This window comes from Panthera tigris, chromosome A2 (genome assembly GCF_018350195.1).
Source record: "Panthera tigris isolate Pti1 chromosome A2, P.tigris_Pti1_mat1.1, whole genome shotgun sequence".
NCBI classification, from domain to species: domain Eukaryota; kingdom Metazoa; phylum Chordata; class Mammalia; order Carnivora; family Felidae; genus Panthera; species Panthera tigris.
In genome coordinates, this window is record NC_056661.1 from 127,459,176 (window position 1) to 127,581,071 (window position 121,896).

The 121,896-nt window shown below is 35.7% G+C and overlaps 1 long non-coding RNA gene across 1 annotated transcript; it reads left to right on the forward strand.

Annotated features, from left to right (window-relative positions):
• The first annotated feature begins 37,610 nt into the window (after positions 1–37,610).
• LOC122234299 lies at positions 37,611–120,966 on the forward strand. Its single transcript, XR_006212066.1, has 3 exons — positions 37,611–37,645; positions 104,729–104,801; positions 120,866–120,966. It is a non-coding gene; the product is annotated as an uncharacterized LOC122234299 (long non-coding RNA).
• The last annotated feature ends 930 nt before the right edge of the window (positions 120,967–121,896 follow it).

A 121,896-nucleotide genomic window follows, 5' to 3' on the forward strand; every position in this document is an offset into this window, starting at 1 on the left:
GCCCCAGAGAAAGGAAGAGCAAAGTGCAATCTGAAATGGGAGTATTAAGTAGGGACCAGCCCATGCAAAATATTATAGACTACCTTAAATGTTTGCATTTATCTAAAAGCAAATGAAACCATCAAAGTGTCTGGACAAAGAGAAAGGTAGGACTTGACATAGTTCAATTTATCTTTAGGGAAAAATATAACACTCTAGTGGTGGTGTGGGAATTAAATAGAGAGGGATAGAGTATACAGGAAGGTTTACTTAGCAGGCCAGTGTGGTAATTTAGATAAGACAGTAGCTGGTCAGAAGGTAGTAAAGATAAAGAAGAAGGAGCATACTTCAACTATTTATGAAGCAAAGTAGACAACTTTGGGATGAATTAAATGGAGGAGATGAGAGAGAAAGAGCAAAAATGACTCTCAGGTTTGCAAATGAAAGTGAATAGAGCAATAGATTAATTCCCTAAGAAATAGAATTTGTGACAGCACCAGTGTTGGGCAGGAGGAGGGGCTGAGTTGGGAGAAGTATATATAAAGTGCATATAAAGAATGCAGCAATCAAAAGGGAAGTCAGTAAATCCTGAAACTACAAGAAGAAAATCAAAGAGGCATGTGTATGGGATGAAAAGGAATTTTCCCTTTACCCATCTAGGTTTTTGGTTGTGACACCCCCGAATAAACAAACAAACAAACAAACAAACAAACAAAAACTTCCACAGATTAACAGGAGAATAATAAGCAGACATTTAATAACATGGATACCTCCTGTATACATTGGAGATACCCAGGAGAACTGAGTAACGCCCTGAAATGGGTCAAGCCATCATCTTAAGTACCATCTCCAGCTAAAGATAAAAGAAGATGATGGGGCAGGAGCATGGGGAGTAATGGGAGTAATGCCTTTTTTTCAGGCAAAGCATGGTAGCTGAGGTTATGGTTTCCATGCAGATAGAATTTCTAGAGTTTAGTCATCCTTCTCTTCTTGGCACAGAGAAGGAGACACCCTGACAAATGGAGATTTCCCTTATAAATGTAAATGTCTCTCACAAAAGAGTGTCCTCTACTAGATTTTCAGAGCTTTTTCTATGTTTGCTGCTTAAAAATCAACAGTTCAAGATAATCTTTATACCAAAAAGGCATATATATTTTGGGGTGACAAAATCTCCCTTTCATGTGTGTGGACAGTGACTTTGAAGTTACTGTCCAGGGAAAGGTGTCCTATTTCTGTTTATAACCTTACTGATAGGGAACCCATGTGGCAAAACAAAACAAAACATAAACCACAACAGAAAACAGATTATTTTAGTGTCATTCATTCATTCATTCATTCAACAAAGAAGTCTATTGTGCAACAACTAAGTGCCAGGAAGTTTAAGTCTGAATTTTAGGATCATCTGATACCATGCTTACTTACTTTCTTTTTATTCATAATTTGGATTTTATGTAGCTTTCCCATGGAGAAAAATGGGCTAGCCAAAGAACATGAGTTTGCAGGCATTTAAATTTCCACTGCAACATATTTAGTTTGCATTCAAGTTTTATCTATAGGTATCCTCAGCTTAGAAAATGTGAATTTATCCCAGATATATGGGGCCACTCTGAGTAAGCTAACAAACTACTCAGCTCTCTAAGCCTGAAAGGCTAAGATTAGTATACACTCAGGGGTTTTTATCACTCAAAAATGTATGGAAAATCCTTTCCATTGGCCAGATTCGCAACATGGTCACATACACATTAAGTGTAATGTCTTGAATGGAAAGCCACCTCAACTGAGAAATAAAACTATAGTGTCTCTATAAATATCCTCAGGAAGCATTTTGAACCATTCCATACCTGAGTTATTTTTAAAGTGTTAGGCATAGTTCGCTTATCCCATGAATACCATTTAACATTATTTGAATTAACACTCACCCTTTCAGATCTTATAGCTACTAGCATTTAACTACCTTGTTGATTGGTTAATTCATCTTCCACTAATGTTTCCAACATGCAGACTTGACAGACTATTACCCTACTTGTAAATGGATTATTTGGTGTTTTAAAGTTGGATGTGATTTGACATAACATGACTTACAACTAAATAAACAATTTAAAAGCCATATGCCAACTCACTTTGCTATTATATTGATTTTTAGTTAGTGCCTAGTAACATGAAAAGAATTTTTTTTAAAGTAGCCACTTTTGGCACATTGAGGATTGATGTGGTGTGAATAACTTAGAAAATATTTTGGAGTGAGGTAGATCATGGATTGAATCACTACCAGCCCCTTAAGTATTACTGTATATTCCCCTCAGTTTCCTACATTGCATAGTTATTCTGAGGATTAGGCATAATGTTTGTAAAATATCTACAGAGTGATTAGCAAAAATAAAAGGCTGTGGAAATAGGTAATGAGAAATAATAAAATTATTATTACAAACAATTATCATTGTCATCTTCAGCAACAGAAGCTTCTGAAATTTTTTTCAGAAAAAGTGCCATTTTTGGTACTTGGGACAGACCCAGGTTTTGTGGATCCTGAAGCTTATATAATTGTAAATGTTCTCTTTAAAAAAAAAATTACAAACTGAGAACAAACTGAGGGGTGGGAGGGAGGGGAGTGTGGGTGATGGGTATTGAGGAGGGCACCTTTTGGGATGAGCACTGGGTGTTGTATGGAAACCAATTTGACAATAAATTTCATATATTGAAACAAAAATAAAAAAATAAAAAAATTACAAAAAACCCCACAAAATTAGGTGCAGAGCCTTTGAAGGAGTTATTCTAACTAAGGAGCCTTGAAACTTAAGCTTTTTAGTAAAGGGGAACAAAATATGTGACCCAAACATATCCAGTTTGGTGTGTGGATTATTTTGTGCTGGAACAATCAAGACCCAGCAGATTCAAGAAAAAATTTACCTCTCCTTTAACTACACCAAAGAATTTAGATAGGGAGCCTGGCCTAGAAAGAGAGCGATTACCAAAGATAACTTTTTATTTGAAAGACCTATCTGTATGGCAGGGCAAGCATCCATTTACCAAACATGTGCTTTTCATATTGTCCTGTGAATTACTCTGCTTCCCTTTGAAACCCCAAATCCCTATTTCATTCCTTAGCTCAGGATGGCATCTAAGCCTTAGTTGTCTGACTTGTCCTTGGGTCTTATATTCTTATGGGGCTCCCATACGTCTGTAATTAAATTTGTTTTTCTCCTGTTAATCTGTTTTATGCCAATTTAATTAATAGACCAGCCAAAAGAACCTAGAAGAGGAGAGAAAAAATTTCCCTCCCCAATATTAGCTTCACAGTAAATAAACCTCCAACAAAAGCAGACCAGGGTTTATAATCTGGAAAATCTGTACCATCACAGTAATTAATATTTTCCCTCCTCAGGAGTAAAATAGAACTGCAGTTCAGTGATGCTCATCTCTCCAGGGATGTCTTTGCTCTTTCCCACATGTTTTTATTTAAGTTTTGAAAATGACATCAGATTAGAGCACATTTGTTCCTAAAGTCCTGCTGGTACACATGAAGATATGCCTACACATACATTCTGGGACTTTAGTAACAGATATTCACCAGTAAAGCTTGGAGAGAAATCAGAGATGAAAAAAAATAATGAGAATTAGAAGTTTAGGCCTGGACTTGCATTTAGATGGATGGAACAGTTTTAAATGTCAATCAAGTCAATTTAACAATCATCATTTACTTTGAACTAAATAAACCAAACCAAAACGATCTGAGAAGGCTTTACAAAGAAAGTGACTTGACTTTGGCATTAAAAGGTGATTTGAATCTGTCAAATTACTTTTTTTCTCTTATTATCCCACTTGCCAAGTTAGGCTCTTTACTCTCTTGGAGAGATTGCTGTACCAGCCCCACCAGGTCTGTAAAATACATCATAATAGAGGATCCTTCTTTTTTCTCCACATTATTATCTACAGCTCAATGTTGTGAAATTTAGACATGCTGAAATGATACTAAGTCATTTAAAGCATTTTAAAAAGACCAAGAAAACCATGCCATGAACTGGAGTAGCTATGCCTATGTACAAGATTAGGAAATTGAAATTCAGGTGCCCATGTTTCTTATATGGCAGAGAGAGAAGTTAAATCCAAATTTCCCCAGATCCCTCTGTTTCCAGAGCACATGCTTTTTCACCCTTCAATGCACTTCTCTGTCCTTCTTGATTACTTCTGTGCTCCTGTCTCACCTGTTGAATATAAGTTGCTATAATTTGTTAAATGTTTTTGCACAGGTATTTATTTTTTTAAGTTTATTTATTTATTTTGAGAGAGAGAGAGTGGGGGGAGGGCAGAGAGAATCCCAAGCAGTCTTTGCACTGCCAGTTTAGAGCCCTGTGTGGGGCTTGAACCCATGACCCATAAGATCATGACCTGAGCCGAACTCAAGAGTTGGACACTGAACCATCTGAGCCACCCAGGTACCCTTGCACAGGTATTTAGAAAATTATGGTCTTTGTTATTTTAAGGTTTTTTTAGATAGATATCTCACTCATATTCAAGAAACTGATTCTATATAGTACATGCGAATACCTACCAACTGCATTATTTAAAGTCTTACGATACAAATTAAGATACACATATTCAAATTGCTCCTTTTGCAAAGCAAGTAAATTATCTGCAAACTGTTGTAAGAGTTACTGTTCTATAGGGAAAAGTTGACTCACTAAAAATTTTAGAAAACTATTTGATTAATGCAATACACTTACACATTTTAAGACTCCTAGTCACCCTTCACAAATTCATATTTGACTTTTGATGCATGTGACATCTTAATATAAAATCTAGTTCATTAGATCTTTAAAGTTCAATGAGGGTTCTAATTTAAGACAGATTTTCATGTGAGAGTGAAGCAAACCTCACTAGTATGTTCTACCTAGATTCATGGTCATTAATAGTTTTTCTTTCTACATCCACCTCTCTTCCTTTTTCCTTTTCTCCCAGTCATAACGGGAAAGGCTTAATTTTTACCTGACTGGGGCAAAAAATGTCTCACAAAAGTAGGAGAAAATTTTCATGTGTTTGGGCGAAACAAAATCAGGTCTATTGCTAAGGAGGAATCATTGAAAAAAAAAATATGTGCTAATGAAGAAAAAAATCTGTCTGTAATATTTCATTAAAATTTTAAGCTTCCAGGAGGAACCCCAAAATGACCTTGAGTGCTAGCATGTCCAATAACTTCCAATGCATCAGAGGTCGCTCTGAAAAGAAACCCATAGGGAGCTGGCAAATAGGCAAGTGAAAAAAGACTGGAAAGGCAACATGGTCCTGTCACCAAAGCAGACACTAAAAAGTTTGCTTTGCTTTGGTAACTGTCTCAGTAGGGATGCAGCTGAAACCTTGACATTTTGTTCTCCTTTCACAAAGTTTTAGAGAAAAGAAAAATAGGTAGTGGGGGAAATTATGTAAGTAATGATATCACTAAATTTTGCAGTAGTTTTTTTCCTGAGAAAATATAAAATCTTCACAGAAAAATGTCTAATTAACCATCGGAGCATAAGCTTATGGACCAAGGAGCTCACAACCCAGCATGTACAAGTGAAGGGATTAAAAGACTTAATAAAAGCTCAAATGCTGTTGTGAATGTGTCAGTTCACTAATCCAGCCACTAGAGTTCACTGGCGGATGCCAATGCAAGAGCAATGGCCTAGACAATCAAGATGGAAAGGTGTTTTATCATGGCTCACCCAGTGGAATACCCAGAGCCTTACTATGTTTATTAAATTCTCTGCTTATTCTAGCATTTAAGTAGCTTTTTATTCTGAGTCAAAAATTTAATATGGTGAAAGCTCATTTATCTGGATTTCACTGGGCTTATATTTCTTTTTATAATTTTGAAGGAAGTTATACAGTATTTCCTTTAGAATATCTCTAAAGAAAAATTCAGTAAACAAATTAATAGCAAGCATTATGTTGTTGCTGGAAGGGGCTTTCTTAAAATACTTCACAGATGGAACCTTTCAATCACCATCAAATAATTTATAATCTCCCACTTTCTTGCTAAGGCAATCATGTTTTAATTGGAAATCACTCATATATTAATTTTAAAAAATCCCCTAAGAAGTTCTACCAAAAATGGTTTGTTAGCCTGATTCCAGTTACTTCATTTAAAATAAATGCAAATTTTCTAGTACTCAGCTATTGTTAAAACTCCAATTGTTTTTTCCTGAAAGATTCCATTATAAAGATTTTTTTATTTTTTATTTATTAAAAATTTTTTTATTATTTATTTTTGAGAGAGAGACAGAGACAGAGTGCAAGTGGCAGAGGGGCAGAGAGAGAGAGGGAGACACAGAATTTGAAGCAGGCTCCAGGCTCTGAGGTGTCAGCACAGAGCCCGACGCGGGGCTGGAACTCACAAACCATGATATCATGACCTGGGCTGAAGTCGGACGCTTAACCGACTAAGCCACTCAGGCACCCCTATAAAGATTTTTTTAAACCATAATTAGCCTCTACTTAAAATTTTTGTATCTCATTTAGTCCTATACCATACCTTTCCCTGAATCTTTCTCTCTTCTAAAACTGTCCTGGAGAGAATTCTTTGTTTTGGCCTCTTTTAACCTGCCTTTGTTCTTTATATCTTTTACTTTTTAAGTGTATTTATTTATTGATGGGGGCGGTGAGGGGCAGAGAGAGAGAGAAAGAGAGGGAGAATCTCAACACAGAGCTTGATCCCATGAACTGTGAGATCATGACCTGAGCTGAAACCAAGGGTCAGGCGCTTAACCCACTGAGCCACCCAGGCACCCTTTTTTTTTTTAATCTTTTTAATCTTTTTTTTATTTTATGTGTTCTGCACTTTTAGATTGCTGACTGGTTGCCACTATTCTGCTAGTGCCTGGGTATCATTTCATGAAACATTTTTGTATCACCATCCTGTGTCAAAACCAGTGACTCATTTCCTAAAGCCTGTCCTTTGTAAGAAGATGGGTAAGGGTCTGCCTAATGTCTTAGTCTGGTGTTTACCAGCCTTAAGCAAGGAGATATATTAAGTCATTTAAAAAGCAGATGCTTTCAGAACTTTTTGAATGATAGTATCAGGATACTTGAAGACCTGAGAAAACCTTGAGGCTCATGGTTTTGGTTAGGTAATCCTTGAAATCACCACCAAATTACTATGGATATGACTGCCTGTTTTGCTGGAACATAGATACCTTTTGGAATTGAGGACACTATTTTCACTAATCCTTCTAACAATTAGTCCTCCCATCCTTTACTTTGGCCTGTCAGGCCTTTCCCAATTGTGAAAGTTTTAAGAAATAGAGTGCTAAGGGCAGTCCAACAGAAATGTGTTATTTTCTTTCAAGTTCAGATCACTCTATAACTACAATATCACAATTAACAGATTTTAATAAACTGGCAAGAAAATACCTAGCATATTTTCAAAGTCATTTTCAAGCAAAAATATTTAAGAGTTTTTACAGGAGCGCCTGGGTGGCTCAGTCGGTTGGGCAGCCAACTACAACTCAGTTCATAATCTCGTGGTCTGTGAGTTCGAGCCCTGTGTCAGGCTCTGTCCTGAGAGCTCAGAACCTGGATCCTGCTTCCGATTCTGTGTCTCCCTCTCTCTGCCCCTTCCCTACTCTCTGTCTCTCTCTCTCAAAAATAATAAACAATAAAAAATTTAAAAGAGTCTTTACAACCTCTTTAAGAGTTCCTTCATCTGTAAAATACATGTAATGCATTTTATTTCACAGAATTGTTCTGAGCATATCTATTGTGCTTGGAATAGGTACTGCTCAATGTATGTTGGTTCTATTCCCTTCATGCCCCTTAACACAAACATGTGCATGTGTGTATACACATAGTTAGGAAATTGTATGCACTTGAATTTACTTGGAGATGTTTAATGTAAATAATGTTTCTTATTACATTATTTCATTTAAATTTGTACTAATGAGGATTATAGCATGTTTTCCTCCTGCTTCCTGGGAAAGAGCATATATGCTTCTGTTGCTTTTGTTTGCTTACATACTCTTTTTTTAACATTTATTTTTGAGAGAGAGAGAGAGAGAGAGGGAGCACACGAGCGAGCAGAGGAGGGGCAGAGAGAGCTAGAGACAGAGAATCCAAATGAGGCTCCAGGTTCTGAGCTGTCATCACAGAGCCCGATGCGGGACTCGAACTCATAAACCGCAAGATTATGACCTGAGCCAAAGTCAGATGCTTAACCAACTGAGCCACCCAGGCACCCCTGTTTGCTCACATATTCTTGATCTCAAAAGAGGTCCTCATCATTTTAATCCCCCTTGAAAAATGTGTTAGTGTTTACATAACCACAGTACCGCAATGTGTATAGATGGGAGTGTGTGGCTATGTGAGAACAGAGGTCATTCTTCCATATACACAAAACGCCTTAATTATGTTTCTTGGAGGCATTGAACACCCTTGTAAAACCTATGAGGACAGGAACTTTGGGCACTCTGGCTTATTCAAATTCTGTTGAATTCATATTGATAATTTTTATTTTAGAAAGAGTATGTAATAGGTTTTTGATAAACATTTATAAGGGGGAAAAGTAATACAAGGCTGAAATGAAGAAAAACAAATGTCCTAATAGAGCATATGTAACTTTTAAAACTAAGGCTTGACAATTAGCAATACTTTGTCACTTTAATGGTTCTTAATGTTCGAATTGTCCCACTCTGTTCTGTGCTTACATACATGTGTGCACGAACACACACACACACACACACACACACACACACCACTTCACTCTCTCACTGAGCCACTGTTAACTGGAGAAGATAGCTATTTATGATAACTTTGATTCTATTGGGGTTGCTTGTTTAATTTTTGTATTGGTTGTTACATATCCTTCTTGCCGTATTGTTGACTCTTGTGCAACACTGGCAAAAATAGAGCAGATGAGTAAGCTGAACTTTTATTTTCTGGTGATTAACTTTCCTCTGTGCAATTTGAGTTGATATAGACTTTGTTCACCGGTCAGAGAATTACAGGCTGTTAAAATTGTCACCTTTATTTAGCTTCTATCTCATCTATTTTTTACTTTTTGGTAATCCATGAGATATATTGTTATTATCATTAATAATCACATGAAGGTGTGGAGACTTATGGAAATAAGTACCCCAGCACACAAGCAGTTGGGCCTGAAACTCACTGTCCCATTTTCTCTCATTTCTCTTGTATATAGGATCATGTGCCTACAGGTCTTCTTGGAGCGGTCCTTCCTCTCCCTCTAATAGACCTCTGCAAGTCCAGGACTCTAAAATGATATTTTAGATGCATTCCCATTACAATTCCTGGCACCTCTAGACCTTTGCTGTTTCTATTCTACCCTTGGGTCAGCCATACCACTCCTTGGGCTCATCTTTGGGCCAGCAGTGCTCAACTTCTTTAGCCCCAAACACTAGGATTACTTACACAGGACTCCAACCTACTGCCATCTTACCCCCGGCTCTCTCTTGTGTTTCCTCTTGTCATCTTCCCTTTGTCCTCTCCCTTTTCTCTGCTAAGGAGTGCTGTTCGGCGACCACCTTATTTTCTTTACTTGCCAAACCCCCAAGTCACTGTCTTCCAAATTATTTATCAATGTATTTTTCTTAAAAAATGAAGACACTTTATATCCCCACAAGGCAAATATTGTATCCAACTTCTAAAATATTACATTTTCACCCTAATTGTTTAAAATAATATTTAGCTCTAAAATGAAACCTAGGAATGCCTGGGTGGCTCAGTCGATTGAGCATCCAACTCTTGATTTCTCTCAGGTCATAACCTCAGGGTTTTGGGAAGGATCCCCATGTATAGCTTAGCACTGAGTGTGGAGCCTGCTTAAGATTCTCTTTCTCTCTCCCTCTGCCTCTCTCCCCCACTCACTCTCTCTCTGTAAAATAAAAAAAAAAATTCAATTAATAAAAATAGAATAAAATGAAGCACAAATTTATATTAAGGTTTGTTGTGAGGACAGGATCCCTCCCCATGCTCCACCAAAGGTCAGCCTCTTCTCCCCCATATCAGTTATCAGATCAGCTCCTCAGAATTCACACACAGAAAAATATTTCTCCTTCTATCTCTATTTACTTAGATCTTCTCATGTAACTCCAAGTCAGGATAATATTAAAACATGATTAGATACTGACTACTCAGAATGGAACCAGCAAACAATCAGAATGGATTCTGGTCACAACAAACAATCGCCTCTGGGAAAGCTGTATGTGATGAAATGACTTAACATATCTTCCTTTCAGTCAGCTTTTAAAGTTTTTTTTCCCCTATTTGTTCCACATATGTTTTTAAATTAAAATGATCCCTAAATACTCTTCCATTACCATCGTCAGGGAGATGACTTTTTTTAACATTTTCCTACCTGGCTTTGTGTGTGTGTGTGTGTGTGTGTGTGTGTGTGTGTGTCCTGTTGTCAAAGAAAACCAGAGCTGGACAGTAGTTAAAGTAGTGAAAACAGACTGGATTCAAGACCATTGCAATAGGGGAAAAGAGACCTTACTATGGAACTGGGCTCAACTCTGAACCCAATATGGGCAAGTAGAAATTTATAGCCAGGAACAGGGTTGGGCTGAGTGGATGGAAAATTACTAAGAGGAAACATGAAGAGAAAAGGATTATGGCTAAACTTACATAACAGGACTGTGGTGAAGACAGTCCAGGGTGATCAGACATCACCTGGGGGATGGTGGAGGATGAGGAATCTGATCAGGTATCAAGGATAATCTGCTATCGAGGGTAGAGGGTTCTGGTTAAACTGACTTAGCAGGGTTCTTGCTAAAAGTGGATTTTATGTGGGAGTGCAAAATAATGCCTAGGAGAAGGTTCAGGAACTTGACTAAAGTTTCCTCAAGCCAAGAATTTTTGTCACCATATCACTCTAGAGATAATCCTTAATCATTCAGAATATTAATGGATTTGTTTTTCTTTTTAATATTTATTTACATTATCTTCAGATTAAGGAGTATTATCTCTAATTTTGCAATACATGGCTAAGTTTGTTTTATTTAAATTTTAATCTTCAATTATTTAACAATGATTATTGTTATTTTATTTTTTATATTTTCTGTTAACATTAATATATATACATAGTAAGAAAAATCCTCCAAGTGTATAAATGCATTTACAGTGCAAAAATAAGTTACCGGGAGGTCCATCCTCCCAAGAAGCTGCAACAGTATATACTCCTACCAAGAAGGCTTGAAATTACCTCTTACCAGAACATTTCACACTGTATAATCAATGTTTTTTATCTTTATTGGGATAATAGATAAAACAAGGTGTGATTGATATTTCAATTTACACTTTTCTAAGTACGAATAATTTGGCATATTTTATATATGATTAAAAACATGCATATTTCTAATTTTGTATACAAGCTCTTCCTGTCCTTCATATGTAAGTAATATGTAAATAATTACCACCATAAAAGTAAAGTATTATGGATAAAGCTTATATCCCCTCCAATCACCAATCTCATTCCTGTTTTTTTTTACCCATCTTATAATAAGTGCTTATATACAGACATAAACGCTTAAACATACACATACACACACAATGGCTTGTGTATGGTTTCTGTTTTTCATAAATATTATTACTCTTTATGAATTATCCCTAAACCTGCCTTTTGTTCGTGGCACTATCATGGAGTTTTATTGATGTAAGTACATGTAGATCTACCTCTTTTTTTAAAAGTTTATTTATTTTGATAGAGAGAAAGAGAGAGAGGGGAGGTACAGAGAGGGAGAGAATCCCAAGCAGGCTCCACGCTGTCAGTGCAGAGCGTGATGCGGGTGTCGGACTCATGAACTGTGAGATCATGACCTGAACCAAGATCAAGAGTCGTATGTTCAACTGACTAAGCCACCCAGGGACTCCAATCTACCTCTTGTTTTTAACTATTGCATATTTATTCCATTGTATAAATATACATGTTGGATAGCCTTTTCCCTAATGATGATAATTTGGATTGCTTAAAATTAATATTCATACATGTACTTCATTGGGCATATAAGTGAGTGTGTCTCTGGAGTAGAAAAAATTGAAAGGAATAGTTGCATCATAAAGTATGCATATTAAAGATGTTTAAACATTGCCAGGCTGCCCTTCAAAGTGACTGCATAAATTTACACAGCCACCAACAGTGCGTGATTGTATCCATTTCTTTACATACTTATCTATAGTTTATATTCTAAAGCTTTATGATTTTTGCCAACATTATGGGTTAGAGAGATTATAGATATTTTACTTGCATATTCATCTTGCCTAGTTAGGGTGAGCAACTTTTCATATTTTTTTTCCTTATAGGCAAATTACTTGTTTTTATTTCTCAGCATGTTTTCTATTTGCTTTCTTTAGGAATAAATAAATGGTGGATTCAAGTTTGTTGTCTTCTAAGTCTTTAGCTAATACTTATTTAGAATGCTTTTTAATATATAGGACTTGTTTTAAATTCTGATGTAGCTAAATTTATCATTATTGTTAGAGTTTCGCTTTTTCAGTCCTATTTTTTTAATTATCCTACCTTATAGATATTATTTTACAGATATTATTTTATATTTTCCTCTAATACTTTATACTGTTGTTCTTTATATTTAGAACCTGAATTTATCCAATGGAAGTATTTCAACCTAATTCTTTTATTTAAAAGAATTCTTTAAAATGTTTATTTATTTTTGAGAGGCAAAGAGAGAGAGAGAGTGAGCGAGGGAGGGGCAGAGAGAGAGGGAGACACAGAATCTGAAGCATGCTCCAGGCTCTGAGCTGTCAGCACAGAGCTGGACACGGGACTCAAACCCACAAACAGTAGGATCATGACCTGAACCAAAGTCAGATGCCACCCAGGTGCCCCTCAACATAATTTTTTTGTTAGTCTGTTTTACCTCAAATGAAGTGCGACACTTAGAATAATAAATTTGTATGTATGTATATGTGATCTGTTTTTCTAATATACATAAATACCATTGCATTTCAGTATTAAAATTTCATAATAATTTTGTTTTATGACTTTTCAAATAAGTTTGCTATTTTTGTATAAATTTTCTTATATGAAGTTTAGCTTCTTTTGGTTAGCAACCATAAATAAAAAACTGTGAACAAAGATAGATTGAATGCAGACATTAATTACACATAACATTAAGGGGGATAATTACTTATAATACTACTTATAAAATTAAGTATAATTACTTATAACATTATGTACCCACATTCATGAGCATGCTATAATTCTACATTTATTTGACTCTTACACATTCTTCAGTTGTTTTATTTCTTTGTAGATTTTTTTTTCATTTTAGTGTTGCACATTCATTCTGTACTTCCTATCAATATCTATATATTTTTGTGGCTACTATGAGTGGGATATTTTCAATTATATTTTCTGTTGAGTCTGTTTCATGAGTAAGAATCTTTACATGTCTGATGTTTTTGAATTCAGCCACATTCTAACACTTTGCTAAATGCTTCTCTTGTTTCGGTAGATTATAATCAATTCCTTACATCATTTATTTCCTTATTTTCACACATTTATTTCCACATTATATTTTGCTAAGTAATTGAGACATTGAGTTTTAAAACTTGTTATTCCTTAAGAAAGTTATTCCTTGGGGCACCTGGGTGGCTCAGTCGGTTAAGCGTCCGACTTCGGCTCAGGTCATGATCTCGCGGTTTGTGAGTTCAAGCCCCACGTCGGGCTCTGTGCTGACAGCTCAGAGCCTGGAGCCTGTTTCGGATTCTGTGTCTCCCTCTCTCTCTCTGACCCTCCGCCGTTCATGCTCTCTATCTCAAAAATAAATAAACATTAAAAAAAAAAAATTTTTTTAAAAAAAAGAAAGTTATTCCTTAATAAGGAATACTGTGTTTTAAGGAAATTATACTTACATCTGCCACATATATTTTTAGTTATTATCATCATTCCTTTTTCCTTTTTCTCTTTTCTATTTTATTGACTGACAAATTCATCTTTATTTGTTGACCTGTTCAGAATTGCCCTCCAGAGAGAGACCAACCTAATCTCTTAGAAGGCATAGATATATTAACTGGAAGTAAGAGAAAAATCTTGGTGATAGGTTTAATTAAAAAAAAAATCTTAGTACTCCATTTTTAATAAAACATTGCTGTTGCTTTTATGGGGTTTTATTTTTCTTATACTTTTAACCTATTATGAATTATTATGTAGTGTATATACCACTAAATCAAGCTAAATAATGGTGGGTTGGTACAACCAAAATGATACAGCCAAATGAAAAATAATTCTTTTGGGCCATGAGTAGAATTTTTGTGATGTCCAGTCTTAACAGAACAGGTGAATTTGATAAGAATTTCTTTCTCTTTCCTTAACGACTGAAAGATGATTCGATTTTAGGAGTGCCATACTTTATATTTAAAATATTGTAGATGTTGCTATGTATTCTCTTAGCATTGTTGTTAAGGAAAAATCATAGGCCAAATTTTTTGTCATTTTTTTTCACTTGTTGATTACCTTTTTTAAAAAATAAAATGTTATTTTAGGTTATGTGCTGCATACTTTCCTAAATCACTAATTCACATATTTTCCTATAATGACTGCTTTAATTATTTGCTTATTCATTACTTAATTCATAGTGTATTTAAGTGACTGTTTTCTTCCCAACTTACCTCTAACAGTTTTTACTTTCCTGTCTTGATTCTAGAATCAGTGCTTTTTTTCAAAGGACTCTGGTTCAATTTAGAAACATATCCTGAGAATTTTATGCTCATTGCTACTGTGATATTTTTGTTTCTAGGCCGTTTGAGGAGATAGAGATAAATTATATACACATCTAGTAGTTATCTATCATCTATCATCTCTTAAACTATGAGCTCCTACTGATTCCAAGTTAATACCTCAGAGTTCATTCCTCTGACCAGATTAGTAATTCTCTTCTCCAGTAGTGAGAAATCTGGCTCCCATGATCCTCAATATATAATAAATGATGCTTCAATGAATTGTCTTATGCAATAGTATTTTCTTAGTATTGTGGTGAATCTTTAGAGCAAATGTCTAGGAAAGAAATTGATAGATCAAAATATATTTTCAAATTTCTCCTCCAGGAAGCTCGTACCATGTTATGTTGCCACCTGTAGTATGTGACAGGTCTTATTTCCCCACAATTTTCAAGTTTGTTTTTTAATTTTGTTTTTGTTTTTTGTCAGTCTTGGTGGAGTAACACTGAAATCTCAGTGAGGTTTTATTTATTTATTTTTAAATGTTTATTTATTTATTTTGAGAGAGAGAGAGAGAGAGAGAGCGCAAGTGTAAGTGGGGAGGAGCAGAGAGAGATAGGGAGAAAGAGATTCCCAAGCAGGCTCTGTGCTGTCGGCCTGATGCTGGACTCCATCTCATGAAATGTGAGATCATGACCTGAGCCCAAATCAAGAGTTTCCTCTTCACCAACTGAGCCACCCAGGTGCTCCTCGGTGAAGTTTTAATTTGTGCTATGAGTGAAGGTGAATATATTTTCGTGTTTATGGGTGATGTTATATCTCTTTCTTAAAATTGCATGTTAATTTCATTGGCCTATTATTTTCTATAAGATTTTTGTACTTGCCCCTTAAATTTAAAAAATAATTGTATATTATGGATAGTAGCTTTTTCTGGTGATATGAGTTGTAAATATTTTTTGCCAAGTTGTCAGTTTATCTCTTGGTTTGGCCTGGGATTATTTTTCTTTTCAATGCAAAGATATTTTTTTATTTCTTAATTTATTCCAATGCTTAGATCTTTTTTGTCCACCTGGATTAGGTTATAGTTAGAAGCCTTTCTCAGTGCCTGGGTTATAGAGATATTCCTAGAAACTGTATCATTTCATTTGCTACATTTAGATCTTTGACCTATTTGGAGCATATTCTTGGATAGGTTGCGAGACAGGGATTTTAATTTGCTCTTTTTCTAAGCTATTTGGTTGCCTCAGTGTAAGTTATTAAAACACTCATCTTTTTCCTTGTGATCTGTGATAGCTTCTTTGTCATTTATCAAATTTGCATATGTATGTGGGTCGGTGTAGGATTTTATTCTATTTCACTGGCCTGTCTGTCTGTTCATATATCAGTGCCACACTGTATTATTTATCAAGGATTTAAATACTTTCATATCTAGCAGGATTAGTCCTCTCCTGCCCCTTTCCATAGCTTTTTTTTTTTCAGTGTTTTTCTAGATATTCTTGTGTATTTTGCTTTCTGTAATAACTGTAGCATCAATGTCTGCCCATCTGCCTATTTTTTAAATGCTATTTCTATTCAGATTGTGTAAAATGTGTAAGTTAGCTTGGGGAGAACTGACCCTTTTATGAAATGGAATCATCTCATCCAAGAACTAAGGACTATTTTTCCATGTGTTTTATACCCTTTTATGTCTTTCATAAGTGTTTTAAAGTTGTCATTACAAAGGTTTTGATTTGTTCCTAAATATTTCATCTTCTTTGGTGATCTTGTAAGTGGTATTTTGCTATGAATCATATGTAATTTTTTTGGTTTGTGTATAAGAAGGCCTTTGATTTCTGGTGAATTGTACTAATGGATTTCCTATTGAGAACAAACCTACAATTCCTGAAATAAACTTCATATTGTCAGTGTATTGCTTTCTTGCTGTGATATTATATATATATATTTTTAATTAATATTCACGTATGATATTGGCCTATTATTTTATTATTATTTGGTGCTACCACAGTTTCATTTTATTTCAACCATGTAATAAAAAGAGTAAGTTTCCCTTCATTTTCTATTCTCTGGAACAACTTCTGTAGCATTGCAGTAATCTGGTTTTGGAGGAATAGCAGAATTTCCTTCTGAATCAACTTGGGTCTGATGTTTTATATAGATCTTTTTATTTTTATATAAGTTTATTTATATATTTTGAGAGAGATAGAGAGTGTGAGCAGGGAAGAGGCAGAGAGGGAGAGAGAGAATCACAAGTAGACTCCATTCTGTCAGCACAGAGCCTGAGGCAGGGCTTGATCTCACAAACCGTGACATAATGACTTGTGCCAAAATCAGAAGTCAGACTCTTAACCTACTGAGCCACCCAGGCACCTCTGTGGTGTGTGATGGTTCCTTTTTATTAAATGTTTTTAATGTTTTATTTATTTTTAAGAGAGAGAATGAAAGATAGAGCTTGGGCAGGGAGGGGCAGAGAGAGAGGGAGACACAGAATCCAAAGCAGGCTCCAGGCTCTGAGCTGTCAGCAGAGAGCCCAATGTAGGGTTCGAATTCATGAACCCTGAGATCATGACCTGAGCTGAAGTTGGACACTTAAATGAGTAAGCCACCCAGTCGCCCCCAAATTTTTTTTAATGTTTATTTTTGAGAGAGAGAGAGACAAAACATGAGTGGGAGATGGGCAGAGAGAGAGGCAGACACAGATTCAGAGCAACTCCAGTTTAGGAACCCTGAGATCATGACCTAAGGCAAAGTCAGAAGCTTAACCGATTGAGCCACCCAGACACCCCTAGATAGTTCTTTAATAAAGTTTTCTTCAGGGGAAATTGGTCTGTTTAAACTGTCTATCTCTAATGAAGTAGATTTTGACAAATATTATATCTTTTAAATTATCCATTTAATCTAGAATTTTCAATTTAATTTACTTTGCAGAGGTCTGCAAAGTAGTGTCATAATTTAATTCCTAATGTGTTTTAAGGATTATATCACCCATGTATATCTTTGCCTTCTCAACATCACTTTTTTTTATTGATTAGTTTAGCTCTATGGCTTTCCTATTTTGTTAATTTTTTCAAAAAATCTAACAGGATTGGAGTGCCTGGGTGGCTCAGTGGGTTGGGCATCTGACTTGGGCTTAGGTCATGATCTTGCCTTTCCCAAGTTCCAGCCCCACGTCGGGCTCTGTGCTGACAGCTCAGAGCTTGGAGCCTGTTTCAGATTCTGTGTCTCCCTCTCTCTCGGCCCCTCCTCCTTCCCCCACCTCTCAAAAATAAATAAACGTTAAAAATTTAAAAAAATCTAACAGGTTTTGAGTTATTATATTTATACTTTTCAAAGTGTAGATAGTGTTTTCTACCTTATAAATTTCTTTCTTCCAGAAAAATAAAATTTGGGGTGAAAAAAGAGCACTTTACTCCCAACAAAACTCAAGGGTATTACTTCATTCAGCACGAAATAGTCATAAGCATTTACTCCTTATTCTTCTCACCTGTGGTTTTTGGGAGTTGCTGCCTCTGAATGGACATACTAGATTAAAGTAAATTAATTTGCCATCATTGGCAGTCAACATTTATATATTGGCAATTTTATATGCTTTAAATTTTGGATGATATAAATCACTTTTGAACAGGTGGTCTTGATGCCTCAAAGAACAGTTTCACACATCATAGAAGGAGGTGCCCTGTTTGGTTTGTTGTTAGATATTTTTGTTCGGTGAATCAGAGTTTGAGAAAGAAAGACAAAGGAGAAGGATTAGAGTGTTTTACTTAGATTTTTTTCCCTGAAGAATTGTTTTTAATGTGGAAACTGGGTACAATGAGAAAAAATATATAGTTTTATTTTGAAGATGATTTTCTTAATCCAGACCCATATGCCTTAGTGAAAACTGCTACTATATTCAAGACAGTATCTATTCCTTCATACTAGATCCTTTTAATATGTATTTATTCTGATAAAGAGAGAGAGAGAGAGAGAGAGCACATGCAAGTTGAGGAGAGGCAGAGAGAGAGGGAGAGAGAATCCCAAGCTCTGTGCTGTCAGCGCAGAGCCTGACATGGGGCTCGATCCCAGGAGTTGTGAGATCATGGCTTGAGCTGAAATCAAGAGTTGGCTGCTTAACCAACTGAGCCATCCGGGACACCCCTCTTTCATACTCGATTTTTTGTGATATTTGATTTTTACAGTAATTCATTAGCAAGTTGAGAGAAACTGTATCTAATTTATGCCTATTTGCCTGACAAAAGTGAAATTCATATCACCTATAAGAATAAGAGAAGGCTGGCACTACAGTTGGCTTAGCAGCTGCATATCTAGAACTGCCTGCTGTTCACGGGGTAAAAAAAAACATAAGGAAATTTATAGAAAAAGAAAAATTTCCCACAAATAGCTCTGGGGCCTGGAACAATAAATTTGGTTGCCTACATTGTTCAGAAAATCTTGAGAAGCCCTCTATCTTTGCCATAGAATAGTGTACTAGTATGCTTTGTGCAGTTGTTACCAGTAATTTGGAAGGAAACTCCCTTCTATTGGATGTATGATCCATATTGATGTCATTTGAGATTTTCAGAAAGTTGTTTAGATAACTATCTCAGCAAAAATGATTATTTTTATTTGTAATACATTCATCATTATGTTAGGGGAAAGGTAGTCATTTGTAGATGATCAATAGTGTGGCATTTACTTATTTCTTATACTACCTTGAGTTTCTGAATTCTCATAGTATTAGTACATATTGATCACAATTATTAATAACATTGGAAATTAAATTTATTTATATGCCTCAAATTCAAAGTAACAAACATCCATCCTTCAAATATAAAGTTAGTGGGGGGATCATATTAAAAAGTATATGAAATACAGAAACATATGTGTCTAGGGAATTTTATTTTACCCTAAGCTAGTATCAATCTAGAAATATGTTTTATAGTATATATAATTATACTTTGCTACTATTTCATATTTGGCCAGTGTTCAGGTAATGAAGATATTTTGCTTTTTATGACTCTAGAGATCCATTTTGAAAATGGAATTGACTCTTTAAAATGAAGAGTTCTTTTAAAATGAAATAGCAGAAAAAGTATAGAAATTCAGAACACAGGAAACAAACTCATAAAGTCCCATTTTATTTAGAAAGCCCTACATTTTATTTTCAAAGTCTCTTTCTTTCCTCTGAATAAAAGGAAGTAATTTACAATACTCAATATAATGTAGTGTTCCAAATGGCCAAATGTCACAGGCAATACTCTACCTCATAAACAAAAGTGCACCATAATTGTCCTTGGAAGTTGGAAGTGAAAACATAACATCATAACAAAGAAAAATTCATTATCTTGTCCACAGACTTGATAATGTTAATGTATCTCAATTGTGTTTAAACCATAAATAAAGTACAATTCTGCCGGGTTAACTTCCTTAGGTTTAACTAAATGATTCAGGAAGAAAGCAGCTTCAATTTGATTAAGAAATTTGTTTGGATTACACAATGTAATATAACTGTGATGATATATATTTTTAATTTTTCAACTAAAACTTTGTTTTGACATGATGGAAAAACTAGTCTTAGTATAAAATAAAAATAAGGGGGTTCCGGAAGATGGCGGCGTAGGAGGACGCGGGGCTCACAGCGCGTCAGGCCGATCACTTAGATTCCACCTACACCTGCCTAAAGAACCCAGAAAACCGCCAGAGGATTAGCAGAAGGGAGTCTCAGGAGTCAAGCGCAGACTAGAGGCCCACGGAAGAGGGTAGGAAGGGCGGCGAGGCGGTGCGCGCTCCACGGACTGGCGGGAGGGAGCCGGGGTGGAGGGGCGGCTCGCCGGCCAAGCAGAGCCCCCGAGTCTGGCTGGCAAAAGCGGAGGGACCGGACAGACTGTGTTCCGACAGCAAGCGCGACTTAGCGTCTGGGAGGTCATAAGTTAACAGCTCTGCGCGGAAAGCGGTAAGGCTGGAAGACAAAGGGAGGGAGAGCTGCTGAGCCCCCGGACGGCAGAGCTCAGCTTGGCGGGGAACAAAGGCGCCAGCGACATCTCCCCCGCCCATCCCCCAGCCAAAATCCCAAAGGGAACCAGTTCCTGCCAGGGAACTTGCTCGCTCCGCGCAAACACCCAACTCTGTGCTTCTGCGGAGCCAAACCTCCGGCAGCGGATCTGACTCCATCCCGCTGCCACAGGGCTCCTCCTGAAGTGGATCACCTAAGGAGAAGCGAGCTAAGCCTGCCCCTCCAGCCCCCGTGCACCTTGCCTACCCACCCCAGCTAATACGCCAGATCCCCAGCAACACAAGCCTAGCAGTGTGCAAGTAGCCCAGACGGGACACGCCACCCCACAGTGAATCCCGCCCCTAGGAGAGGGGAAGAGAAGGCACACACCATTCTGACTGTGGCCCCAGCAGTGGGCTGGGGCAGACATCGGGTCGGACTGCGGCCCCGCCCACCAACTCCAGTTATACACCACAGCACAGGAGAAGTGCCCTGCAGGTCCTCACCACTCCAAGGACTATCCAAAATGACCAAACGGAAGAATTCCCCTCAGAAGAATCTCCAGGAAATAACAACAGCTAATGAACTGATCAAAAAGGATTTAAATAATATAACAGAAAGTGAATTTAGAATAATAGTCATAAAATTAATCGCTGGGCTTGAAAACAGTATACAGGACAGCAGAGAATCTCTTGCCATAAAGATCGAGGGACTAAGGAACAGTCACGAGGAGTTGAAAAACGCTTTAAACGAAATGCAAAACAAAATGGAAACCACAATGGCTCGGCTTGAAGAGGCAGAGGAGAGAATAGGTGAACTAGAAGATAAAGTTACGGAGAAAGAGGAAGCTGAAAGAAAGAGAGATAAAAAAATCCAGGAGTATGAGGGGAAAATTAGAGAACTAAGTGATACACTAAAAAAAAATAATATACGCATAATTGGTATCCCAGAGGAGGAAGAGAGAGGGAAAGATGCTGAAGGGGTACTTGAACAAATTATAGCTGAGAACTTCCCTGAACTGGGGAAGGAAAAAGGCATTGAAATCCAAGAGGCACAGAGAACTCCCTTCAGACGTAACTTGAATCGATCTTCTGCACGACATATCATAGTGAAACTGGCAAAATACAAGGATAAAGAGAAAATTCTGAAAGCAGCAAGGGATAAACGTGCCCTCACATATAAAGGGAGACCTATAAGACTTGTGACTGATCTCTCCTTTGAAACTTGGCAGGCCAGAAAGGCTTGGCACGATATCTACAGTGTGCTAAACAGAAAAAATATGCACCCGAGAATCCTTTATCCAGCAAGTCTGTCATTTAGAATAGAAGGAGAGATAAAGGTTTTCCCAAACAAAAACTGAAGGAATTTGTCACCACGAAACCAGCCCTACAAGAGATCCTAAGGGGGATCCTGTGAGACAAAGTACCAGAGACATCACTACAAACATAAAACATACAGACATCACAATGACTCTAAACCCATATCTTTCTATAATAACATTGAATGTAAATGGATTAAATGCGCCAACTAAAAGACATAGGGTATCAGAATGGATAAAAAAACAAGACCCATCTATTTGCTGTCTACAAGAGACTCATTTTAGACCTGAGGACACCTTTAGATTGAGAGTGAGGGGATGGAAGCCCCTCATTTATTTATCATGCTACTGGAAGCCAAAAGAAAGCTGGAGTAGCCATACTTATATCAGACAAACTAGACTTTAAATTAAAGGCTGTAACAAGAGATGAAGAAGGGCATTATATAATAATCACAGGGTCTATCCACCAGGAAGAGCTAACTATTATAAATGTCTATGCGCCAAATACCCGAGCCCCCAGATATATAAAACAATTACTCATAAACATAAGCAACCTTATTGATAAGAATGTGGTCATTGCAGGGGACTTTAACACCCCACTTACAGAAATGGATAGATCATCTAGACACACAGTCAATAAAGAAACAAGGGCCCTGAATGATACATTGGATCAGATGGACTTGACAGATATATTTAGAACTCTGCATCCCAAAGCAACAGAATATACTTTCTTCTCGAGTGCACATGGAACATTCTCCAAGATAGATCATATACTGGGTCACAAAACAGCCCTTCATAAGTTTACAAGAATTGAAATTATACCATGCATACTTTCAGACCACAATGCTATGAAGCTTGAAATCAACCACAGGAAAAAGTCTGGAAAACCTCCAAAAGCATGGAGGTTAAAGAACACCCTACTAACGAATGAGTGGGTCAACCAGGCAATTAGAGAAGAAATTAAAATATATATGGAAACAAACGAAAATGAAAATACAACAATCCAAACGCTTTGGGATGCAGCGAAGGCAGTCCTGAGAGGAAAATACATTGCAATCCAGGCCTATCTCAAGAAACAAGAAAAATCCCAAATACAAAATCTAACAGCACACCTAAAGGAAATAGAAGCAGAACAGCAAAGGCAGCCTAAACCCAGCAGAAGAAGAGAAATAATAAAGATCAGAGCAGAAATAAACAATATAGAATCTAAAAAAACTGTAGAGCAGATCAACGAAACCAAGAGTTGGTTTTTTGAAAAAATAAACAAAATTGACAAACCTCTAGCCAGGCTTCTCAAAAAGAAAAGGGAGATGACCCAAATAGATAAAATCATGAATGAAAATGGAATGATTACAACCAATCCCTCAGAGATACAAACAATTATCAGGGAATACTATGAAAAATTATATGCCAGCAAATTGGACAACCTGGAAGAAATGGACAAATTTCTAAACACCCACACTCTTCCAAAACTCAATCAGGAGGAAATAGAAAGCTTGAACAGACCCATAACCAGCGAAGAAATTGAATCGGTTATCAAAAATCTCCCAACAAATAAGAGTCCAGGACCAGATGGCTTCCCAGGGGAGTTCTACCAGACATTTAAAGCAGAGGTAATACCTATCCTTCTCAAGCTATTCCAAGAAATAGAAAGGGAAGGAAAACTTCCAGACTCATTCTATGAAGCCAGTATTACTTTGATTCCTAAACCAGACAGAGACCCAGTAAAAAAAGAGAACTACAGGCCAATATCCCTGATGAATATGGATGCAAAAATTCTCAATAAGATACTAGCAAATCGAATTCAACGGCATATAAAAAGAATTATTCACCATGATCAAGTGGGATTCATTCCTGGGATGCAGGGCTGGTTCAACATTCGCAAATCGATCAACGTGATACATCACATTAACAAAAAAAAAGAGAAGAACCATATGATCCTGTCAATCGATGCAGAAAAGGCCTTTGACAAAATCCAGCACCCTTTCTTAATAAAAACCCTTGAGAAAGTCGGGATAGAAGGAACATACTTAAAGATCGTAAAGGCCATTTATGAAAAGCCCACAGCTAACATCATCCTCAACGGGGAAAAACTGAGAGCTTTTTCCCTGAGATCAGGAACACGACAGGGATGCCCACTGTCACCGCTGTTGTTCAATATAGTGCTGGAAGTTCTAGCATCAGCAATCAGACAACAAAAGGAAATCAAAGGCATCCAAATTGGCAAAGATGAAGTCAAGCTTTCGCTTTTTGCAGATGACATGATATTATACATGGAAAATCCGATAGACTCCACCAAAAGTCTGCTAGAACTGATACATGAATTCAGCAAAGTTGCAGGATACAAAATCAATGTGCAGAAATCAGTTGCATTCTTATACACTAACAATGAAGCAACAGAAAGACAAATGAAGAAACTGATCCCATTCACAATTGCACCAAGAAGCATAAAATACCTAGGAATAAATCTAACCAAAGATGTAAAAGATCTGTATGCTGAAAACTATAGAAAGCTTATGCAGGTAATTGAAGAAGATATAAAGAAATGGAGAGACATTCCCTGCTCATGGATTGGAAGAATAAATATTGTCAAAATGTCAATACTACCCAAAGCTATCTACACATTCAATGCAATCCCAATCAAAATTGCACCAGCATTCTTCTCGAAACTAGAACAAGCAATCCTAAAATTCATATGGAACCACAAAAGGCCCCGAATAGCCAAAGTAATTTTGAAGAAGAAGACCAAAGCAGGAGGCATCACAATCCCAGACTTTAGCCTCTACTACAAAGCTGTCATCATCAAGACAGCATGGTATTGGCATAAAAACAGACACATACACCAATGGAATAGAATAGAAACCCCAGAACTAGACCCACAAACGTATGGCCAACTCATCTTTGACAAAGCAGGAAAGAACATCCAATGGAAAAAAGACAGTCTCTTTAACAAATGGTGCTGGGAGAACTGGACAGCAACATGCAGAAGGCTGAAACTAGACCACTTTCTCACACCATTCACAAAAATAAACTCAAAATGGATAAAGGACCTGAATGTGAGACAGGAAACCATCAAAACCTTAGAGGAGAAAGCAGGAAAAGACCTCTCTGACCTCAGCCATAGCAATCTCTTACTCGGCACATCCCCAAAGGCAAGGGAATTAAAAGCAAAAGTGAATTACTGGGACCTTATGAAGATAAAAAGCTTCTGCACAGCAAAGGAAACAACCAACAAAACTAAAAGGCAGCCAACGGAATGGGAAAAGATATTTGCAAATGACACATCGGACAAAGGGCTAGTATCCAAAATCTATAAAGAGCTCATCAAACTCCACACCCGAAAAACAAATAACCCAGTGAAGAAATGGGCAGAAAACATGAATAGACACTTCTCTAAAGAAGACATCCGGATGGCCAACAGGCACATGAAAAGATGCTCAACGTCGCTCCTTATCAGGGAAATACAAATCAAAACCACACTCAGATACCACCTCACGCCAGTCAGAGTGGCCAAAATGAAGAAATCAGGAGACTATAGATGCTGGAGAGGATGTGGAGAAACAGGAACCCTCTTGCACTGTTGGTGGGAATGCAAATTGGTGCAGCTGCTCTGGAAAGCAGTGTGGAGGTTCCTCAGAAAATTAAAAATAGACCTACCCTATGACCCAGCAATAGCACTGCTAGGAATTTATCCAAGGGATACAGGAGTACTGATGCATAGGGGCACCTGTACCCCAATGTTTATAGCGGCACTCTCAACAATAGCCAAATTATGGAAAGAGCCTAAATGTCCATCAACTGATGAATGGATAAAGAAATTGTGGTTTATATACACAATGGAATACTACGTGGCAATGAGAAAAAATGAAATATGGCCTTTTGTAGCAACATGGATGGAACTGGAGAGTGTGATGCTAAGTGAAATAAGCCATACAGAGAAAGACAGATACCATATGGTTTCACTCTTATGTGGATCCTGAGAAACATAACAGAAACCCATGGGGGAGGGGAAGGAAAGAAAAAAAAAAAAAAAGAGGTTAGAGTGGGAGAGAGCCAAAGCATAAGAGACTGTTAAAAACTGAGAACAAACTGAGGGTTGATGGGGGGTGGGAGGGTGGGTGATGGGTATTGAGGAGGGCACCTTTTGGGATGAGCACTGGGTGTTGTATGGAAACCAATTTGACAGTAAATTTCATATATTAAAAAATAAAAAAAAGTAAAATAAAATAAAATAAAATAAAAATAAAATGAGTGAAATGACAGCAAAAATAAGAAAGGAAGAAAGAAAAGAATGATAATGCCAGATAGTATAAAATATTTTCCAGATATCACATTTACATATTTTCCCTTTCCAACTTTTTGAGGATGCATGATAGTTCAATCTTTTTTAAACAGCCCAAACTGCTACTAAGATTATGTAATATGTCCTTCCCTTATTTTGTTGTCTCAGATAACTTTTCGTGTTTTCTAATTTTCAAGCTTAGTAATCCACTATAAAGGTGAAACAAAATGACTGAAGATAATAGTATTAACAGTACATATGAAAGAAAGTTATTGGAGGTTAATGCACCAAGGCATGGAAAATGGATACTTCTTCACTTTGCTGGAAAGATGAAGTCCTTGCCAATAAGCTTTAAACAATGTGAATGGTGTTTGAGAAAGTTGGTCATTAAGATTTTCTATAGTCAGTATGTGAAATTTCATCCATATAGAGACACTTCGGTGACTGTGCAAGAAATGGTAAAAATAACCATCAATGAAACATATTCTCATTATCATCTACTGTGCTTCAAATCATTGGCTTAATGATATATTGAAAAATCTTTTTGTAGGAAGGTTTCATTGAGGTCTCATTTCTCCATAATAATTTGGTACAGAGTTACTGAGTTCATCCTAGTCCACTGCCTTCAATTCCCTGTCTTTCTGTCCTGTGTTTTCTACTCTAGTGGAAAAATGGAAGCTCTGAGATAGGTCACAGAAGAATTAATATTAATTAATATTGCATTAATATTGCAGAAGGAAATGTTTGTCAAATGATGACATTTGCATTGATTTGAGAAATGTAATAATAATTAAAATGTGGAGAACAATTTCTCTTTGAAAGTTACATTGATATTTTAAAAACACATTTTATTTTGAAGCCACTAGGAATCATATTTCAACGGGACTACTTTTTTTATAAATGTTGTTTTTCCTTTTAATTTTTGTGTTAGATGGTAATGTGCAACAGACATAGCTCACTGAATTAGATAACCAGATTCCTCTGAAAGGGGTTCATTAGGTAAGTTAATATTCCAGGTAACCCATAGAATGAGCTTTGCAGGTATCCCTCTGTGAACCAATTATACCTTTTCTGTTATAAAATGTGTCACTGTGGAACGTGATGACTCCGTTGAATTTATCATAAGTTGTATTGCAAATTCTGTTGGCGTCAGGCAAATTAGGTGATTTTAATTTCTGTTTTATCCCTCTCTATACTAATGTGAAAATAATGGTATTTCATATGGGTATTGTGAGGTTTAGTTAAAATTTATGGAGAGTTTTATTCCAAGCGTATAAAGTTATGCATGGGAGTGCTGTTTGTTCATATTGCTGCTATGCTGTCCAATAGGTAAGGAGAATCAGGACATCATATTTTATACAGGAAACTGTGGTTTAGAAAAAAAAATGTTTTTAATGAATTAGGGGTCTTGGAGGTGAGTCCTTATGATCTTATGAGTTGAGCCATGGAACAACTTCCCTGGGCATGTATGTGTTAAAACCTACCCGGAACCTCAGTTTTTCTTTTGTAAAGCTGACAAAGTAGCATTGACTGTACATAGTTACTATAAATTACAAATGCAGCAGTGTTTGTAAGTTAAATATTTAAATGACTATTAAAATGTTGAAATAGGGGCACGTGGGTGGCTCAGTCAGTTAAGTGTCCGACTCTTGGGTTTGGGTCAGGTCCTGATCTCATAGTTTCTGAGTTTGAGCCCCAATCGGGCTCTGTGGTGAGAGTGCAGAGCCTGCTTGGGATTCTCTTCCTCTCTCTCTCTTTCTGCCCCTCCCCTGCTTGCTCTATCTCTCTCCCTCTCAAAATAAATAAATAAACTTAAAAAAAAAAAGATGTTGAAATACTGGAGGGCTACATAGTTGAGGAATATACAGGAGTCCAACCCAAGAAAGGATGGTGTGATGGCTCGGCAGGATGCATGCATATACTTTCAAGGCAATGTGTCTGTGATAAATAATCTGATTTATAGGAAAATGAGAAGGGTTAAGAATGTAGGCCATTGTCAGAGCCACAGAAATTGCCTAGATCCTCGCAACTCAAAGAGCAGTCCATGGATCAGAAGCATCAGCAATAATTGGGAGCTTGTTAGAATTTCAGACTCTTATGCCCCGTCCCAGACATACCAAATCAGAACATGCATTTTAGCAAAATGCTGAAGTGATTCATTTATACATTAAATTTTTAGAAGTATTGGCTTTGACATTGTGATGTAGCCTCGGAATGCCTGGGCTTGATATAACCCCTTGAAATTAATAACTAAATGCACATGGGAAGACTGAGCCAATAAGACCTGGTAGTATTTTAGAATTCTATTCTCTTCTATCCTTAGATCTTCCTACCTGCAAATCTCCTCAAGCATAGACCCATTTACTGGCCCCTATATATCGTAACCAGTATATCTAGATAACTAAGTCACAGGATTTAGGTTCTTTATGAAAACAGGGATCTCAGATAAGACTTATATTTGGCCCTACTGCCTTTTTTTTTCTTTTTTTAAATTCTTATGCAGGGAGACTAGCCACCTTGGTTGCTGCCTTCCAACTACTCAAAAGGCATTTAAAATTCTCAGAGAAGGCATTGGAGATACCTGCCAGACAAGGGCATATATTCAGGGCATAAGAAACTTATAAGGTACGGATTCAAAGGCCCCAAATACCCAAAGGCTGATTCTCTAGGAATCTGCATTTTAACAATGAACTGTACTTTGTTCTTTTATAGACATCTTCATTGTATCCAGCTTTACCCAAACCTGTAAATTTGCCTATTAAGGAATTGACTGAATAGGAATTGACTATTATCAGAAATTGATTTCACTGTGAGCATGCATTAGGGACTACTGTTTAGGGCAGAGTTTTTTATTGAGGTCCACGGACCACGTGCATCAGAAATACCTAGAGTGCAGGGCACCTGGGTGGCTCAGTTGGTTAAGTGTCCAAATTTGGCTTGGGTCATGATCTCACTGCTCATGAGTTCAAGCCCTGCATCAGGCTCTGTGCTGACAACTCGGAGCCTGGAGCCTGCTTTGGATTCTGTGTCTGCCCTGCTCATGCTCTCTCTCTCTCTCTCAAATATAAAATAAAACATTTAAAAAAAAGTTAAAAAAAAAAAGAAATACCTGGAGTGCTTGTCAAAATTTCATTTTCCTTGGCCATACCCAACAAACCAGTTTTGCTGGATGATACAGCATTGTTTCTGGTTCTCCAGGAATGCCTGATACACAACTCAGCCTTGTAACCACTTCTTTAGGGCCTTAGTTTTTGTTTTTTTTTTAATATGAAATTTATTGTCAAATTGGTTTCCATACAACACCCAGTGCTCATCCCAACAGGTGCCCTCCTCAATACCCCTTACCCACCCTCCCTTCCCTCCCACCCCCCCATCAACCCACAGTTTGTTCTCAGTTTTTAAGAGTCTCTTATGTTTTGACTCCTTCCCTCTCTAATCTTTTTTTTTTTCCTTCCCCCCCCCCCATGGTCTTCTGTTGAGTTTCTCAGGATCCACATAGTAGTGAAAACATATGGTATCTGTCTTTCTCTGTATGACTTATTTCACTTAGCATAACACTCTCTAGTTCCATCCACATTGCTACAAAAGTCCATATTTCATTCTTTCTTATTGCCGCGTAGTATTCCATTATGTATATAAACCATAATTTCTTTATCCATTCATCAGTTGATGGACATTTAGGCTCTTTCCATAATTTGTCTAGGGCCTTAGTTCTTAACCCTAGTTGTGTATTAGAATCACCTGAAGACCTTTTTCAAGATCCCCCTACTTGGGTCCCGGACCTAGTGCTTCTGATTTAATTGGTGGCAGGAGGAGGACTGGGTAGCCATCAGAATAGAATGTCCTACAGTGATTCTAACCAGTGTTCTAGCTAGTATAGCCTACAGCTGGTGATCATAAGTCTTTTTTCATGAAAAATATTAAGGTCAACATTGGTTCTTTGCCATTGAAGGGGTTCAGAACAAGCCTCCTCAAAATGTGCACCTTTGACATATGGATTATTTTGAGCTGAAATCAGTCAAGACCTGAAATCAGTCAAGACCTAAATCAGTCAAGATTATTTTGAGCTGAAATCAGCAAGAGTCTCAGGAAGAGCTTTTACCTCCCCTTTAACCCTTAACCACATAAAAGAATTTAGGTAGAGGGCCTGGTCCAGGAAAAAGAGCTGTCACCAGAGATCACTACAGGCGTGGTAAGCTGGGGAAATGCTCAGCAGGATCTGGGTATCAAATTCCTCTCTGCGTCCCATTGTCTCTGTATGGTGTAGCAAACATTTGTTACCAAACATTTGTTCTCCCATCTTCCTGTGAATTGTCTTCCTCTCTTTTGAAGTCTCAGATCCCTTCTTAGCTCAGGATGGCATGTAAGTCTCAACTGCCTGACTGCCTGTGGGTCTCATATTCTTATGGGGCTGCCATACATACATAATTAAATTAGTTTCTCCTGTTAATCTGTCTTACACTAATTTAATTAGCAGACCAGCCAAAAGAACCTAGAAGGGTAGAAAAAAATTTTTTTTTCTTCCTCTGTGCCATCCTGAGTAAGGGCACTTTCTATACCTGAAACCCCTCCCTGTCTCCCGAAAGCTAAATAGAGTCTATCATTGTAATTGCAGACTAGTAAAAAAAAAAAAAAATGCCCATATTCAAATCAGAAAGAGAAAGATTCCCAGACCTATTCGCACAGATCTTGCTTTTGGATTCATTATCCTTCGCCACTGTTCCTTGTCTTCACAGGATTGTTACTGTATTTCATTTTGGGGAAATGGAGCATATTCCAAGCAGAGGAAATGGTGCAATAAGTGTAGTCTTCAGCAAAATGTCATAAGTGACTTCTTTTAATTCATGAAGCAGGTCATGAATAATAGTAGGAAGATGTGAGAATCTGATTCTATTTCTCTCCAGGTAATTTTAGTAATCATATCATGTAGCTTCTTTGTCAAAAGAAAACAGGCAGAATTATCATTATAACTAGAACAGGTGCATTTTGATGGATAGCTATCATAGTAAAAAAAAACCCACACACACAGTGTTTAAATCACAAAGGTTATAAATAAAGTAAGGGCTATACTGGAGGTTGACATAAAAAGGAACTCTAGTTTATCCTTTTGTAAAGTAAAAAAGGAAATTGGCTCCTATTTTTTCAAATATACATTTTAGTAGATTGTTGGTCTACAAAGAAAGATATTCGTTTACTTAGCCTCAATAATTTCACATAACGTGTTAAGCAAAAGAGCACTTAGAAATACAATAGCACTCACTTATTTGTTTATATGTGAGAAGACAAATGCCATGAGAGATTCCATTACCTTTTTCACACTGTAGTTAGAGGCAAGTGCAGAATAGGAATTGAAAGTGTCCTAACTTCTAGCCAGTGTTCTTCCCTCTCCTCCACCCCACTTAGTCTTTGAAAGGATAAAAGGACTTAAGTGTAAGAATTTGAACATTTAGATTCATACCATGAAAGCACGTTTTTTAAAGGTATGATTGATTTTTCAGGTGCAAAAGATCACTAATGCATGAGCATTTAAATATCAAAATTGGATGCAATAATACTTTTCATTGAAGACTTAAAATGACCTGTGCTTTTAATGTTAATACTTTTCAAATATCTACTAATAGGTAAGCCAATTAATGCAGAATGAATACTTAGCACCATCATTTAAATAATGTACATGTTGGATGCACTTATTATCAGTCTTTTCCCCTTCATTCTCAAACTGCCTAAGAGGTTTGCATCTGGTAATTTGTCCTAGTCACATGTTGCTTTTATAATGCAGTGTATAAACAGAGCAGTAGGATTTAAAGCCAAGTTCATCTCAAAAAGTAAATTCTAGGGGCGCCTGGGTGGCTTAGTTGGTTAAGTGGCTGACTTCACTCAGGTCATGATCTCATAGTTTGTGAGTTCGAGCCCTACATTGGGCTCTATGCTGACAGCTCAGAGCCTGGAGCCTGCTTCAGATTCTGTATCTCCCTCTCTCTTTGCCCCTCCCGCCGCCCTCTCATTCTCTTTCTGTCTCTGTCTCTCTCTCTCTCTCTCTCTCAAAAATAAATACACATTAAAAAAATTTTTTTTTTTTTTAAATAAAATCTATGGTCAAAAGAAACTGTAAGTTTGATGAAGACAAACAGAGGCTTGGCAAATTACCTAAGCTCTCTTCTCATATACTAATTTATAAAATATGACTTACAATAACTACTTCATTGGGTGTATTGTTTGGATTTTATTAGGTACTTCTTAAAAGCCCAGAATGTGGTACACAAGAGGCTATATTCTTATGACATATTAGATTTCTCCTCTTTCTCATTCCCTTTTTAAAAGATAATTTGGGTAAAGATTCAATATTTACATTTTAAAGATCCTTTCAAATTATCAAGGGAAAATTTTGTAGGTAATTGCTTTTGATATGTTTTTTGGAGAAAAAGAAACATAGTATCTTGACTAGTCTGGTAGAATAGGATTAAAAAATTATTGATGCAAATAATTATATTACAGTAAGTGTTTTAAATTCTACATGAAGTTTTATCAATAATCACTTAATCCTGACATTTTACATTTATATAAGTAAAACCTTGTTTGAAATAAAACCTGTCAAGGAAAAGTAAAGTGCTTTCTCATAGAAGTTGGACATTTGTGATAAATTGGATAAGAAAATTGAGTCTGATTCAGAATACTAGTTGTGAGAAGTTGGGAGACATTATGGATTCCCGTGGACCAAATGTTGTCACAAAAACAGGCCAAGACTCAAAAAGAAGGCAATGTACCCAGAAATATATTTAGTCTTTAGACAATTAATTATCCAATAAAAAGATAGAAAAATAATCACCTCGCTGGTCTTACTAGACTAATTTTTTGACCTTTGCACACTTGCAGATTTAACATTTCCCCCCATTATTTGTGACAAGCACATTTAGCTAGTGAGTAAACCTAACTACCTGCCCAGCAACTGAAATGCCACATAGCTTTTTGGTTCTGTATGCATAATTTTATTGCTATCATGCTTATGTTGTGATTGTAAAACAAACTTAAAAATTCATTTTTAAAAAAGTACACTCAAAAGAAATACAACTGACATTGATGTTAGGAGTAAAAATAAAATGAAGAGTGCTAACAAACCGTTAGCCACACAATATGCCTAATAGCAAATATTCACTAATACAGAGATTTGCAAAGATATCCCTTGTTTATATATATTCTGGGGTGGGCACTCCCCCCACCCATGCTTTGAATCCTCCATGGAGTAGAAGGAGACCTAGTCTCCTCCCTACTCAAAGTTCTTAAGGAGGGTGTCCATGGGGAGAAAAATCTTTTAGTTATCATCCAACGTCTCTAAACAAGTAGAGCAAGCAAATGTAGGCAGATTGGTGGGAACAAAATAAAGAGCCAGCCAGAGTCTTAGAAACAAACCCCCACCCCTGGGCCACAACCCAGGTGCAAGAGATTCTGCATGGATGGGAAGGAGGCCACAGCCCCCAAGAATGTCAGCCAGAGGACAATGGATGATGTCTGCATCTTTGTTGGGGCTTGCTGGGCTGTGGAGAATATGTACTGGTATGGGTGGGGGCACATGTCCCTAGGGCAGAGCTGGGATACTTGCCCCAGATGGTTCTGATCTCTCCCTGGATAGGAGGGGATGGATGGGGCAGCACCTTCCCCAGTGCCTCTCCCCACCCCAAATTTCCTCTCCTTAAAAACTATGTGGGGAGATAGAGGGACAGTTGTGTGTGCTTCCCCCCACCCCCCACACACACCCTTTTTGCCTTCAACACTGGCATATTACTGACACAAAGACTTTTTTCTTTCATTTGAAAATTTTTCCTGCAAGCTTCACAAAAAGCACTTCTTGGCTCTGCTCTCTCTGGAAAGCCTTGAGCCACCCAGGGACACTCAGTCCTTGTGGGGCTGAAAGGATCCAACAGTGTGGGCAGACACTATTCCCTTAGGATCTAACCCCTTCCCTCTTCAGAGAAGAGGGGATCCACAGGGAGACCTTGCCCCCATAAAGTGATGAAGGAACACTTACTGACCACTATGGGGCCTGCACTCAAGATCTGGGCCCAGATGAATGCCAGCTAGATGTAGTGGTTTTCAGACAATGGAAGGGGCAGCACTGAACCTCTTTGTGGCTTCAGGTCATCAGTGGGGCAGACCCTCACCCAGGCCCATCTCTCCACAGGTGGCCAAGAACCTGAGTCATGTCTCTACACAGCCAGCTTCCCAGTGTCTTTGCCACCGAAGCCACCAATGCCACAGACCCCAGAGCAGGAGCTTATCTTGGGGAAACAACCCCTGTCTCCAGCAACAGCCACTTCCATTTATGGTGGGGGGCACTCCCTACTGGCTGAGCCTCCCCCAAGAAAGAGAATGGGTCCATATCTGTGCTTCCAGGTACAGTAGACCCCTCCCAGCCTCTGCTGAGCTGGTGGGTGGGAGGCTCAGATCCCAAACCTCTTCAGTGCTAGCCACTCAGATGCAAAGGCCCCTCCTTTCCTTTTGGTTTTGGACGCAAAAAGGATATTTTGAAAAGAAAAAAAAAAAAACCACACGTAATTTAAGAGGAAAGGGACAAGTTTCCAAAGATTTTCTGGGGGTCACTGTAGGCGAAGAGATGGGAGGAAGAACCAAGCTGTCTTTGGCCATGACCAGTGTCTCCTTCTGAAAAGGGGGCTGCTCTTTGTGAGGTTTTCAGCATCCTGATACCAGGCAAGGAGTCAGGGTAGAGCCCCACTCTGGGTCAGATTCCCCCCACAAGGCTGATGTATTTAATCCAACACTATGGGATGCAGTGGTAGGCAGGCTTCATGATTATGGTTTCCATCCCCAAGGCAGCTGCTCCAGGGATTGGCAAAGCTCTTAGTACTTTCTGGTCTTTTATGCTATAAAAATAAAGCCCTGCCCACCATCTACTGCCCTTTCCCTACTTCATCGGTGTTGACTTCAGGGTCTCTGGGCTCAGGGCAAGCCAGGAAGCTGCATGCCTGGCTGCCTGTGGGGTGGAAACACTGCAGAGCAGCCCCTGCAGGCCCCAGGCAGGAAGCTTTCAGTCCTCTGAGAGATGTAGATCCGCCAACTTGTCTTTGGGCCCCTGGGCCAGATACCATAGCTCTCTGGGGTCCAGTCACACCTCTGTATCTGGGCTTCCATCCTCTGAGAAGCTGACTTCTCAGCAGCTACTGCTGCCATCCTCCTGCTACCTCCTCCACCACTCCTGCTGAGCTCTCAGAAACCCAGCTGTCCCTCCCTCTCTGGAAAGTCCCTGGTATTGTCCTCTTTGCCACTTTCCAGGTCAAAGAGTTCCTCGAATTCCCCCCTGTCCTCCACCTTCTTCTGTTTATTTCTGGGAAGTTCAAGTCTTCCAGCCGCTATTTGTCATCCTCTTGAGCAGCATGTGGCACTGCTTGCAGGGGGTTGGGCGGGGGTGGGGGGAAGGTCAGATAGTAGAGCATTGAGCTGCTGACATGCTGGAAGACAACCGCTGCTACTGTCGCCTTTGCCACACAGGCCACCAGCTGTATGACTGAGCGCTGGTAAGCCCTTGCTGTCCAGTTGAAGCTTTCCCCCAGGGAGGCGGGACAGCTGCGGCACCCTGCCACTGTCCTTTGGAGCCCTTCAAAACAGTAGCTTCTAGGGGCACCCAAATTCTCTGATGTAGGAGGTGATCAGAGCATTGAACACGGCACTGTCGGGGACCAGGAATTTCCTGGCCTGAGCACCTTACTGGTCTCTTTGGGTGCTCAGAACGTCTGCGTAACTTCGTGGAACAGCTTTGGAGTAAGGTGTAGCTTTGCCAACTGCTGCCATCTCTCGACCATGGCGTGGGTCACCGAGGGCAGAACCAGTCATCTTCCCCTTCTGTCCTCTGGGGACTCTGTCCTTGTCCTCCTCATCCTTCTCCTCAGTGACTTCTCCCAGCCTGTTTGGCAGGGAATGAAACTACTCCTCATCATCCTCAGAGCTGCCCAGGTGGCTGAGGTGAAACCGGCTGTGGTCATTCTCCTGCAGGAACTTGTAGAACTCAGGATCTTTGCCCTTCAGCCAAGATACCTGGTACTTGAGCTCAGAGGCACTGTCTTTTTTATATTTATTTTCTTATGTTTATTTATTTTTGAGAGAGACTAAGCCTGAGTGGAGAAGGGACAGAGAGAGGAGACACACAATCCGGAGCAGGCTCCAGGCTCTAAGCTGTCAGCACAGAGCCCAATGTGGGGCTTAAACTCACGAACTGTGAGATCATGACCTGAGCCGAAGTCTGTCCTTTAACCGACTGAGCCACCCAGGTGCCCCTCAGAGGCGCTGTCTTTATGCTACCGTGGCTCCGAACAGTTCAGTGCCGCCTGGATCTGCCCTGTAGGGGCTCATTTCTCTCCCCACATGGCTGGGGCGTTCTGGCATCCTGGGTCCTCCCACAGCCCCGCCCATCGCCTTCTGCGACTGCGCTGAGCCGATGGGCCCCGCCTGCCTGCAGCGCGCGCCGCACTTCCGGCGGGTCCGCCCACTTCCCGTGCAGAAGGAAGGGTGAGGGAGCCAGGGTGGTAGAGAATGTCGTGAAATACAGACTCTAGAGCAAAGTTATTTAAGGTCGTGGGCTGGAGGAGGCCTTTTGGCTCGGACCTGAGCAGAAGCTTTGTAGGTTTGTAAGACTCTAATTCTTAGATACATACAAGCAACTAGTTCCTAGGTAATTTTGGTTAGGTTACAACTCAGTTGTAGTCTCCTCCGTTTTGAAATGCAGTTTCTGCTTTGCCTTGAGAAACAGGACATTTGGTGTCTTGACAAACATTCAGACACCTTACTTTCTTATTACCAAATTTTAGGAATTATTTGCACATATCTTGTCCTTTATATTTACTACAAATAAAATGTTTGTACATTTTCTCTTTGCCTATTGCTTATTTGAAAAAAAAAAAAATTCCAGTTATAGCAGAGGCTTACCCTGTCTCACAAGTGTCAGGCACTGAATTATTAATTTAAAATAACTATTTTGAAAGCAGAACAAAGTAGTTACCCATCTTTTTCTCCCTCCTGAACTCTGGTTGGCCAGGGCTTTTTCTATCTCTGTTTTTATTATCTGTTTCTTTCTTATTTATTATTAATGATTAAATAATAAAGGCTGTTGGGACAATTTGTTTCATTTTTTATGTTGTTGTTGGAAGTAAAGAATGTAAAAAATCAAAATTACATAAGCCTCAGTTTTACCTCAATTCCTAATGTAGTTTTTATAGTAAAGGGAATATAATCATGTATATTTTAAACATAGTTTTCATAGTTCATGGCATATGATCAGGTATATTTTTATGAATGCTATGTGGGGTTTTAAATGTACCTACTCATAGATATTTTATAATATTTTTATCATTTCAGCAGAGCAATATGCTGCTATTCTACAGAACACTACGCCAGTTTCCTTCACTGAAGGGGTTTTCTGGAAATTAAGGTAGACTGACTTTGTTTTGTCTACTGTGTTATATCCCATTGCTAATAAAATATCCAAATTATCAGAGGTAAGAGTTATGGATGCTACTTTTAGGTGATTACAGAAATTAAGAAAATACAAGAAAGTCAGGAATAAAAGAAACAAGAAAGATCTATTAGCAACCTCTTTTGATATCTTACTTTAATTCTTTTTATTCTTTTTTTAAAAATGGTGTACCTAATCATTCTCTTTTTGGACAAAATGGTTGTTTATAGTTTTCAGATGTTGGAGTATAATATTTAAAAATTAAAAGTATTTTGAAGGAATATCTTCTAAATCTATCATAACCCCCTTTGCCCTCTTGTACAGAAAATAGAAAGCACTGTTTTACCTTTTGTTGCTAAGTCTGTATCATCACCTAAAATGAATTACTATCTGCAGCAATGCCCTCAGTAGTCATTGAGATATGTAGACTTGCTTAACTTTTGCACAAAGGGGCAATCCTTTTTCTGAGTATGTTTACGTGGATGTGTTTGAGTTTTAACGTAGAAATATTGTATGTGTATTCCATAGATTTCTCCTGAAATATACCATTTGGTCCCTCCAACATACATCAAAATATTAATTTCTGGTCCTTCAGCTAGTAGGGATATGGGGTTATTATCCATAAATTGATATTTTCAATCTCTAAAATCTTTTTATACATGAAAAAATAGTTTTTTATCTAGAACTGTTTTGCCTAATAAGTACATAATTGGTAGTGTTTTCTGTCTGTGCACAAATGTATCACTCATGTCTTCAGATAATGCAGGTCATTATTCTTCTTGGTGCCAAACGTAATCAGATAACCTGAGCTTTGTTTTTTAGAGATAAAATATTACATTAGCTATAGGACGTTAACAAGAAAAACAATGCAGCTGTAGACTGGAATGCCTCTGATAACTCAATTTTTGAATGTATTATGCTAATACTGCCAAGCAGATGTTACAGCTTTGTGGCCGTTTTATATGAGCTGCTGGAGGAAACACTGAGGATGGTTTTTAAATCAATAAAGTATATGATAGTAATGATGAGGAGAGAATATCCATTCCATTCTGGTAACTTTTAAATGATACTCCCACTGGCAATGGCTGGGGGTATCTGTTAGGAAGGTATTTTTACTTTTAAGTTAACCAACAAAGATTCTTTCTGATCCAACAAGGAGCTGGGTATGATATTTTATTCTTTGAAAAACTCCAGGGGCACTGATATGGAGGTTTGAGCATTTCACAAATTATTACACACGTTTGGTAAAACCAATTCTCACTTAGTTTAGTGTTAAGAAGGAAAGTATTGCTCTGGGCACATCTAATGACCTTCCCACTGTAGACAAGGCTGGCTACTCTGTGCACAGGATATAATTGGATAAAAGGATTCAGACTCTTGAACCCCCTCATTATAACCTTGTTTTATAGATCCTAAGACTCTAGCCGCTTCAACAAAGTGTCAGGTTTTCTCAGTTAGGTGACTGATAGTGTAAAATCACTCCATACATTTCATGGGTTTTTTTGGTTTGTTTGTTTCTTATTGTTGTAGTTATTTTTAAATATATTTGCCCTGTGATTTCACAAAAGACATTTAAATTTTTCCATGTGACATTGATTTCATAGTAATGGTAGTGACTTAGCTGTCTTTATGTGCTATACATTTCTCAAGCAGTTACTGTGTGACTAGATAGTATGATAATTGATGAGAGAGTGAGAAATTGAAGACAATTTTCAAATTTCTTGCATTGTCATCTTGAAATGCTGCGTATGGTAAAATATCAATTTAGGCAGGAGGAAACATGAAATTAAAAAATTACCATTTGGCACCACAATAATAATTGTTTACACAAGAGTTATCAATAGCTACTCAATTGACAGGATGGAAGGTTTATAAGAAACAGAGTATCTTCAATACTTTCCCACACGATACACCTTAATTGCAAACACAAAAACTGTCTCATGGGGAAACCGATCAGCTACCAATGTAACCAGGTGATCAAAATTACCTATACCAATAATAGGATAAATAGGTATCATGTGCCTCCTGAACCAAAAGCACGTCTACTCTGGTGTCCTGGCCAAAAATGTATAACTTGAATTATGCGATGACATCAGAGAAACTTTAATTTATTCTGTAAATAAAGTACCTGCACTCTTCAAAAATGTCAAAAGACATGATAAAAAAAAAAAAAAAGAAAGACCAATGAACTGTTTTAAAGACCAATGAGGAATGACGACTAAATGCAGCATGTGACCCTGTCTCGGATCCTGGATCAGAAATTTGTTTCTTTTGCTGTAAGGAACATTAGTAGGACCATTGAAATCTGAATAAGGAATGTAAATTAGATAGTAGTGCTGTTTTAATGTCAGTTTCCTGAATTGAATCATTGTATTGTGGTTATGTATGAGAATTTTGTGACTTCTGGGAATACTGAATACACTGAAGTATTTAAGGGGTAAAAGAGTATCATGTCTACAACTTATTTTTCCAGTGATTCAGATGATATGTGTGTATGTATGCACAAAGAAATAGGGGGCATGATGATACAAATGTCGACATTTTCATAGCTGTTATCTTTGTCCTTGCAACTCAAAGTGTGCGCCGTGGACCAGCAATATTGATACTATCTGGGCAGTAGTCAGACATGCAGAAGTTTTGCCCCTACTCAAGTCCTACTGTTTGAAAATCTGCATTTTAATAAGATCATCAGGTGATTGGTATATCACGAACTTTTGAGAAGCACTACTCTATATCATCTTCGTTATATGTATAATAAAGCTTGAGTCACAGAAGTGAGGTAGAACAGGAGTCTTAATATGCTTGGATATACCATCCTTGGAATATGTTTAAATGAGGGGTTTTACTATTATTATTATCCACTCATACAATATGTTAAAAATCGAAGGACCAAAAAACCCTTTAGAATCAGTATTTTTATCCTTTCCTTATCTCAAACTAGAATTCTCTACTGAAATCTGTAAGTCGGTTGTATAATCAGTGTAGAAAGTTATGATCAGTATTATTTTAAGTGAAATATGAAATGGAATAGAAAATAGGAAAGTTCATCACACAAGTTAGATAAATGTTGTGGTTACGCTGAAGAGGTAGAATGGCTCTCAAATTTGGTTCAGATGTGGAGACACGATGCCACACATGCACCAAGAAAGTGAAAAACTTACTACGTGACAGGCTTTCTGTGGAGAGCAGAGCAGCTCCCATGCAGGTAAAAAATGACTTGAGAAGCTCACAAAAGGAGAATGTTTTTTAATTTTTTATTTAATTTTTTATTTTAGAGAGAGAGCATGTGAGCAGGAGAGAGGGGTGGAGGGGGTGGGGGAGAGAGAGAGGGAGAATCTCAAGCAGGCTCCATGCCCAGTGCAGATCCCCACATGGGGCTTGATCCCACTACCCTGGGATGATGACCTGAGCCAAAATCAAAAGTTGGATGCTCAACCAACTGAGCTGCCCAGGCTCTCGCCCCATGTTTGAGGTTTTATGGTGGTTAGGGTGTGGAGATGTGGAAAAGATTCCCACAAGTAGCCAGAGCCTTGAGTGGTTTGGAAATTCCATACCTCTCTCTACCTCTCTTGGCTCTAAAGGAGGGAGCTTTCTTGTTTGCCCAGGTTTGAGGTAAGAGATAAAGGGGGAATGATGAGATATGAAAGCTGCCAGCTGTCAAGCATCAAAACTAGAATCACTCTCTTATTACAGTAAGCAGTACTTAATGAAACCTTTTTTTCAGTGTTAGGTGTGCAAGAATGCATGGACTATATTCTGCAAAAAATAGTATTTTCTGGTCAAAAAAGTTTGAAAGTTGGAAAGCCAGAAACCTAAAAGTTACTGAACAGGTTACATTAAATTGTAGATCAACTAAAGAATGTGCGTTCATAGATTCTCTCCCACCCCCAAGCTCATCACCAAGTTAAGTGCAGAAATGAATTTTAACTGTCTTACCCAGGCTCTTACTGTTTCCATATTCTTTTATTTCAGGGAATTTAAGAATTGGGATATTTAAAGCCCATTTTTTAAACACTCTTACTGCCTGCTAAGCCATTTGCTTCACCTGGACTACATTACTGAAGTTATTTCTTTTAATTTAACTTTGACATTTAGACCTTGTGCTCTAATCCCATCGTAGGTTTGGCTTTCCAAACTATCTTCTCGTGTAAAAACTTGAATCTCTCAGTCGTTCTGTTAATCTTTTGCATAGCATCTTACTTGGATACTTTATTCTTTTCTATTGTTCTGCATATTTTGGGGGTAGATTTTTTGAACTTTCAAAATCCACAAAAATAGGAATTCAAAATAACTTTATTTGTTTAACCAGCTGAAGTACTCCTATTTAGTTTACCCTGGTAGTGGTAAAATTTCCATAAAATACTTTATTGTCAAACAGAGTTTAATAAAAAAATATTTTATTTTGGTTAGCCTACAAATATATTTAGAATTTGTTTTACCCCATGACTCCTCCTGCTGACCCCTCTTCCCACCTCTTACTCAGATTATAGCATTACATGATGTTCTATGCATTAGGGTGCACTGGCTTTTACCTGATTATCTCCTTTAACCCAGAGTAACAGCTATGAGTTATGGTCACATGGCTACGATTTCCAGAGATATTCTAATATTCTGACATAAGAATTATTTAAATTAACTAATGTCTATTCTTGAGCTAAGTATACTTTTGAAATGTGTACAGTTTTCGCTTTTTCTTTTTTTTTTTTGCCATTTAAGTAATGCAATGAGATTATGCCAACCATACAAACATATATATATATATATATATATATATATGTATTTATATAGACACACACACAGCCATATCCTTTTGATAGATAGATGGAAAATGTTGACTAAAATGATATCACTTTTCACTGTTAATTGAACTGTGATCTCACTGTATAATAAGCTTCCATTTTCAAAAAGTATGCAGTGTGAGGTGGTTTTGGACACTGCATTTTAGATTAGAATGTGACTGAATATATAGTCTGTTGCCTTAAAAATCACAATTACCACCCTTTAAAAGAACAACATAAGTTGCTGCATAATCTAACACATGAGTGTCTTGTGAAGAAACAGTGTCTCAGGTGCATGATTTGGGTGTGATATTAAGAGACAGGGAGAGCAAAGACACATTTCTGTTTTGTTCCCCCACCCTTGGTTCTTCTAAAGTTTTTTATTAATAAATGGAGCATTTTCCTTTTCATGCTCTCTTTTCTATGCTTTTTCTCTTATTGTCACTTTTGCCTGTTAAATTTATTTTTATATTTTCTCTTTCTCTTGCTTCTTTTCCCTATCATTCTTTAATTGCTATAAAATCAAAAGATAATGCATGGTCTTGTGCAATAATGTTAATTAGATAGGGAAAATAAGGGTGGCCCTTTTTTTTTCACCTGAAAATCTCAATGTAAAGCAGTATTTTCTCAATTTTCAAAAATGTCTAAGATTTGTCTGAACTTATAAATGGAGTTAAAGAAAGTTCTTAGTTTTGCTCATAGCAGAGCAATAAAAATAAATTAACTAGCTTTGGTGGTCTGTATGCCATATAGTCTTCAGTTTACTAGAATAAGATCACCTTTGAAAAAACACCTTACTGACAAAAGGGAAAAGTTTCGTCTATTACTATTGGTTTGTCCTTCACAATTTCTGTCACATGGCATTCCAGTGTACCATGTGCCTTAAATTCCAGAAGGAACATGTTTCATTAAAATACATGGTTCATTTTCAAGGTTTCATTTTTATTAATCTTGATTACCACACACCAGACATTTAGACTTGTTGCTGCATAATTGAGCTAAACCTTTGATTTCCAAAATGTTTGAGAAATACAGGCTATTAATATGGACTAATCAAATAATGTGTGTGAAACTAATCAGTATACAATTGCTGTTTAAGGTAATTTGCTGTCTTAAATTGTAAGTCGAAGATCAAGGACAAAACAACAAATGATGAAAAATTGATTTTAATTGGTAGTTTAGTTGTGAAGCAAGTTACATTTTATATGAAAGAAAATATATTAACATATTAATGTGGTGTTTGCACATTTCGTTTTTTATGTAAGTCATCAATTAAAATGTTGACTAGGAAAGAGTATTAAAGTATTCCATGGATGACTTTCTTCTATACTCACATAATTAATAACTAACGTTTTTTATTAATACTATTCAATTAAATATCTCCTACCACTGTTTTTCAGCTCATAAATCAAGCCTAATCTGAAAATTTATGATACCAATGAAATTACCAAATGCCTACTAATCTTATGATGTAACTATAACTGTTTTTATTTGCAAATATTTGTGTTTAGATCAGTATGTATGAACACATTTGTTTTTGTGAGAGTAAACCACTTTGGTCCTTTATTCTCATTATTTTATTGCCTAAATATTAATCAAAATATTTGCCCAGAGGTTCATTTTTTTTTAATCATGATATTTACTAATCTTAATTCTTTTGGCCACTTTCCATTCACCATCATGTTTCAATGACCATCCAGCCCAGCACTGTGAGATTGCCTCAACATGTGTCTCTCTTCAGCCCTCTGGGATAATTTTTAACAGAACAGTAAGTTGAAAGAGACCAGGTATCAGTTTAGAGTACTTCCAACATGGAAGTTTTCAAAATAAATAATTGAACTGTATTATGCAACCCTGAAATTATTTTTATGTTACTGAAATGAAGAAGGGTGGGGTTAGAAAGAAGATTATTACTTTGGAGACAACTATACTCTGAGACCTATAGGGTAAAGGTAGGAATAATCAAGCTTGGTGAATAGACCTTTAACAAAACTATTGAGAAAGTTTAATAATGTAATCTACAGTATTGAATAGTGGGTATCTGTCTGGCTTCCTCCTGAAAAGTAGAAGGATTATACATGATTTAGGCAGTGGCTGGTAGATGAGTTGAACAAAAGGTGTATGTACTTCTAGAGTTCATTGGAACAAAAGATATATGAGTACCAGAATGAGTGGTGGGCTACAAGGAGGTGAGGGTTGGCCTGGTAGCATTTTAATCTGAAGGGGTCTGTAGAGGAAAGAGTGGACTAGCAAAAAACAAGATGAAGTGAGGAATGGAAGTGAGAGGAAATGCATGTGAGTATTTCATGGGTAGTGCAGTAGACATTCTCAGTGAGACCTCCAAAAAGCCCATAAAAAATGCCTTATAAGAGCAAGTTTTAAACACCAGCAATGCCTAGGGACTGCAAAGCTATCTAAATACAGCACCAGTCTAATAAGAATTTTCCTGTTCCCTCTTACTGTCTTTCGTCTCTAAACTCAAACCTGAGGGAGATCAGAATCCTCTTTTGCAAGTGGACACATGAATAAAAAAAGAAAAAAACCGTAATACCACCGTGCCTACCCTACCTTTGCTGGCCTCTTGCTTGCAGGATGTCATAGCTAGGGAGATTTAATTTTATAATATAAGCGTTTTTTCATTATATGGGTCTTAGAATTATAATTTCTGAATTGAGTTAGTATATTTATTGACTTAAAGTGACCATTTAGTTTTCATTACCTATAAGTAGTCAGAAAAGTCAGTGAACTGAGTTTTTGTGTATATGCAAGGAAATATTTAGGCCACTGAATTGATTTTTAAACTTTTTATGGAAAATTTCAAATATATAATAGTGCAATGAACTATCATACACCTGTCATCAATTAAAATAGTTATCAACTCATGACCAGCTTGTTGCATTTATGCTGCCACCTTTCAATTTATTGAAGCACATCTCAGATATCCTGTTACTCACTAGTTCATTTTAAAGAGAAAAAGGGGAGACAAAGTTACTTTAAGATTACACTTCAAGTGGGGCGCCTGGGTGGCTCAGTTGGTTAAGCATCCGACTTCAGCTCAGGTCATGATCTCACGGTTCATGAGTTATAGCCCCGCATCGGGCTCTGTGCTGACAGCTCAGAGCCTGGAGCCTGCTTCAAATTCTGTGTCTCCCTCTCTCTCTGCCCCTTCCCCGCTCATGCTCTGTCTCTCTCTGTCTCAAAAATAAATAAAAACATTAAAAAAAATTAAAAAAAAGATTACACTTCAAGAGTCTTTTGTGAAACAAAAGATATATGAGTGTTTCTGTGTGCCATGTCAGGGACAGGGCTGGCCTGGGTTTTAAATCATGCCCAGAGAAGGCTAGATTTATCAGACCCAAGAATGTTGAATTAATTTAAAGTGATTTGAGACTTTTGTCTCCTAACCCATTTTGGGCTTCTGGGCAGTAATTCATTCTTTCTCTTAGAATTTATTGTGAAATATTTTATTCATAAATGGGAATGTTTTAATATCTTTATGAGGTATAGATAATAATACAGTCTAAGTAATTGAATTATCAATACTAGGGAAACTCTCTGTATACTCCTCCCTGACTCTGGTCCTTTGCTTCTCCTCTGTGGTAATCATAATCCCCACTTTTGTATTTATCATGCAATTGTTCTTTTAAAGAATTGGTTCTTGTGTGTCTGTGTGGATCCTTAAAATATGCATTACTTAGTTTTGCCTGATTTTTAACTTTCGTATGAAAAGTATTGTTGATGATGGACATTTGGAATATTCCTAGTTTTCCAGACATTATAAACAATGATGGTATGAGCATTCTTTTATATGACTCCTTGGGCATCTGGGCAAGAATTTCTCTAGGGTATATACGTAGGAATGAACTTGCTGGGCCATTAGGCTCATATCATCAACTTCACTGGGTGAATTTAAATGTATCTATAAAGTGGTTTCCCAATTTACATTCTTGCTAGCTCTGTGTAATAGTTGCCAGTGCACCACATCCAAAAGCAACCCATGAAATATACAAAACGTTTAAAGGTTTGTCATTCTGATTAATCTGAAATGGGAATTTGATATTGTTTTGATTTGCATTACCCATAGCCAAATAAGTTTGAGCATTTGTTCATATTTTTATATGTCATGTGTGCCTCTCTCATCTGAAATGCATGGTCTTGTTTTTTGCCTAATTTTTAATTTGATTGAATTTTCCCACTCATTTGTAAGAATGATTAATTTAATCTGTATATAACCCCCTTGCCAGTCTTACATGTTAACAATTTGTGGCTTTTAATTATATTTTTAAATTGGTGCCTTTAATGAATACAAGGCTTTACATGTATACATTTTTTCTTTATAAGCTATACTTTTTTGTATCTTATTTAGTAAGTTCTTTTCTACCTTAATGTCATGACATCTTCTCCCTATTTACTTCCTGAAGCTTTTAAGTTTTGTTTTCACATTTTCAGATTTTTGTCATCTGGACTTGATTTTTGCATAGTGTGCAGTAGTATCCAAAATTACCTTTTGTCAAATAGATACCCTGTTGTCCAACCATTCTTCATTGTTGAACAGTCCATTCTTTCCCCAGTTGATCTTCAGAGGCAATTTGGATTTATACTAAGATAGCAAAAACAAACAAACAGAACAAAACTGGGGAGTCTGTTTCTGGACTCTTAATATTGTTCCAGTAGCTATTTTCCTATCCATGCACAATGCTACTCTTTAGTTATTATTTGATTTTATAATTTTTGGTAGGGTAAAGGTAATATCCTTTTACATTCTTGTTATGAAAAATACTCTCTTTTTGAGACTTTAGAATTACCTCGTGTTGGATTTTGATTGGAACAGAAAGGAGTATATAAATTAATATTGAGAGAAGGGTCAAATTCATAACATTATTTGTTCTTCATGGGTATATTTAGTTGAACCATGTGAAATTGCTTGTATTTGACCATTTTTGATTGACCAAAATAGCAGTTTCATCTAGTTGAATGTAATAGTTCATCTCTCAGTTTATTTGTGCTTCTTTAATTTCATTCATTAAAATTTTATTTTCTTTATGAATTCACATACATTATTAAATTTAACCCTAGGTACATATTTTTATTTTAATCTATTGTGAAATACATCCCTTTTTAATATTACATTTGTTTTCCTAGTATAAAGAAGTGCAGATAATTTACTTAAATTCATTTTTTATCTATTAACTTTAATTTCCTTAACTAGATCCTTCAATATGATATTTGTATGAGCAGTGATTGGCAATATCTTTGTCTCTTTCAGTTCTTGATTTTAAAGGTTTTGAACATTTCACTATTAAAGTATGTTTGCTTGAGGCCTTTGGTCAATAAATTTAAAAGGTTTACAAATGATCTTTTTAAATTCTGATTCACAAATACAATTTAATTTATCACGAATGAAGGTTGAATATTGTCAACATATTTTTCTGCATTTATTGATAGGAACTTGTGGATTTTCTCCATTTAACTAACGGGTTATAGTACAATATATTGATAGGCTTTTGTGGAGAAATATATGTATATATTTTTCTAGTATTTTTTATTTTTTATATTTAAAAAAATTATATACATGCCAAATAAAAGAGAATAAATATGTAAGTATGGTACACAATAATAGCTATAAAACTAACACCTATTTGCTTTATCCAGATCAAGCAGTAGAAAACTATTAATAGCTCAAAGGCTAACCAAAAATGAATACTACCCAAGATTTTGTGTTAAAAAAAAATTTACTTGTATCATTCTTCTGGCAAGCAGTTGTGCCATTGTGCCATCTACTCTGGAGAGAGGCACTATCTCTGTATTCCCAACTCGTTTGCTGAACTAACATCGTGGATGATTTGGAACAAAAGCTCATGCAAGATGTGCAGCAGCATAAAGACTCATAGAGAATTGTCTCTCTGTAACCCTGGACTTGAAACTGGTGTGGTGACTTTGTGGGATTTGGAGTTGGCTATGTTAGGGAGAGCTGATGTGCCTTCTCTGCAAAAGAAGGGAGTTAACCGATATTTGGAGACCAGAGAGGCAGAGTGTAACAGAGACCATAGATGCTCAGTGATACCCGTTCTTTCTCTTCATCCTTTCTTTACCACTGAACCACATTTTGGAGACGCCTGGCAACTATGTGGAGCTGTGTGATTAATTCTCATCAATGGACTGTGGGCTGAAATAATGTGTGTCGAAACTTGTTAATGTTTTTAAGAAGGGATATATACCTTTCACATTTTTTTTTCTTTTGTGTGACAGCTAGATGCAAAGAATCCAGTACCTTAGAAAATGACAGAGTTGTACAATGAATAGAGTCTAGGTTCCTGAGTGACTGAACAGAGCAGAGTCTCCCTTCTGACTTTCATTAGGCTGTCCATAAATCATAATTTTTTTTCTTGTGAAACCTCTGAAATGTTGAAGTTGTTTGTTACAGCAGTTGGCCTTCCTGACTGATACAAACATCATAATAATTTATAGCTACATTTTATTGGGTACTTATCATGTGATAGATACCATATATTACTGGATTTAACTCTTTCACAAGCTCGTGATACAGATTTATTAATCCCCTCTGAGAGATTAATTTCCTTCTTCAAAGTTGTCACATAGAAACTAAGTTGGGGAGTTAGGGTTTCATGCTGGTTAGTACTGGACCCACAATTCTGTTCTTAACCTGTTCTCTATTATGCCTGCAGTTAATTCCTTGGTGAAAAAAAAAAAAAAAAAAAAAGAAAGGCAGCTATCTGTAGTCTTGGATAAATCCATCAACCCAAACTATGAATATCTCAAATTGTACCTCTCATTTTTGGTTAGTAGAGTAATAGTTCATAATTACAACACAGCTGAAAGGAAATATGAAACATATGCATAAACTAACAGTTTTATGAATGATGCATGTGACATTGTGGCTAACTCAATATTGTTCTAAGTTTATAGAGATATGAAGCCCTAACCATTTGCATGGAAAACCACTTCCAACATTTTAACTTTTAATGTTTCTATACATAATATATGAATGTGCTTATATGTGTATATTTTACCTGTGCTGTTAACAATTATTTGAAATTACATTTTTCAGTTTTTGAAACAATTTCAATGTTATACAAATTAGTATTTTTAAATATTTTAAATGTATTTTTAAAAAGTGCTTTGTTGATCTGAGACCCTATCACGTCCTAATTTCTTATGTACTTCCTACTAACCATAAGTGCATTGTGACCATCCCTTTTTCTTTTTCTCTTCTAAGCACACTTACATGCACACACCGCACATACACACACACAATTATTTCTTTGGCTGTTTATATCTATATATTGAAAACCTCAAGTCCTATCAGTATCTTCAGTTCGAATCTTAACACCACATAGTTTATTCTGCTTTTCTCCCTTTCCAAATTTGCTAGTTACTTTTTTTTTTTTTTAGTGAAAAACAAAGCTTTCATGTCCTTCTCAGATACACTTATTGTTGTGTCCCATCTTCTTCTTCTGCTTCTTCTGCATGGATGCTTTGCTCACCCTGCTCAGGCTCGAGCGCCTGGTGTTCTGACAACCTGTACCAGGACATCCCTTTGTGTGAGTTCTCTTCTCATTCCACTTCAGCTCTGATACCTCACACATGACCGCCCCTACTCAATGCATAGATGTTTTCCTTACCCTGTTCTAGCTGTAACATCCTACCCCAGGCTGTCCCTTATTGGGGACATCCTCTTTGCCCACTAGGGCATATGCAGTTCTCCCTATGAGACACGTTTTAAAGCATACAAAGTATACCTGTGAAAGATATTGGAGGTTGGTTATATAAATATCACCTCTTTTTTAAACATTCATCTATCAATGGAAACTTTTATTGCTTCCATATTTTGGCTACTATAAATATTGCTGCAGTAAACATAGGGGTACATGTATCTTTTCCAAATTGTGTTTTCATATTCTTTGAGTACATACCTAGGAGTGCAATTACTGGATCCTATGGTAGTTCTATTTTTAATTTATTAAGGAACCTCCATACTGTTTTCCACAGTGGTGTACCAACTTGCATTCCCACTAACAGTGTACTAGGGCTCTTTTTTTTCTGCAGTCTCACCAATGCTTGTTGTTTTTTGTGTTTTTGATCTTACCTGTTCTGACAGTTGTGAGGTGATAATCTCATTATGGTTTGATTTGCATTTCCCTGATGATGAATGATGTTGAGCATCTTTTCATGTGTCTGTTGGCCATCTGTATGTCTTTGGACAAATGTCTGTTCATGTCTTTCACACGTTTTTTAATTGGATTATTTGTTTTTTGGGTGTTGAATTCTGTAAATTCTCCATATATTTTTGGATATTAACCCCTAATTGGATATATCATTTGCAAATATCTTCTCCTGTTCAGTAGGTTGTCTTTTAGTTTTGTGGATTGTTGGCCATGCAGAAGGCTTTTATTTTGATGTAGTCCCAATAGTTTAATTTTGCTTTTGTTACCCTTGACTCAGGAGATAAATCTAGAAAAATGTTGCTATGGCCGAAATCAGAGAAATTATTGCCTATGCTCTCTTCTAGGATTTTATGGATTCAGGTCTCACATTTAGGTTCTTAATCCATTTTGAGTTTTGGGGGGTTTGTGGTCCAGTTTCATTTCTTCATATATAGCTGTCCAGTTTTCCCAACACCTTTCACTGAAGTGATTGTCTTTTTTCCATTGCATATTCATCCTCCTTTGTCAAAGATTAATTGACCAGGTAACTGTGGGTTTATTTCTGAGCTCTCCAGTATATTCCATTGATCTATGTGTGGTGGTTTTGTGTGTGTGTGTGTGTGCCAGTTGCATACTATTCTGATTACTACAACTTTGTAATATATCCTGAAATCAGGGATTGTGATAACTTTAGTTATGTTCTTTTTTAAGATTGATTTGGCTACTCAGGATCTTTTGTGGTTCCACAGAAATTTTAGGATTATTCTAGTTTTGTGAAAAATGCTATCAGTATTTAGATAGAGGTTGCATTAAAACTGTAGATTGCTTTGGGTAGTATGGACATTTAACAGTATTTGTTCTTCCAGTCTGTGAGCATGGAATATCTTACCATTTGTGTCATCTTCAATTTCTTTCATCAGTGTTTTATTGTTTTAAGAGTAAAGGTGTTTCACCTCCTTGGTTAAGTTTTTTCCTAGGTATTTTATTATTTTTGGTACAATTGTAAGTGGAATTGTATTCTTAATTTCTCTTTCTGCTACTTCATTATTAGTGTCTAGAAATACAATGGTTTTGTCTGTATTGATTTTTGTATCCTGCACTGAATTCATTTATCAGTTATAATAGTTTTTTGGTGGAGTCTTTAGGGTTTTCTATGTATAGCATCATGCATCTGCAAATAGTGAAAGTTTTACTTCTTCCTTATCACCTTGGATGGCTTTTATTCCTTTTTCTTGTCTGACCGCTGTGGATAGCACTTCAGTACAGTATTGGGTAAAAGGAGTAAGAGTGGATGTCCTTGTCTCGTTCCTTATCTTAGGGGAAAAGCTCTCAGTTTTTCCCCATTGAGGATGATGTTAGCTCTGGGTTTTTCATAGATGGTCTTCGTCATGTTGAGGTACCCTCTAAACCTACTTTGTTGAGGGTTTTATCATGAGTGGATGTTGTACATTATCAAATGCTTTTTCTACATCTGTTTTTTTAATGTTTATTTTTTTGAGAGAGAGCACATGTACGTGTGTGTGTGAGGGCCAGAGAGAGAAAGGGAGAGGGAATCCCCAGAAAATGTGGGGCTCAGTCTCACGAACCTTGAGATGATCATCTGAGCTGAAATCAAGAGTTGGACGCTCAACTGACTGAGCCACCTAGGCACCCCTCTACATCTATTGAAATGATCATATGATTTTTATCCTTTCTCTTGTTGATGTGATAAATCATGTTGATGTATTTGTGAATATTGAACCACCCTTGCATCCAGGAATAAATCCCACTTGATCATGGCAAATAGTTTTTTTAATGTATTATAAGATTCAGTTTGCTAACATTTCTTGAGGATTTTTACATCCATGTTCATCAGAGATATTGGCCTGTAGTTTTTGTTTGTTTGTTTTTTGAGGTCTTTATTTGGTTTTGGTATCAGGGTAAATCTGGCCTCACAGAATGAATTTGGAAGTTTTATTTCCTCTTCTATGTTTTGGAATAGTTTAAGAACAATAGGTATTAACTCTTTTTAAAATGTTTTTAGAATTCAGCTGTGAAACTATCAGGTCCTGCTTTTGTTTGTTGAGAGACTTTTGGTTAATGATTTAGTGTCATTGCTGGTAATCAGTCTGTTCAAATTTTCTCTTTCTTCCTGATTCAGTTTTTGGAGGTTATATATTTCTAGGAATTTATCCATTCATTCTAAGTTGTCCAATTTTTTTGGCATCTTATTTTTCATAATATTCTCTTATAATTCTTGTATTTCTGTGGTATTGATTATTATTTGTCCTCTTTCACTTTTTGTTTTGTTTGAGTCCTTTCTCCCCTCTCTCTCCCTCTCTCTCTCTCTCTCTCTCTCTCTCTCTCTCTCTTTCTTTTATGAGTCTGTCTAAAGGATTATCACTTTCATTCACTTTTCAAAGGAAGAGCTCCTAGTTTTGTTATCTTTTCTATTGATTTTTTAGGTACTGTTTTGTTTATTTCTGCTCTAATCTTTATTATTTCTTTCCTTTTACTGGCTTAGGGTTTTGTTTGTTCTTCTTTTTCCAGTTCCTTTAGGTATAAGGCTAGATTGTTTATTTGAGGTTGTTCTTGCTTCTTGAGTAGGCTTGTATTGCTGTGAACTTCCCTCTTAGAACAGCTTTTGTTGCACCCAAATGATTTTGGACTTTTGCGTTTTCATTTTCATTTATCTCATTTTTTTTTAATTTCTTCTTCAATTTCTTGGTTGAGCCATTCATTGTTTAGTAATATGTTACTTAAATGCCATGCATTTGTGTTTCCTTCAGATATTTTCTTGGGGTTGCTTTCTAGTTTCATAGCATTGTGGTTGGAAAAGATACATGGTATGACTTCAGTCAGTGTGAATTTGTTGAGACTTGTTTTGTGGTCTCATGTGATATATTCTGGAAAATGTTCCATGTACACTCAAAAAGAATGTATATACTGCTGTTTTAGGATGGGATGTACTGAATATATCTGTTAGATCCTTTTGATCAGTTGTGTTGTTCAAAACCACTGTTTCCTTATTGAAATTCTGTTTGGATGATCAGTCTCTTGATGTAAGTTGGGTGCTAAAGTCTCCCACTATTATTGTATTAGTATCAATTACTTCCTTTATGTTTGTTATTAGCTGCTTTACATATTTGGATGTTTCCACGTTGGGTGCATAAATATTTAGAATTGTCATATCTTCTTGGATTGTTCCCTTTATGATTATGTAGTGTCCTTCTTTGTCTCTTGTTCCAGTCTTTGTTTTAAAGTCTTTTTTGTGTGATGTAAATATTGCTACCCTGGCTTTCTTTTCACTTCCATTTACATGATACATGCTTTTCTATCCCTTCACTTTTAGTCTGCATGTGTCTTTAGGTCTGAAATGAATTGTGTATAGTCAGGATATAGATGAGTGTTGCTTTTTGTACCCATTCTGTCACCCTATCTCTTTTAATTGGAGCATGTAGAGCATTTATATTCAAAGTAGTTATTGATGGGTGTGTATTTATTGCCATTTTGTAATTTGTATTATGTTTGTTTTTGTAGTTCTTCTCTATTCCTTTTTTCTCTTGCTCTCTTCTCTCATGGTTTGCTGGATTTAATGATATACTTAGTTTCCTTTCTCTTGATTTTTTGCATATCTATTACCAGTTTTTAGTTTGTGATTACCATTAGGTTGTATATAACATCTTCTGCATAGAGCAGTCTATATAAATAGATGGTAACTTAAGTTTGAACCCATTCTTTACTCCTCTCCCTAGTCTATATTTTAGGTATATGTTGTCATACTTTACATCCTTTTATTTTGTGAATCCCTTGACCAATTTTTATAGATATTCTTAATTTAATTGATTTGTGCTGCCTCCTTTTCTTCTACTTATGGTCTTCCTTTCTACTCCAAGAGTCCCCTTTAGCATTTCTTGTAGGGCTGGTTTAGTGGACATGAGTTCCTTTGACATTTTTGGCTGGGAAACGGTATTTCTCCTTCTATTCTGAGTGATAGCCTTGCTGGATAGAGTAGTCTTGGCTGCAGGTATTTTTCTTTTTTCTTTCATTTTTTTAACGTTTGTTTATTTTGAGAGAGAGAGAGCGAGAGAGAGAGAGAGTGTGCACGACTGTAGGGGAGGAGCAGAGAGAGAGAGAGAGAGAGAGAGAGAGAGAGAGAATCCCAAGAGAATTAGGCTCAGCATGGAGCCTAATCCAGAGCTCAGTCTCATGACTGTGAGGCCATGGCTTGAGCTGAAATCAAGAATCAGAAGCTTAACTCAGCCACCCAGGAGGCTTAGTTGCAGGTTTTTTCTGTCTTTGAATCACTTTGAATATTTTATGCCGCTCCCTTCCAGCCTTCAAAGTTTCAGCTGAAAAATCAACTGATGGTTTTATGGGGTTTCTTGTGTATGTAACTGTTTTCTTTTCACTTGCTGCTTGTAAAATTCTCTTTTTCACTACTTTTTTCCATTTAATTACTATGTGTCTCAATGTGGACCTGCTTGGGTTGATTTTGTTGAGGGCTCTCTGTGCCTTCTGGATATGTATTTCTGTTTCCTTCTCCAAATTTGGGAAGTTTTCAGCTATTATTTTTAAAGTAAGTTTTCTACTCCCTTTTCTCTCTCTTCTTCTGGGATCCCTATAGTATGGATAACTTACTCTTAATGGTGTTACTGATTTCCCTGTCTATTTTCATTTTATGTATTTTTTTTTCCTTTCACTGTTCAGCTTGATTGTTTTCCATCACTCTGTTCTCTAGGTTGTTCTTCTGCTTGCTCTAGACTACTATTTATTTCATCTAGTATGTTTTAAGTTTCAGTTACTGAGTTCTTAATCTCTGATTGGTTCTTTTTGATGTTTTCTATGTCTTTTTTAAGACATAGATCTCACTGAAATTCTCCACTCTTTTCTCAAGTCTGATGACTATTTTTATGACCATTACTTTAAATTCACTATTAGGCATATTACTTATCTCCTTTTTATTTAGTTCTCTTGCTGTGATTTTGTTCTTTTCTTTCATTTGGGGCATATTCTCTCTCTCATCGTTTTGTCTAACTCTCTGTTTATGTTTCTGTGTGTAAGGAATGTCAGCTACACCTTCTGTTCTTGCAAGTAGTAGCCTTATGAAGAAGAGGTCCCATAATGTCTTGCACTGCAGTGTCCCCTGTTTGCCAGAACTTGGTGCTTCAGGGGTGTCTCCTAGTGTGTTGCATGCTCCATACTGTTGTGGATAAACCATATTTTTGTTCATTTCAGTCATCTGTAGAGGCTCCCTGTGTATTATAGGCAGGATTTTGTCCCTCTGTTGTTAGTGGGCCAGTCTGGGGCCACCTTTGGCTTGAGTTTAGTTAGACCAGGTATTTGCAAGAGATGTTGTAGTACAAAACAACAGGGCCCACTCCTTGTGTTGTTCACTGAGAAGCTTTTCTTGGTGGACAGCCTAGAATCAGAACAGATGTCTGTCCCCAGCCCACTGCTAGGGCCAGAGTCAGACAGATGTGTATGGTTATCTTCCCCTCGCCCCAGGACAGGAGTCACTTTGTATTGGTGTCAGGCTGGTGCCACCACTTTGGATGGGTTCTGTACAAGGGTGTATTGGAAGGAACAGGCTTACAGGAGAATGTAGGGGTATGGCACATGGTGTTTGCAAGGTTATGTACATCTACTGGGAGAGGGGACCTGGAGCTAAGACTGGAGGGGGCAGATCTGCAGAAGTGTAAAGGGTCCAGATGTGGTCTTAGCATGCTAGATAGAGAGTGTTGCACTGCACTGGTTCCTGAACGTGTCTGAGTCTAGGCTGGGAGGCAGAGGAGGGCAATGGTGCCCACCAGCTCTTTTGTTTGGGGAAGTCTCCCAAGGTTCTCAGCCCCTCTAACACACATTCTCAGATTAGTAAACAAATATATATATACTCCAGTCAGTTTTCAAACTGCTGCTGTATCTCATTGGGGCTGTTTTTTGTGTTGTCTCTTGAAGGATGTGGACACATTTTCCTGTCACTCTTCTGGCTCTCCCAGAGCTGAGCCTACTACTCATTTTTAAAGTTCCAGATATTAAGCCCTGCTAATTGTAAGAACTCATGAAATTATATCCCTCTGGTTTTCAAAGACAGATATTATGGGGATTCCTTTTCCCCATGTGTTCCCTATGCCTGGGTTCTTGGTGTGAGAGTCTGGTCCTCTCCCCTCTCTATGGCCCTAGTGTCCCTCCTTGTTGTGGACATTTTTGTGGGTCTCTTTAGCTCCTGTGTCTCTGCCCTTGCTACCCTCTTCAGTGTGAGGTATTCTCTACATGTACCTGTAGAGAATCTGTTCTGCCAGTCTTCAGGTCATTTTCTGGACTATTTACACTGATGTGAGTGTTTTCTACTTGTATCCATGGAGCAGGATGAGCTTAGGATCCTTCTACTTCTCCATCTTCTCTGGAAGTCCCAAAATTACAATTTTTGGAGTCTGCATTCAATTCTGTGCTTGTGTCATGAATTTTAAATAGAAATTTTTAGTCTTGGATGTCTTAACATTCTTAATTTTTTTTTTTACTTCATACTATAATAATTTTTGTGACCTCAGCTTATTTTCTTAAAGAAAATCGCTACAAGTAAAATTACTAGATTGCAGCATGTAAAATTCTTGAACCTTTATAATGTGACAAGAAAAAAAGCTCTTTCATTGTTCTAATCCCCATTTCCTTAATTACCAACAATTTTGCATGTTTTATTATTTCCCATTTTTCCCTGTGAATTGTTTTTTCATGTTAACTGACACCGTTTTTTTATAGTGCTTTCCTGATTATTTTTAAAAAGTTGTTTATATTAAGCAGTGTAATACTTTGTCATTCTTATTGCAAATATGGTTAGTAGTTTTTCATTTAGGTTTTATGGTATATTCTTAATGTACCATAATTTAAAAAACTTTTAATATTATTGAATAGTTGCTGTGGTATACTTAGAAAATTATATCTCAGTGATAATTTAATTGTTTATAGTTTTCTTCTATGACTATTATTGTTTCACCCTTCATATTTAACTCTTTAATATATTCATCAAAGATTTATTTTGTGTGGTTTATGGTGAAGATTTTAATTATTTATCTTCTAAATGTAGCATAATTTTTCTAACATATAAGTTGAATAATTTCCTTTTATGTAAGTATTAACATATATTAATATCCATTTCAGGACATTTTATTTCATTCTGTCTGCTTCTCAGATCTTAGACCAGTACCACAGTGTTAAACTGTTTGTATGTTTAAATAGTCAGTAGACAAAAAAAAATTCCTTTTATGCCTTATCCTATTCAACACTGTCCAAGTTATTTTTGAGTGTTTTTGCAGATGGTCTTAGAATCATCTTTCTCGTTTTTCCCTGAGACTTTAAAGTGTGCTTAACCTATTATAATTTATCACTCATCCAAATCTATGATGTATCTCTCCTTTTATTAAGTCCTGTCTCTTGACAAACTTTTCATCTTTCCTTTTTATACTTGTTCCTAGACGTTGTACATATTTTGTTGTTATTATTTATGGGTTCCCTTTTTTTTCTTATAATTTCTACTGTCTTTGTATTATTTAGGGAAATTGCTGATTTTTATGCATTTATCTTATGTCAAGCTATTTTACTGCAGTTGTTTACACTGTAAATATTATGTCATATTTTTCTTGGCATAAAAAAAACCTCCTATGTATCTTCACTCAGATAAACTGTATTCAAATAAATTTATCAGTAAATTATGAAAGCTAAACTTTCATAACACACTGTCCTCTGGGGTGACAGATTTACTTAGCAATATTTTGTTAGAAAACATAACCTCTATCTGGGTTTTGGGAAATTAGACTTACTCCAAAAACCCATGTGCACAAGAGGAGATATAAGTGGCTATTTAAATATATATATTTTTACTAATATATAGCCAGAATATGACATAATTTATTTTAATTATATGTATAGTTTTAATATGTTTTCTAACTATATTTTTTCTTACTTTTGATTTGTATGCAGATCATTGCTGAGTCCTGTTTCTAATAGTAATGAATGGTATTTCAAAGTCATTCTGTATTATACTGATACACAACCATTATGAATTATTAAGTGCTTTAGGAAACCCCAGTCCTTAACTCCAGGAAAAGTTCATACAGATGTAACAGGAATCCCTATAGTACATTTTTAACAAGGAATTTTATAAAGATGTTTAATGTCTGAACCTAGAATGAAAAAAAATATTTTTGTAGACATTAATTTGAAAATCAGTCAATATAGTTGGAAGCTCTGTTTGCCATTCAGCGAGATTCACTAAAGATGAATCCATCCTGTTGTGTTCTCATTTCTACTGACTTTCTTGTTTGCTTCACCACTCTTTCCCAGTCCAAAAATAGCAAGCGGTGAAGCATTACCAAGAATTATTTAGTTTTTTTTGTGATTTCAAGGGAAAATAAGTCATGTTTTTTTTTTTTTCTTTTAAAATAATTGCTGTCATAGGGAGTGATTTTGTTTGGCCCTTGTCTAAATATTCCAAGCCTCATAACCTGGTAGGTCTATTAATTCCATGGGTACTAACCATTTCTTGAGTATTTATGCCACCTCAGGATAGGAAATCCTAATGGTTCCACTGGCATTTTCATCAAGAGAAATGTCTGTATCTATATACTTTGATTATATCTGTTCAGTAAACTTTTCATTAGTCCATATTTTGCTTCCTTAGATGTGTAAAGAAGGTCACTAATTATCTTGGAACATTAGGCTGGGTAGAAAACCTGGTGAAAATTTCTGTGGGAAGTATCATTTTTCAGAATGTTTCCAAGGATGTGGGAAGGGCTGGGATTGTAATTTACCTGTTTAATAGCTACCTGGAGTAAGCTGATATGCAGTACTCATTCCCCAGATATTCTTCTATTCACCTTCAGCAAGATGTTAAATGCTTTTAAATAGCTATTCTGTACTGTTTTATTGGTGTTAACAGAACTGTTATGGCTGTTACTGGCCATCTTTATAGCCCTTTGCTGCTTCACTTCCACAGCATGCATGTCTGGCTACCAAAAATGTCATTGATCATTGTTTTAAGCATCATCCTTAGATGATAAAATTGGTGATACCATTGAATGACAGATTCAAAAGTATCATAAAAAGTCTCTCCAACAGATGGCAAATATACCACTGTTTACATTTTTTAAATGAATGCTACAGATGGTAAGAAATTATTCCTCCATGTTTAATAGGAAAATTCCGCAGCATTTCTACAAAGGCACTTTTCTTTTTACTGCAAGGAAATATATTCAGTAATTTAGCTACCAACCACTCTTTTGACTTCCAAATTGTATATTGGAAGCATATGGAAAAGATGTCTAAAGAGCCAGTATTCATTTTTCTTTATGTGTCTTTAAATTTATTGAGTTGTAAAAATAAATGGGAATGAGAAAGGTGTGTGGATGTGTTCATTTTTAGGGAAAAGAATCATAATTCCTAAATGCATTTTTAGGTAATTTACTCATTCAATTACGACATGTTTCATGATTAAAATGTCTTGGCTATAAAGGAGACTTCTAAATGTCACATTTTAACAATTTTAAAGAATATCATTTTTTAATGTACTGATAGTCTATATTGTATACTAATTTTCTGCTTATATTGTGAAATGATACAACAATGTTTTGAGTGACAGGAATAATTTAATAAGCGTTAGACAATAAGAATTTAAGTTTTCTATTTGATTATAAATATGATTATAGTTTTAGTAGCAGAGTAGTAGAGATTACTACACATTAAACAGTTGTTCACACCTTAAAGTATTTTGTTCTTTTCTCTTAGTAGTGTATACATACTCTGTAGTACTGATGAGGAAGTCAGCCCCTTCATAATTAAACTATTTTATGCCACATATTTTAAAAAACAAAAATTTAATTCTGACATCAGAATCCCTTTGTAGAATGTTAGTATCATTCTCACCTTTTTTCTTTTGAACAGTTGTTATGACTGTCTTGTTTTGCTTTTTTTTTTTTAATGTTTATTTATTTTTGAAGGAGTGAGAGACCAAGCACGAGTAGGGGAGGGGCAGAGAGAGAGGGAGACACAGAATCTGAAGCAGGCTCCAGGCTCTGAGCTGTCAGCATAGAGCCCAATGCGGGGCTATAACTCATGAACCGTGAGATCATGACCTGAGCTGAAGTTGGAGGCTTAACCTACTGAGCTACCAGGCGCCCCATTTTATTTTTCAAATGTACATTTAACTTAAAAAAATTTTTTTTGGTTTGAAAACATACATGATCAGATTTTCTCCTTCAGATAGCCTCTTGAAATATTTCCCACTTGTGAGTATAAGGTTTGTCCCTGAAGGGCTGATAGTAGCGGTAGTCTCTGGTTGTGTCACATATAAAAGATATCTTGTTATATTTATGTGTTAAGAGTTGAGGTACCATCCTCCTTGCCTTCTGGTTGTTGTTTGTTCCCATCATTTCTTTTTTATATAGACCTTTAATAAACATAAAAGGCGTTGTTAAAATCAAATTCTGTAATTTTTTAAAAAATCCAAATAATATTGAAATGAATGAGAGATGGACTCAAAAACTAATGTTTATAAGGTCAACATTTAACATTTCATGGCACATGTGGTGTTTTGTGACAAGATAGTGTCCAGTGGCCTTCCAAAAAGGCAGGATATAGACATTGCCTCAGTGTATCAAAGCCAAGGCCATTTAAGACATAACTGTTAAAAATTCTTTTGTAGTTTTGATTTCTATTTTTTAAACAGTGGTTCTCAAACATTATATCATAATCACTTGGAAGGGTGGGTAAAACAGATTACCAAGTCCCAGAGTTTCAGAGCCAACAAGTCTGGGGTGGGGCCATACAATTTGCATTTCTAACAAATTCCTAGTTGATTTTGATACTGCTGGTCTGGAGACCGTACTTTGAGAAATACTACTTTAGCATTAAGACAAAGGGAAAAAGTTCTAACATTCTAAATTCTGTTTTGCCATTACCTGTGTAATCTTGGAAATGGCATTTACTGTTGCAGGTTTACTGGTTTATTGTTCTTCAAATGAGAGCTTTCATTTAGGTGATCACTCATTTTCTTGCCTTTCACCCCAAAATCTGTGAATACAAATCAAGAGCCACAAAAGAGCATTTAGTGCCTTTATAGTTAGGGTGGTTCAGAGGTCTTACAAAAGACAGAGCTCTGAGAGAAAATACGTTTTAAGTTACACTGGAATCTGCGCTTCATCCTGCTTCCTCTGAAAAGGTGACTACAATTAAGGATAACTGAACTTATCGTGGGTATCATTTTGTTATGTATAAAAATATCATATCACTGTGATATTCACCTGAACCTGATAGGATATTGTATGTCAATTACACTCTGCACTTGAAATATACACACAACAAAGAGAACTAAAAATGTTTTCTAATGTGTGTGTGTTTCTAAGTTTAATCTTGTCTTTATCGTATTACAGAATTATTGTGGAGGTCTCCACAACAATGTTGTCAGAGATTTCTTGGTCTCAGTGTGCTTTTTGGGCTCAATGTCATAGAGAAGTCAGTTCCTTAGTACTGTATATTGATTTAAAACTCAGAGGCTTCTAGAACATCTTCCGAAGCCCCCATGTGGTAAATTTTTCAATAATTACTATTTTCTGTTAATTGTAATGGTGGCTTTTCCCATCCCTCTGTTTCAGAGACTTATAAACCTCTGAATTAGAATGGCTGGGGCTTGGAAATATACCAGTGTTCTCTCCATGATTAATGTGACTGGGTTCTACTTAGGGTGAACTTACCTAGGTCTACTTAACCTTTCTTGAATTACATTACTGTATTTCAGTTACTGCTGAGACCATTGATGAAAACAGACTGGAAAGATTATTGACTATTCAGAATCTGTGTAGGGCATGAGGGCTTTCTTGTTTTGACAGAGCAACTGAGTGTTAGGAAAATGGTTTTCAAATTTGTACCATTGGCAGTCTCCAAAATTTTACCAAAAGGGCTATTAAAGTATTAATAGGTTTAAAGAAATCAGATATTATATTCTTAAAATTTATTTGTAGTCTGTTCTTTTATAAAATTGGTCTGTCTGAAAACTTGTCTAGCCTACAGGTTCTCCTTTCCCATCTCCCCCTTTAATAGTGATCCTTAAAAAAAGGATCATCAAAAAAGGCTCAAAACTCACATCAGTGCCTAGCCTGATGTGTAAATATGTCCAGAATGGCAAATAAAGGAATGTTTCCACAATTGCTTCAAGCACGTCATCCACAATCATATATTTTGCTATTTTACATAAAGTGCTAATAATACTTGTGATGAAGAGTTAATCTAAAAGATACATAGAACCTTGTGGTTATAGGAACTCAAATTTTAAAAATAAATATCTGAGGAGGAGAATGATAGGATGGGTAATATAAACCTTAAAGTATAAATAATTATTACATTAGGATAAATCAGTATTGCAGAACTGGAATGAGAATGAAAGTTCAGAGACAAAATTAATGGTATAAAATTTCCTACTATTAAAAAAATATAGCTTGCATGTTTCTGAAGGAATGGCATTTATACCAGTTTATTATGGTATTTATGTTTCATAGGTATCAGTGCTTAAATAATGCTGTAGTTTCACCTATCTGTACTTAAAATTTAAATTTTAGACACCACTTTAAAATTTGTGACTAGAATATTTTTAACAATTCTTTTTAACAATAATGTCTGCACACCTGTGTTTTATTATTGAATAAAGTATAAAATTGACAACTCTAATAATAATAGTAATAATTCAGATACTGATAACCTAGTCTAGAAAGAATTTCTTAAATAAATTGAACTGAAATTGTCATATAATGAAGTAGGTTTTTTTTTTTTTAATCTCCTCTTTAGAGATGAGGAAACTGACCTTTGGGGTAACATAGGCAAAAGTGACTTGGTCAAAGTGAAAATAGTGTGAAAGGTGCAGCCAGGAAAGGATTTGATCCAGTGATTTCAATATCTTTCTACCTAATTTCTACCTGCATGTAAAAAGTGAATGTAGACAATAACATACCAAGTTCATTTTGTTTGTACATTATCGTTGGGTCTGAAAAACTTTGTAGAAGAATTTGTTCAGTTCTCACCAAAATAGTCTCAATTTATAATTCTTTAACAATATATCAATTGTAATATCATGTGTTTTCTTCTAGAACCTTAATATCTTTCTATTCTGAACTGTTCTTCTTTTGTAATTAGTGTAGGTCACTCTCCCAGCTTTAGTTAAAATATTAGTGAAGCACCAGTGGATTCAATGTCATCAAATCCAGTGGAGTTAAATTACCACTTCTGAGTGATAATTGTCAAGAGCAAATTATCTCTGAATTCATTAGGGAGATTAACATTTGTAATTACCTTTATTTAAAAAAAAAGGAGTCTAAATTAATTCAACCAAGAAACTTGATAAAATATTTTTATTTGACAAAAATGTTGCTAATGGCTGTAATTAAGAAAATGAGTGCCTGAACTGCCAAGAATATTATTTTGCACCTATCTTACATGAACATTTCATTTCTTTCTGTTAAAAGGTGTTAGACTCAGCCTTTATTTTGATAATCATATATTTTCAAGTCTAAGATCAACTTTGGCAACCAAAAACTTTGCCAGTCATTTCGACTTGAAAATAAAATCTTGAGCATTCCAAGTGCTAACTACCATCCTACGTTTTTCCCTCAAATATTTATTATAGTATATTATCAACTGTTAATCTAATATTTGTTGGAGAAAGGAATATAACCTACCCTGAGTTTCATTATACGAACTCACTCACTGGTTTAATGTAATCTAACTCATTAGTTTCAGTACTTCAAATATATACCCCTTCTGAGTACCTAAAAATGTATTTGGGTCCCAAGGTGGTTAGAGTTAAGTCCTTAAGGGGGAAAACAGTTCTTTAGTTCCCATATATGTGGCACACAATGTGAAGTTCTCTTATAATTGGAAAATGTCTCAAGAAGCCTTCCTCTATCTCACCAAAAACACATGTTTAAAATTTGCTATGTATCTACTGGTGAGGGAACAGAATTTTCAAAACATCATTATTAATTTCCCCATGCTATCTAATCTGTGGTGAGCAACCTTGACTCAAACTGAAGTACAGCATTATAATGAGGCTTAAGTTTATGTCATGTACAACTGATTAGTGATGGAAGCTTGCATTTTTGAAAGATACATTTTTATTTGGGTCCTCTTTTAAATACAGAACAGTGTATTAGTTGTAGAAACTGAAGAATATCTATTTTTAAAGTTACTTAGCTGTTTTAAGCCAGTTACATGTTATCTCTAAAAGGTTGGGATAGTGGTAATGATAGCACATGTTCATAAAAAAGAAATGATAAAAATTGAAGAAAGGTTTAACTTATGTGAAAGCTTAGGTTAACGCTTGTCGTTTCTGAGTGAACCTGATGACAGACATGGATTACAAGAATGAGTGAAGGGAAACTTTCTCCAGAATGTGTATAGGGAATTATTCTCTACTTATTAATCAGAGTAATGTTCATGACATTTCTAAGCCTTGGAAGAGTAGGAATTCATAATAGATCCAGTCACACTTTTACATAATTATGAAGTCAGAGGGTGCCAAAATGAAGGCATTTTTTAAAAGTTCATAATGGAATAAAATCCACTTTCTAAATATTGGATAACCCTATTTGAATATCGAAATAGTCTTTTCTAAGTTATTAGAATAAAAGCATTTCTTAATCAAACTTTACTTGGTAAAATGTTTTTATAAGACAGGGTCTTATGTTTTATACAAATACACTTCATCTAAAGCTCATAGCATTGCTAGTAAAGTCAATTACTTTTTTCTCGGTCACACTTTATTTGGCAGGAAGTCTATTGTTGCTGCAACATTTAGGTTTTACAAGCAGTTGTGTTTTATAGGAAGCAGTAGTAGTATTTTTTAAAGAGAAGCTATATAATGCATTTTACAGTCTCTGAGGTGAAGATTTATTATATTCAGTGATGCCAAGAATAGATAGCATGGACTGGCAATATACAAACATGTCCATGGTCATGATACAGCAGTCCAGCACTGACATACAAAATGTCTCCTATTTCAGCCCCTGACATCTCAATGGAGATTGGCAGCTCAATCTTGTGCTAACTTGTCCAAACATGCGGCAGAATTCTAAAATATGAATCTCTGTGTGCAAGTAAAAACTCTAAATATGTTTAGTAATTTATGACTTTTCCCCCATAGAAATTACCTAATATTTTAAGTTTAAATATATAAATAAAGTTTATTCTCAAAATGATTTTAATTTTCAGACTTTTTTTAAACCAGCTGGGTACCATGTGTAAAATATTTATTTGAATGTTATTTAAAATCATTTTAGAATTTGTTATCTAAATTTGATCAGCTTACAGGAAAACTTTGAGCTTTAAGAGTAACTCACCTCTCTTGTTAGAAGTAATTTTGTCAAAGGGCAAAACATGGTTAAGTTTCCAGACAGAGATATTAATGTTTGCAATGAACACACATTTGAGAATCATGAAGAATAATTTTAAGTATTTTAATAAGTAATTTGTTTACTTAATTGTAGAGTAAAACAGCTTTAGTAGTAATCAGACATATTAAACAGAGCAGATTGACTTGTTTCTTATTGTCTTTGCTTAGAGAAATGAATGTAATTATTTGTGATTTTAATAAAGTTTTTGGTTTAGAGTATGTCAGTTCTACCCCACTGTATTACAATGTAATATGAACATGAAGATATAAAGTCACTCATTTGATCATAATTGATACTATAAATTATTGGTTGTACTAGTGACCCCATTAATCAAAGAAAACATAGTAAAAATGTAGAAGAGTACCCCATGAGTCTTTAACAAATAATGTCATAGGATCCTATGAAAACATATATTCCAGGATATTGTCCATTATTCTGCTTAAATGAGTTATGCTACTTTTATAGAAGGGATAATGAATGGATGAATAAATGAATAAATTGAATGGAATAAAAATAAACTAGCAGATAAGCTTACAACTTGATTAAGCTACAGCATTTTGAACTTCTATTATAGCTTTCATGTTTTCTTTTCCCTTAGACACTTAGTGATTCCCAGCATAGATTCCTAATATCCACATCAAAAATAGCGTCATTCCACATAGCTAACACCTATAATCTAATTTCATATGAAAGTTTGCTTCAAATAAATGAACTTTTGAATTAATAACATTCTGGCATATTAACTGCTGAGTTGTGCATTTAAGGTACATTTTTAATGCAACTTTTATTGACTAACCTATCACAATATACCGTTTTATTTACATTTCAGAATTATAAACTATATTGACTAAAAAACAATGAAAGGTGAAGTAATGTATTAGGTTTTACTGTTTCCTAGGAACAATAACAAATGACTATTATTAATCCTAGAAATCTGTCGTTTTGAATTTCTAATTTCTCTTCTCCCTTCCATTGCTTTTTAGCTTCCTATTAAATATCTAGCACAGACACAACATACCCATTACTGTCACCTTCAATGGAAAATTTTTTTTTCTCAAAAAGAACATATGTAATCCTATATCACATTATGTTGTATTTGGTTACTCAGAATAGTGTTACATGCAGAGCATTTGCCTGCCTAGCAATATGTCAGATTTTTTAAGTGTGATATGACAAATCTTTCAAAGCTTTACCAGTTCTGGGTACTGTAAGGATAGTGTAGCATTGTTTGTAGATAAACCATGTGAAAGGAAATGACACACTTTAGAATTTTTTTAAACGAGGTCATGCCTATAAACTCTTTAGTTTCACATCAGGAATGAGGAAAATGGTTAAAATATTCTAATATTAAAAAAAATAACAGGTGCCCAATGATTCTCATATTAACTAAATTGAAATAGCTTAAAAGAGATGAAGACTTTTTCAAAGCTTTAAGATTTCAGAGCAAATTTAATGAACAATATTTTATAAATGAACTACAAATAATAATGGTAGGAAATTTGAAAGAAAACGTGAGAATAGAGAGATTTGACTAAATACTAGAGGCAGTTAAGGAAGCCTATTAACATAGGGAAAGCAGTACCAAACTACTTTCTTGACATCATATTAAAAACAAAAGAGGAAAGAAAAGGAGGCAATTTTTTTTTTTTTTTTTTTTTTGGAATTAGTCAATTTTGAGTGAAAACAGCTAAGGTAAATAGAAGAGTCAGTAGAGGTCTTTGATATAAAATTGAAGTATATTGATGGTAGAAAGTGAAAGAGAAGACGGATTTCAAATAGAATCAAATAAATCAAATAGAACGTGAAGAGTGAAATACATTTATGTATGTGTTTAATTGGTAATAGAAATTCAGTGAATAGTTTTACTCAGTATATTAAACTCAAGTGAAGAAAGTATAAATTCATTCAAAGACAAATACAAATAATTAATCAGCATGCAGGCAGTTATGCACACAAGGAATCATTAATTTACATAGAAGGATAAGTTTCAACATAGATATGATTGGAGTTTCAGAAAGATTTGATTTTTATATTGAATTTCATATATTGTTGGTGAATCTGAAAATTGATAACCATATTGGAAACAATTTGTCATTCATTATAAATTTAAACATGAGTATCATTGGTTTCCAGCAATCCAACTCTTAGGTGTATAACCTACAGGAATCATTTCACATGCATTAGGGGACCTACAGAAACATATTCATTACAAAAGCAATAGCAAAAAACAACCCAAATCTTCATCAGTATTATAAATAATAAATGATATGTTCAAGCAATAAAATATTATATAGTATTGGAAATGAATGACTATAGCTAAATAAGATAAAAAGAATGAATTTCAAAAACACGTTAAGCAAAAAGGAAAGCCTTGGAAAAACACATTATTCCATTCATAGAAATTAGGTATAGGCAGCATTAAATAATATATTATTTCTACATATTTATGTAACAAATCTATAGAAAGCAAGGAAATTACCATAACATTTAAGATAGGAATAATATTTAGAAGAGAAGAGATGTCATGAAGTGGAGGGAGCATCCAGTGGCTTGGGATTTGGATGATACAGTGTCTAAGGAAAATGAATGTAGACACAAACTTCTAATCAGAATAGTAGGAAATGGAATGTGGGATCATATGAAAAGATTCATGACCAAGTAGATTTTATACCAGGAATTCAAGGTTGATTTAACATCTGAAACTCAATATAATTTATCACATTAACAGGATAGGGAGAAAATAGTACATAGTCACCTTAAGAAGTAGAGATGATTTTCCCCCAAAGGCAAAGATACCTGCTCACATCATACTATTCAACCTTGTATTAGATGTCCTAGGTAGTTCAATAAGGCTGGATAAGTACTATGTATTATAAATTATGGGTATTTCACTTTTGGTAATGGAGCATCTGATTAATTGACCTTGATAAACACTGTCAAAAAATATGAACAGCCACTTAAACACATATCTTAAGGAATGAAAGTGAATTTCAAACAGTATGGTGATGTGAGATTTACATAATACTTCAGTTGAACATTTTAAAGACTGGCACCTTACCTTCCATTTGTTTCAGTGTTTATTGTTGGATCCATTGGAAATAATACATATTTCCTGCTGGTTCTCTTCAACCAGAGAAATAGAACCACTAGGAAATATGTATTAAGAGATATATTTTAAAGCATAGCTTCATGTTGTTGTAGGGACTGGCTAGGCAAATATTAAATCCAAGTCACAGGCCATGAGAAAGATCAGACTGAAACTCTGGCACAAAATGAAGCATCCAGTCCAGGCAGAATTTCTCCTTTCTAGGGAAACCTCAGTTCTTAAGAACATTCCACTAATTTAATCGAGCCCATCCAGATATCTAGGATAATCTCCCTTACTTCAAGCTGGAGTTTAACCACATCTATGTAATACCTTCACAGAAACAATGAGGTTGATGTGTGATTAAATGACTGGATACTGTGGCCTAACCAAGTAGAAACACAAAATTGACATTCATGATCTAACCCTGGTCAATTTGGCACCCGTACAAAAATCTCCTTAAAATATATTAATCTCTAAATAAAGATAATGATACCATACTTCTGCCTTAGATGATATGGCTGTCTCGCATACAACTAAAGACATGCTAATCCTTTCTCCATAGGAGGATAATGTTCAGTCTTCTTCTTTGGTATTCAGGAACTTCAGTTCTATGGTATAAAATTAGCTGCTATTCATGTATCTTATGTTAAATAATAAGGGAAAAAGGGAAGAAAATAAAATACTGTGTTAATATATATAACTAGATGTATTCATAACAAAAGAAGGAATAAATATTCAAAATGTATTAGGGTTCTCCAGACAAGAGAGGGGGAGGGTTGGTGGAGCAGAGAGGGAAAGACTGGGAGAGGGAAAGAGAGATTGGGATTTATTTTAGGAATTGGCTCACATGATTGTGGTGGCTTGGTGAGTCCCAAATCTGATGCAGTGGGCTGGCAGATGAGAGATTCAGGAAAGAGTTGAAGTTCTACTTCAAAAGTAGTCTGCTGGCTGCATTACTTGCTTGGGGAAGGTCATTTTTTGTTCTGTTAAGGCCTTCAACTGATTGGATGAGGCTGATCCATGTTACAGAGTTTATCTGCTTTATTCAGAATCCACCAATTTAAATATTAATCTCATCCAAAAATCATCTGCACAGAAATATATAAAATAATGCCTGATGAAATATCTGGGCCTCAACTGGCTCAGCCAAGTTGACATATGAAATTAACCATTTCACATAGCTCTTCTCAGTTTTGCAACTGGTCATTTGATATAGCTGGTATTTTATAGCCACCTTCTTCTACCCCTGACTCCATATCCCCTTTACCCTGAGCAGCAACCTCAGCTGGTTGTAGTTCTTTGCCTGGTAGGTGACTCACATCTAATGGTCTTGAAGGTTCTGGACCATTAGAAGTCTAGCCTGAATTGTGGTGTTGTAGTTTTTCATTGATTTTAATCATGGGACATGGTACCACTTTAAGTCACCTTATGGGATATCTTGTATTCCTGACATACTCTTCCTTACTTCCACTGTATGAGAGCAACGCATTTTCCCCTTGGTAGTATCAATTGTCCCAGCCAATTTAGTAATTTAACACTCTTCTTTGCCTGTTGATTCAGAGGCATGCAGAAGCCCAAAGTGGCTGAATGACAGTCTCAACTTCCAATTTAGTGGTCATGGTTGTGTTTCCTGATGATAGCAATACTTGCTTTGGAACTAAGACCTCTAGACCATCAGGTCCTAAATTGGTAGGAAAGGAAAAGAAAATTTTGGTAGTAGATCACTTGGGCTAAAAAAAATCTATGGAGCCACTCCCATTTCCACCACTTCAAAGGGAAGAAAGGCAGTTCATAGGAGGATGAGAAAGAGTAAATATCTGATACACAAATATTTGCTGGCCCACACAGAAACAATATGACATTGAGAGGAATTTTAACAAACAGACTGCTAAATTCCTCCCTGTCTACCACCCCTATTTCATTTTATAATGTGGTTATCTTTGGTGACAGTTCCATTTCTGGAGCAGGTCCTTTATCTAAATTGTTTTAGGCAGTTAGAGAGAAGGTCAAAGTTTCTTCCTGAGTCTTTTGGGCCTTGATTGTTTTCAGCTCAAAATATTCACATGCCAAAGTGGTACATCTTGGGGGAATTTGTTTTGAACCCCCCCCCCCCACACACACACACATTATTGAAACTTAAATCCTTTTTAATGACTGAAGTTTTTATGTTCTTGGCTCTGATGACTGTTTTTTTTTTTTTTTTTTTTTTTTTTTTTGCTTATCTCACACACAGTACAAGAGTTACAGCATGTTACAAAAATGTTCCAACTGACTAGAACCCACTGAAGCCCCATATTATTCCTGCATATGTAAATGGTAGTAAATGTGAGGTGAGACAGTGATGAGACAGACATACAAATACAATTTGCCACTTTTCAAGGAATTTTCAAGAAGACTGGTTCTCAGGAGATTCAAATTCCATGTAAATATTTCAGCCATTTTCTCACATGAACTAACATTTTTATGCCTCTTAGAATTACTTCAGGAAGAGGTAACACCAAAATTGATATTCAGCTTTGTTTTCCTGTATCTCTTTGAAGCTCATTGGATACCTAGAAAGGGGAAAGGAAACAAATGGAACACAAGACTCAGTAATAGATGATCCACAGGTCATACATGCAGACAAGCTTGTGTGACTTCAGGAGGGGCCCTGACATCAAAATATATCTGTGGTGTTGCATTTGCTTTCACCAGTGAGGAGTTTTTAAGGGGACAGGTGGGAAGATGGATATCACTTTCATAGTGATAGTGATATTTTTAAAAAAATCTTTTGGTTTCAACTGAATTTTTTTTTGCTAGTATTTGTTTAAATGATTTTCCTTTGATTGTCCTTGATACTCCCCTATGAAAGTACATAGTGAATAACCTTTTTAAAAAATAATTTATTGATGTCTGTTAATACCAGTCTGTAGCTTTGTGTGACAAGCCCTGTCAAAATGACATAAAGTGGACATAGTGATGCGCCTATGCTGTAGCAACTCATGATAGAGGCTTATTTTGTCATTTGATCTTTATATCTGATGGGTCCCTGCTGAACCTGAATGAGTGACTGAAAGTGACAGTAAGAGCAAGTCAGTGCCTTGCATCTCAATGGTAGGTTGAACAGCACCTCAATTGAGGAGTCTTTGTGCTGGTGTGAATCTTGATGCAGTGTTGGCATAAGCCTGCCACAACATGTGCTTGCCTCTCTTGGATATGGTTTTCAAATTCCTGATTTATCACTTTGACATTTGAGAGAGCAAAGGAAAAAAATAAAAAGCACAATTCAGTGACAACTAACAACTTTCTCTTCCCTCAAAGATTTTCTAGGTTTGCCTGAGGAGAGTTGAATCTCTATTTGATTGTTAATTAGAACTGCTATATGAACACTCCAAAATCAAAACAAGCATAATCTGGTTTGTGTCATATTTGTGACAATAGGGCAAAATCATCAGTTTACTGCAATTAATGAATAACCACCTCAAGGACTGTGGAAGTGATTGGTCTCAAAGAAGATTTTAAATGTATTATAATGCCAGATTTTTTTTTTTTAATTTCATACTACAGAATAGTAATAAATTTACGTATGCAGACAAATAAAACTCAGGCCGCCCTTAACAGCCCTACTTAACTAAAATTGGTTTAGACAGAATGCCACTTATTTAAAGTCAAGTATGGAAATTGTATCTGGTATTTGGTTTGCTGACATTAGATAAATACTTGTGTATTTTGGATGTTAATATGAAGAGCTCGTCACTCTTTTTAAAAAATTTCCTAGGTCTTTTGTTGAATAGACCATTATGGAAATGGTGTGTCTAAATTCACCCTTTAAACACAGACAACCATCAATGATAATGCCCTATGAGAAGCCCCAAAAACCTCATAGGAGGTGACAAAAGTATATGAGAAGAGAATTAAAAAGTTATTGTATCACACTACTAGAGGCTGACTATACCCTTTAAAGTTGTCAATGATAATTCTGTCTTACCCACTTCTTAGTTTAGGAGTGGATGCATCTAGGTTTCTTCATTAATGGTTCATTAAACAATAAATTTAATTACATATATTTGATTTTTTTTCTGTTTTAGTAATTATATGTTTTTTTCATTTCTTATTTATTTTACTTCCTTACTTTCAAATAAATAAATGGTCAAGCATAAAAATGTTACCGTTTTAGTCATTCATTTATTACTAATAATCGGTGTGTATAAGGAAGCTTTATGAAGTTCTGTCCTTTGAGATGTACTATTTGTTAATCTCTCTGACTTACACTGAACTCAGTCACTCATTTTATAATTGCTCAGTATTTTAATTTAACATATATTGTGAATTGTTCTTCAGTGTTTCCATTTTGTTTTTAACTTTGTCCCTTTTATTAAACGTCTCTAATTGAGATAGTTATCATTTACTGAGACACTTTAAAATGCTCTATACCCCCAACTTCTCTTCATTCTTTTCACAGTCTTGGGAGGTAGATATCATTATTGGCTTTGTTTCATGGAGTAGGTACAGAGAGGTTAAGTTACTTGTTCAAGATTGCATAGCTAACTAACACAAAATTGTTCATTATTGTTCACAAGCTAAGAGGAATCATTGTTCACATTTGCCTACGCAGGAGCCTCTTAAAAACACTTACCTTAAATGAATGACTCTAATGGAAATAATTCATGTGGGTACTTGAAAAAAATGTATAGTGTACATGGAACCTTTGAGAAAATATCCTATTATGATGGCAACTGCTTGTTTCACTTTTATCCTGGAAACATACAAAATTTATCTCTTTCTCTTCCCCAGTCCCTTGATTTACCAATATATTAACAGAAAAGAATGTTTCTTACGTCAGATATTTAATAACAAATAAAAATACTCAGATTTGAAACATCAATTTATGCTACTCATTAAGTTATTTGTAAAAGTGAAATAGATATGCATATGCAAGATGAAAGGGAAAAATTACTGAATTAAGGATTATGTATATTTCTGTTACCTGTTCTCACTTTCTATATCTCTTAAAGATCGTTTTCCTTATTTCTCACTCTAAATGCCACAACTCTAGAATCTGTAGGATGATGTGACGATCTTCATATCAGTATCTCATCTTCTCTTGGGCTGCATACTCTTATGGCTATAGAATCTCCAAATTAATATATCCAAATAGATTCCCGCCCTTCCTAACCATTCCTTCTTCTATTCCATTTTCACCTCTCTTCTCTGTCCTTGTCTTTTATCATCTTTCACCTTTGTTCTCCCTGTTGACTTCCTGCTTGTAGACACTCAGCCCACCAGCCATCATTAATCACACTAACTACAAATTACTTGTCCAAACACCAAATACCATCATGTCACTCATCATCTCAGAACCAAGTCCAAACTCCTTAGCAATGAATATAGTTATTCTAGCTTGTCTTTTCTTAATTCTTTCATACTTATCAAGATTACACCCAAAGTATACTACCAGTTTGGTTGCATTGGATTAGTACATCTTTTAAAGTCATTTAGTAGTGTGTGTGTGTGTGTGTGTATTTTTTTTTTTTTTCCTTTTCATGAAGACTTCACAAATACTTGGTTGTAGAATACCTGATACAGATACCTTATATACTCTTTTTTGTGTTTGGAACCATAGGTTTTTATGAAAACTAGTTTCTTTTGAAATGTGGAACATGTTTATAAAAGAATTTAAAGTGCAAAAGGAAGAGTATATACAAAATAAGAATGGAAAGAGGGAGATTCATGAAATGTATTAGATTACAGGACATACTTTATTCAGCACACCTACAGTCTTTTGAAAACAACTGCAACTGCAAGTTCTAGTTCAAAATGAAAAATGGAGCAAAATTAGCTGTCCACATTTCCTAAAACCATGATAATAGTGTTTAATAAAAAAAACCAAAAACAAAAGATGAAAAAAAACATATAAACTTCTTCAGGGTTCTTCCTTCCCCCAACATGACAGCAGCAGAGTGCAAGGTACTTCTGTGTGGCTCCATGAGCTGTTCTGAACCAGCAGGCAGGTTCTGGATAAGTACAAGTGGCATTTAAATCCACCAGCATCCAGATGGTCCAAGATAAGGTAGTCAGAGGTCTGAATCTCCTTGACACCAGTTTACAAAGAGATGCATAATGACCCAATGATGATTACAGTTTATGCTAATAGTATATTTGAAATGTATAAAGAAATCTAGGCTTTTTAAGGCTGTCAGTAGAAAACATTTTATGATATGAATAACTGTGCCTCCTTTTACTTATGCTTTCAAGATTTTTGTATAGGCTCCTGTGTACGTGCACACATATATATTGTTGTTTATTGGTGGCTTATAAGAATTCCCCACACAAGCATTTATGTTAATAATTCAACTAAATAATTCTCATTTGATGAATCTGAACAAAGATCCCTTGAAGTTGATTTGATTAATATCCAAATTAATTATTATAATTAAAGAAAACATAGATAAGCACATTAATACAGTTGAAAGACAGTAAGAATCTGGAAGGTGATAAAACTTATTGTGGAATTTGTTTAAATTCAGTTTTTTAATCTTTCCTATTAAGATGAAATTCTTAAACTTCCCACATTTCACCATAGCAAAAAGAAAGGGAGAAAAGTGCTTCATGTCTCAAGTTCAAACCTTTGTTTATTTCATTATACATTGTCTTTATGTACTGGTGATAGAAGTCCTTAGCAGGTTCCTAATCCTCAGTGTCTTGCCTTATATACCATATTAGTGCTACATTGTGGGGACACTGAATTTTTATATGCTTGGGGCTGAAACAACTACAATGATAATTTTTCAATACTATTATCTCTCCACTGATAGAGAGGATAATCACATTTATATCCTCTTCCCTTATATGTTCAGTCTGTTCTAGACATGCATTTCTTTTTTCTACATGGCAAAATAATTGACTCCACAGCTGCATAGAGATAATAAAGGTATCTAGGAAAAAAAGGGTCATCCCTAATTCTTAAGGAAGTTGATTTTAGAAGATTTTAAGTTATGTGTTAATGTAGTTTGTTGAAATGATTGTTTTATATTCAAGGAAAAGTTCAGATCATTTTAGCAGTATTATACATTAAAATTGATTTTTTTGAGTTTCCCATTATTTATTTATTGCCAACATTTAGAAAAGAGTTTACTGCTTCATATTAAGAGATTATCTTTGGTTTTGTTTTATATTTTAGCCTCTGAACCATCTTTAGCTCTGAACTATCCCTGATCTCAGATGAAAGAAACCACATGAAGGCAGTTTTGTCAATTTAGTGCTGGGATCAGTCCGCACCTTTTTATTTATTTTTTTAATATTTATTTAATTTTGAAAGAGAGAGAGCATGCACGCAAGAGAGAGCAGGGAGGGGCAGAGAGAGAGAGAGGGAGACAATCCAAAACTTGCTACAGGCTCTGAGCTGTCAGCACAGAGCCTGATATGGGCTCAAACCCATGAACAGGGAGATCATGACCTGAAGATGCGTAACTGACTGAGCCACATAGGTGACCCAGTCCACACCTTTTTAGAGAGTTGTATCTACCAGTAAGCAAAATCAATACATGAAAATTTTCATGTAATCAAAGGTTATTTATTCTCTTTGCAGAATTATTTGCACTTTGGAAATTAATTTGTACAATTTCTTTGTGTATCCTGCCACACTATTGCATTTAAGGTATTATTCTATTGCAAACCAGTTTTTTTTCATACTTTCTCAGGAAATTATCCACTATAAATCCAACAAGTGGTTTATCTAAAAGTAGATTTTCATTCATTCATTCACACATAAGTATATTGATGAAACTCCAAGGGTATAATTTTGCAAACTTGATGGGTGCCCTGATAATTACATTTAATTTGCCACAGACCGCTAAAATTTGATTCTTAACTCTTTTTGACCACACTAAAATTGAGTGTTGTATCATAAAAGAGCACATCAATGGTGTCTTAAAAATTATTTTTGGCATTTTTTGCAGTTGAAACAATGAGAAGAAAGTAATTTGTATCTCTCTGAGGCTCATTTATGGTCCCATTCTCTTCATTCAGCTACTTTTTTTTTCTTTCTTGTCACTCTTTATGTTGTAATTTATAGTTATCAGTCATCAATTTAATAGATGTTTGTTGTGTTCCAGCTATGCATTATGCATTAATCTGGGGACTGGATTTACAATGATATGCCTGGATTTAAGGAATTACATAGTTGGCACATATGCAAGTAAAAGGTAATTATAATACAGTGTGATAAAAGCAATAATTACAGTATGAATGGAATGATACGGGAGACAAAAGAGGGATTGAGTAATTACTCTGGCTCGAGTTGTTTCAGTATGGAAAAGATGATGTTGAATTAGTTTTTTGCATATAAACAACTTATTGTTGTTCTTGCTTTTTGTTCATTTTTTCTTTAGGTTTTTCATTGTGGTAAAATGAGCATAACAAAACTTTACCATTGTAACAAAAATTTTAACCATTTTTAAGTATACCCTGAAATGGTATTAAATACATCCTAACATTGTGCAACCATCACCATCATCTGTCTTCATAATTCTTTGCAAACTCTATTCCCATTAAACGATAACCTGTCATTCTGCTTCGCCACCTACCATATCTTGGTAACCACCATTCTGCTGTCTGTCTCTGATTTTTGACTACCTGACTACCCTAAGTACCTCACATAAGTGGAATCATATATTTACTTTTTGTGACTGGCATATTTCACTTAGCATAATGTGCTCAGAATTCGTCCCTGTTATAGCATATGTCAGAATTTTCTTCCTTTTTAGGGCTGAAAAATATTCCATTGTGTGTGTATGTATGTGTGTGTGTATACATACCACATTTTGCTTATCCGTTTATCTGTCCATGCACAATTGTATTGCTGCCACATTTTAGCTATTGTGAATAATGCTGCTATGAACATGAGTATACAAATATCTCTTTTTGAGACCTTGTTTTCAAATCTTTTGGATGTATATCCAAAAGTGGAATTGCTGGATCATATGGTAATTCTGTTTAATTTTTTGAGGGACACCATGATGTATTCCACAGCATCTGTACCATCCACCAACAATGCAAAAGCGTTCCAATATCTCCATATCCTTGCCAACACTTGTAATTTTCTGGGGTTTTTAATACTACCCATCCTAATGGGTATGAGGCAATATCTCATTGTAGTTTTAATTTTTTTTTTTAATGTTTATTTATTTTGAGAGAGAGTGCAAGAGAGTGAGTGGGGCGGTGGGCAGTGAGAGAGGGAGAGAGAATCCCAAGTAGGCTCTGCGATCACTGTAGAGCCTGACTTGGGCTTGATCTCATGACTGTGAGATCATGACCTGAGCCGAAATCAAGAGTAGGACACCTAACCAACTGAACCATTCAGGCACCCCGATTTGTGTTTAAATTTGATTTTTTGGTTAATTTTCCTTACACCAGTGTTTCTCAGAGTGTGTTCCAAGGTTTAAATGACCAAAATTAACCAGAATGTTTGTTAACAATGTAATTTCTTATGCTTCCAAACTTTTATTCAAGTTATGGTATTATATGAAAATTGTACACTTTTAAACTCTTCAGGTGATTTTTTAGCACAATAAATTTTGCCATAGAATCTAGTGAAAATTATTTTCTCTTTCATCAAGATTACTGTCATCTTTATAATCACATTGTTTATTATCATCATGTCTAAATTGTGTTAATGAGAACATATATTTAGATTTCACTGGTGTATTGCATACCCCAAACAGCATGGTTTTCTTAGAGATTAGTGAGCCACAGATTCTGGGATTGGTGGGTACTTTATAGATGAAAGTAGTCAGCCCCCATTTAATCTTCAGATTCTTCATGCAATATGCTACTAAGTCACCTAGTCTGTGCCATGTCTTTGAACCTACTGGATGGTTCCTCTCTTTGGAATATATTTTAGCCCTCACTCTCTGCATATATTTGCCCATGATTTACATCCAGTCCAAGTGCCTCCTCTGTGAAGCCATCCATGGATGACTTTAGCATGGCAGAGCTGATGTTTCCTCCTGTTATATCATCACCGGACAAGGTTTGCCCTTGTACATACCTATATTGCAAATTTTGTTGCCAAGGCTGCCCTCAACTTCTTGAGGATAAAAACTATTCTAATTAGCTTTAATTTTTTGCCTAAGACAGTGCCTTATACCTAATATATAAAAATAGGTTCTTTAAAATTCATTTGAAGTGGAATTTTAAGAAATCTTAAAACAGTTAACCAAGCAGGCGTGATAATTTTGTCCACCCAAAGGGTTAAAGATTAAAAATTACGTAAATCTTCTCAGGTTGAAAAATATTAGAACTTGAATTTTGTGAATAAAACAGAAAAATCTGTAGTGATACAGAAAAGATGATATAACAAAAGTCTATGTAAGAAAAAATGTATTTTTTTCAGAATTCTTTTGCAGTGATAAGTTCTTTTAATAGGTAGAAAATAGGAATATAAAGATATGTTTAATTTTTCCCTTTGACATTTCATATAGAATTTTAGTTTTCAAATAAAATAAGGATAATTAAGTGTTGAAAAATAATCTGAAGATAAGATATTAATACAGGTATCTTGTAGTGTATAGGGTACAATTTCAAAACAAATGCTAAATTTATGGGTTTTTTTGTGTGTGAAAGTTTTTCAATTATATAATACTGATGGAATTTGTTTTTGAGATAACATTTTGGGACCCTTCCTAAGCAGGAAATTAGGAAGAGTAATTACAGAGTACAGTTTTCCTTGGAAAACTATATAGTTGATCTCATCGATGGCTGTTTTCTTTAAAAAACAGTCCAATCCTGGAGCCCACAGAGTCTCCCATAGATGATGCACACTAATTCCGCAAACAAACCAGAACTGCTTTAACATGTTTTCCCTCTTGGTCTCTCAGGTAATTAGCTGTAGGTAGAATCAATAGTTGTTTCCCTAATACAGAGTATACCATTGCAGTGATAATGAAGTAATCCTGTTCATTATATATTTACTAAACTACTCTTCCAATTTGGTGCATTAGTTCAAGGACCAGATAATCCAAAAATAATAATCTTCAATGAGAAACCATATAATCTATAATGCCCATTAAAGAGTGAAAATTTCATACATGGCCATAAATAATAAGGAATACATTTACTGAATATTAACATTCACAATACTAGTTGCATGTTCTAAAGATTTATGACAGTCTGATGGCAGGCACATGATTGCAGTAAAGCTAACAATTGACCATGTGCTTCAAAATAATGAGCCAAGCCTTTTCCAGAAAGCCTAGAGAAAACAGCGCTTGCCCAGAGAAAATAGGGCTGCCCAAGAGGCTGACAATGAGGAAGTGAAATGCCGGTGATGGCAGTAAGGTAATCTTCACCTGACTCATTATCCAGGTGCGAAAATCACTATGAAAAGTACCATTAAAAATCAATGCATATTGGCCTTTTACTCAAAAATCTTCCTCCTGAAAAACATCTGAAGGCTTTTCAACTTGACATTATAAAAAGAAAAGGAAAAGAAAGGAATTTTTTTTTTTTGAGTTAAAGAAAGTTCTCATAGGTGCCTTTATGTGAAAATTTAGGACTGCTTTGGGCCATCCCAGAAATGTTTGCATTTCAGAATATAAACTTTACCCTCAGAAGTGCTGATATACTCTTCTTTATTTTTTCCTTTGCTCACCCTCAGTAGTCCTGAACTTACACCTAGTACATGGGGCTTCTGGGGATGCTCCCAGTTTTTCTCCTCTGAGTATGATATATAGAAAAAAGAGAAAATAAAATTACTCAAATTTTGCCAATGTATTGAAAGGTTATGGGCTAAAATGATCTGTCAGACCATTCTTTAGACTTCAAAGGTCAAATTGAGAGGTTAGCAATTCTAAAGTTTTACTTCATTAACTATTTTTTTTCTGGCAAAGTGCTGGAAAATTTTGTTCCCTGGGGTTAATCTTCTGTCAGAGAACACAGCCAACCCCCTTTAATCGGCCAGAGTTGTACTGAATGTTCTTCCTTCATAGCCAGCAAGTGAGTGGTGGATGATTGCCAGTTTTGATCTATTAAACATTTTGATTGTCCTCCTGTCAGTTGTCTGCCTAAGATTGTGCAGCCATTCTATGCACTCAGAGGTGACTTTTTTGACAGATGGACAGGCAGAGGCTGAAGGTAGCCTGACAGCACCTGTGATTCTATTGTGTGTCAGAATCAACCTGCAGATTGGCACCAGGTGAAGGCAAATGTGGGCAACAACTCAACCGCTAGAGTGTCCTGATATCACTCTGCTTTGGTTCATTTGTTGTTTCATTTCGCTGGCTTTGGTTGTTTCTAATTTTGACCTTCTGTGACTGGAATGCAGAGAGGAGCTCTGTCTTTGGGGTCCTAAAATCTTAAAGGAACTGAACTCTGTGGGACGGTGGGAAGCCAGCCACATAGGCATTCAGGAGATATGTGTAAATCAGTTTACACAGTGTTTGGGTCCATCAGAGAGTTTTTTACTTACTAAAATTACCTTATGAAACTTAAAACAGCCACTGACTACTAACCAAACATACCATGCTTGTAATAAGTATAACATTTATTTTTAAGATTATCATAAATAAAATAATTTTAAGAAAGGACTAGATGTAATCTGTTGGTTCTCATGCTGGGTAAAGGAATCTGGATGTTTGGAGTTAGGCACAATGCACATAGGCTCTGCTCCCACATCTGTGCCTGTCCCCTCTGCTCACCAGTCGCTTCCCAGAAAGAACTTCATTATAAATTCAGGCATTGTGTAAATTTCTGTCATGTTTTGAGATCTGAACAGAACACAGCCTCACCTACATGGGCTGGAAGTTGCAAGGAGAAGCACAGCAGGAGCACAGGGTCCTCTGTCTCTCAGTGTCCTGCAGGAAAGCATGCTTGCCCTGCAGAAGAGCTAGCTGGACATACTGTGCTTCAGTATAGTTTTCACAGGATGTGGTAGTGAACCCACCTGTTACTCTGTCCAGTCTCCTCATACATGCCTTCCAAGTTAGTGCTCCCCATCTCCAGCTTCAAAGTGCTTTTGCTTCTGATGGCCCAAACCTGAGGCCTGTTTTTATCACAGCCCTCTGGCTACCAGAGTGGTTTTGCCAGAAGCACAAGGAGCAAACAAAGCACAACTGTCAGGTTGTAATTTCCCACTGCTCAACCAGGCCACCCTTAGCTAATGAACAACTATGAAAGTGTTCACACCCACGTCTTTTGTCTTTGTGCAGGGCACATGTGAGGAGTCTCGTAGACTCCCTGTTCCCTTGTGGGACCCCGATGAACCTACTATTCTCCAGTCTTTGTCTGGAATCACATCCTGGCTCATCTTCATCTTCCACACCTAGTTTCCCTCCTTTATGTGGTTCTCCAGGAGGACTTCTTTAGTAAATCCTTAATGCACGTCAGGATCTGATTCTAGACAACTTGACCAAAAATCTGGGTCACATATGAAAGCTGCCTTATTACACTTAACACATTTGTTTGATCAGTAGTCTATCTGGATTTGGTGTTAGTCATTTTCAATTGTGAGATAGGAGCTGTTGGAGACTTGGGGAATGCATGAGAGGTTAGGTAGATGCATTAATTATCTGTTACTGGAACAAATTACTCCAAAGTTTGATAGTTTACATAATACACATTTATAATCTCACAGTTTCTTTGTGCCAGGAATTCTGACACAACTAAGCTGGGGCTTCTTCATTATCTCTCATCTGTAATTAAGGTATTTGCCAGGTTGTAATTATCTCAGGATTTAACTAGGGTGGATCCACTTCCAAGTTCACTATGTGGTTGTTGACAGGATTTAGTCCATTGTGGGTTGATGGATTTATTTTCTTGCTAGCTGTTCTTGAGCCCTCAGCTCCTTGCCACAAGAGCCTCTTCATCATGGCAGCTTGCTTCAGCAAAGTGGAAAAGAAAACAAAACAAAACAGAAGGCAAGGGAGAATAAGAGAGACTTTGAGCAAGGGAGACAGAGCACACTAGAAAGGGTGGAGTCACAGTCTTTTGTAACCTAATCATGGAAGTGATATTTCATTAGTTCTGTCACTCTCTTGGTTAGAAGCAAGTCCCTGTGTGTAGCCCACACTTAGAGGAAGGAGACTGCACAAGGGCATGCTTATAGGAAGTAGGAGTCACCTGTAGCTGCATCCTTCTAGGCAATCTGACAAAGCTGTCTGGGGTCATCTTTGCAGATTCTTGCTTGTCACTTCAGTTTCCTCTCATTAAAACTTTATACCTCAGTGATCATATTCACATCTAAATTCTATGGAGTTATTTTATATAAAGAAGAAGCACCTATTTACACATAAATATCCTTCAAATGTCAGCATAAGGGAGAAACACAATGGTCTCATCCTTGGAATACCTCAAAAAAAAAAATGGTTAAAATTCTGTCATGACAAATCACGCAGGTTAGAAACTCAAAAATCTCTGCTGGCACTCAGTTGGCATTTCTTTTGACACTTTCTGAAATGATGCTTAGATAATTTGCTCCTTTGCTCAATCTGGCTTGACAACTGGAAGGTATTTTATGCTGGTCTTCTATGAAAGGCCGTGTGTCCACTTCAGTGGCTCCAAAATGAATCAGCTCAACTCCCGGATATGAATGATTCATTGGATCTTATCTCCCTCATGCTGGCTGCCTTGGCTCTCAATTTGCTAATATAATGATTTCCTAAATACTGAGTCCAGATGTTCCCTTGGGATAAGCAAGGCAGAGGAATACAGGTATGTGAAAAGACAAAGTTTGTTTTGATTTTTTAATTTCAAATAATTGTGGTTATGGCTTATAGTCATACTGTGCTAAAGCCTTTAATGCAGTAGCACAGACAACCCCTTTTCTCTCCACCTGCATGAATATGTGCATAGATAGATAGATAGACAGATGCATTTATATCACTGCATTATATAGGTAATAAGTTCTGGTCAGCAGAGCTGCCAAGACAGCCATTATCTTGAAGTTGGTTGGCCTTACACTGTGTAAAATTTCAAAAAAGATTGAGAAGTCCCCGCCTCTACTAGTTAGTAAGAAAACCAACTGGCATTAAATAAAAAATAGTGATCCTGTGCCGGATCGAGTAGATTTTTTATGCTTGCAAACTCTGGAGTGAGCTGTAACTACTGACAGGGGCCTATGACCTTGTTTTAATATCATGTTTGCATGAAGGTTATCTCTTTGGTTTCCAGAAATTTTTATTCAATGCATAATTGATTTTAAGATGAATCATCATTATATTTAATCATTATTAAAATATATATGTGTGTGTGTGTGTGTGTATGTTTGTGTGTGTGTGTATGTTTGTGTGTGTTTATTTAAAAACCCTAATAGCTAAGGAAAAGGCTTGCTTTGTGCCAGAATGTTTAAAAAGCTCTAAAATCCCAGGGCACCATCAGCCAGACAGCCACTCAGATAGCTGAACAAAACGACGGAGCTATGCAATTCATATAAATACACACAGATGTGATGCTGGAAACCCATTATTTTTCTTGTGGGATGCTTTCTGTCTCAACAGCAATAAAATTTATACAATTGTTAAATCAAACAGATGTAGCTTACATTGTGTCTAAAGGCCACCAAATCTGGATTCTGTAAGAATTAGATAAGAGAGAAAGCTCTTGTGTCAAAACTGTAAACCCTACACTGGCTTCACAGCCCTTTATGCTACTATGAAGGGATAAATAGATGGTGAAAGTCAGATCTCTATCTACAGTTTAAACTTTCTAAAATGAAATGATGTGTTTGCTGAGCAAGAAACATGTAACTCCTCTTAACCCTGTTAAGAAACTCTCAGGACTATGGGCAGAGACAGAGATTTTGGTAGTTGGGACACTAAGATATTAGGTGAGCTGACCAAAGCCTTTCAAAGACCAGGATTATTTTCTAAAATTTAACAAAATCTGATGCAACAAAATATTTTGATCTCTTTTTAAAAAATAGTATAAATCCAGCATTTAAAATAAAGTTAAGCTTAAAAAGAAATTATCACCCATCATTTCAACACAAAGAAATACATTTTCACTTATAAATACTTGGGTATATACACATACATATATGTATACATTAAATCCTTTGGAAAACCAAAATCAGACCGTACATACTGTTTGTAAACTGCTTAAACTTGAAAATATGTCATGAATACATTTCAGATTATGGTAGAAATTGTTAGTTACCTACAGTCTAGTTACCTAACATTCACTCCTTATTTTTTGCTAAACAGGATTTAGTGTGAAGCAGCAATGTATTTGCAAAATTTAAGAGGCTGGATGGCAATTGGTTCAAGCTGTTTACAATGATCCTATTCCCTAACTTTCTGCTTCTTTAACATGTAGGTTGAACACATGGTCAGTTCAGACCAATAAGGTTTAAGAGAAGAGAGTTGGGGGGATTCCAGGAAACTTTGGATTTTCTGATTAAATAAGATAGATGCGATTATCTTGGTTCTTTCTCTTCCTCTCCCCCTATCTTTTGACTTGCCCCTAGACATGAGGGCTGATACTGTAGTGGCTTCCTTGGAAGCGTGAGAGAAAGGCAAAGAGGATCATGGTGATAGTATCCCTGAATCTAGACCAACACTGCCTTCCTCTAAATTCCTGTATTTTATTTATTAATAGAAAGATAAACATAAATTATTAAAGCCGCCGTGATTGAGTTTTCTGTATGCTAAATATCTCTTTCTAATATGCGTCAAAGATTTCATTAAACATAGGGTATATACTGCTGATGCTATGATTATAAAATATAGTTTATGTTGTTTGGAACAAGGCATTAAATATTAAATCTTATAGGGAAAACTTTATCCTACTTTCTGTTTTATTTTGATCACTCTGATCATTCTTACAATATAAAAAGAGGGTCATAATATGACTTAAATTTAACAATTTTACAAATTACCTTTTTTATAAAATGCATTAACAGGTTTATCCAGCTCAAAATTAATACTATTTTCGATATATTTATTTTTTAACATCACTCTTAATTATATTAAGCAATATTGGTTTCTACTTTTCATAAGATATTTAGTGGACTTAGGGAAATATATTAAGAAAATTATTAATTCAGGTGGCATATACATATGGCAAAAATCTTAAATGTGGACTAGCACATGATTAAAGTTGGGACACTATGTTCTACTATATCACTTTTAATGGTTGTGTATCATACTCTAAATTGTTATATTCAGGGGTAATATTTAGAGCATTTAACTCCTGGTATGTTGTGGATACCAACCATCAACCATCAAATGGCCATAAAGCAAGTAACAGAAATAGATGCCAATGTTAACAACTGGGGCGTTTGGAGTACCAGCTGCCTATCAGTCTCAAAGGCATCAACAGTGCATATAATCAGTTAACCTCTTAGTAAATATTTAAGTTGTGACCTGCCTAAATCTTTGCTAAATTTATTTGACAAATAAATGTTTGAATTGTTTCCTCAGGAAAAAGGATAAGTTAAATTTTGGGGAAATAAACAAATATTTTTAAGATTTTCATATCCTTTTTGCCTAATTATCCCCAGAATGCTTGTACCAATTATATTCTCACAAATACCATAGAAGAGTGGAATGTTTTATTCAATCTATCATGCTTTTTGTACCACTCAAAAAACAGAGATATAATAATAATAATAATAATAATATAATTCCAATAAACATACACCTTAAACACACCTACACACATACTTATTTAGGTTTGTTTTTTTTTAATACTCCCTATTCATAATACTGTTCATTTTGTTTTATTCATATAATACGTCTTAACAGTCTTCCAATTTAATATAATTGATCTAGCCAATAATTTCAAAATTTTCAGTCTGTTTTAAATTATAAAAATCATATGTGCACTTTCTAACAAATCAAATACTACTGAGATATAAAATGGTGATAATGTCACCACCCCTCTCCAAATATAGCTTGCTTGCATTTATCATTATTAGTGTAAGTATTCCATAATTTTCTCCATGTTTAAACACAAGGGTGCCAGCATAAAGGTATGTATATGTAGAGACTTTCATTACTACTCTCTTAGAAAAAATAGGTTTTACAAATGCACAGTGTAATTTTTTTTCTGTCTTGTATCATTTATATCCTTTCACGTCAATAGTAACCTATATAACTCATTTTTAATAGCTGGGCAATATTTCACTATGTTAATATTTTATAGTTAATTCAAACATTACCCTGTTGCCATACATGCATCTTGTTTCAAAATCTTTTACTGCTACAATTTTTTTTTTTTTTTTTTTTTTTTGAGAGAGGGCACAGAGCAAGGGGCAGAGAGAGAGAGAGAGAGAGAGAGAGAGCGGGAGAGAGAGAAGTAACTCACACAAAGTGGGGCTCTTGCTCACCCAATGAGGGACTCATACTCAAAAATGATGAGCTCATGACCTGAACTGAAGTCAGATGCTTAACCAAATGAGACACCTACGCTATGTTTTGTTTTTTTTTTTTAAACCAATGTGTTTTTGTTTGTTTGTTTGTTTTTTAAGTTCCTATAGACATACACTTTTCTACTTGTGTTTGGTTGTTTTTTTCTCTACTATAGAAACCACCCCCACACCATATACAGCTACCAAAATAGGATTATTAAGTTAGGTTGTGTATATTTTTTAACTCAACAGTTGTGATAGAATATGTGAGATCACATTTCCCCACAAAATGTTCCAGTATACACATTTCCCCATTTAATACTGGATTTCATTAATCTCTTAACATTTTGCTAATCTGGTATGTTAAAAATGGCATTTTGCTGTGATTTATCTACCATGAGATTGAGAATACTACTTTAAAAAGTTTTATTTATCTGTTTTAAGAGAGAGTGAATGTGAGTGAAGGAGAGAGAGGGAGTCAGAGAGAGAGGGAGACAATCTGAAGCAGGCTCTGTGCTGACAGCAGCAAGCCCAATGTGGAGCTTGAACTCACAAACTGTGAGGTCATGACCTGAGCTGAAGTCAGATGTGCAACCTACTGAGCACACAGATGCCCCACTAACTTTTTTTTTTTTTTTTTTAAGTTTATTTATTTTGAGAGAGAGAGAATCCCAAGCAGGTTCCACACTGTCAGTGCAGAGCGTGATGTGGGGCTGGAACTCAGAAACCGTGAGATCATGACTTGAGCTGAAACCAAGAGTTGGATGTTTACCCAGTGGAACCACCCAAGCACCTGCTACCTTTTTTTTTTTTTTTTTTTTAATAAATTTCAGTTATCTTGTGAAGTTTTATCCTGGTTTTTAATTTATAGAGCTTTTTATAAGTATGTATGTCTGAGGAATATTAACTTTTGTTTGCAGTAAATGCTTGCAATTATTTCCTAGCCTATTGTCTTTTAGCTTTTCTCAGTGTATATTTTCATTTTTATCTGCCAACATTTTTCATGCAGTAAAATAGGGATATTTTTCATGTGGATCCTTAAACAATAGAGATTTTATTTTTATGTAAAATGTGTTAAGTATTTAACTGTATTTTCTTTTTTTTTTTTTTAATTTTTTTTTTTTTTTTTTTTTTTTTTTTTTTTGGGACAGAGAGAGACAGAGCATGAACGGGGGAGGGGCAGAGAGAGAGGGAGACACAGAATCGGAAACAGGCTCCAGGCTCCGAGCCATCAGCCCAGAGCCTGACGCGGGGCACGAACCCACGGACCGCGAGATCGTGACCTGGCTGAAGTCGGACGCTTAACCGACTGCGCCACCCAGGCGCCCCTAACTGTATTTTCTTTAAATTGCATAGCTAATTATTCTATCTCCATTTATTAAGCAAATTATCATTTTCTGACTTAAAATAACACCTTGTCAGTGGTGTGCTGCAGACACCAGTTATTTAATTTTCAGAGGTTTTACATGTTGATTATCATGACATTGGTACCTTAAAATTGACCATGATAGGAGTATTCTTGTATTCTTTTCACTGATATCCTTGGACCCATCTCAATATTTTCATTCATTCATTCAGACTCAATACTTTGATTCATTTATTCAGTTTGCATAATGATATACAAATAATATACTTTTTATTTACAGTACATTTTCTCAGAATCTGGTATGATAAGATTCTTTTCTTCTTTTGTAAATATCTGCTGTCATTTTTCTCAAATATTTACAATGTATTTGAAAATAATTTTGACATGTTGTCACTCTCAAATTGTCCAAAAAAAGAAAATTTTTATTGTGATCAAAAGTGTGTTAAATCAATATATTCATTTGGTAATAATAGATCTTTTCATTTTATTAAATTCTTTCGCTCAGATTTTTTTTTCTCTTTATTTAGAGTATTGGCATTTTAATTTTTTTTTTTAACGTTTACTTATTTTTGAGACAGAGACAGAGCATGAACGGGGAAGGGGCAGAGAGAGAGGGAGACACAGAATCGGAAGCAGGCTCCAGGCTCTGAGCCATCGGCCCAGAGCCCGACGCGGGGCTCGAACTCACAGGCTGTGAGATCGTGACCTGAGCTGAAGTCGGACGCTTAACCGACTGAGCCACCCAGGCGTCCCTAGGGTATTGGCATTTTAAAGAAACATTTTTTATATCTTTAGGCTCACTGTAATAGGTCTATTTTGTTAAATGCTTTAAATTGTGAAACAGAAAAGAGTCCATTCCTATTTTGAAACAGCAAAATGGGTGAAAGCCTTGAGGAAATAAGTCTCCTTTTTTTTTAATTTTATTTTTTTAAAATTTATATTCAAATTAGTTAGCATATAGTGCAATAATGATTTCAGGAGTAGATTCCTTAATGCCCTTTACCCATTTAGTCCATCCCCCCTCCCACAACACCTCCAGCAACCCTCAGTTTGTTCTCCATATTTATGAGTCTCTGTTTTGTCCCACTCCCTGTTTTTATATTATTTTTGTTTCCCTTCCTTTATGTTCATCTGTTTTGTCTCTTAAAGTCCTCATGTGAGTGAAGTCATATGATTTTTGTCTTTCTCTAACTAATTTCACTTAGCATAATACCCTCCAGTTCCATCCACGTTGTTGCACATGGCAAGATTTCATTCTTTTTGATTGCTGAGTAATACTCCATTGTATATGTATACCACATCTTCTTTGTCCATTCATCCATCAGTGGACATTTGGGCTCTTTCGATACTTTGGTTATTGTTGTTAGTGCTGCTGTAAACATGGGGGTGCATGTGTCCCTTTGAAACAGCACATCTGTATCCTGTGGATAAATGCCTAGTAGTACAACAGCTGGGTCGTAAGGTAGTTCTATTTTTAGTTTTTTGAGGAACCTCCATACTGCTTTCCAGAGTGGCTGCACCAGCTTGCATTGCCACCAACAATGCAAAAGAGATCCTCTTTGTCTGCATCCTTACCAATATCTCTTGTTGCCTGACTTAATGTTAGTCATTCTGACAGGTGTGAGGTGGTATCTCATTGTGGTTTTGATTTGTATTTCCCTGATGATGAGTGATGTGGAGCATTTTTTCATGTGTTGGTTGGCCATCTCAATGTCTTCCTTGGAGAAGTGTCTATTCATGTCTTTTGCCCATTTCTTCACTGGATTATTTGTGTTTTGGGTGTTGAGTTTGATAAGTTCTTTGTAGATTTTGGATGCTAACCCTTTATCTGATATGTCATTTGCAAATATCTTCTCCCATTCTGTTTGTTGCCTTAAAAGGCAGTTTTGCTGATTGTTTCCTTGGCTGTGCAGAAGCTTTTTATTTTGATGACGTCCCATTAGTTCATTTTTGCTTTTGTTTCCCTTGCTTCTGGAGATGTGTTGAGTAAGAAGTTGCTGCGGCCAAGATCAAAGAGATTTTTGCTTGCTTTCTCCTCGAGGATTTTGATGGCTTCCCATTTTACACTTAGGTCTTTCATCCATTTTGAGTTTATTTTTGTGCATGGTGTAAGAAAGTGGTCCAGGTTCATTCTTCTGCATGTTGCTGTCCAGTTTTCCCAGCACCACTTGCTGAAGAGACTGTCTTTATTCAATGGATATTCTTCCCTGCTTTGTCAAAGATGAGTTGGCCATATGTTTGTGGGTCCATTTCTGGGTTCTCTATTCTGTTCCACTGATCTGAGTGTCTGTTCTTGTGCCAGTACCACACTGTCTTGATGATTACAACTTTGTAGTATAGTAGCTTGAAGTCTGGAATTGTGAGGCCTCCTGCTTTGGTTTTCTTTTTCAAGATTGCTTTGGCTATTCGGGGCCTTTTCTGGTTCCATGAAAATTTTAGGATTATTTGTTCTAGCTCTGGGAAGAATGCTGCTGTTTGATCCCCTTTGATAGGGATTGCATTGAATATTTAGATTGCTTTGGGTAGTATCTACATTTTAACAATATTTGCTCTTCCTATCTAGGAGCATGGAATCTTTTTCCATTTCTCTGTGTCTTCTTCAATTTCTTTCATAAGCTTTCTATAATTTCCAGTGTATAGATTTTTCACCTCTTTGGTTAGATTTATTCCTAGGTATTTTATGTTTTTGGTGCAATGGTAAATGGGATCGATTCCTTGATTTCTCTTACTGCCGCTTCATTATTGGTGTATAGGAATGCAACCGATTTCTGTGCATTGATTTTATATCCTGCAACTATGCTGAATTCATGAATCAATTCTAGCCGTTTTTTGGTGGAATCTTTTGAGTTTTCCACATAGACTATCATGTCATCTGCGAAGAATGAAAGTTTGACCTCCTCCTGGCCGATTTGGATGCCTTTTATTTCTTTGTGTTGTCTGATTGCAGAGGCTAGGACTTCTAATACTATGTTGAATAACTGTGACGAGATTGGACATCCCTGTCTTGTTCCTGACCTTAGGGGGAAAACTCTCAGTTTTTCCCATTGAGGATGATGTTAGCATAGGGTCCTTCATATATGGATTTTATGATCTTGAGGTATGCTCCTTCTATCCCTACTTTCTTGAGGGTTTTAATCAAGAAAGGATGCTGTATTTTGTCAAATGCTTTCTCTGCATCTATTGAGAGGATCATATGGTTCTTGTCCTTTCTTTTATTGATGTGATGAATCACATTAATTGTTTTGCATATATTGAACCAGCCCTGCATCCCTGGTATAAATCCCACTTGGTCGTGGTGAATAATTTTTTTAAGGTATTGTTGGATCCAGTTGGCTAATATCTTGTTGAGGATTTTTGCATCCGTGTTCATCAGGGAAATTAGTCTATATTTCTCCTTTTTAGTGGTGTCTCTGGTTTTGGAATCAAGGTAATGCTGGGTTCATATTCAAGAGAATAGGTGTTAACTCTTAAATGTTTGGTAGAATTCACCTGGAAAGCCATCTGGCCCTGGACTCTTGTTTTTTGGCATATTTTTGATGACTAATTCTATTTCCTTACCGGTTATAGTTCAAATTTTCTATTTCTTCCTGTTTCAGTTTTGGTAGTGTATATGTTTCTAGGAATTTGTCCCTTTCTTCCAGATTACCCATTTTATTGGCATATAATTGCTCATAATATTCTCTTATTATAGTGTATAGTGTTTATTTTTGCTGTGTTGGTTGTGATCTCTCCTCTTTCATTCTTGATTTTATTTATTTGGGTCCTTTCCTTTTTCTTTTTGATCAAACTGCCTAGGGGTTTACCAATTTTGTTAATTCTTTCACAGAACCAGCTTCTGGTTTCATTGTTCTACTGTTTTTTTGGTTTTGATAGCATTTATTTCTGCTCTGATCTTTATTATTTCCTGTCTTCTGCTGGTTTTGGGTTTTATTTGCCATTCTTTTTCCAGCTCAAGGCATAAGGTTAGGTTGTGTATCTGAGATCTTTCTTCATTCTTTAGGAAGGCCTGGATTGCTGTATACTTTCCTCTTATGACCGCCTTTGCTGCATCCCAGTGGTTTTGGGTTGTGGTGTTATCATTTTCATTGACTTCCATATACTTTTTAATTTCCTCTTTGCTTGGTTAGCCCATTCATTCTTTAGTAGGATGTTCTTCAGTTTCCAAGTATTTGTTACCTTTTCGAATTTTTTCTTGTGGTTGATTTTGAGTTTCATAGAGTTGTGGTCTGAAAATGTGCATGGTATGATCTCGATCTTTTTGTACTTACTTAGGGCTGATTTGTGTCCCAGTATATGGTCTATTCTGGAGAATGTTCCATGTGCACTGGAGAAGAATGTATATTCTGCTGCTTTAGGTTGAAATGTTCTGAATATATCTGTTAAGTTCATTTGGTCCAGTGTGTCATTCAAAGCCATTGTTTCCTTGTTGATTTTTTGATTAGATGATCTGTCCATTACTGTGAGTGGGGTGTTGAAGTCTCCTACTATTATGGTATTACTATTGATGAGTTAGTTTATGTTTGTGATTAATTGATTTATATATTTGTGTGTTTCCACATTTGGCGCATAAATGTTTACAACTGTTAGGTCTTCTTGGTGGATAGACCCCTTGATTATGATATAATGCCCTCCTGCATCTCTTGATACAGTCTTTATTTTAAAATCTAGGTTGTCTGATATAAGTATGGCTACTCTGGCTTTCTTTTGTTGACCATTAGCATGATAGATGGTTCTCCATCCCCTTATTTTTAATCTGAAGGTGTCTTTAGGTCTAAAGTGGGTCTCTTGTAGACAGCATATAGATGGATCTTGTTTTCTTATCCTTTCTGTTACCCTATGTCTTTTGATCCGAGCATGGAGTCAGTCCATTGACGTTTAGAGTATGTACTGAAAGATAGGAATTCATTGCCATTTTGATGCCTGTAGAGTTGGAGTTTCTGGTGGTGTTCTCTGGTCCTTTCTAATCTTTGTTTATTTTGGTATTTATATATATATGTATATATATATGTATATATACATATATATATACATATATATACATATATACATACACATATATATACATATATATGTGTATGTATATATATATATATACACACACTTACACACACACACACACACATATGTATATATATATATATATATTTTTTTTTTTTTTTTTTTTTCATCTTTTCTCCCCTCAGAAAGTCCCCCTTAAAATTTCTTGCAGGGCTGGTTTAGTGGTCAAAAACTCCTTTAATTTTTTTCTGGGAAACTTTTTATCTCTTCTTCTATTTTGAATGACAGCCTTGCTGGATAAAGAATTCTTGGCTGCATATTTTTCTGATTAAGCACACTGAATATAGCCTGCCACTCCTTTCTGGCCTGCCAAGTTTCTGTGGATAGGTCTGCTGCAAACCTGATCTGTTTTCCCTTGTAGGTTAGGGACTTTTTTTTTCCTTGCTGCTTTCATGATTCTCTCCTTGCCTGAGTATTTTGTGAATTTGACTATGGTATGCCTTGTTGATGGTAAATTTTTTTGAATCTAATGGGGGTCCTTTTTGCTTCCTGGATTTTGATGTCTGTGTCTTTCCCCAGGTTAGGAAAGTTTTCCACTATGATTTGCTCACATAACCCTTCTACCCCTATTTCTCTCTCTTCCTCTTCTGGGACCCCTATGATTCTGATGTTGTTCCTTTTTAATGAGTCACTGATTTCTCTAATTCTTAAATCATGCTCTTTTGCCTTAATCTCCCTCTTTTTTTTCTGCTTCATTATTCTCTATAAATTTGTCCTCTATATCACTGATTCTCTGTTCTGCCTCATCTATCCTTGCCGCTGCTGCATCCATCCGTGAATGCAGCTCAATTATAGCATTTTTAATTTCATTCTGGCTATTTTTTACTTCTTTTATCTCTGCAGAAAGGCATTCTAATCTGTGTTCGACTCCAGCTAGTATTCTTATTATTGTGATTCTACATTATGGTCCAGACTTCTTGCTTGTATCTGTGTTGGTTAAATGCCTGGCTGTTGTTTCTTCATGCTCTTTCTTTTGGGGTGAATTCCTTCATTTTGTCATTTTGAAGGGAGAAAAGGAATTAATGAGGTAGAAAAATTGAAATTAAAAAAACTAAATTCAAAAAATAAAAATTAAAAACACATACACAAAAATTGAATAGATGATGCTAGATCCTAGGTGTGTTTTGGTCTGGGTGTTGAAAATGGTTTGACAGAGGAAAAAAGGGGGGGGGAGAAAAAGAAAAAAGAAAAAAAGGAAATCTTTTGAGAATTTGAAAAATGAATACACTGAAGTAGACTAAAATGAGATGGGGTAAAATAGAATTTGAAAAAATACACAGAAAAGTAAAGAATATAGTAGAAAAAAATTAAAAATATTTTAATAAAAATTAAAAATAAATATGAATTTTTTCTCTATTTAAGAGAAAAGAAATGAAAAATAAAGATGAAAAAATTGTTTGAAAATTTGAAAAAGTGAATACACTGTAATAGACTAAAATAAAATGATGGAAGTAAAATAGAAGTTGAAAAAATTTACATAAAAGCAAAAATATAGTAATAAAAATTAAAAATATTTTTAATAAAAATTGAAAATAAAAATGAATTTTTTCTCTTTCTGTACTCAAGAAAAAGAATTGTAAAAGAGAAAAAGAAAACAAGAAAATTGACTAGATGAACCTGCTAACAGATTGAAGTAGGACTGAAATTGCTTCATTTTCCCCTAGAAGTCTGTCTTTGTAGCTCTTTATAGTCCATAAACTATGCCGGTGGTGAGACTTATGTTCTTCAAGAGCCAAGTTGGCCCAGTTGGGTGGGGCTCAGTGTAACAGCTCCACTCTCCACTAGATGGTGCTGCTAGCCTACTGGGGTGGATTGTTGGGGGGCTCGTAGGTGCCTATGTGCATGTGAGGGAGTAATGAAAATGGCACCACCCAGCTAGCCAGTCTGTTCTCCCGGATCAGCAATTGTGCACCCGTCCTCTGTCTTCAACTCTCATCCATTCCCCGCTTTTTCACTTTTCATGACCAGGCCCCATGCAGTACCTCTCTCCTGAGTTTTGTCTCAGATGCAGCTGCCTTCCCTGGCCCCTTTCTTCTGAACAACTACGGCTTTGACCCATTCTGCCCCTTCCGCCCCTCTGCGGGAGGGTCTCACTGAGCAATGGCCCAATGAGCAATGGCCGATTGCTGTCTGCACCCAGGAACGCTTGCTGGGACCTGCTGCTGCCAGTGCCCCGAGACTGCAGCCAGGTGCCAGCCGCCCCAGAAAAAGTTTGCTAGACAGTGTAGCAGCAGCATTACAGGGAATATGGAAAATCACAACCCACATCTGGCACCAGGCTTCACCCTTAACGACCTTGTTCCAGCACCAGCAAATGTGGCCGTTTTCTGGGGTCTGCTGGAACCAGGTGGCTTCAACAGTCTCTACCAAATGTCCTTCCAGCAGTGGAACCACTTTTCCTCGTGTGGCCCGAGAACCTCCAAGACCCCACTCTGTACCTGGGGATTTGCCCTTCCCACCAGAGTACCACCAGCTATCGAGCTACAGAGTTACAGCCTTTGTGCTCCCCTTGTTTACAGTCTTAATGGAATTTAAACCCTCTCCTTTCTCCTTTCTCTCTTTTTAGTTTAGTCCCTGCGGCTGTTTCCAATTGTCCACTTTCTCTCCAGCTGCTTTTGGGAAAGGGTGCTTTTTTCATATTCTACCCCCCCCCCCCCCCCGCCCCAGTCTCTGTCTTCTCTTTGCCCGCAAAAGTGGTTCCCTACCTTTTGTGGCTTCTCGCTCCCCATATTCACCTCTCTGTGCCACGTACCTGCTGAATTCTGTGGTTCAGGTTGTGCAGATTATTGTGTGAATCCTCCAATCAGTTTTCTAGGTGTGTAGCATGGTTTAGTGTTGGTCTGGCTGTATTTCATGGACGTGAGCCACACAAAAAACTTCCATGCTGTTCCACCATCTTGGCTCCTCCCATAAGTCTCCTTTTTTATGAGATAGTTCTCTAATGTAATAAATTCGTTGGAAGACAGTTGTGAAGTAGATTATCTGCTACCTGTCTGCCTACCTGTTTATTTAAATTCTGTCATTAATATGGCAAATACTGGGCACCTGGGTGGCTCAGTAGGTTAAGCATCCGACTTTGACTTAGGTCACAATGTCGTGGTCTGTGAGTTCGAGCCCCGAGTCAGGCTCTGGGCTGATGGCTTGGAGCCTGGAGCCTGCTTCTGATTCTGTGTCTCCCTCTCTCTCTGCCCCTCCCCCGTTCATGCTCTCTTTCTCTCTCTCTCTCTCTCTCTCTTTCTCTCTCTCTCTCTCTCTTTCTCTCTCTCTCTCTCAAAAATAAACGTTAAAAAAAATTTTAAAAAAATATGGCAAATACTTGAACAAAATAATTGCCAATCTGGTAATTTTAAAGAAAGTGTGATGGTCTAAGCTGTTAGCCCTTATGGTAGGTCTCAGACATCCAGCTGACCCTTTGTTTCCTAGTTAACACAGTGACTCTGTGCTATCAATAACATGAGACCGAAAACATCAGAGTTTTTCATTTTTGTTCGTTACAGTGTATGCAGGCAAGAGAAACTGATTTGGAGGAAATGGGGGGCATTTTTCTCATGCTTTTTAAAAGCTGCAAGGACAGAATTATACCTCTGATTTGTCCTTGAGAAATAAAGCTTAAATCTCTGTGCCTCAGTTTGCCATGAATATATAATGAAAATGACATAGAAATCCTAAAGGAAGGATAAAAGTGTGTGGGGAAAATGCATTTGACCTCTTTGGCACTAACTTTTTGATAAAATATTGTAGTGAGAGAGAAACTGGAAGTTTGGTATAAATTTGAATCATTAAAATTTAAGGAGAGGAAAGAAAGAAATATGGAAAGTACCTGTAGCTATATGCATAATGAGTGAAAGTAAACCCTTTGTTCTTTATATAGCAGATAATGCAAGTGCTAATAAAACCAGAATAGCTGGTGGTGGGCTTTATTTTCACAGATGGGGCTTGGTTATTATCTAGATTTAGTCATTTTCATTTGATGTCCACTGGAAATCAGGAGAAAAGAGCACAACTGACTGACAACTGAAAATAGTGGACACAAATAGTAGGTTTTAGTTGATAATAAAACATTTTTGAGAGCCTTTCCAAGTTTTTTGCTTGTTTTTAATAAAGATTTAATTTGTGTGTGTGTGTGTCTACCTTACAAAATTGAAATAAAACCTTTTGTTAATCTTAGCCTTAGAGTCTTTTTTTTTTTTTTTTTAGCCTTAGAGTCTTTTGAACTTAGTATTAGATTAATATTACACTGTTAACTTGCCTAAGGGATATTGGGGTCAGGTCTCGGTGAGGACTAGCCCTGGGGGGCTGAATTCTTACACCTAATGAATATGCAACACCAATTAGTCCATATTTCCTAGCATATTACCTCATAACATGTGGGCGAATTTATGAAGGTATATGTGCCTTTGTTGTAGAGAATTAATAGCTGTTTCTTTCATAAGAAACCAATGAGATTGTTATTACTTCTCTTATTTGTAATAGTAGTAATGGCAATATTATTAGTAGAAATAGCAAATTATATATTTCTATAATCTTATCTAAAGAATATGCTGTTTTGCTTATTCAAAAATACTTTTAAAAAAATTTTTCAATTTTATTTAAATCCAAGTTAGTTAACATAGAGTGTAATAATGATTTCAGGAGTAGAATCATCACTTACATATAATACCCAGTAGTCATCCCAACAAGTACCCTCCTTAATGCCCATCATCCATTTAGCACCCCCGCATCCAACACCCCTCCACCAACCCTCAGTTTGTTCTCTGTATTTAAGAGTCAGAAATTCTTAACTGGCTTCTAAGGAAGACCAGGCTGATGGTCTACAGGAATCTATGCCCAGAAGTTAAATTCTGTCATGAACTGACATATCTTTCAGGGTCAGACTGGGGGCTCTTTTGACCTATAAATATAGACTCTCCTGAGAGTACAGAGGGTCCCAATTTCTATCAGTTTTGCAGAATGTAGACACCCTTTTCTAAGCAGAGAGAGAGTACCAAGTAGACCATATGTATGGGTTCTTTAGAGCCTAACTGGCTCGGTTCAAATCCAGATGCCACACTACCTTCTCTGGCTTCCCACTCTGCTTCTTCCCTGACATGATCTCCTACCTCTCCCTGAGGCTCACTGCAGGTCAGCAATGCTGACCTTCTCTTGATACTTTAATGTGCCAAGCCAATCTAATGAACTCCCATCCCAGGAACTTTGAACTTGCTATTTAATTTCCTGGAATGTTCTTTCCCTAGATATTCTTAGGACTCATGTTGTTGAGGTCTCTGTAGATGGCACCTTCTCTGGGAGGCTTTGTCTGAGCACCCTGGGTAAATATTACTCCATAATTTTCTGCCTTCTTACCCTTCACCTATTTTTGATACTTTATTAGAAAAGAAATAAATGATGAAGAGAGTTTTTAATTATTTGGATCTTTGTATTTTAATAATTACTGTTTAATAAATATTTGTTGAATGAGTCAGTAACAATATTCCATTCCCTCCTCCACACCCTCACCTTCCGGACTGAGACTGGAAAAACGAAGCTGAGAAAATGTAGCTTGTTTGAGTTGCCGATTACACAACTCCATAATCCTATATCTGTTCTTAGTTTACAAGTCCTGGTATCACTTGGCATTTTTGATAGTCCCTTCATGGTTAAAAACTTATTTCCTTGGTTGATTTCTATTGACACTATTTCTTTGACGACAAATATATACCCAGTCTGTTTTATCAGTTTCTTTTCTTATATCTACCCTCCAAATGTTAGTATTCCACAGAGCTTCATTCTCCATAATGACTCTTCTGCTTTTCCTGAAAAATACTGGCCTGAATTTTAAATACCACATTTTTCTAATAGTGCCTAGTCTTGTCTTTATTTTCAGATATTCCATACAACTTCCCTGGATATCATTTCTATCTAGATGTTACACAAGCTGCTCAAATTCATTTGGCTTTATCTGAGATAGTTATATTCCCCACCAATCTGCTCTTTTTCAGGTGTTCTCTAACTCTTTAGGAAATGAAGACTCACATCCATCAAGTCTCTCTAGCCAGAAACCTGAAGGACAGGATAGATCACTTATCTTTAAAAAAGAGCAGAGGGAGAATGGAGAGGAGAAGAGAGAGACAGAGAAAAAAAATGAAAGAAAAAACACATGCAAAGAAAGGATAAACACACAGGGAATATAAACATAATAGTGAAATGACCATCTGTATATTTATAACCCATGCAGAGGTATAGAATATTAACCTTATTCAGAAGCTTACCCAGAGGTAACCATTCTACTGAATATGTAAATCATTCTTTTGCTTTGGGTTGTAATCAACACCTGTCTACATCTCCCAAAGAGGAAGTTACTCACTTTATCTATGCTAATGTATAGAAATGTAGTCATACAACTATATACTCTTCACTGGCTTTATTTTTCCTTTAGATATTATGTTTTGTTTGTTTATTTTGAGCGAGAGAGAACATGAGCAGGGGAGGGACACAGAGAGGAGAGAGAGAGAATCCCAAGCATCCTTCTTCCTGCTGTAACTCAGAGCCTCAAGCAGGGCTCAAACTCATAAACTGTGAGATCCTGACCTGAACCAAAGTCAAGAGTTGGACACTTAACCAACTGAGTCACTACCCATGGCACTCCTCTATATGACATTTCTCAGACCCACACATATAAATACATATAGCTGTGGTTAATTCAATTTCACTGTTGTTTAATATACCATGGCAAGAATACACAGTAACTTACTTATCACTTATATTCATAATGGATATTTGAGTCATCCCCCATTTCTTTGTTTGTTCTGCTATTAAATGAATGATGTTGTTGGGGCACTTGGTTGGCTCAGTCAGTTAAGCGTCCGACTTTGGCTCAGGTCCTGATCTCGTGGTTTGTGAGTTTGAGCCCCATGTCGGACTCTATGCTGACAGCTCAGAGCGTGCAGTGTGCTTCTGCTTTTGTCTCCCTATCTCTCTGCTCCTCTCCTGTTTCACACTCTGTCTCTCTCTCTCAAAAATAAACATTAAAAAAAAATGTTGCTTACAAACATTCTGATATGTCACATGATGATGCACAGTGCAAGATTTTCTTTAATGTGTATGTCTAGTAGCAGAATTGCTGGCCTACAGAACACACACATACTCAGCTTTGTTATGAATTGCCAAAATTATTTCTCAAATGTTTTATCTATATACACTTGAACCTGCACAGGAAGTTGCTGTTGTTTGAATTTCCTGCCAGAAATTGGTAATACCTAATTTTTCAGTTATTACTAACTGAATTTAGTGGATGTGAAATTTGTTGGATTGTCTCACTGTGGGTTTAATATGTTTATTTGATTAATTGACTGGAACACAGTTTTATATATTAAAGAATTTTAAACTTGTCTTTTCACTTTCTTTACATGATGTCTCTTGATGAAGAAAAAAATCTTAGTTTAAGGTAACTAAACTTACATTCCTTTCTCTTACGGTGAAAGATATTTGGCTCATATGCAGTTTGTTGGCAGTTATGAATAAAGCTGTTACAATTTCTGTGTACAGGCTTTTGTATGAACATAAGTTTTCTGTGGAACGCATACTCAGCAGTGGGATTGCTGGGTTATACATTAAGTACATGTTTAACTTTATAAGGAGCTGTTGAACGGTTTTCTAGAGTGACTACTCCAGTTTACATTGCTACCATCAATGTATGAGTGCTTCAGTCACTGCATATCCTTTCTAGCACTTGGAATGGTCTTTGTTGTTTTGTGAGTGTGTGTTTAGCTATTGTAATAAGTGAGTGGTGACATGTCTGATTTTAATTTTCATTTCCCTAATGATTAATGATGTTGAACATCTTTTCATATACTTGTTTACCATCCATGTATCTTTTTTTTGGGGGGGGTGAAGTGTGTGCATATCTTTTGCCATTTTTAAAAATTGGCCTTTTTTGTTCTTATTACAGAATTTGGAGAGTTCCTCGTGTATTCTGGATACAAGTTCTTTCCTAGGCATGTATTTTACAAATACTTTCTCCTAATCCGTAGCTTGTTTTTAATCCTTTTAAAGTATCTTTCAAAAAGCAGACATCTTTATTTTGTTGAAGACTCATATATCATTTTTTTTTTCTTTTAGGGATCATACATACATGTATATAGTATCTATGAAAACTTTGCCTAAGCCAAGATCCAATATATCCTTCTATGTTTTCTTCTACAAGTTCTATCAATATACATATACAAGATCTATGATCCGTTTTGAGTTAATTTTTGCATAAGGTATAAAAAGTGAAAAAATGCACTGAGGTTGAATTTACTGGTATCAACTGATATATAGTATTTACTTAGTATCCTTTTAATGTCCTGATCTCCCATTTTTCTTTCTTTTTTTTTTTTTAAATTTTTTTTTTTTTAATGTTTATTTATTTTTGAGACAGAGAGAGACAGAGCATGAACAGGGGAGGGTCAGAGAGAGAGGGAGACACAGAATCTGAAACAGGCTCCGGGCTCCGAGCTGTCAGCACAGAGCCCGACGCGGGGCTCGAACTCACAGAACGCGAGATCATGACCCGGGCTGAAGTCGGACGCTCAACCGACTGAGCCACCCAGGCGCCCCCTTTCTTGATATTAGTAATGAATCTGTTTCTTGTTATCTTTTTTCCTTGGTCAGTCAGGTTAGAGGTTTATGAAGTCATGGATCTTTTCAAGGAACCATTTGTTTCATTGATTTTTATACACAGCTTTTGCTTTTTTCAGTTTTATTAATTTCTGCACTTAATTTTTTTCCCTTTTATATGCTCAAGATGGAATTCTTTCTTCTTTTTGTAATTTTCTAAATAGAAGCTTATTTAATTGATTTGATTTGTGTAGTTTCTTTTCTGAAATTGGAATTTAATGCTGTAATCTTCTACATACTGCTTTAGCTGGCCAAACAGTTTTGCAATGTTGTGTTTTCTTTTTCTTTCCATATTTTTTTGAAAAATTTCCCCAACAACAGCTTCTTTGACCACTGGGTTATTTATGTATGTGTTATTAGATTTCAAATATTTGAGGTTTTCTAGTTCTTTCTGTTAACAAATTTTAGTTTAATTGCAGTGTATTCACAGATCATACTTTGTATAATTTCATTTTTAAAAAATATACTGGGTTTGTTTTTTTCCCAGAAAATGATGTATTTTGAATGTTTATGTGCACTTGAATGTTCCATAAATGTCAGTTAGGGCAAATTGATTAATAGTGTTGTTCAGGTCTTCAATATTGTTGCTTATTTCATTTATAATGTACTATTGATTACTTTGAAAGAAGAGTTGAAATATTTAGCAGTAATTATGGGTTAGTGTTTTTCTTCTATTAGTTCTACCAGTTTTTACATTATGATTTTGATACTCTGTTTTTATGTACCTAAAAATTTACATTGTTATATCTTCTGGGGGAATTTTAGTTTTTTTGTCATTATGTAATTTCCCTCTTTATCTTAGTAATATTCCTTTATTTTTTCTTTGAAGTCTAGTTAATCTAATATTAATATAACCTTTAAGCTTTGTTTCAATTTGTGTTATCATTACCTAGACATTTATCTTATTTAGGATTTACTTAGCTTCTTGAATCTTCATATTCGTATCATTTACTTGTCATAATGTTACTATATGTGTGTAAGTTTTATTCTCTTCCACTGTTCCTTTGGTCTGTTCTTGTGCCAATACCAATTTGTTTTAATTAATAGGCCTTGATATCTGATAGTTTAAGTTCTATAAATTTACTCCTGTCAAAGATAAAGCTATACTTGGCTCCTCATATATGTGTGTGTGTGTGATTATATACATGTATACAAATATAACTATGTAATATATATGTAAATTTACAGACAATAATGGACAAAATTTGCTGAGATAATTAGTTTTTTTAGTTTTTTCTTTGCCATGTGGTATTTGTTGAATAGTCAGTGAAATGTTAAAAATGTGAAGAGTAAAAGTTTCTAATGTTGATAAAATTCAGTTAATTCTCGTTTATTGTTTGTACTCTGTGGTTTCTGTGTAAAGAGTCTTTGTTTATTCCATCATGAAGGTATTCTCCTAAATGTTTCTCTAAAATTTTATGTTTTGGATTTTATGTTTACATATAAATCCATTTCAAATTAGTTTCTTTGTAAGGCAGTGGTTCTCAGTGAGGATGATTTTACTCCCTGGAGACATTTGGCACTATCTGGAGACTTTTGGGGTGGTTATACCTGGGGAGAGGATGTTATAGGCATCTACTTTGGCAGAGGCCAGGCGAACATCTTAAAATATACAGGAAAAATCTCTACAACAAAGAATATATTATCTTAAATTACAAGTGAGGTAAAGATAGATGGTCTTTTTTTTTTTTTTCATACAAATATCTGCATATGCATGGATCCTTTCCTGAACTCACTTATTCGATTTCATTGATATAAATTCCTATGTTTTTACAATTTTGAATACTACGAGTTATTTCTTGAAATCAAGTAGTGTAGGCACTATGATTTTGTTTTTGCTATTGTTTCAATGACCTTAACTATTCTGTTTGAAATTTTGTATACACTTAGAATCAGCTTCTCCAAAATAGCATGTTAGAATTTTTACTTTTATTGTATTGAATCTAGAAATCTATTTGGAGAAAACTGACATCTTAACAATATTATGCCTGCTGATCTATACACATTATGTACGTGTACTTTAATTTCTGTAAGCAGTGTCCTGTGGTTAGAGAGCAGACCTCTTGTTTGTCTTCAAATTTATTCCTAAGTATTTTATGTTTTCAACACTTTTATAAATGCTTTATTTTAAAATGGTTTGTTTCTAGTGTATGCACACATACAATACTTTTCATAATTTAACGTCTTCATTAACTTGCTAAATTCACTTATTAGATGTTGTAATTTTTTTTGTAGATTGCTTTGGATTTCCTATGTGTACATTCATGTCTGCTGAAAACGGAAGCTGTTTTATGTCTTCATTCTCCAGGTGTATGGCTTTTCTTTCTTTCTTTTTTTTTTCCACATTGTGAGAACTGTGTTCTCCTCCCTCCCCCCGCCCCATATGATAGTGAATGGGAGTGGGGAGAACAAGCATCCTTACCTCATTGTCAGTTAAGAGGTCAAGCATTCAATATTTTGCCATTTTTAAAAGTGAGGCTACCTGTAGGATTTTTGCAGGTTACCTTTACCAGCTTTTATCTTAAAAGGGTGTTAAATTTTATCAAATGTTTTTCTGTAGTTTTTGAAATGACCATTGGATTTTTTCCCCATTTTCTGTTAGTATTGTGAAGCATATTGATTGTCTTTTAAATAGAAACCATCTTTGTATTCTCAAGATAAACCCCATTCTGTCAAGCTGCAATCTTTCTTATGCGTTCCTGGAATTATTTTGCTAATATTTTGTTAAACAATTTGTAGTTCTATTCACAGACACAAAATTGGTCTATGTGGTCTGTAGTATATGTGAAATGTTGAACTCATAAAATGTGCTACGAAATGTTCCTTCTCTATTTATGACTGAATATTTTTGTAGCATTTTTGTGTAAATTTAATGATTATTTTTCTCTGTATTTTTATCTGAGCATCTAATTTTTTGACATTTCTGAATTCAGCTATCAATTCTTATATACCTGTAAATTCTTAAGGTTTTCTTCACATACTATCAAGCCGTTTTTAAGTAACGACAGTTTTATTCCTTATTTAACTTACTTTTTTTTGTTGTTGTTGGTTCATTGGTTAGCATTTAGAGAAATGTTGAATAGAAATGGTGATAGCTAGCACCATTTTTTCTTGCCTTTATAATGAATGTTCTCAGTATTTCAAAATAGGTATAATTTTTGCTACTGTCATTTTTTCACAATCAATTGGTATAATTTCAGGAAGTTCCTGGTTCATTATAGTATTAAGATTTTAAATTAATGAACATATATTAAATTTTATCTGGTAAATTTTCATTTGTCTACATAGTCATATTTATTGTTTTTACTGGAGACTGTTAATGTAGAAAAATAATTGATTTTCTAATGTTAAGTAAACCTTGCAAAACTATGAGACTTTCTGCTACACCTGCCTGAAAAGATTAGAGTATCCTGTCCCCTGTCCTCCCCCCCAAAAGTATAAATCTGGGCAAAATGGTTAGAAACAACAATTTCAGCCCTCTGAAAATTATCTAAAAGCAAAAAAAGCAAAAAAAAAATTATAATCTTTTATCATGAAAAGCTACTATGAATAGCAGGACACTGCAGTCTTTTTGCCTAGACTTCCTTCCATTCCTTCCCTGTCTGTATTGTTCCCAGGACAGGGCTGGCCATTAGATTCAGCAGTTTTGCTACCAGAGTTAATAGATTTGATTTGGTGCAGAGGGTGAAACACCATGCTAGTGGTTTTCTGGTGAAAGTGGCAAACTCAGTAGAAAACAAATAGGAGAAATCCACTGTTGTGCTGTACTGATTTTATGGAACTGGTTATGGGAGTGGGACAACAACCAGAAACTTGTGGGGGGAGGAATTCAATATGGAAGAGAGCCACACAAAAGATAGATAAATTCTCCACATATCTATAGCTGACTAAGAATTAATGTACGTGTACAGAGCATATCAGTGACAGGCCCACAGAAAGTGAACATTAAAGTGGATATTGGAACTTCAAGTGTGCTCACAAACCCACACACAAATCCAGTGACATAGGGGTCAAGGCATTATAGGCTCAAAATTTTTGACAAGATCATTTCAAATAATTGGCTGATAACTTCTCTATGTGGACACAAGAGCAACCACTAGAAAACCAAACAAAGTAAAGTAAAAATGATAAAACACGAACGATACCTCAGTGATTGCACACCATGAGGAAGATATAATTTTAAGTCGGACAAGTTAAAACCTTGAGAAGAAACAAGAATTGCTAAAACGTATTCTCTAGATTTTTCATTTTTCAGTACAAAATGTAGAAACATGGGAAGAAAAAGGAAACTGAAACCCATACTTAGAAGAAAAAAAAAAAAAAAGCAGGCAATAGAAACTGATTCTCAGTAGGCCCAGATGTTAGTTTAGCAGACACATAGTCCAGTGTAGCTATTATGAAAAAGGTTTTAAGAATTCTAGGACAATATAAGAACAGTGTCTCAAAAACAAGAATCTTTTTTTAATGTTTATTTATTTTTTAGAGAGAGAGAGCGTGCACACAATGAGGGGAGGGGCAGAGAGAGAGGGAGACAGAATCCTAGGAGGTTCTGTGCTGTCAGCACAGAGCCCGATGTGGAGCTTGAACTCGAAACTGTGAAATCATGACCTAAGCTAAAACTAAGAGTCGGATACTCAACCCACTGAGCCACCCAGGTGCCCCAAAATAATAATCTTAATAAATACAAACTATAAAAGGGAATCAAATGGGAGATTTAGAGTTGGAAATATAATAACCAAAATTAAAATTTCACCAGATGACAAGGATGTGGAGCAACAGGAACTCTCATTCATTGCTGGTGGGAATGCAAAATGGTATAGCCATTGGGAAGGCAGTTTGATAGTTTCTTGAAAAATTAAACATACTACTACCATATGATCCAGCAATCATTCTTCTCGGTATTTACCCAAATGAATTGAAAACTTATGTCCACACATAAGCATATGGATGTTTATAGCAGCTTTATTCACAATTGCCAAAACTTAGAAGTAACCAAGATATCTGTCAGTAGGAGTATAGGTAAATGAACTGTGGTACATTCATACAATGGAGTATTGTTTAGCACAAGGAAGAAATGAGCTATCAAGCTGTGAGAAGACATAAAGCGACCTTAAATGCATACTGTTAAGTGAAAGAAGTCAATCTGAAAAGCCTAGATACAGTATGATCCAACTTATGACATTCTGAAAAAGGCAAAACTTTGGAGACAGTAAAAAGGTCAGTGGATGTTAGGAGAAATGAATAAGCAGTGCACAGATCATTTTTAGGGCAGTGAAACTATTATATATGATACTACAATGATAGATACATGTCATCAACATTTGTAAACTAGGATTATTTAACACCAAGATGAATCCCAATGTAAACTATAGATTTTTAATAATTATGCTGGGGCATTGTAGAGTCATCATTTGTAACACATGTACTGCTCTGGTGCCAGAGTATGAGGAAGGTTGTACATGTGTGGGAGCTGGTGTTATGTGGGAACCCTCTGTACTTTCTGCTCAGTTTTTCTGTGATCCTAAAACTATTCTAGCAAATAAAGTTTTTTTTATTAAAATAAAACTTAATGAAAGTATAAAGAAATCATTAAATGGGCTCAAAGTAGAACTTAACATGGTTAGAAGACTCAATAAAGATCAATAAGGATTATCCAGTTGTATAACAGAAAAACGGATTTTATACATATACATAAACATACATATATATACATACATATGTGTGTACATATGTACATATATTATACATAAAACAATAATAGTACTAAGGAAGGAAGGAGGAAAAATACTTACATTAGAGAAAAGTTACTGCATTTTGTCTGAAATAGATTGTTACTAGTTAAGATGCGTATTGTAACACTTAGAGCAACCACTACAAAACTTTATCTGTCCAGCTCAGCCATGTTTCTAGCTAGTTGCCAGCAGTGGGAAAGGGTTGTGTCATACTAGCCTTCTTCTACCCCTACCTTAAGTTTCCATTCCTCTCTTTTCTTTCTCTGGCTCCTTCAAAGCAGAGGCTGTAATCTCATGGCGGTCTACTAGATGTACTCTTCTGGCTTGGCAAATGTTTAAGCTGACTTTTTCTCTTAGAGAGCCCCTTGCCTGGATGCTCTGAAGACAAGCCCTCTACCCAATCATTGGAGATCTCCACACTGAACCATCTTTGATGTGTGCAAATATATTTATTCTTAATCCCTCTGTATAATGTATAATTCTAAATTCTTTCTTTTCTGGTCTTTCTCCTCCAGGCAGTGTTCTTGAACAAAAAAATCTAAAACCACTTTGTAACCAGACTTCACCTTCACCTTTTGTAGTGTAAGTAGTTGGAACTGTTATCCTGAGAATTGTACTAAAACTGAGACAACCAAACTCCCATTAAGGCATTTTGTTGTTATTAGTCTTGCCAGACTGAACTTGATCTCAAACTTTGTTAGAGTATATGTATTGACATATTTGTACATAATGTACATAATATTTGGTTGTCTTAGTAGTAATTCCCTTGATATGTGCCTTTGACAGATGTGCTAATCTATATAAAACAAGTCAGTACCAGCCTCCTTTAACAGGTAGTTCTGGATGACTTAGCCTTATAAGAAAATATTGTTGGTCATTCTTCCCTCATTCCTGCTTTGCTCCATTCCAGTATTTGCTTAACTTTTGACCTCTAATTTCTACTTCTGTTTGGGGCCCTCCCTACCCTCATCTTTTGGCTAAAAGAGAGATATGGCTTTTTTTCTTTTACCATTTTTTGATACTTTTTGCAAAGCATGATTTCCCACCAATCCTATGTCTTTACTGGGTTTAGATATATAGTTGGGTAATTGCCCTACCGAGACTTCTGTATTTGCATGCTAGAACTCTGACACCAATTTTGGCTTTGTTTTGGTATTCCCAGACATGCCCTAGACTCATGGGGAAGTGCAGATAAAACTGAATTAGTCTTCTAAAATTTGGCACAAGCAAAGAGTCTCTACTCACTGATCTAAAACCTCAGTGATCATTTTTATGCTTGATAATGATGGACTCAGAGAAAAAGCTTTTGATTAGGTTGTAACTTTTGATAGCATAAGAATTAGAGGATAGTCTGCTTCACTGGAAGTAAATACAGTTGACTCTTGAACGATGCAGGTTTGAACTGCGTGGTTCCCACTCATGTGGATGAATAAATATAGTACAGTATTGTAAATGTATTTTCTCGTATGATTTTCTCAGATTTTCTCTTCTCTAGCTTACTTTATTGTAAGAATGCAATATGTAGTTCATATAACATACAATTTATGTGTTAATTGACTGTTTATGTTTGACTGAGCCACCCAGGTGCCCCTAATTGACTGTTTATGTAATTGGTAAGGCTTCTGGTCAGTAGTAGGCTACTAGTAGTTAAGTTTTGGGGGAGTCAAAAATTATACATGGATTTTTGGCTGCATGGGGGCCAGCGCTCCTAACCCTTGTGTTGTTCAAGAGTCAACAATATTGTAGAAATAATTCTAGAGATGATTTATCATGGATAAAAAAGGGAGATTAAAAAAATATATACCTATGCATCTGTTATTTCTAAGCATACACTTATATTTACTCTGATTAAAAATCAAGGCAACTTCTTAATATATGACTAATTATCAAGTCCCTGTGGATCTGTATTAGGTACTTAGCATACGTTGGGAAATTGTATGAATTGTCCATAAGGCATTGAAACTGTACATGTTTGCCTATACTGTTGATTTCTCACATTTGTCACTTATCTTTTCAAAATTACTGAGTAACCTGATGGCTCATTTATGAAACTAAAATATGGCTACTGGGAGAATATTCAAAGTGTACCCATAGTCCTTTAAGGTCATAAGTTTTAACTTAATAGAGTTATCCAAATAACACACAAAAAAATTAGATTCAACACAATTCTATATTACTTTCTTGGCTCCATTATTTCCTTTTTTTAGTTTTTCATATGTCATGTAGCTATACTCAGAGTGCAGTTAGGTAAACTGTTGGTCACAGAACTTAGAAAACTTCCTAAGTCATTTAAGCCCTTTATCAGTTTGCAGCATCAAAAGTTACCAAGTGTCTCACTCTCCAAAATGTTTAAATAAGGAGAATTCACAGATTAACATTGAAATTTGTTGCAGCAGTCCTCTCTGTTGTCATACATTTATCTTATAATCAGTTTGTCAAGTGCCAGACAGCATGTTCCCCTTTCCCCACGTGATGGTACTTAGGATTCCACTATAAACTAATGGCCATGTTCATCTACACATTCAGAGAAACTGCACACATCATCTTACTTCTTCTGACTCATTTGTAGAAATAAACCACAAAATGCAACACTTACTTCCAGAGAATTTTAGTTAGTCAACTATTCAGAATGCACTTATCAACTAGACTGCTTGAAGTAGGAACCGTAATTATTGTTATCATGCCACATAGGAGGATGGCTTTGATAGGTGGTTGGTAATTGTCTGTTTAATTGTATCATGATTTACATTGTAGACTTGACCAAAGGGACAAATGAGTTCTCTAAAAATATAATAATTGTCCTGCTTTTTCAAGCACCTATCATTTTCTCATTCAATAAAAATCATCTCAATATTTATGTATGTGCTTACTTGAGGATAAAACTTAGTAACAAATAGTCATAGGTTTTACTTAATATGTAAGGTAATAATCAGCCTAACTAAACTAAGTAAATAAGTTTTGAATCACTTTGACTTAATAGGGTGATATAATTGGACTGTGGATATAATGATGGTTAACATAGACCATTTCTGATAAAATCTTTATCAATTAGAAACAAATAAACTGAACTATTAATTAAATATTTTAGGAATAGTGTAGGCCCTCATTTAATCCTGTCTGGAGACAGGAACAAAAGACAAAAGTTCCTAAACAAACCAGAAGTGGAAATTTTGGATTAAAGGTACTTCCAAGAAACTAACAGCACTCTCGCCTACCCTATGCTAATTTCATGACAATAGTCATTACTAAAATGATAAGTTTTAGGAAGAGAATGACAATATTATTTTTAAAAATAAAAAGCTAAATTGAGTACTTACTATGTTCCAGGAATCATGTTAAGATATTTCTAAGAATTATCTAATAGACTATAGGAACAAAGCTGTGAAACCTAAAGAGAAATTCAGCAAATTTTCCAAGGCCGACAGTTGGTAAATTTTGGAGTGGAGTAGCGTTACCTGATACTAAACCTGTATTCCTAGTGACTATATAATAATGTAGCCTCAAAGGAAAAAAAATATAATCACTGTAGTCTACACACCAAGGCAAAGTGGATGAGTCCTCTTTAGATATGTTTTAACCAGGGATAATTTTCATGCCAAGTAAGCAATTAAATAGACAAGCTTTCTGCCAAAACATGATGGCTAAATGTGTTTTCTTATTTACCATTGTCTTTCATGTTCAAAAAACAAGTCTATTAATGGTGCTGGTAACTGTGGGTATGAATGTGACCAAAGATTCCACCTAACAGCAGTGTCTTCCTGAAGTCCTTTCTGGGAGGTTTGGATTCATGGTGACTATTTGCTGACCATTGAACATGATTATCTAACAGTGAAAAGGAAGGAAGCAAAAACAAATGATAGAACTATCCAAAATTAAGCCCACCTATCATCCCTGCAAGGTGGGAAAATTATTGGACTGAAGATATATTATCAGGCGCTAATTATTTTTTAATTTTTTAAAATGTTTTATTTATCTTTGAGAGCGAGAGACAGAGTGTGAGTCAGGGAGGGGCAGAGAGAGAGGGAGACAGAATCTGAAGCAGGCTCCAGGCTCCGAGCTGTCAGCACAGAGCCCGATGTGGGGGTCGAACCCACGAACTGTGAGATCATGACCTGAGCTGAAGTCTGATGCTCAACCGACGAGCCACCCAGGCGCCCCTATCAGGTGCTAATTATTAAGCCATTTGAAGAAATTCGGTTAAATTGGGCTGGCACATTCCAGAAACAAAAATTCTGGATGAAAATAAAAATCATTTATATTTTTATATAAAATATTTTAGAAATTTATTTAAGACTTCTAGTACAGAAAAGATAGTATCTACTCATTTTCACTGCTCTTCTCTGCTAATCACAACTGTAAACCTTGGAAATGCTAAAGACAGCCAAGGGGGAACTCTGCAGTGTGGTAAGAAGGTGGGTTGGTTTGGGATCCCAGGACTAGAGGAACAACACAGCAACAGGATGTCTTGCATATGATCACCCAACAGAGCAAGGCCACCGAGACCTGACACTTCATGACCCTTATGTGACCAACAGAAGCCAGCTCAGGTAGGCTCATATCTCCCATTGATCAGTCAGGTTTTGCGTACAGTGTCAGGAGAGCCCAGTATCATTATTAAGCACGATCATTTAGAAGTCCCACTAAAAATGAGAAGCCAAGAGAAGCATTTCCTATTTTCATGAAGCCTTAGACTTCCCTTTCACTGAGAGATACTGAGGCAGCCAGGCAGAACCAGCAGGGACTCAATCACAACAAGAGGCCCAGGCCAGATGTTTCTTTCTCCCTAAATCTTTTCTACGCTGCCATAAACAGTGGGGCAGGGGTGGGAAGGAATTGAACTAGCAAAAAGAGGACACAGGAGAAACAGATATGAACATGGTCAGGGTGATATGCCTACAATGTCAATAAATGCCAAATATTTCCATCAAACCACCAGAAATTAGGAAAAAGACATGGAATAAATTCTTCCTCAGCCCTCAGATGGAACCAACTCTGCCAAGGCCCTTGTCTCAGACTTGCAGCCTTCAAACTTGTGAAAAATAAATTTCTGTTATTTAAGTCAACTAGTTTGTGGTACCTATTACAGCTGACCTGGCAAACTAATATATCATCTGATACTGAAGACCATGCTATGTGAATGTTGGGAACATTAAAACATTTAAGTGGAAGTGAGTTTTCCACACTTCATTCAAAGTAGTAAAATACTAAGTTAAATATATATACTATTATACCCGAAATAACTACCAAAAATACTACACAAAGAGATACACTCAAAAACATTATATATAAATTAAGATGGAATCCTATGAAATAATTGAAGTAGCCCTTATGTAGATAAGGGAAAAGAAAAAAGAGAAATGAGAATCAAAGGAAACAAATAGAAAATAAATAATAAAATAAAATTGAAATTAAAATTAAATAAAACTCAATTATAAACATAACATTACTTATCCTAAATGGTCTTAATGGTCTTAATATACCAGTCAAAAGACATAGAATGGCAGTTGATAAAAAAAAGTGACCCACCTATATGCTGCTTACAAAAAACTTGCTTCAATGATATGATACAATTGAAAATAGAAGTATGACAAAGCTATGCCATGCAGATATCAATAAAAACAATAAAAAAGGGGCTATATTAGTATTTTCTAAATTGAACTTCAGAGTGAAGAAAATTATCAGAATCAAAGAGGGACATTACATAATGATGAAAGAATCAATCCATCAATGCAGTATGCAGCAAACAACAAAGTCTCAGAATATATGGATGAAACTGTTAGAACCAAAAGACGAAATAGTTTCATCCACACTTGTAGTTGCAACTTTAACACCTCCCTTTACAAATTATGGTAAATACAAATTCACGGTCTTTATTAAATAGGGATTTTTTTTTAAATGAGAAAATCTAAGTAGAAATAATTTGCTTATGTATATCACATATCTTTAGCCCCCCAGCCCCCTTTTTTTTTCCTTCTGTCTTCCTGGAATAAAATTGGTCAAGATCCAGGAGTAAAAGAGTTAAGTGTGTGGATGACTGTTTAAATGTTTCTGTGAAGTTGAGACAGTGGAATGACCCCTCAATGATCAGGTATTTCACTCTGCCAGATATACATATGGTAAACTATATTCTAGTTATGAAGTCTTTACAATAAGCCACTGTTATCAAACAAGTTCATCAGATCTACAGATTATTCTAAGACACCAAGAAGTATAACACAGAATCAACATATTTTTCTGGAAATAACTTAGAAACTTTTTTCAAATGCAGTTCAGCCTTTTAACCTAAGTGAAAAGTGGTTTGACTATTTGACGAACTGTGGCGAAAAAATAAGTAAATAAAAACCATCTGGTCCTCTGAAAGAATATTTACATTTCCACAATATCAACAAGGAAATAGGCAGTCCATAAATGTGGAGTTAGTGTCATCTGTGTCTAAATGTATAGATTGGTATTCCTGTAAGTATTTTCATGGAAGCAGTATAGTGTCTCTTTTAAAATTATTATTTATTATTATTGTCATTTATTTAAAGATAATACATAGATCTAAACAGAGAAAAAAGGGGAAAATCACCTTGAAATAAATAATAGTTTCTTTGGGCTTCTATGATTTGTGCAGATACTAGCTTTAGTAAATTATTGATGCTGGGTGTATAGATTGGTGTCATTCTTTATGGTTATTGAATTTTCTTAATGACACTCCTGTGCTTTAATAGACACCTCTAGGCACTCAACAAATACTTATTGACTGGCCCCAAGTCACTGTTATTCATTCATTCTCCTGTTAGAATATATTTGCTTCTTTTCCCCATCTTTTCTGGGATCTTTTAATACAGTCATTCTCACTTCCCCATTGTTCTTCCTAGAAACAAAACAAAACAAACAAACAAAAAAACAAATATACTCTTACCATATGCATATGCAAATACTTAAAAGACTTATAGAAGGAAAATAATGGACATTTGGACCACAATTGTTGAAATAGGTTCATTACCAGGATTCTGCCACTAATATAACAACAAAACAAAATAGGAACATTTTATTTAGCTTTCATCAGTCTGACATAAATATGCTTTCTAGATACTTTTCGGTTTTAATAAAAAGAAAAAAACAGGGGCACCTGTGTGGCTCAGTCGGTTAAGCCTCCCACTCTTGATTTCTGCTTAGGTCATGATCTCATGGTTTGTGAGTTCAAGCCCTGCGTCAGGCTCTGTGCTGCCAGTGTGGCATGTGCTTGGGATTTTCTCTCTCCCTCTTTGCCTCTCTCTCTGCTTCAAAATAAATAAATAAACTTTCAAAAACATGTGCACTTTAAAAAATAATAATAAACCTTCTAACTCGGGGAAAAATCATTAAAATTTAAAGGTCCACACTCATCTTCTGCTTGAGGACAGTCTTTATAATGGTTAATCTTGGATATAATAGGATACTCAAGAGTACTGTTTGGAAAGCATGCCCTTAGATGGGCTGAAATTTGTGATCAGTGGACATAGTACTATTAGTTTGATAGAGTTTCATCATCTCAAAATGAAGGTTTACTATCTTAATATGAAGTTATTTCAATAATATCAGGGTTTTTAATATTAGGTTTTGTTTTTACCAATTTGGGGGGTGAGTATGAAGGAGTTTCCTGAGGAGAGCAACCCAAAAACACCTAGTTTCTAGTCTTCCAGGCCAAAGAAGGCTTATTTTCTAGTTCCAGATATTTAAGCAGGTTTATGAGTCAATATGAAGACTATCAGTGTCTCTCATGACAGGAAATTCCTTGGCCCTAAATAGAATGAGTCTCGTGTCTAGGAAGAAGACTAGACGGTAAGGAACAGAGAGTTTCTGGACAGGATTATCAGTCTTGTGAGGAGTGCTTTGAATCCTGTCTAAAAGTTATAGAAAAGGGAGAGATTGCAGACCTTGACCCGTTTGTGCAATTGAGATTTCCAGTAAGTCAGGGATGGCTGTGACCTCTTTCGTGGTAAGGATTGGTATCCAGAATGCCTCACAAGTTGTTCATGAGCTTATTAGGAAGGGAGCACTGAAGATATGGATTCTGCTAGTTAATGTTTTCTTCTGAATAGCATTGATTTTTGTTTTAGTGAGTTTTATTGGCTTAACTCCAAACTATGCTGTCATTGTCAGCAGCTGAAACTTCTTTCTTCTTTCAAACATCCACCTGTCACTTTTCACTGGGTACCTTTGATTTATCCTTGCACATGCACAGTTCTGTGATCATCCAAAGATTTGGAGGAATTTATACATAGATTTGGGAGCTCTCTTTTCTGTGATTCATTCCTAAGATTTACCCTTTCATTTTTCAAATATGTTAGAAGGCTTTATCACAACATCCAATTTCTCTAGACAGTAAATGGTGGATTTCAGTTTAAGTTCCAGTTTCCTTTAAGTGAAAAATCTTGTAACTCTATTTGTCCCCAGTGGAGTTCTAGTTGTTTCTAGTATTCAATTTTCTCCATGTTGTTAATGTTTTCTCTAGGGTTTATAATTTATATGTTTGGATGGCTAATCTTATTTCAGTTGCCCTACTCTTACCTTTTACTGTCCTTGTAATATGCTAAAATATACCAAACCTTCCTAGTTTTGAGTTTTGGCCATGACAAAGACATAATTTCAGTGTTTGAAAAACTATTTCTTCAATGATATATTTTAATCGTTTACCTTTTTAAAAAACACTTTTTTTATTTGCGATTCTTAAAAACTCATTCTTTTGAAAGTACTTATCTGATAATAGGCACGTCAAAACTATTCCTGAATTTATTTCCCTATTCCCTATTTCTAGCCACATATCATTTTTCCCCCCGTGGCTCTCTGATGGCAGTGGCATTACAAAACAAGGATTATTCAAAGTCTTATGGTCCATAGATCAATTTTTGCCTGTTTTAAATAGTGTTTTTTAAAGAGAAGTTTTAGGTTTATAGCAAAATTGAGAGGAAGTTACAGAGATTTCTATATGTACTCGGCCCCCACATATGCCCAGTCTCCCCCATTATCGGCATTCTTTATCAGAGAGTAGTATATTTGTTACAATTGATGAATCTATATTGATGCAGCATAATCATCCAAAGTCCATAGTTTAAGGTTCACTGTCGGTGGTGTACATTCTATGGGTTTGCACAAATATATAATGACATGTACCCACCACTGTAGAATTGTACACAATAGTTTACCCTAAAAATCCTTTCTGCTCTGCCTACTCATCCATCCCTTCCCATAATCTCTGGCAGCTACTGATCTTTTAGTGTCTCTGTAGTTTTGCCTTTTCCAGAATGTCATATAGTTAGAAACATATAGTACATGGTCTTTTTTAGATACCAAGGAGAACTGGATCATATGGTAAGAGAATGTTTAGTTTTATAAGAAACCACCAAACCATCTTCCAAAGTGGCTGTACCAGCAGTGAATTCTTACTAGCAGTGATTTGTATTCTCACTAGCAGTGAATGAGAGTTCCTATTATTCTGTATCCTTGCCAGAATATAGTGTTGTCAGTGCTCTGGATTTTGGCCATTCTAATAGGTGGTAGTGGCATCTCACTGGCGCTTTAATTTGCCTTTGCCTGATTATATATGATTTGGAAACATCTTTTCATATGCTTTATTTTTTAAATTGCAAAATTAGTGTCAAACACTTCGAGAGAAAGGCTTAGAGATTTTATTTCTAGTTAGTCTTCAAAAATGTCAAAAAAGAAAATTTAAGTGCAAATATTTTCCATTTTGTAACATGTAGTTATATATAAAATTATGAAGCAAAAGAAGATACATTGAAGAAAAAATAAAATATGGCTGAATTTTTGGCATATTTAGTTTGCTTACAATCAGTATAATATCAAGTTAATTGCTAAGATAGGAAATAGTGCTTTTCACTCACTATGTATACCACCCTAGTTAATCTATGTGCTGGTTGAGTATAATTTCTAAGCATGATTGTTGATCTATGAATTCAAGTATACTGTAATAGACTGTAATAGATGCTGAAAATGTACCATGGAAATACTCATTTTGGACACTTCTTCCAGTACAGGTGTAACTTCTACTTATTAATAGCGACTCTGTGGGAATCATCATTATTTTAGTGATCTTTAGAATGTGACAGTTTACCCTGTGGTACATATATTCCCACCAAGGTGTCTGCCACATAGTTGTGAAAGGAAGGTAGAGGACACATGGTGTTTCACAATTTAGGAAAAAAGATTCATAAGTGGTAGACCCTTCCTACTGTGGTAAAACACTGAAAATCACTCTTTAAAAACACTGAAAAGATAGAGGAATGAGAATACCAAAGGTGAAGAATGATTAAAAATGAATGTAAGTATATTATATTCTCTTATTATATTCTTTTTTATTTCTACCTGGATTTAAGAATCTTGTAACTACTTTTTTGATTTTGCTTTTCACCTTTACTCGGATGTTTTCATTTGTAAATTTCTTTAAGTAACTGTGCCAAATTGAGAGGGGAAAATGTGTGTGTGTGTGTGTGTGTGTGTGTGTGTGTGTGTGAGAGAGAGAGAGAGAGAGAGAGAGAGAGAGAGAGAGAGAGAGAGAGACAAAGAATTAAAAATACATTTTATGATAAATGTAACTTGTCCATTAAAAAGTGGATAAATGACTGAGAAATAGAGAATTGATAATTCAGTTGCCAAGCTGTACTCCTACACTGAGAAGATGAATTGTTCAAAACAGCCAGCTATATCACACAATTCTCACCTATTTCATTCTTCTGATAGTGGCTAATTCCAGATATGAACCCAAGCCTTGGGAATTCATTAGGTTTACGATAACAAGAAGCTGTGACCTTCTAACTCTTCTCAGAGTTGTCTTGCTTCTATTATAGATCCAAAATACTTTTTATCTTTTAAAAAAACTTAAACATTTCCATCACTTCAAAGTAAAACCCTTTTTACCAAATTCTTTGTCTTCCCACCACAATCTCTTGGCAATTACCAATCTGCCTTCTGTCTCCATGAAGTTATCAATATTGGATATTTCATATAAACAGAATTTTACAGCATGTGAGCTTTTGTGTCTGATGTTTTTCGATTATTGTGTATATTTTTGAGGTTCATTCAGATTGGATCACATCTCACTACTTCATTTTTCATGGTTGAATAATTGTGTAAACAAAATTTGTTTATCCGTTCATCTGTTGCTGGACATTTGGGCTGTTTCTACCTTTTGGCTATTGTGAATAGTACTGCTATAAATATATGGGTACATGTACTTACTTGATTATCCATTTTTGCTTCTTTTGGGTATATATCTAATGGATATAATACTTCTTTTGGATATGTATCTAATTCTATGCTTAACTGTTAGATAGATAATGGATATAATGCTTCTTTTGGATATATACCTAATTCTATGCTTAACTGTTCGAGGAACCAATAAACTTCCATAGTGACTGAACCTTTCTACATTCTCATCAACAATGTACAACACTTGTAATTTATGTACATTCCTGCCAACACTTTTTACTTTTTTTTTTTTTGTAATGTAGTCATTCTAGTGAACATAAAGTAATACTTGGTTTTGGTTTTGATATACATTTCTCTAATGGATAATGATGTGATAGATCTTTTTAATGTACTTGTTGGCCATTTGTATATATTCTTTTGAGAAACATTAGTCAAGACCTTTGCCCATTTTTTTTTAAATTGAGTCCTTTTGTGGTTGAATAGTTAGAGTTCTTTATATGTTCTGAATACTAGTTACATGATTTTTCAGTTACACGATTTCCATATATTTTCTACTTTGTAGTTGTCTTTCTACTTTTTTAATGTCCATTAGTGCAGTTTGTTTTTCCCATGAAATCCAGGTTACCTGTTTGTTGGTCGGTTTGTGCTTTTGATATCTAAGAATTCATTACTAAATCCAAGTCATGAAGACTCACAACTATGTTTTCTTCTAAGAATATTATAGTGTTAGCTCTTATATTTGTCATTGATCTATTTTGAGTTATTTTTTTAATATAGTGAGAGGTAGGCATCCAACTTTTCATTCTTTTCATTTTTTCTTTCATGAAGACAGTTTCAGTACCATATGTTGAAGAGACTGTTCTTTCTCCATTAATAGTCCTTTGGCATCAGAGTGATGCTGGCCTCAAATAATTAGTTAGGAGGTGTTCCCTCTTATTTTTTTGAAGAGTTTGAGAAGGATTGATGGTAATTATTTAAATATTTGGTATATTCACTAATGAAACTGTATGCTCCTAGACTTTTTTTTTTTTTTTAAGTTTTTGTTTATTTTGATAGAGCAGGGGAGGGGCAGAGACGGGGAAAGAGACGATCCCAAGCAGACTCCTCACTGTCAGTGCAGAGCTTGACAGGGGGCTTGAACTCACAAATTGTGAGATCATGACCTAGGCTGAAATCAAGAGTCAGAGCTTAACCAACTGAGCTACCCAGGTGCCCCTAGACTTTTTTTCTTGAGTAGTTTTGATTACTAAGTCAATGCTTTCCTTATTATGTCTGTTGAGATTTTCTACTTTTTCTTGAGTTAATTTGGGTAATTTTTGTTCCTAGAGCTTTGTTTCATGTAGATTATCTAATTTCTTGGCTAATAATTGTTCATAAGTTTTTCTTATAAACTGTTTTCATTTTTGTAAGGTTGGTACTAACATTTCCACTTTCATTGTATCAGGAGACCTGCCCCACATGAAATACTACAGAGAGACCTTCATGTTGAAATGAAAGGACACTAGATAGTAACTTGAAGCCCTATAAAGAAATAAAAATCCCTGGTAAAAGTAACTACATGGTAAATATAAAAGCTAGTATTACTTCATTTTTAGTTTGTTATTCTCCTTTTTATTTCCTGTATGATTTAAAGACATGCATAAAAACAGTTATAGATCTATGTTACTGGATATACAATATATAAAAATACAATTTGTGAAGGCCGTCTGGGTGGCTCAATTGGTTAAGCATCTGAGTCTTGGTTTTGGCTCAGGTCATGATCTCACAGTTCATGAGTTTGAGCTCTGCACTGTCAGTGCAGAGCCTGCTTGGGATTCTCTCTCTCTCCCTCTGTCCCTCCCTGCTCGTGCTCTAACTCTCAAAATAAATTATATATATACATATACATATATGTATATATATGTTTAAGTGTTATATATAATATATATATTTATGTTTTATGTATTTATGTGTGTGTATATATAATATATTTAAGTGTTATATATAATATATATATATTTATGTTTTATGTGTTTGTGTGTGTATATATATATGTATATGTATATATATATATGTATATATATATATATATATATATATATATATATATATATATATTGAGGGAACAGAGCTATATAGGAGCAGAGTTTTTGAATACTCTTGAAGCTTAAGTTGGTATTAATGCAAACTAGATTGTTATAAATTTAGGATTCTCATTGTAATCCTAGGATAACCCATGAGAAAATATCTTTAAAATATGCAAAAAAGAAAATTAGAATGAACTAAGAACAAATAGCACTACCAAAACACAAACAAACCCAAAACAGCTAAACACAAAATATAATAATAATGGAGGAAATAAAAAATAAAAAAAAATATGTAGGGCATAAACAATTTAAAAGTAGCAGAAATATGTCCTTTCTTATAAGCGATTACTTCAAATGTAAATGAATTAAGTCCTCTAAGCATCAGGCAGAGATTGGCAGGATGGCTAAA